General features: G+C 37.9%; 1 long non-coding RNA gene across 1 annotated transcript; it reads right to left on the bottom strand.

The window, feature by feature from the left end:
- Window positions 1–48,479: 48,479 nt before the first annotated feature.
- On the bottom strand, window positions 48,480–121,544 carry LOC150048340 (uncharacterized). The gene is made up of 3 exons (XR_016539244.1): window positions 121,371–121,544; window positions 92,189–92,334; window positions 48,480–48,664 (listed from the first exon to the last, which is right to left on the bottom strand). It is a non-coding gene; the product is annotated as an uncharacterized LOC150048340 (long non-coding RNA).
- Window positions 121,545–121,896: the final 352 nt, after the last annotated feature.

Consider the following 121,896-nt stretch of genomic DNA (forward strand, 5'->3'; position numbering starts at 1 on the left):
TCCGCACCTTCTTGGGGGCAGTGACCCGAGCGCTTTTCTCCAGGCCATTCTTGCTTTTCCCGGGCTTAGGAGCCTGGAACTTTTGCTGCCCCTGAGCCATGAGTGAGGACACCCCGGTTAAAGATCATTTTTTAAGTAAATAATACACCTCTAATCCTAACTACTCCAGAGGCTTAGATCTGAGCATAGTGGTTTGAAGGCAGATCATACAGGAAAGCCCATGAGACCTTACCTCTAAAGTAAATACCCAAAATGCCAGACGTGGAGCTGTGGCTTAAGTGGGTTAGAATGTAGTCTTGAACACGAAAGCTCAGGGGTAGCACCCAGGCCACAAAATAATAAATAAATAAATAAATAAATAAATAAATAAATAAATAAATCCATATACATACCTAAAAGACTCTTGAAAACCACTAAGTTTGATCTTGTATAACTGTGCACATATCCCAGTTACACCGTATTCTGTTCCTATGAGGTCTAGCACACAGAGGAGGCTTAATAAATGTTGAGCAAGTAGATGCATACAGAAAGATACCTGAAGCACATTCACATGTATAACCTGCTTCAGATCTATTCCCAGTTTTGGTCTGGCATATGGCTCTTTCTATTATAATGTCAAGTAAAATGATACAATTTGAAAAATAGCTGATAGCATTGAGATTTTTACTGTTTAACTTTTTTTTTTTTATTATTTTGCCAGTCCTGGGACTTGAACTCAGGGCCTGGGCGCTGTCCTTGAGCTTCTTTTGCTCAAGGCTAGCACCGGTACCATTTGAGCCACAGTGCTACTTCCAGATCTTTTTTTATTTTTTTCTCTGGGTATGTAGTACTGAGGAATAGAACCCAGGGCTTTGTGCATGCTAAGCCAGCACTCTACCACTGAGCCACATCCCCAGCCATGTTGTACTTCTATCTCCTCTTTTACGTAGAAACTTGATGTAGCATAAAACTTAATACATGGGCGGCTCCCTTTTCTCTGCTAGGACTGACATCACAGAGTTCATGCCCTTATATTTCATTCTCAAGGAAATAAACAAACATCAAGACTGGCCAGAGCCCTGACCTTGCTGATGACTAAAGGGCCCCTCAAGTTAAATTCTAACCAAGATTTCCCCCCTGGGACTAAACTATCATTTTCTGATATATTTACCAATGATGTTATACTTTATCTTAGCAAATATTTAATTTGTTGAGAGAAAACATGTCATGAATGCATTACTCATACGTTCCCATATTTCCCAAGGACACTTACACATGGCAGAAATAAAATTCTGGGGTCTTATTAATACAGCAGAAGCAAAGGCAAGGAGCAAACTTTAAAGGATTCCAAGGGAAAGTGTGGGGGGGGGATGGGGGGGTGGACACAACAGAGGTGAGCAGGTAAGTGCTAACTGATTGTACCAGGCTGATTGGCCAGTCATCAGCACTTTGGTTGCTAGTTCCGCCTGCTCTGAAATCTAAGGGCTTAAGGAAATTAGCATCTTAAGAATCAAGAACATACACCTGAAAATATGATGAGATTGTGTCTTTTCCTCTTTTCTTTATCTTCCTTACTCAACCCCCTTCCCTTTGTTCATTTAAATGTACAACAGACAAAAGAGAAAGCTAAAGATGGAATGGAATTTTGCATGAACATTCATGATGTGTTTTTCTATAATGTCTCAGCTTCTGAGCTGAAAAGCCTTCAAGAAAATAAAACACTTCTTGACATTGATGATTGTGAGACTGCATTATTATTCAGTATCCTGGAAAACCAACAGAGGCTATTTAAAGGGGAAAAAATGTTTTTTATTGATAAGCACTCTTAAAAACCAATTATTTGCCTTGCAAGCTGAAATCTGACCATAGAAGCAGATTTCTTGATTTCCCAAGTGACTTCATAAAGGGTTTGGGTTAACTCTAATTCCAAAAATCCAAGGAAAATAAATTTTATCCAGATGTTGGGCCTGGAGAATCATGTTGCACTACAAACAAAACTGAGCATTTGTTTTTGGAAAATCTTCCTACTGTATATAATTCACAGCAAAGGTTATACGTGTCTGCATTCTTGTCACAGTCTCCTGTGTTTTGCCTCTGAATACCACTTTACTAGCTCGGAATCTCCAGCATTTCTGTATTTGTTGAAACTGCGCATGATTAAAATGATATTTTCATATTTCAGTATGGTTGCAGCTCCTTAAAGCAGAGGGTTATTAAGTGCAAAAATGGAGAGAGACAGAGACAGAGACAGAGAGAGAGAGACAGAGAGACACACAGAGAGACAGAGAGAGACAGAGAGAGAGATGCAGTTCCCTAATGGCTTATTACCATCACATTTGCAATTCAGATCAGCTCTAAATTGACTGAGATTTTTAAACACATAGCAGGCAGTTTAAACTAATGATTGTCTGGAGGTTCACCACTGACATGAACTAAGCTTCTGCTCAAAACAAATTGCAAATAATTCCTCCCTTAGAGTCAAAATGTCACTTTTAAAATTCCACGTTACTGCTAGATTTTTGTCAGCTACATACAAAAAAAAGAAAAAAAAATCTGCTTTATGGTGCATGTTCTACCTTTGAAAGGATTGAGCGACACTGTGTCCCTATTAAAAAAGCAAAGAACACAACAATAAGTATTGATATATAGATGCATATATATTTGTGGATCTACATCAGTTTCCCTAGGAATCCCCTCCCCCCACCCTGCCTCCTTCAAAAATCCTAATTGTAAAGTAAAACACCCTTGGGGCAGTGGTAGGCCCAAGTTGCTTAGCAACCCACAGCAGGTAGCAAGGCTTCAGCAGCAGCTGTCCTGATTCTTTCCTAAGAACCTTCTTATTACTGTTTGTGTTAATCTTTAACCAGGCTTTTAAACCATAGTCTTTCTTCAGGGTCTCTGGTTGTTAGATTGCTGGGGCCCTACTCAAATGTTGTCCCAGAGGTAATGGTATTAAGCATGGCTATTGAATGTTTGAAGAGTGATAAGCTCTGAAAGGGATTAGAATTGCATGTTCCAACTAACCTTATTTTGCATTCTGGAAAAAAAAAAACTGTCATGAAAATTGTACCCTCATAGAAACAATGCTTGGTGTTGACATGCAGTCTTCAGCCTGTTTTTTGCTCCCAGCTTGTAAACTTGAGGAAGCAACCTTCTTCCCCTACACCCGTGGCTTTTCAAAGGCCTTCATCTCCTACAAAGAGCACCTAAGGAAGTCATTTAGAATTTGTAGGTAGCTGTGAACCGATTTCAGTCTCTCAGTTTAATTATGAGAGAACTAGCTATAGATGGCTAGAGGGATATAAAGATAGATAAAATAGAAGATTTAGAGAATCTTTCTTTGAAAAGGAATTTTCTAGGTGGGAGTGAGAATGGAAGAAGGCTTTCCAATATTCCTTAAACATTGCACTCTGTAGTTGGGAATGAAATCGACCCATTATTCAAGGAATCAAAGTGGTAAGTGGCAAAAGATAAAAATTAAAAATAATGTAGCAATTTCTATTACTTTGTGAGCTTTGCATTACCTTCAGAGATCACCCACAATGACTATTAACCAATAGGATTGAACTCATAAAACACTTTAAAAATAAGGGCTGGGAGTTTGGCCTAGTGGTACAGTGCTTGCCTAGCATGCACGAAGACCTAGGTTCGATTCCTCAGTATCACATACATAGAAAAATGCTGTCAGTGGTGCTGAGGCTCAAGTGGTAGAGCTCCAGCCTTGAGAAAGTCCAAGGACAGTGCTCAGGACCTGAGCTCAAGCCCAGGAATGGCAAAAAATAAAAATAAAATAAAAATAAGACCATATCTATATTCCTATCAAACAAGATCACGTAAAGTGAAGAAGACAGCTGCCCTGTGGTCTTTTCACTCAATCCCTTTCTCTCAGTAGTTATCAAAAAAAAAAAAACAAAACTAAACAAACAATCTTCACCAATGGTTCACTCCACCCCCCTACCTTCTGCAACCTTCATTCTGTATTATTTTTAAAGAATCTAGGCATTTTTTCATTGTAACATTTGCTTTCAGACCTAGACCTATGATGCAACATGGGATGTGCCTAATAATACTGATTAATTGACTTGGAAACTGGGAATATGAAAGAGATAACATTTTCATATTTTCTGAAGCCCACTAAAGTTAATGGATATGCAATCTTCAGACTGGTTTAAAAATACACACACACACACACACACACACACACACACAAAGATTTACTTTGGGCTCCCAATTTCTGAACTCATTCATTTTTCTCCTTCCATGGAAGACTATTTTTTTACATCTCAAGTAAAAATCGGGGAAAAGCATAGCCTCCTCCCAAAGGTATAGAGCTGAGTCTCTACTACATACTAGAACACACACTTATTTGTTCAGTTTTCATTGTTTGATCCCACCAAAAATGAAACATAAGGGTAAAGCATCATAGTTTTGCTGAGAAAACAAAAGCAGGGAGCTTGTTATTAGATTTTAGACTGTCATATTTGGACATCCTGGAAGTCTCAAATAAATAGCCTCAGTATGAGGTAGAATTTGAGTGTCTACTTAAAGTAGCCCTACATTTATAAGACTGATATTTTCTTTCCAAGAAACCTTAGCTATATCTGTTAGAAACAACAAACTCTATAATTTTGACATGTTTCTTATTTAAACTTCAAATCTGTCTTTTGCCTATCTCCTGAGCTAGGATAATTTACTGTATTAAATAAACAATTGCCCAAGTGGATCAACTAAATTATGAAAACATCCCGTGTTGATTACATTTTAGCTAATAAAAATATTCTTGTAGAATCATCAAAGCAACTTATAAAAATGAGCTCCTTGAGGTTCCTGGAAATACAAGGCGGAGGTGGTGATGGTGGTGGTGGTGGTGGAATCTATCAGTAAATGTGTTGATAGATTTCATTCTATCCATGACACTTTAGTTTACCAGAAGAAAAGTTGTCAACTGTCAGAAGAAGACAACATGAACCAATTTATGTTGCAGCTCCTTTGTCCTTTCTATTGTACCTACGATATGCCAGTAAGCCATCAATCCACCTCCCAAATCTGCACCACCAGGAGTATGCTAGATAGTTTCCACTTTGGTTCATTATAAGCACAAAACAAGCAATTATCTCCTCCTCCTCCTCCTCCTCCTCCTCCTCCTCCTCCTCCTCCTCCTCCTCCTCCTCCTCCTCCTCCTCTTCCACCTCTTCCTCCTCCTCCTCTTCCACCTCTTCCTCATCTTCATTATTTTTTTGGTGGTACAAGGGTTTGAACTCAGGGTCACATACTTACTAGATGGGTACTGTAATACTGATCTATATACCCTCAGTCTTTCTTGCTTTAGTGTTTATACCTCCTTTTTATGATGACCATGTACTGTGATGACAGGAGAGCATCCACCACATCCTGTTTGATTGTTTGAGAAATAGACTTTGGGAAATACTTCTTTGCCAAATCTAGCCCAACCATGGCCCTCTGGATATTGGGATTACAGATGTGAGACACTGACCCTGTTCTGAAACATAGGCTTAATATGTTCTGTTGTTCCTTTTAACTTCTAAATGCAGACTTTTAATTCTTCATTGCTAGGTGGTTATGTTAAGGGAGGAAGATTCAGATTCCTAGATTTGAGTTTCAACCTTAGTATAATTTATATTTTGGGCATCATTGGTATTTGAACTAGACAGACCTTTGTATTGAGTACTTTTCTGTGCACTGTAGTTTGTTGAGCAGGATCCTTATATTCTACCCCACCGACACTAAACAGGAGCTCCCTAAAGTTATGACAACCAAAACTACCTCCAAATATTGTCAGTTTCTCCCTTAGTGAGGAAATTGTCCCTGCTGGTTGACTCTTTTACCTTCAAGTGTGGTGCAGCCATCCCAAGTACAGAACTGATTGAAGTGGCATCACCTTGGAGCCATTGACAGCTACAGTATCTCTGCATCCATTTTAGGGCCAATGGGTATGAGTCTGTGTTTTCTGGAAATTACTGAATGACTTCATATGAACACTGATATTTGAAAACTCCTAATTTAGTATGTTATCTTGAACAGCAATCTGGACACCTCTTCATCTGAAAATTAATGCACAGGCAAACTGCATCTGAAAAGAAGACAGCGGAAATATTAAAGAAAAGATAGAGGGAGGGGTTGAATAATCAAAATAAGAAAATTACTTGCCTTCAAAGTTACCATAATCTTTTGGGTTTGGGTCCCTATTTGCCTAATCTGAAGCTAAATGAATAACAGTACTTTGTAAATGGTTATGTATTTTTCGAAGGTAATTTGTAAATTACACAAACCATATGCTGTAATTTATCATGTGTTTATTACATACCATATCCTAGGTTTGGTGCTATAATCTTCACAGCAGTTCTATGAAGTTGTAACTGCTTTGGCAACTAAAAGTTAAAGACTTTCATCTTGGATTCACACTTCTGCTCTGTGAAGATACCCTCTCTCCCCCCACATGCCCTTTATATCCTGCTACTCTCTCTGCCTTCATTTTCAAGGAGGGAAAATTGAGAACTGATGATTCTCCAAGCTAAATTACTCAATGTTTGAACAAGCTCTGCACAGAATTTCAACTTCAGGGATGAACACGGGAAAGAATCATCATCATCATCATCATCGTCTTCGTCATCACTTTTTCTTTTTTAATATTAGATTTCTTTATTTGTTCAGTGTCTGCTTCATAAGATCACTGTATCTTACATATATATATGTTTTCTATATTTTTCTAAAAGTATTATAATTCCACACAAGTGCTAACACTGCCACATGAATATAGCCAAAATTAACATTAAGGAAATTCATCACTAGAAATAAAATGCTAGGGTTCTATGACAAAATGTGCAAATCTAACACATGCAAAATCTGAAATTTTTGAATAATTTAAGTTACAATTTCTTTACACCACAGACATAAAAATAAACACATTTAGAAATAATTACTTGGTCGTACCCAATGCTGTAAGGTAGTATAAAAATGGCCAATTCAGCAGGGTTAATGGCCATGTAAAGAACATTACATTGAAAAAGTGGAAAAGACCTTTATCAATTTATAGAAAACAGTATATTTGATACCACTTTGAGATTAGAATGCAAGATTCAATAATTTTTTCAAATAAATGACTTTCAGTGTGTTTTGCTATGTGGCTTTCAATTTGTTTGTTTATGAAGTTTTACCAGAAAAAAATATATGACTGTACAAAACATACATATAGAAATTACATTTCAAAGTCAATCAAACAAAATGAACTTCAAAAATAAACTGTTTAGAATGAAAAGTAATTTACTTTATTAAAAACTTGGATTCAGTTTAAGTGATAGATGTAGCATAAAAATGGTTTAAGAAAATAGGAAGGCATGATATTTACTTGAAGATTCATCCAATTTAAAGTACTAAAATTAATGAAAGGGATCCATAGGTTTAAATATGCTATATTTCTACAGTAGAAAATAATTTTAATGCAGCAGAATATATGAGTAAACTATATTGTACTTTGCATTAATTCTGTAAAAAATTAGGTGTGAAAAATCACAGAATAATACTTATATTGGACTATAGTAATAAAATTATTACCACATAAATCTGTTGGTTAGGGCTACTTCTATAATACTATTTAAAGAAAAAAACTGATGAATTCCTTTCTCTTACTTTTTATTTCTTTCTCACTCCTTCTTTCCTTCCCTTTCTTTCTCTCCTTCCCTTTCTTTCTTCCCTTCCTTTCTTCCTTCCTTCCTTCCTTCTTTCCTTCTCTCCTTCTTTCCTTCCTTCCTTCCTTCCGTTTCTCCCATTTCTTCTTTCTTTCCTTCTTTCTTCCTCCCTTCCCTTCTTCCCTTCTTCCTCTCTTCCTTTCTTTTGTGAAACTGAGAATTAAACTCAAGACCTCTTATTTTCTCTGAGATTTTTTTGTCACTCAATGCTGGTACTCTACTACTTCTAGATTTTGCTGTTAATTAGCAATAACATTTTCACATATGTTTTTTCTACCCAGGCCAGCTTCAAAACATGACTCATATCTCATAGTTAAGATCCTGCATAGCTAGGATTGCAGATGAGAGCCACTAGCACCTGGAAATAAATTCTTGATGATATTTAACTGTGTATGCTTATCTGATCCTAATATTATTTAATGCTACTCATTACTGGCTTATGAAAACTATTATAGTTGCATAACAGTTTTTGGAAAATGATTTCGAGTACTTTTGGAAAATGATTCAAGCAAAGTAACAGCTTGTGGATTCCCAACTTTCCTTTGCCACTAAATTTCTTATTCTTCCTCTTACCACTTATAAACAGTAATGTGACCTGGGGAATAACTTTACTGAGTTTAAATGAATTGAGATTAGGAGAGCACCCAGGATGACAGACTAGGTTATTTCCTCCATATGATTCCATGAGTGACAAATGGGAAGGAAACAACCATCTATTCTACAAAAAAAAAGGAAGACAGGAGAATTACTTTTTTTCCCCTGTCCATCCATCTGTTCATCCATCCATTATGTCCATCCCTCCATCCCTCTGTCTGTCCTTCTGTCCACCTGTCGGTCCATATGTCCATCTGTCTGTCCGTCCATCCATCTCTCCATACTTCTGTCCATCTGTCAGTCTGTTCATCTATCTGTCAACTGTCCATCCATCTGTTTGTCTGTCAGTCCATCCATCCATCTATCTGTCTGTCTGTTCGTTGGTCTGTCTGTCTGTCCATCTGTCCATCCATCTGTCCATCCTTACATTTGTACTTCTATAGTTAATAAGACTATAGCACAAATCTGAAGAAACTTTTCTGACCTATGGCTTCCTATTATATATGTGTAATAAAGTGCTTCAGTGTCAGAATTCTTCTGATTTTCTCCTTTTCATCAGATTGCCAACTTTCATTTGACTTCCCTGATTGTTACCTCCCTTTCCTGCTGGGTGATTTTAATCGCCAACATGATTAGACTGAAAAAGGGGCAAGAGATTGGTAAATATACTTCTGGGTACATCTGCATAAGTGAGTGCATGTGCAGAAAACATTAACTGAAGGAGGAAATAAACCCCAAATGTGAGTGGGTCCATCTCATGGACTAAGAACCTGAGGAGAATCAAAGAGGAAGAGGAAAGGAGACACTGAGTGCCAGCATTTTCTCTCTCCTGTTTCCTGTCTGCCATGCTGACAGCTGTTCTTGTTCTCTATCTCCTTCCCACCAGGAAGGATCAAGAGTTCCTTAGGAGATCCATAAGCTTCTTTGAATAAAAATGATTCACCTGGAGCTATGCACTTTGGGAGATTCAGACCCAAGTTCAACTATGAAACTGAGCTTAATTCTTCCCTTAAAAACATTGAATGGGGGCTGGGAATATGGCTCAAGGGTAGAGTTCCAGCCTTGAGCAAAAGAAGCTCAAGGATAGTGCCCAGTCCTTGAGTCTAAGCCCTAGGACTGGCAACAAACAAACAAACAAACATAGAATGAAGACCAGTTTCCTTAACTGACCTTAGAAGGATCTTGATACAACTAGCATGTTCTCTCCCAAGTCCAAAGTCAAGTGAATTTCACAATTATTATGCTCTGAAGACCAATGACTTATTTCTAATACTCCAATATTGGAACTCCAGTTCCCGTTCTCATCATATATTTCTGTCTTCTTTGCTTGTTGAGAGAAGAGTGGATTTTTTTTTCACCTTCATGAAAACAATTTAATTTTATAATTCCTAAAACTATGGTGATGTATATATTAGCAAAACAACAACAACATATCTATTAGTAAAACAACAACAACCAAACATATGGAGTTTACAGATGACAGGTATATTCTACACAGGTCATTCAGTCATCATTGTCATTGTACTATAATCATCTTCATCACTCTCATGCTTATGGCTAAAATGTAATGAGTACTTACTCTGATCCAGGCATTTCCTAAGAAACTGATTTAATTGTAGTGCTACTATTGTCCTGTTCTTGGACACCATTCAGTTGTACAAATACTGGATCCAGTTTATACCCACAGACTGCAATTACTTCTTCTGACTCTCTACATACCTTCAGTCAGGAACAGTTCATTAGTCTTCTTGATGCTTGTGAAAATCACAGTCCGATTATTTTGTAGACTGTGCCTCCATTTGAGTTTTTTTGTTTGTTTGTTTGTTTGCCAGTCCTGGGCTTGAGCTCAGGGCCTGAGCCCTGTCTTTGGACTTTCTCAAGGCTAGAGCTCTACCACTTGAGCCTCAGCACCACTTCTGGCTTTTTTCTATGTATGTGGTACCGAGGAATTGAACCCCGGTCTTCGTGCATGCTAGGCAAGCACTCTACCACTAGGCCAAACTCCGGGCCCTAACAAAAAATTTTGATTTACACTTTCAGACTGATGATCACTTTGATCACACAATAAAGTTTGTATTCGCTACAAGCTTCACTTCTCTTGTTTCTAATTAGCAAATATTGTGTAAGGTTGACATTTGAAAGCATATAAGTAGCCCATATTTGACTTACTTACCTACTGAATTTGATCAATATGAATTTGTCGGTTTTCTCTTGCTTTGTTGCTACTTGAGTGTGAGCTTCGGGACTTGAATCTACCAGCAAGGCACTTATTTGAGCTATACCTTCATCCCTTTTATGCTTGACTTAAATTTTCTTAATTCGGTGTCATGCAGAAAGTTGGCCAGGGGAAGCCTTGGACCAAGCTCCTATTGCTTAAGATCACAGCTGTGCACAACCACACCCAGCTTACTTTTGTCCTCAAACCACCATCCTTCCTATCTCAACCTCTTGAGTAACTGAGATCCCAGTTACTTAGGAAGCTGAGATTTGAGATCATGGTTTAGAGCCAGACTGGGCAGGAAAGTTCATGAGATTCTTATCTTCACCACTAAAAAGCTAAATGTGGAGCTGGGGCTCAAGTGGTAGAGCACCAGCCTTGAATGAAAAAGCTGAGGAACAGTGACCAACCCCAGAAGTCAGCACTGATGCAGCATTAAAAAAAGATCTCTGTTGAATTAAGTCACCCAAGTTCTATATAAATTTTGATTGGCAGCCTTAGCAAATTAATGTTGGTAGCAGGAGTTAACTCTCCCTATCTTTTAGGGATACAGAGTTTTCTTCATCTAGCCCGAGCTTCAAAGGCCCATATCACACTGTCCATACATTGTCCACTTCCTCTTCCTACTGAGAAGCTCCAACAGACTGTCAGGCTGTCTTCCTCCTGTTCCTTCTTACCTGCTTGGATCTGGTATGCTATTCTGAGTACCAACACAGTCCATTCTTCCCCAGTGCAAACACTGTTAAGTCACAGCTTAGGGACTGAACTTCAGAGTTAGCCCATTAACATGTTACCTTAATGTAAATTAACTTTGACTGCCAAAGAGTTAGCATTGCTTACCCTTCTTACCTTTCTTTTTATACAAAACAAAAGCCCTGTGCTTTCTAAGATAAAGGGAAAGATGTCCAAATCATCCTCAATTCTTGATGTGAAGAAAATGTATGTAGGGTTCTTGGCAGAAAAAGATAGAAATTATTTTTAAAAGTGTTGCCTGTCTTATTTACAATATAAGGGCTCTTCATTTGACCTAAATAAATATGACATTTTGAAACAGTATGTATACTAAGGAGAGTTCTTTAGAGATAAATAACTATTGAATACACTACAAAGGAGGGTTGACAATATAGCTCAAAAATAGAGCACTTGCTTAGTATATGCCAGGCCCTGGCACTCCCTCCCCACAAAAAATGGTTTTGAATGTTATCTCCAATTCTTTAAGTAACTAGGATTTTTCTCACTTCTTCCACAGAAGCTGCAAGAAACAATGAACATACATATGAACAGGATGAAACACCAGGCTGTTTTAAAATCATAAACAAAGCATGCTAATCACAGGAAAATCTTAGGTTTATGTTAAATACCCTTAACAATGAAGTCCTTAATTAAAACAATCTTCAAGTTCAGGGTTATTAAAAGACCACTCAGAAAGCCCTGAAACAAGAAGAGAAAATGGAAAATAGAGTTCCTTCACGTCCCAGGTTTTGTTTTGCTTTTCCAATGGAATATTTTAGAAAAGCATTGCATTTTAGTTGAAATATGGAGAAAAATAAAGACTTTAAATTTATTTCCTGAAGTTTATTTTTAAAACATGGGCATCTGGTTTTCTTTACATCTGTTTGTGACTGGTGTTCCAAGAGATAAGTCACCAGGCATTGCTGGCTTAAAGCAAAGTTTATTGGTCTCTTTTGTTATGTAGCACTGAACTACAGAGGAAATTTTATTACACATTTGCTGCTTTCAATTTCCCAGGATTGTTTAACAAGTCTGTGCTTTCTGAGACATAAAAGACAAGCCAGAAACCTGAGGCCACACTCCTCAGCTCCAGATCAAACATGACATTACAAACTGATACCATTCAACAATTTGGCGTGTACTTTGAAAGCTATCAGACTATGCCACAACCAGGTTGCAAAAAAACTTAAGTCTTTATGATGCAGAATTTATAAAAATATAGTCTCTCTCATTCACTGGCAAGTATCCCTTAGAATTAATCATCATTAATCTTAAAGAAAATGGGGAGATAACTCAATACTGTGCACTGTGTTCTTTTATTCCACAGAGAAAATATCCATAATGTGAAATCACACATCAGCCAGCCATTTGAGCTTACTGACTCACTGTTTCTTGCTAGTTTTAAACTACAATAGTCAATATAATCATTTTTTCAAGTGGGCTTATTCATCACTCATCAAAGAGAGGAGACAAAATGGATGAAAGTATTTTCCTGCATTTAAATTATATTTAATACTGGGAGATATAATGACATTGAAACCCTAAAATCTATAATATTGCCTGCAGTGTTTTGACAATACTAACTTTGGTCTGTGGAACAAATTACAGTAAATGCCCACCTATTTACTAGCCCATCAACTAGAAATTTTTCTTTGATAGCAATTTTGAGTTTTATTAATATGGCAAAATCCTTATATATGATTATAGTTGATTGCAAGATACTACTGTGCATTCTCAAACAAAGGTTGTATTTTGGTGAGCAATTTTATGACACAGTAGTTAAAAACAGATAATCCACCTAAACTACATAGGATATTATAATTACTTTATTCTAGATTTTGGTTTACATTATTTTGCCATGCTCAATATATTACATAACACATGTTATAGTGTGCATATAACCTGTTTTGTGTCTTTATATTTTTTGTAATTTTAGCATATAACATAGAAGCTTTATTGGTGTTATACTAAATCCCCACTGTAGAGTTTATAGGCAGTTTGACCTTATCTTACTTGAAATGTTTGGGACAAGAAATTTCAGGCTGTGGAATTTTTCTAGAACTTAACAATATTTGAATATATAAAGTGAAATATCTTACAAAGATCGGAAAACAGTTCGAAGTATACAATTCACTTAGATCTCACACGTACAATAGACACGTAACCTGAAAAAATTTTATAAGATATTATTTAAATTTTGTTCATGAAACAAGTGTTGTAGTATCTTCTTGTAATATCATGTAGGTTATCAAAAAGATTTAGATTTTGGCCAGGCACAGGTAGCTCATGTCTGTAACCTTAGTTACTTAAAAGGCTGAGAATTTAGCCTGGGCAGGAAAGTCCATGAAACTCTCATCCCCAATTAACCACCAACAATGCAGGAAGTGGAGTTGTAGCTCAGGCAGTAGAGTATTACTCTTCAGCAAAATCCCTAAAAGACAGTTCCCAGATCCTGAGTTCAAGCATAAAAACAAACAGATTAATTAATTAAAACTTTAGATTTTATGATTAGAGATACTCATTGAAGTGATTTTCATTTGGTAGCTGATATACCATCTCTGAGTTACCTGTGATCATTCTGAGTAAGCTCACTGACATTAAAATGTGAATTTGGGATCACAGCTTCCAGAGGTTAAGTGTCTACCACAATCCTGGAGCCCATTCTTCTCAATGATTTCAGAATCATTTTCCTTCCCATTCATACCAGCACCCTTTTGGGGTCCTTCTCACAATGGTATTCACAAGATTCCTGATATACAAACCCAGAAATTGTACATGAAATGTACAATTAAGCCATAGTACATACAGGTAAGCCACAGACATAGATAAGCCATAGTACACACAGCAGTGTCCAATAGAAATAGAGCAAGAGCAACAGCTGTAATTTTAAATGATCAAAGAGCTGCATCTCACAAGCAAAATAAAACAGGAAATTAATTATAATGATGTATTTTAATGCAGCACATCTAAATTATCATTGTAGCATTCATCACTTTCTAATAATGCCATCACTATTAAAATTCATAGAAAATATTTCACATTTCCCTTACTATATTGTCTTACAAAATCTGCAGAGTATGTTTATTCTTATAGCACATTTCTATTCATAAATTTCAAGAACTCAACAGATGATCGAGCACCTCTTTGGGTCCACTGGATAGCACACTTCAAAGCCTTCTTTTTCCAATATGTAATTTCTTGTCTTCCTCTAATGTTGCCAAACTGTAAACATAAGTTCAAGGTACCCACGTCCACTATTATGTTACAGAAAATTCAAAACCAGTTTCAAGGAAAGGGTGAGGGAGAACGAGAAAAAGAAAACAGTTAATCTTCTCAAGGCAGAGCATGCGCCTTATGAAATGCCATGGTACAATCCCTTTGTACACTATTCAGTAGTAATTTAAAAAAGAAACGGGTAGAAATCTAGCAGAATTTGAGTCACAAGATTTTTCCTTTTTCCTTTAATATGAGAAACATCACCAAGGCAACCAGGCCAATAGTATTTTATGATATCATTTCAACTGTGATGTTTTTTAGACTACCTGGAAATAGACTTCTCTTAATTTATGACAGAGTTCAGAGACCATGTCTGAGTATAGATACATCAGCCACAGCAACACAAATATAAGACTGCTTCTTATGGACATTGATAAGACCCATAGAGAAAAAAGAATTCAGGTAACCTCAAGCAATTATCAAATTGCTATTCAGTCACAGTACAAAACTGTCCCTGAAGAGATAAATGATTCACCTAAGCTTGAATAGCTAGTTAGAGAGAAAGTCAGATCACTAGTCTATATTTCTAGTTTTGTCATACCATGAACTTTCTGCCTCAGTGTGTTAAATTTTATCACACTGGAGCCCATTACACATGTATTTCTATTGCACAGTATTAAATGAACATTTCCAAATATGTATATATATATATATATATATATATTCCAAATATAATCTTTTAACACTTCGTAGCATTAGGCAAAAAGTACTGAAAGCTAGTTCTGAACTAAAGAAATGAGGTCTACAGTATTGCAGGCTGTTTGAACATATGCAATCTGGAGACCAATACATCAATTGAGCTCTGCTTCCAAGCTCTAGCGAAATCTAAGTTGGTAACCTTGAGCAAATCTCTTAACCTCTCTATGACCCAACCTCTTTATCTACAAAATGACTGGCAGTGGGCGGATTAGATTATTTCTAAAGTCCCTTCTAGTTCTAAGATATTTATTATACTTTCTGCTTGACAAATGGTTATGTAATAGCAACCTTTCTAAGGTAGTCTTCTTGAAAGAAAAAGAATGCTCCCACCTACTCTGTGCACATATCTAAAGATTGGCCAAATTACATGAAATGCTCTCTTCTGGAATAAAAATTAGATTTCAAGGAATCATTACTAAAATAGCTTTGTTAGTCTAAAGGAAACATCTTATACCAGCAAGCACCCTTCAAAGTAGTAGCATGATTAAAATTACAGATTTCCTCAGTAAATTTGATTTTACTCTAATAAGAGCGGGAAATCAATGCCTTGTAGTAATATTACATGTATAAAACTAGTGGTTTATGCTGGGAATTTTTGGTTTAAAATATTTACATACAGGGTTAATATTCAAGTCATTCACTTTCTCTAAGCTTCACATTGCATAGTAGCGAGGTGCACTAAGTTAATATTTTTCCTCAATGGTCTTATAGTCTGATAGATAAGATTTAAAGTAAATTAAGCTAGCTATTCCTTATGGATTGAGTAGATAATAAAGCTGTGTCAGCTTTCCAAAATAACACATTGATATCAAAAATATCTCACATTGCTTGACTGTTAAAATGTACAACTATCACATTTGGAAAACTATTGCCATGAAGTGAACTTAACATTTGTCAACTTCCTCCGACCTGGAGGACCACATGTGTGGCTGATTCTCTGAGGTAAATGCCTCAGAGAAGGAGTACATCTCAGATTGGCGGCTTGGATAGTTTTGTGTATGTGCTTAGGTCTTATCATTGACCATGAAGACTGGCATAATTTAGAGGCTCCAATGATTATTGTCATCTGTATGTCCGCTATGCTTCTGCTCTGTTTGAAATAACCAATATTCTCTTCACCTAAGTTACTCTAATTCCAATTAAAGATAGCATTTGTCTTCACTAACTTGTATGTTCTTTTTATTAACATTTTAATTTTACATTTTTCAATTATTATCTGTAAGTAGTTGTACAAAGCAGTTGCCATAGAACGAAGCAGTTTATGGCAATAATCTATAACAATGATTCCAGGACATTATAGCTTAAAAATCTCAAAACTGCTACCTGTTCAACTTTGTAGCAGCTTTGTAATCTGAATACAAAGACTATTTGTCAAAAAAATCTCTATAAAACATAATCCTTAGCTCACACTTACTTTCCTACCTGCAAAAGTGATCAAGAAGGCAGAAATTGGAACACAGATTATGACAAGACTACTGGAAATATAAGTGCCTGTTTGTTGCAGTAGTTCTTCAAAATGCTAACCACCCTTAATCTCAGCGACCAGCATCATGGAGAACAAGCATCATGGTCAGAGAATGGGGTGCATTATACCAGTTCTTGTTTGCTGGTCCTCATCTGAATGGGCTCTAATTTGCTCTGAGACTCTCTTTTTTATATATGTTGCCTAAAAAGCCCCCAGGGCTTCTCATAATTCTATAATTAAGAATCCTTAGACTCTAATAAAGATTAATGATTGCCAAATGTCATTCCTGCTATGACTTGGTTTTCTGTTGAAGCAATGTGAAATGCAAAATTCTATGGAATGTTTCTAATAAGCAAGTGTAAAGAGAGTTCCCTACAATTACAAAAATCACAAATTCCATTACACCTTTCATTCTGAAAATACTGTAAAATGCAAGGTACCAGTACTCATTCTTATAAAGTAATATTGGCATACCTCATCCTTACCACTGGAAACCTCAATGAAGGAGCCCTGGTGGACTTTAATTACCATGGCCTTGGTTCTTAAAAATAAAATCAAATCGAATAAAAAGATAAAGTAAGGCTCACTGGTAACAGAACATGGAAACATGCATAAGCCAGCAGACGTTAAGGAAAAAAATACTTTAGACCTGGTGTCATCCACTTGGTTCCTTTTGTAAGACTGATGTCTATCTCAGATAATAGAAGCAGTTAGGCAGGATCCACAGTCTTAGTATCAAATGCATGTGGAAAGCCAACAGGAGGGAATAGGATCACTACTAAAAGGCACTAGGCAAATACCAATTTTTATGTACTGCCTTTTTTCAAAATATTCAATCACACCTAATAATTGACAGAGAACACAAAAAGCCTCTCCTTTCCATGCTGTTGCATTCATTCTCCCTGGGGTATGTGGCCATTTGTAGCCACCAGCAACAGCAAGAGGGAAAAAAAAAACCCAGGGAGACCAGATATGTTCAATTGCACCCCACTCTTCCTGCCTGCATGCCTTTCTGTGATTCATACGCTTTAGCCTTGTGGTTAAGAAAGGGTTCTTAAAAGCATCAAAAGAACATTTTTTTTCTAACATCTGTTGGAGAGATAAAGGATTTTTTTAAGAAAACGTATATGAAGACAAGTTAAAATACCAAATATCAAATTCAACTTATATTTTCTGAACATTTTCTATTTAATAAGCTTCTAGCTAATTTGTTAGAGCCAGGAACATGCCTCACTCATCCAACAAATATACATTTTATAAAATCTCTACAAAAGAATATTGGTCATTCTTGTTTTGAAATATTACCTATACTTGCTACTCACATTGTTTCTCACATTTATCTTCATGTTGCACATATGTCTAAATAAAAGCATTGAACTGGTTGATTCTGATCTCAGAAGAAGTCGCATTAATGCATATGTTTGAGTCCATAATTCCATACTATATAGACAGGACTTGTCATTAGATAATGTTCATCCAAACTAACAGGATAGATTAACCTCATCAACTTCACCATTTACATTTAGTTCTAATAGTTTAGTAAAATTCCAAGTGGCTTGTGTAAGATGAATTATTCAGACGCATATGAGTATACACAGAGTGAACAAATCTCAATATTTGAGCATTGAAATACATCTATAGCTCTACTTATTGAGAGGTATATTCTACTAAAACAAGCAAACAAACAAAACAGTGTGTTTTTTTCTGCCCTGAGGTCCTTAGAATCAAATAGAAGTGATCAGAGAAATTTGAGAATAACAGTTTAATAGGTGCTCTGTTCATGAAACTCAAGGCGCTTTCACAGGTAGACAGTCTAAGCTACAATTGAGGGCCAAAATCTTCAGAGAAATTGGACAGAGTGAAGTCAGGTAAGGATGCACAATTGCTGTTAGGAAGAGAAATCAATGGGCTCCAAATCAGTTGATAAGCATGAGTTGCTCCCCAACCATGGAATTTCAGCTAATGTTCTAAAGGTTACAAGCCTTAAAGAAATCATTGACTTAGAGCAGAAGGACAGTCCTTTATGTTCCATCCATCTTCGGCCTTCTTGTAAACAGGCTAAAAATAAATATTCTGTGCTCCCATGTTATTCTTAGAATATACAATGGTAAAACATCTGGTTTATGTTTTGAAAAATGAGAGGATAAAATAATGAGCACCACATTCCTTCAAATATATTGGACACCTTTAGATTCACTGTGGGTTTCCTGACATGATTTTCTCTGGGCGTCAAGTTTTCTGGTACCTAATTCCCCAGAGTAAATGCATCCCTATGGATACCACCATGATATCAAAACCTACAGCCTGATCATACACTGTCTTGATAGGCAAATTGCCCCTGATTACAAAAGAGAAGTAGTTCGAGCAGCAGCACTGGACATCAACTTTTACTCAACATTTATTTACAAAGGACTACAAGCCTTTTATGATCATGATTTCATTTCACGTACACAAAACTTCCAGAAGGCATCTACTCTCATAATCTTTAGTTTATAAATTAGGAAATCCAAACTTAGGGAACTTCATTAAAATGCGCCAAGGCCTAGAACTGTTAGATACCAGGAGCGAGATTTAAATGCAAGGTCTTCAATCACCCAGGCCCGTGATTTTAAACGATGTTCTGTGCTGGCTCCCTGTTGTCAACATCACCTACAATATGGAAAGAAGGTCTACATTAACATGGGGAAAACTAAGAGAAGAGTGGGAATAGAACAAGAGGAAGGGTAAAAAGGAAATCTTTTCTCCGAAGTTGTTAATCTAATGGAAGAAAAGAAAGAACTGACTCAGGTGGTTGAAACAAAGTTGACCCCATACCCGTGATTTCATTTTCCAGTTTTCTTTAACAGCAGCCTGAAAATACTAAATGGAAAATTCCAGAAATTTAAAATAGTTTCTGGAAGTGGTGCTGTGGCTCAAGTGGTAGACTTGAGCTGAAGAGCTCAGGGACAGCTCCCAGGTCCTGCATTCAAGCACTATGACAGATGAAAAAAAAATTTTTTAAAGGTATGATACTCTATTCTTATAATGGTTCTATGCTGTTTTTAGCTATTCTTTTTCATGTCTTTCAGTGCAAAATTTATAAAGGAAGCTTTTGCCCAGGAATAAATGTAAAAGGAAAATTTATGTAGGATTCAATGCAATCTGTAGATTCAAGCATCCATAAGGAATCTCAGAATACACACTCCTAAGGGTACTGGGGATATAGGGTTTTATTTTATTTACTATAAAACAATTTTACACTGATTAGGGACATGTAAACCATGTGCTATGGCCAAGTTTGCACATTTCATATTTGGTGTCTTTTCTTTAAGTAGAGTGTACGCTTTCTTCTAGACTTAGTCCCAAAAGAGTACTTTTGAAAGGTACATTGGTTCTGGTTTTTTTGCATATTGAACAACACATTACACTTATATGTTTCTATATTTATTATATATATGTTTATTCATTTTCATTTTCATCTTTGTTCTGCCTTCTTTCTAAGTACATACTCAAGGGTATACAATACCACATGCAAACCATCCTTTCACAATACTGGGCCTATAGTACATAGCCCAAAATTGATCTATTATTCTGTTTTTGTAAATGAAATTTTACTGGAATGCAGTCACATGCATCTGTTTTTGAACTACCTATAGCTGTTTAATAGATATACCAGACAAGTTAATATTTTCCATAGGCCTTATATGACCAACTCCCCCAAAAAACCTAAGTAATTTTTTCCTTGGGTCTTTCATAGATGATTTAATGATGCTTATTTTATGCCACTGGTAAGTCCACACATACACTTGCACTCAATTTTTCTTGAAGATAACCATTCATTTGTTCATTTAGGTATTAGTTCATCAGCTAAAGACCGCGAAAGAGATTTATATACCTCTTAAATAGAAATAAGGGGTTAGAGATTGCAGAGAGAAACAAACTGACTGTAGCATATTGGGAGGCTCTAAGAAGTAGGGAACCTGGTTTAAAAAAAAGAAGTGAGATGGCAGGCTGAATATCCGACAGGGTCTAAATCTCATGCAGAACTTAGCACTTAAATGAAGTCATTGAAATCCTATTAACTGTTCAAATAATGTAGCTGGAGATCTCTGGGTTATAATGTGCTTTCATTACTTCACAAAGGGCAGTTTGACTTCTTCATAGATCTTCAATGCAATGGAAGTGTTGATATGGTTTGGAGATGGGTAGGTTGTGATTAAGAGAGCAGATTGCAAGGTCTTATAGTAGGAAGATCACTTGTCCTTTGGCCACATAGCAGGGATTTGGTGATCTTAAGTACTAGACAGAAACCAGTAAGGGAAACTAACCCAGCTTCTGATTGAGCTTGCTGTCTATCACACCCATCCATTATATCCCCCAGAAACTCACTGGCCTGTGTTGAATTGGAGAAACCAGATTCTGGTGTATGTAAACAAATGACAAAGCAAAGCTAACTATAAGTAAGTGTGACTGGCATTTAAAAATAGTTTTGTTTTGGCTGTCAAACTGGACATTTACCTCTTTGTTAATGGCTAAAAGCTAAACCAATAAAAAAAAAATTCTTACAACTTACCCAGTCAAATGAAATTACACTGAATGATACAATGTGATCAATTTTTATTTTAATCAAACAGGTAACTTTCAATTTGATTGTGTAAGTGCATTTTCTATAGATTTGGCATCTGTGCATTAAAGAATAGTAATGAGAATTTTTCTTCTTGAAGTAAGTTTTAAGTGATATCTTATTTCTCTCCTTTGCACTTAAAATTTTAAATGATTACATATTTAGTTAAGAACTGTTGAATAAAAGGTAGAAATGTAAATGTTCACTTATTAAAATAATTAAAAATCATTTCAGTTTGGAAGGAGTAGCATGAGGTAAACTTTTATTCAACGGTTATAAATAGACATTTTATTTAACTAGGAAAGATTGCTTGCATGGGTGGAAAACTTTCCAATAAATGTTATTGTGAAGGTATGACCAATTACTTACACCATCGGACCATATACTCTATTGATATTAATAAGCAATATTCTATGCTGGCATGCAAACATTGCTGATTTTTTAAAATAAGGATGATGGATGGATTTCTAGGCTGTAGACATCATAGGGTTTTGTTTCTCTTTGCTATCACTATAGTATCTGGTATTAGTAGAAATCATTGGATGGAAATATATGCTCCAATCCAAGTAGATCTGAATACACATCAAATCCTAAATTTAAAAAAAAATCACAGCTAAATTTTTTCTTGCCTTTTCCACATGTGGCCCAAAACACCCAGTGTTACAAGTGGACAAGAATCTGTCCTAACCCCCTCCCTTCCTTGCTTGCAGCTAAGCTTCTTGTTCTCTTAGTACTTTCTTCTAAAAATTAATTTCAAATAAAAAAGCCAGATAATAACCACTCTCTGCACAAAAAAAGCACCAGAAGGAAACTGCTGCTGGAGTGCAGCAAGCATATAATTAAGAATGAGAAAAATCAAAGTATTCTTAAATACACATTGCTTTAATTTTTCTCCTGATGGACTTTCAGATTATCTTAAAAAGATCTATTTAAAATCCTCCTCTTGTAAAGATCTATTAAAACCACAGACACTTGGACAAGCAGGAGAGGGAGGAAAAAAAATAGGTCATTTTATAAAGCTGATTATTGTGAGCTTTGTGCATACAGGGCATATATGTCAGCAACTAGGAAAAACAGTCTCCACATAAATTATACAGACAGACTTTCTTCTGATGAAAAAAATAATAATAAATGTCCTTTTGTGCATTGTGAACCAGAGGTAGGAAGAGAGGCTGTTAAGGAGATATATGTCAGTCCTAAGCCTACATACATATCAGGTTGCTTTTTGAAATGAGAACCAATCCCAAAATATCCCAGAAAAAATGTTTTGTAAAAAAAGAAAATAGTATGTTTTTTTTTTCCTGTCTAAATCTGGAATCCTAAATATCTTATTTTAAACAAGCCAGAGATTGCTAGCTTCAATCTGTTTGGATAGAAAAGAATTTATATAAATGTTTTGTTCCAACCCAAAAGGGAGTTTAAATATACAGTGCAATGAAACATGCATGCCCAGCTTCAAAACAGCTTAGGGCAAGGAAGAGGAAAAATAATCTCCCCTTCTGCTAGGCATCCCCATCAGTCTTTGAAGGGTACATACTTATGCAATGTGCAGCATTGTTATGATGACCCTCAACAGTAAGAGATTCACCAAAATTTCATAACTTCCCTGTTCTGTCCCCCTTTGGCCCTTGGGATGGGGGAAGAAGGAGAGAAGACAAAGGTCAAAGAACAAATAGAGACAAAATCAGTATTTGCATGCTTGCTCTGCACCTGAAAATGAAAGAAAACAAAAGAAAACGAGGCAGATAAATCGGCATAATATTAAACCAAATCTTTTTAATTCCAGTCAGCTTTTATCATTCAGTCACTGAATCTGTGTGTGGAAAAATTCATGCTAATTTCCCCTAGCAACAGCCTCAGCCTATCAGAAGACTTTATGTACCATGCAGCTGCCAGCCAGAGAGAATAACTCTAAGTAGGTCAGGCCTGTATTTCTAAAAATGCTACGGTCTAGTAACCCCACTGTCCCGTCTGTCTGCCCTGCCCCATAATAACCTCAATTGCTTGGTGACACAATGACATACTATCCTGTTAGAGTGCAATCACATCATGCTACATTATTCTGCTGCGAGCATGACTGCTGGGTGAAGGACCCTCTGAGGGGCAGCATTAATCAGCCAGCCATTCATGTCCACCAGCATTTCACTCTAGAAATGGGGACTGCATTAATGACCAGCTGTTTGAACTAACACAAACAAAATAATGTCTTCCACCCTGTTGGGTGTGCAGAATACCCTATTCTCATCTGGCAGGTTCCGCTTCTTGACTAAATCGAAGATGTAAATTAAACGGGGCTCAGACAATGTCAGCTTTGGCGACCTGAAAGTGAGTATATTTAAATTATATTACATGTGATTCAAAAAGCTATTGATTTAATATACACATATCTTCCTGCCTCCAATTTTCCCTAATCCACATTTAAAAAACAAAAAGAAAATGCATACATTGGGTAATATAATACATATGCACATATTACCCGGGAAGCCAAATGCCCAGAGCTGAACTAAAATTGACTTCTCTTCAGGCAGAGAAACAAAACAGGTCAGGAGTAATTGTGCAGCGTGAACACAAATACAAATACAAAATGAATGCCACAGAGAAGCATTGAAAACAAATACGAGTAAGTAGTCCAAGCCTATTGACCAATCAGCTCCTCCCACCATCTCTGTGGAGGCTGGGGTGGCACCAGAATCTCTAAGTCCAAGGGACAAGGGAGGGAAGTGAAGACGGTCTTCCAGTCTCAACAACTGTGGTACCCTGACTTACCACAGGATTACTAACAAACTGCTGTTTGGCTTCCAGACAACAGAAGCTCCTTCAGGGTTTCAACTAGGGGTATCAACAAAACTCCCAAAGAGATTTTTGGAGTTTAATTGACCATGCTAACTTGACTGTAACTTTTGACTTCTCTCCATTGAAATACCCAGAAATAAACACAAAGTGTAGATGTAGAGATAGGAGATAAGCAATGCCATAACAGGCTATTTGAGGGGAAGTCCCTCATGTGGATAGAGCCTAGAATGCCTTTTATGGATAGAGCTGCCATAAGGGATGAGTTTTTCCTTTAATACCTCCCAACCCCCCTACACTCCTATGATCATCCAGCCTTCAGCAACACAGAATCTAGCAAGTCTTATCCATGGGATCCGTTTATATGTGGTGTACAAAAAGAAAATTCCTTAATCCATTTGCCCTGTTTGAACTGTGGTCTGATAACTTAGTTATGACTATCTTCTTCACTTGGTGGCACACATCACCTAGTTATTCTTGGAGAGATACAGTCACTGACGCAACCATGAACCGCTAATTACAAGCTGCTGACATTCTGCTTGTCTGTGCAGCTTTGAAGTTCTGTGTTTCTCGTACAGTCCTGCTCCATTTCACTCTCTCTGCCTTGCCTGCTCTCTCCAGACCTTACCCCCTCTCTCCTTCTCTTCTTTTTCCTTTCAAGCCTTTCTGGATTCACTCTAGAACTATCAGGGTGTGTGTGGGGGGGGGGGAATAAAGAGTGAGATGCATCTTGTCCTTGAATTTGATTTTCCTCTTTCCCTTCCCTCCTCCTCTCTCTACACACAGATGTACAGTTTGGAAATACAGTAATAAGATCCTCAGCCCACCCCACCCGCAGGAATGTGTCAACAGCTGGCCAAACATAATCCAACACACAGAGCTGCCTTTGTAGAATTAGTAACAAACAGTGGACGAGCCAGACAAGGCATCCCAGAAGAGCCCTCCCCATGATAACTGGAAAAGCTCCTTACCCCCAGGTTGGAGCTGACTCCATCGAGCTGGGACTGGAACACCACAGCTCAGCTTACTCATCTCAATCTACATGCTTCCAGTGCCTGCCTGGCCTCACAGGAGGCGACGCAGAGAAAATTTGCCTTCCAGAGTAGCAAGAGAAGTGGATGCAAGTTTTCTCAGCCCAGAGAACAGACATGGCATACTCTCCTCACCCACTACTTCCCAGTCAATTGAATAGTCATAGCACCTGTACCTAGCATATAACCTGTATCTCTCTCTCTTTCTCTCTCTCTCTCTTTCTCTCTCTCTCTCTTTCTCTCTCTCTCTCTCTCTCTCTCTCTCTCTCTCTCTCTCTCTCTCTCTCTCTCTCTCTCTCTCTCAGAAAAAGATTGCTTTTTATAAATTACAAGTGGATCCTGGTATTCCAAAGCACATAAATATAATACTGTATTCATCTCCACTGAACATTTAGCATCTGAAGCCTGTGGTAGCCAGCTGGTTTCAAAGTCATCTGGGATACATTTATTTTGATTAAATCGATCACATTTCTATTTACAGGATAGAATTTTTCACCATACTGAATACAGCTGTGTTTACAGGCATTGGTAAAAGAAGAAGAAGAAAATAAAAAATCCCATAATCAGTCCTAACCCAGCCCAGACCACTCAGAACTTCAAGGAGTTAAAATGAAGGGGAAGCGGGGCGGGGGGCGGGGAGGCTCACTTTTAAGGAAGAAAAGGAAAAGAAAAGAAAAGAAAGAAAAATTCTGCCGGCAGCTGCTTTGGCTATGCTTTCTGGCTAGTCAGGAAATGGGTGGTGAGCTGGAGCTGAAAATACAAACTGCAATCAAACCCAGTCCAGCAAAGTGACAGACTTCCTGTGGAAAATGGTCAGGAAATCTCTCTCTCTCTCTCTCTCTCTCTCTCTCTCTCTCTCTCTCTCTCTCTCTCTCTCTCTCTCTCCACGATATCTCTTTCCTTCTTGCATGCACATGCATTTAAATCCATGCCACAAGGCTTTATTCTCTGGGGACACTGTACAGTCACCTAACCCATCAGTTTTCTTCCTTGACAGTACCAGGAACATCCAGACTACAATTTACAGTTCCTCCATCCATGTTACTGGGTGATAAATTATGCCAGGCTACCTAGAATAAGAACGCAGAGCCAGCGGCAGACAAGCACAAGGCATCCAGCTTCTCTTCTTCTTCTTTTTTTCCTTCTTTCATGCTTTCTTACTCTGCCTTCCTCCAGCTCTCTCTTGCCAGGTTGAATACATCAGGTACCTGTGTATCCGTCTTCAGCTCCACTCTCAGGTGAAATGCCACCACATCCCAGCCTGTGAGTAAACTGAGTTGAGTGCCCGAGGTGGGGGGTGGAGGGCACGGCTGTGGCCCTGGCCCTGCAGCACACTGCATGGATAACATTCCTAACTTCCCCTGCCCATAGTCCTTCCTCCCCGGCGGCAGCTTCCACCTGTCCTCCAGATGCCCTCATCCAGCTGTACAAGGTGGCTCTGGCCAGAGAGTGGCCCAGCAGACAGGATCCCAGCTCGGGTACAACCATGGCGCAGAGTACAGGAGCAGCTCAGGTGACGCCGGATGCTTTGGCGTGCCCACGACGAACGCATCCCTACCAGCTGTAAGGAAAGACGGTCTGGCTTCAGGAGGGGGGAAAAAAATGACAAAAATATACCAAAGCACAAAACAGCGCAGCTAGATGCTTGTGGGGATGGAAAGAAAAGGAAGGGGGGGAAAAACCTAATACCAAACATAAAACAAAAAAGAAAGCAAGAGTTAAAATCAAAATTCAAAAACAAAAGAAAGGAACACAGAGATCAGAATACTTCATGCGACTTTTTATTTCTGCTGTTTCTCGGTTTATGGGTCTCCCCACCCCCTCCAAAAAAAAAAACCAACAAAACAAAAAAAACCTCCCCTGTGCCTGAATGCTACTTGTCTGTCCATGAGTGCTGAGCCACAAATGATATTGTTCCAAAGTGCCGCAGACCCAGAATCACATGAGAAAACCACATGACGAGCTGGAGTCGGCTGCTGCTGTGGTCAACTACTTCGCCAAGGCAGGGTGGGATAAAGAGAGAGACCATCTTTTAGCTAGATATGCCCCTTGTCTGCTGCCAGGAAGAAAATGTCCTTTTAAAAAGAAGAAGAAGAAGAAGGCGAGGGCTGCATCTTGGGGAAGAAAAGCTGGGGGAACAGGCATGCACTTGTACATAAAGCACACGCGTGGCCAGCCCATGGATACTTGTAGACAGACCTTCTGAGCTGCTGTACCTCCGACACTAGCTGGATGGCAGCAATATTATTTCTAGTGTGTGTTCAGTCAAAGCTGATTCCACTTAAGTGGATTCCTGAAAAGCACACACCATGTCTTCATAGCATGACCAGGCTTGGAAAACCAATTCTATTATCTTTCCTTGCAATCTGTATCTGAACCTGCATTCTGAATAATTTATTTTTAGACTAATAAGATGCTTGCCAAGACGGCTCCCTCTCCCTTTCTTTCTTCAGCAGGCAGGGCACGTGATATTCACCCAAGTAGGATAAACCTTGTCCTTTTGTAGGGAGAAGACAGGAGATGGTTTGTCAGTTTTTAAAATTTTTTTTTTAAATTGCAATTCCTTATTTAAAGGCATACAAACACATAGCAATAAAATTCACTCGCCAGGGATCATTAAAGATGAGGGAGAGATTTCTGCTTCATTGCATGGACATGTCTCTTTTGTATCTAATGCTGGCAAATGGGAGCGATATATATATATATTTTTCTTTCAATCTTTGTACATGGCTACAGTGAGAGCCCTTAAGCCACATGGATATTACTCTTTTTCCATAGAATGATAGCAAACAATTGCTTCCTAGAGCTCTCCTCCACTGAGGGCTGAGTTGCCTGGTAGATTTTCTCCTCATAATCAGATAGGTAGGAGACAGAGAGAGCCTCAGGGTCTGTAGAGTCTGTCACCCATCCTGGAATGAAATAAGTTGCCTCTTTATGCTATTCTTCTCTAAATGTGAGAAGGATATCTTTCTAGGAAAAAAATTGATTATGCCAGCTAACAAAAATGGGAGAAAATGGGAGAAAGGTTGAATAGGTGAGTAAAATTGCCTACAGCTTGTCTTATTTGACTTGGCAGATATGAAGGTATCAATTAATTCTTTCAGGATATATTTATCAGCTTCCCACAAGAGAGTGTGTCAAGGGCTACCCTGACAGTGAGGATGTGGTTCTGAGCAAGACAGACATGTTTTCTGCTGCTTTGGAGTTCAAGGTCTATTTATTGAATATATCTTCTTTGCCTCCAAAGCAAACTTGCAATTTGAATACTCAAGTTAACCAAGAAGTCCTGGCACTCTTCTTTATCATTCTCTGTTATCTCTCAGTGCCTACGGTTTCTTTCCTTAAAATTTAAGATTTCTTTTCCAGCTCACTCAGACTCTGCTCATTCCTTCACACTTGGTCTTCCTGTTACCCATCTTTCTGTTGTAGCCCATTTGCCTTCTGCCCAACCATTACTACTCATCCACCATGTTCCTGATGCCCACCAATCATCCTGATGGTATGGATAAGTCTTTCTCAAACACAGAGAATGGGCCCTTATTTCTTCATATTTTATGCTTCCAATCAAGACAATTATCTGATTGTTCATTTTCTATTAAACAAACTGCACTATTCATGATTCTCTTCATCCATCCCTCATTAAATATTTGGCTTTTCAAAAAGAAAAAAAAAAGAAACTGGTTAGAGTTCCTGTTTGTAATCCTAACTACTTGGGAGACTGAGATCTAAGATTATGGTTCAAAGCTAACCTGGGCAGAATAGTCCATGGGACTCTAATCTTCAATTAACCACCAGAAATGCTGGAAGTGGAGCTGAGGCTCAAATACTGGAGTTCTAACTTTAAGTGAAAAAGCTAAAGGACAGGGCCAAAAAAATAGGTGAATCATAATAAAAAGAAAGATACACAAAGTATTGTGTACACCTTCAGGAAATGTATATACAGACCATATGTCACTCTTTTTATTGTGACTAACCATGATTTATCTTCTCTGGCTAGCCATAGAAGAGTGTTATTTTCTCATAAAATGGTAAATAGGCCTACAGTATGCCAACTATAGGTGAGGGAAAAAAGGTGATCTAGAAAAGCAGAGAAGGAAAGAATTACTTCTACCTAAACATCTGGAATAGTTCCCAAGGTCTCCTAGGATTTATAGTAATTTACAAAATGTCTGGCCAGGAGTTGGTGGGAGGGGAAGAAAGTGGGTAGCAATACCCAATACCAACAGTAATCTCTGGAAACAAGCAGATACTACCATGTGCCAAAGTCTCTACTAAGCAATTCAGATCCATTAACTCACTCAACCTTAACAATTTTCCTCTTCCTCCTCCTCCTCCTCCTCTTCCTCCTCCTCCTCCTCCTCCTCCTCCTCCTTCTTCTTCTTGCCAGTCCTTGAACTCAGGACTTTCCTTGGACTTTCTCAAGGCTAGTACTCTACCACTTAAGCCACAGCACCACTTTCAACTTTTTCCTATGTATGTGGAATTGAGGAATTGAGCCCAGGTCTTCTTGCATGCTAGGTGAGCAGTCTGCCACTAGGCCAAATTCCTGGCTCCAACCTTAACAATTCTGTAGGAAAATATCTTTAAAAAAATAATTTCTTGCCAGATGTGGTGGCTCATGCCTGTAATCCTAGCTACTCAGGAGGCTGAGAAATGAGGATCAAGGTTCAAAGCCAGCCCAGGCACAAAAGAACCTGTCTCTTATCTTCAATTAACTTCTAGAAAATGGAAAGTGGGGCTTGGGTAGGGTGGTAGCCTTGAGCTGAAGAGCTCAGGGACAGGGCATAGACCAAGTTCAAGCCCCATGACCCACAAAAAAAAATTCTTTTCATTAGTATAGAGAGGCACAAAAGAGGATTTCAATAGGTTTTCTCAAACCACACACAAACTACGTGGGAAGAATAGTCAATCACATTATAATTATCCATCAACCCTTGGTGCTCCAGCTGAAAAGGACAATGGGAAGGAAGCCATATTAGTGAGAATGTGTAAATATGCCTGAAAGTATGTGGACAGATGAACTTGGGTTTAACAAGATATTAGCTTTGTAGAACTGGAAGCAGATTGAGGAGAAACACATTGGAACTCTAAGACATCTACCCTCTTATTATTAAGCCTTGAGAACAACAGCCAGACTGTAGGATCACAAATGTAGTAGTGCATCTAAGAGTGGCAGATAAGAGAGAGGGGTTAGATATAAGGAGAATAATAAAGGTGTCTCTTGCAACAGCCTCACTGTAAGAGAATGGGGTCAGGACTGTGGTCAAGATAGAAGATCATTTGAGATGGGTTCTGGAGGCTTTCATTTTTTAAATGACATTTCTGAGGCCTTGTTAGGGGAGAGTCACAAGGGGAATGGCAACACTGACTCCGTGGCTTTCAAAGCCTGGCTATGCAATGAAAGCATTTCCTTGAGTTTAGGCATTGGGTTGAGAATATGTTTTGTAGCAACTAGTAGTTAGCAAATTATTTGATAGACCTTTCTTATTTTATTTTTTGCCAGTCCTGGGCTTGAGCTCAGGGCCTGAGCACTATCCTTGGACTTTCTCAAGGCTAGAGCTCTACCACTTGAGCCTCAGCACCACTTCCGGCTTTTTTCTATGTAGGTGGTACTGAGGAATCGAACCCAGGTCTTCATGCATGCTAGGCAAACACTTTAACCACTAGGCCAAACTCCCGGCCCTGACAGACCTTTCTTAAAGTAAGGAATGCCTAATAATGAATGACCACGTGAAAGGAAGAGTGGCAGAAACAGGAAAGTGATGCTTCATGAGAGAAAAACTCTACAGAAAATTGAGTATTTTACAGGGCATCCAAGTGGATTGAATAGACCATTGTTCACCAGAGCATTATTTAGGTGGAGACAGACTTCATTTCTTTGCTCCACTTTTGGCCCCGTTTTTCACTGCTACCTGCTTCCTCACCTTAATACCTCAGAAGTTACTCTTGGTTAGGCCAGTGTTTGCTCTATCCTCTCCAGCCTCCTCAATCCTTACCAGTTGCTAACCTGCACTGCTCTGGTCCAGTCCCTAATCCCAACCCCGTGTTTTCCAAGGCAATAGAACAAAGGTGCTAACAACTTCAACATTCTCTATTTTTAATAGAAAGTGGAAAAAAGAAAACCCATAGAAGTTGATCAGCCTCCTCATACAATCTTCGTTCACTTGCATACTAAATTAATGAAGGTACCTCATGTCTTGGGCAGTTAATGAAGGTTAATATGACATACTGCCTCTGGGTAGAAAGTAAAAGAGGGTGTTATTGCCTATATTATAGCTGAGAGGAAAAAAATGTTAATAATCTTTTCCATCAGCAGTGAAGAACTGAGCTTTTAATACCCAGATATATTTTAGTAAAAGCATAGTATATCATCCATAAGTAGACTTCATGAGTAATCCTGGATACCAACTAGGGATGTGAAGAGTCGGCTTCTATTTAAGAGCAAGTAAAAATAATAATTTTAAAGCAGACAAACTTATGTCAGAACATTCTTATTTAATTTTACTTCAGAGTTAATTTTAATGACACTTCAATATTAAGAAGCAAAATTGACCTTCCAAGCAATTGACTTTGAGTGGATGGTTAAAAATATGTGAACAAGGTAGTTGTTTAATTCAATGGCATTCACAAATGCATTAGACAGACCTGCACATCTAAGAAAGGGTATTTATTGCACATTATGGCAAGGGAGAAAAAATGGATGAGATACTGTGTAGGCCAAACAAACAGCAACAACAAAACTCATGCGACAAAAACAACTATTGCCCTTAATGAGAGTTTACCAAAAAAATTGCAGAAGTCAGTTTTAAGAAACTGGATATGGGCTCGAGAGACAATCAACCACCTCAGCCATTTTGAAGGCTTCCCATAAAACACACTGCCTGGATTATATGACTATTCAATAAAGGAGACTCTTAAAGACTTCACATGAATAAGAATGCCCCACTTTATTTTTGCAATCCTGGGAAACATTAATGAGGGGATGATAGTGTGGAGAAAGAAGGGCCTGTACGCATGGCTATTAGGGTTGCTAGCAGATTTAAAATTCTACACCCTGGTTCCTAACCTCCCCCAAATGGATGCTGAATTAAGATTAGCTCTCCACTAAGCAGACTGACAAAGTGACTAATTGCTGGCTGCTGGCAGAGGACTGATTTCCCCTCTTTCTGCTCTCCAACATTATTACCCCTGTTCCATTTTTACAGGGGCCAAGTGGTAAGTTTAAGGTAGAAGGCCTGTGTTTGTTCACCTGTGAGTGGTTTGACCTTAGACTTTACAGAGCACTGTCAGGAAGTCGGTTTTTCCATGCTCTTTACAGTAAACAAAGACAGTGTGGCTGGGCTCCAAATGTTACAGAAGGTCAGGGACCAAACTGCCTCAAAGACAAAGACCGCTTCCAGAAATTGAAACACAAAATAGATGGGAGCACCATCAACATTCCAAACTGCACTCCTGTTCATTCTCAGTGTTTGCTTCAAACAATGTGACATATACACAGCATAGATGCATAATAGAAATAGAATCATAAAACCCCAGGTGCTGGAAAGCACCTTAAAGGTCAGCTAGTCCAACTGCAAATCTAAATTGTGAATGCTGCCCTTTAAAATATCTCCTTCATGTAATCACCAAGGCTTGGGGGGAACCCCCTCGGGTGACTACAAACACAAGTGCCTTGGGAGAAAGACAGCCATTCCATCTTTCAAATGCTATTGGCTGGATATTAAAAAGTCCCAAGCTAAAAGGCCTGATTTCATGGCATGAAGTGTCTCCCTGTGCCTTCTGTTCATGGTCCTCATGTTAGAAGTTTAGAAGTTCTACACCAGTGTATGATCTGCATTGTGCATCCTCAGATACTAGAGGGTACCTATCATTGGCCTCTGAGATTTCTTTCTTCAGATATTAGTCTATGACTTTAGGTCTATTCAACCATCCAAGGAACCTATTACATACCTATTACATCCAAACTTCTTATTAGGATTAACCTCGAGTGTGATCAGTTCAGTGAGGAAAAGAGCATTGATGACTATGACAAAAGCACACCTGTGGTATGTTTCCAAGGAAGTTTCCAGAAAGGATGAACTAAAGAGGGAAGACCAAAGTTGATGGTAGTGGTCTCATCTCATTAAATGAGGGCCAGGATGCAATGAAAAAAGAAAAGGAAGAAGCCAGAGAGGCAGATATCCTATCTGTCTATCTGACTGTCTTTCCTTCCCTCCCTCCCCACACACCTCTCTCCCTCTTCCTTCCTGGCCACCATGATGTCAGCTGCTTTGCTTTACCACACTCTCCCATTATAATGGATTGAAACCTCTGAAACTGTGAGCAAAATGAATCCTTTCTCCCTCACATCATTTTCTCAGGCATTTGAACATGGTCATAAAAAGTCTGATTAGCACAATAACCTTAAATGAAGTGATTATATAAGAGCCTACAAAGTGACCACACACACACACACACACACACACACACACACACACACACACACACTTGCTCATTAAGACTGAATTATGGAATTATCAGGTTCTCACATTCTAATCGAGTGCAGCCTGATTCCTCTTGGCTTTCCTAGCCACACTTCATAGTGTAGCTTTTATTTAGCTTACTTTGGAACATCCACATTTTAACCTCAGACAATGTCTGTGGGTGCTTTATCACTTCAGATTAGGATAAATGGAATTAACAGTACTAAAAAACAGAATGCTGCACTGAGCTCACTTAACCTTAAAGGAAACACCAACCTTGTAAACATTCTTATCTTTACAATGTAATGCCTGGAAGGGCATGAGTATACCTCTGTGTTTTTTAGACCAGGACAACACAAGATAGGATAAAATGCCTGGGCTGGTAGGAAGTATTCAGGCCAAGTAGTCAAGTCTGATTTCCAGCATACATTTTGCCATGAAAAGAATCTTGCAGCACAAACAGAAGATCATTTCCCCATTAAGGCTTTGCTTCCTCAGCTTTTCAAAATGAGACCTTCAACAATACAGAATTTGAAAGATTTGTTTCTGGGAAATATTAATCATATTTTAAATTTTTATGTGTTAATATGACAGAATAAACATCAATCCATTTACTCACCTTTTTCAATAGACTTTCATTAAAATTACATACATTTTAAATTAAATTGTATCTCAAACCAAGTAAGTACAGAATACATTCGCATATCCAAGAGGGCATATGTTAAGGATTTTTGTTTTAAGCTACCAATTAGGTAAATTAGGTAAGTCTGGCTAGGGCTGTTGGAATCTTTACTCTTTCATAAAATAACAGTTTTGAATAGGTGAGCCAATTACTGAGCTTTTGGGGTAAGAAATAAATGTCATAATGTGATATCATCACTTTCCTATAATCCAAATGTCTTCTTAAAATGTCTTTAATTAACTATTCAGAGAGAACCTTTAAGGTTGAAAAGATCTAGTTTCTTTCACATTTCTTTCACTACAGCAACAACAACAGAGTTGTCTGATGTCCATCCGTGGTTTCCACAGTGGAAGTACTATTCACTTTCTGAGCTGAGGAGCCATCATAACACAAAGCCAGCTCATCTTCAGATCTTGTACTAGAGCAAAATTAACTGCACCATGAGATCCGAAGACATATTCAACCTTCCTAACATTAACCTGACAGAATAATAATTGAGCTTTTCACTAGGCATGTTATTAGACGATGTAATTTTTTTTCTTAGATCACAAGAACTGAACATAAAAAAATGAAAGGGTAGGTCTCATGTTCTCAAAAATCAGAAACTAGTTTGGGCCCAGGCTTTCTCTGTGTTCTAACCTTGTCACCAACCTCTAGGAAACAACAACAAAAAAATGCAGTCTCTGCTCTGCCTCCAATCCTCTCTGTTCATGTATCAGAAAGGAGATGTGTCATTTTTTGCAATCTTAAGCTCATAAGGAAGGTGTATCAGTCCATGTGCCACTGTTATAACAAAATGTCTCTATGCTGGGTCCTTTATAATATAGGATATAACTAGGTTCACAATTCTGGAGACCAGGGAGGGTCTCCAACTGGTTTGCAATATGATGGCAAAACAGACAGGAAGTCAACCACATAAAGAACCGACTACACCAACAGCCTCACATTGTAATAACCCATTCTTTTGAGAAATGACTCCGTGACTCCAGCATTAGTTCCTTCTAAAGGAAGTGACCTGATTACCCAGTGACCTCATCACCTTGAGTTAGGTGTCCATCCACTTGTCACCATTGCCACAGTGGCAGGAACTTTCAGTACATGGATCTTTGAGACACACACCCAAAACAGTAGCAGTACCATGGCACTATGCAAGCTGACTACGGGCCTGGAGACCCACAAGTTTCTATGTTCTCTTAGGTTTAGAAGCCTAAGGGCAGGTATTACAGTGTGATAGCACTGCCTCAATCTCAAATCTTCAATCTCAGTTAAGGGAGCCACATGCAAACCTTTCATACTCTTAGGAGTAATTGTCATGCAGTGTTCTGGAGAGACTGTGTAAGAAGCCACAGCTATATGCATTGCCCAGACATTGGCATTTATATGCAGATGGACTGAATCTTTCTAAAATTTCCAAAATGAACTTTGATAGAAAATTGTTGGAGAAGTGTTGAATGGCATTTGATATGAACAGAAATTGCAAACAATTGTTTATGGAGGTCAATAGAATGCTTTCAATTTTAATTAGCACAAATGACCACATCTCCATGCTAGTAGGGAGACAGGCTTATAGAGGAGAACTCTAAAATAATTAAAATGGTCATGTACAGGATGCCAAATGCATAAAGATATGCCAGTGACAGCAGAGGCAACAAACTTTTGTTAGACTGAAGCTTATGTCAACAACAAATGTAGTTATTGGTGAAGCGAGGCTCCAACTGCATTTTATGGCATTTTCTCCAAGTCTCCAACTTCAGTGCTGTAGTGGTCTGGGTCTCCAAGGAAAGGAAGAAAAGATTGCCAGTACCACAGAGACAAAAGATGCTCCCTTTTGTGCCTTTATTTAGATCAACGAATGGTCAAAACCTTAATTGGAAAAGGGGTTGGGAAGGTAAGAGAGATTCTGAGTGATTTTTTTTTTGTAAATAATGGCTTAACTTTTCTGTCTTCTTTCTTTCTCCCTAATCCCACCTGACCCATTCCAAACTATGGGTAGGGATTTATTTGCATTTTTAGATTACTATGGGAAGAAAAACATAATGCAAAGGAGATATTATAACATTTCTAAAAATGTGTTTACAGAATGAAAACTTCTCCAATAACATCTATAGAGTTCCTTTTTAAATGAATGCAGGGCACAAAAGGTGGCAAACTTATGCATATCACCATGAGAGATACTTGAAAACACATATGAATGTATATAAATCCACCTATAGGGCTGGGCCATGGCAGGGAACAACAGCCAGCCAGCTAGAAGGGGCCAGATAAAGAGGTGAGACAGGGAAGATCAATCTATTACAAGGGTGACAGAGAATATATATTATGATATATGTATGATACACAATGGAGCTTTGTAAAAGAGCTTTCAAAATATTTTATCTGATTTTTATAACAACTCTGCAACTTTGTTATTTTTTTCCTTTTTATAGAGGAGGAAACATAAGACCCATAAAAATAATTTACCAAAAAGTAGATTGACTCCAAAGCACTTGTGCTGTAGAGATTCTAGTCATAGCATATGAGATCAAGTTCAATCACCATCTCAATCAAGAAAGTGGTCTGACAAACAAAGTCAAAGGCTAGGCATCTGGGTCATTAGAAACAGTACTATTGATGGCACTTGAAATCCAGGATCACAACTCAGAGGCTGCTGGGCCTGTTCTTTAGTTATGAGTATCAACCTTATGCTGGCTGAAAGTAAATGCTACTTCTGATTGCGATCAGAGTGATCTGGATCATTGCCCAGAGGCAAACAAATAAAATCAACAGCTGAGAAGACTTTTGGGAATTCATCAGAATGCAAATAAACACATAGTCATATAGCAGAGCCTTGATTTAAAAAAAATATGAAAGCAAGGGAACTTGGTGTAGTTACAAAGACCAACAAAATAATAATAAATAAAAGGTAAAAGAAAGTCAAACTAAGTTGTGATAGACTTGGGTGGTGAATTTTAAGAAACAAGATGGTGAATTCTACATAATAAAAGACAATGAGATAGAAGAACCACCTGTTTTATGTAAAGCTCTCAATAACCAGATCAGGGTAGACAGCCACTGGAATAATGTCTTCATAATACAGAGCATTATTGGGAATAACTCAATTCACAGGGAGCTTAAGTCAGCCAATACTTGATAGCCTGTCAAGGAAAACAGGATGGTAATTGCAAAGAAGAATCATACCCTCAGAAAAACAAAAATTAATCAAACTTAGTTTGTAAAAGTACTTCTTACAGAATATACAGTCTGGACTTATAATCTTAAGAACACTGGGGCATTTTTATTCGACAGCCATTAATTCAATGATTTTTCTCCACGTTACTTGGAAACTGGAAATAATCTATGACTTGTAGCATCTTGACTTTCTTAAAGAATGCTAAGAAACTCATAATCATAGAGGGTAGAATTTAATAGCACTCCACCTAACTCCCAATTACTTTTGCAAAAATTAAGTGATGATGTAAGAGTTTCTGTATCTGTAGTTGAAAAACCAACAACTCCTTAAAATAAAAGATCTGTGTTACTCTAACCAGTTGGAGGTAATAATTTATCAACACAAATAAAACTGAGAAGCAAATGCCATTAGATAGCACCAAGATTAAATTAAACACATTGTACAATAAAAATCTGTAGCATTAAAAAATTTTAAATAGGAAAATATTGTAAAGATAGTATGAGGTCCTCAGTTTCCTCATTTATCAACCTACCATTTGTCATCACAAATGAATAATCCATACAGGATAACCAGAGCCTATTTCATGATGCATTTGCCTTATTTTTTAGCTTAATTCTCCCTATCTTCCACCACAACATGAAATCAGTTTGTTATCTGTCAGAGTGACTAGGATTTTCCTTGTTTCTGATGATCATGACAGCTTTGTCTAGTTGTTTTCCTCAAAGTTTGGCTGGGGTCCTGCGTCTTGAGGAGGAATCTCACAGAGATGAAGCAAATTACCCTAAGATTCTTACCAAAGGACCCTAAGACAATCTATAAGCCACATGCTTCAGACAGCCCACCTGGCACTTTGTCACCTGGCTCCTGTAGAAATGGACACACTTTTTCCACAGTTGGCATTTTCAGTCCCTAATTCACTTTCCTGCTCAGTATTGCCCCTTACTGAAGGTGTAGTGACTCAGAAGTTCATCTGCTTGTGGGCCAAATACATAAATGGTTTGGAACTCTTCAGTACAGCAAAATGGTCTTTTCTCCTCCATTGATGTTTTTGTAACATGGACTTGTGGATATATATTTTATGGAGTTGTAATTCAAAATTACCATAATAATTTTAATGGTGCTATGTTCAAATTCATTGCTGTCACATTTGACTCAGCCTAGCAAATGAATTGTGGGTAGAGCAGAGTGATTTGCATGTCAGAAGGACCTTGAAGAGTCAGCAGGACTTGGGGGAAATATATACCCTCATTCTCGAGAACTGTATTTCTAGATTTCTAATAAATCCAGGATGAAATTCAATATATAGAAAGTGGCTTCAGAGCTAGCCTGTCTTGAAATTCTTAGGGTATCTGCTCCATCAATACCTCACTCGTATAGAAATAACCCTCACAATCCAGGAAGTTATCACGTAAATTGATACACTGAACACATATATCTCAAGTATAATTGTGGGAAAAAACCAACCTGTGCCAGTTTAATGGTAGTTAAGATAAGAGACAACGTAACACCTGGAGGTATATGAATTGAAAGGGGAGAGGACTATAATAAATACTTGAGGAATTTGCTACATAGTACTCGTTAGCATAGAGTAAATTTATGCATTTATGCATAAAAAGAAGCATGCTGAGATTTCATAATGAAGAGACAGCACATGAAAGTGCTTTGGCAGAAAGATATAGAAAAGATTGGAGGGAAAGAAAGTTAATGCAAAGTAGATTTGATCCATGTCTCCATTCACTCAGTATACTCAGAATGCCTCTTATCTAGCTACCACTAACCACGCTGAAGCCTAAGCACGTTGCTGAGCCTGAAGAATTTCCAGCAATCTTCTTCATGTAATCTGTGGAATCAGAAACATATCTATCAAGTCAGTGGTGATATTAAACCTCGTACAAGAAAGGATAAACCTGGAGCATGGGCTCCTCAAACCCAACACATTCCCCCACTCAGAAGATAGATTTTAACACTGGTTCCTTCTCAATGACTTCTGTGTTCTTGGCTGAGATACAAAGTGTCTGTGTATGCCTGAGGCCTTGGGGTGCATCAGAGATTTTCTGCCAATAATGTGATTTAAGGCCAGTATCTGTTTTCAACTGCCTGAGGCTTTGGACTGTGGTGCTGTCTGTGAGATCTCTGGGAGCTGCATGCTCTTGTGACTGACCACCAATAAAATCCATGGATTCAAGCCTCAGGTGAGCTTCTTTGCTTGGCATTCATTGTACCTTGCAGCTGAGAGCCAGGCATTGTTCTGGGAAGCCAATGGGACAGAACACCTAGAAGATGGTTCTTGATTCCTTCTCAGCTCCACTATACCCACATTTTCCATCTTCTGATTTGACACTACAGCCTTTTGCTGCAATAAACAGTAACCATGAACACAATACATTTTTAAAATTCTATTTTGGTAATTCAAACTTCAGGATTTAAATTTAAGGCCTTGTATTTGCTAGGCAAGTACTATATCACTAGAGTCACAACTCCAGACCTTTTGTTTTTTGAGATAGGGACTCAAGCTTTAATACTAATGGCTGGTTTGGATCCTACCATCTCCTCTAGCTGGAATTACTGGTATGCATTCTAATGTTTAGCTTGTTTTATTTATTTTTTTTTTGCCAGTCCTGGGCTTGAGCTTAGGGCCTGAGCACTGTCCTTGGACTTTCTCAAGGCTAGAGCTCTACCACTTGAGCCTCAGCACCACTTCTGGCTTTTATCTATGTATGTGGTACCGAGGAATTGAACCCGGGTCTTCATGCATGCTAGGCAAGCACTTTAACCACTAGGCCAAACTCCTGGCCCTAGCTTGTTTTATTTTTAAATTGGGACTCTCATCAAGTTTTGGCTGAGGACACTGAACGAGTAGAGCTGGTCACACACATGGCACTCAAAACACTGGTTGAAATAAACAATCCTTTGGATGTCTATTTGACTTGGGTTCTTTGTTTCCATACAATTCTGCTTTGAATCACCCATATGCTATAATTAATTCACATACATTTTCACTGTATGTAAAGGTGTAATATCATTGTAATTTTATATCTGGATGCTTATTCATCACTCCCACAAACATAAAACACATACAGATTCCATATTACTTCACTAAGAAAAAAAAGAACATTTTTCAAACAGACAGACACCTGTAATTGACATGCCAGTTGGTTCTCTCCTACTAAATGTGGAAAGCCAAATTCTAATCAGGATGTCAATCTATTAATTTATAATAAGACAGGCAACTATCAATTCATTCAGTCATTCTTGTCAATCTGACCGAAGAATATCATCCCTCTAGACAAGCCATACTTCCAGATTGGTGAGCTGTGTGTAAAATGTGGATGGGAACAGAACACATATGGATTGCTTCCAGGGACTTGGAAAAGGAACACAGGAATAGTTTACAGCGTGGCAGGAAGAAATTGAGGAGAATGAGGAACTGTTTGTGACTTGACTGTCTTCATCGCAACATGACTTCATATATTGCATGAGTATTCAGAAGACCATAAGAAATTCCTTGTCTAGGAACCAGTCTTGTGAAGGGAAGTCAGACACAGCCAGCAATACTGTGGTCTTGGATAGTTTAGAACATAGATTCACAACTCAGCATTATAGCTGGATTTCTTGGTAATTAGTAATCTACCAACTGCTATTCCCTTGAGCTGTAAAACAATTCAGAATACAATAGTACCTCAGAAATCCCGAGGATTTATTAGAACAGTGCAAATAAAGTTTTCAGTATATACCTGGTACCACGCAGATGCTAGTGTATTAGTAGGTTATTTATTTATTTATTTATTGTGGGTCATGGAGCTTGAACTTGGCCTGGGCACTGTTCCTGAGCTCATCAGCTCAAGGCTACAACCCTACCCCTGGGCCTGGGCCATGTCCTTGAGCTCTTCAGCTCAAGGCTACTCCGCTACCCTTGAGACAAGCCCCACTTAGCATTTTCTAGAGGTTAACTGAAGATAAGAGTCTCAAGTCCTTTTGTGCCTGGGCTGGCTTTGAACCTGATCCTCAGATCTCAGCCTCCTAAGTAGCCAGGATTAGAGGCGTGAGTCACCTCACCCTGCTCAATAGGTTTTATGCTAATGTTCAATCCTTTATTTGAGAATCTCATTCTAGAATTCTAGCTATGCAGAAGGCTGAAAACTGAGGAGGCTGAAATCTGAGGATCACAGTTCAGTGGCAGCTCAGACAGCAACGTCTGTGGGACAGTACCCAGGCCTTGAGTTCAAGTCTCAAGGGAGGCAGGGAGGAGGGGAAGAGAAGGGAGGAGGGAGGGAGAGAGGGAGGGAGAGAGAGATACAGAGAATGGAGGGGAGAAGAGAAGGAAGAGAGATGGAAGAGAGAGAGGAGGGAAAGAAGAGAAGAAAAAAGAGCAAGTGAGCAAAAGCAATTCAGTCACTTAAAAGTGAATCAGAGTAACTTTAGGAAGGAGAAGCAACACTTTCTAGGAGAGAAAAAGGAAAGAGCACAATCTTTCAGCTGTAAACAACAATCGATACAAAGGAGCCCAGACAAGAGAATATATCTCTTCTGTGTTAAGTTCACATGGACTGAGAAGAGAGAGCCCATGCTTAATGGTGGAGTGGGAAAGGCAGACTCAGACGATAGAAACCAGTCTAGGATCATTTTGTCCAGTACCCAGCACAATGCATGATGCATATTAAAAACAACATTTACTGAAGGAGCAGTCACAATTTGAAGCAAAATGTGAAATGGCTAACCAGGAATTAGTAAAAGGTATTTTTTTTTAAAGAAAACTCAGAAGTGTTGTAATTTATTTATATGTCCTAATGGCCCTCTCCAAATGACCAGTGGTGGGATCTTAGGAAGAGAAGATACACAATTTCCCCAGAGGCTATTCAACCTTGGAGCCTTCCTATATTCTTAGAAAACAGGTAGCCATTCAATGAATAAGTAATTACTGACAGTTGGCAGATAAGACATGTAAGTTTCAAATGCACTATTCTTAGCAGAGATGGACAAGACAGAAAAATTAGTTAATTACACTGTCAGCTGGTCACCTGAGGACCACACAAAAGACAAAAAGAGAGGACTACATGGTTGTTAGACGAACGAGAGGACAAACTAATCTGGGCTTTGTATGCTACAGAGGACTTTCTCAGGTCTAATGCTATTCAAATCTAAAAACAAAAATGCCTCTCAAAGCCCAAATAACAGTTGCTGAACAGTAATAAACGAAAGGCACATTATTAAGTTTCCCTCCATGAAAGACTGCTGGATTCGTAGTGACTTAGCTATAGTTGCTGTGTTCAGGTATTCTTTGAATTCCCAGTATATCTAATAAATCACAGTATGTTCACTTGTCCTATTAAAAGTGTATTCTACCTTACCAGGTCTGAATAATTTGTATAAAATTGATTGCTGCAGTTCTCACTAGAAGCTCTAATTGCATTCCTAGTATAACTTAAAATGATAACCTTATCTTAATTAGTTTGCATGATGCAGAAATGCTTTGGAAAGCCTCTGAGAATTTACCTGCATTTTTAAACAGAAGCCCTGGGACAGAGAGGCAGAGACAGAGAGAGAGAGAGAGGGAGAGAGAAAGAGAGGGGGGGAAGGGAGGGAGGGAGAGAAAGAGAGAAAGAGAGAGAGAGAGAGAAAGAGAGAGAGAGAGAGAGAGAGAGAGAGAGAGAGAGAGAGAGAGAGAGAGAGAGAGAGAGAGAGAGAGAGAACAAGAAAATTTCTGTTGAATCCATGAGCCAGGGTTAATCTATCAAAACTACCAAATAAAATAATCACACAGGTAGCGAATCTAAGTGATACATCAAATACCTCCTCTGACCATTCAGTTTACATTTCTCATCACAGAATCACATACGATTCAAGATTTATGTACAGAACTTGCAGCATCCAGATTATTGGTGCCTACGGAAGAATCTCCTCTAGCTTTCTCTGTGGCATTCACTGACCACATTGGAGTGCTATAATGGAGGGAATGGACAAACAAGCAGATTTGGAGGGTACTATCTTTCTGAGGGATGAGTTACTCTGCTGATCTTCCCCTTAAACTTCCCTACTCTCCCATGTCCACCTCTGTTCTAGCAAATACTAGTCAGATTCATCCTAGCCCTGCTGATTCACTGCAAGGCTTTTAGCATCCCCATTTGGCCCCTCTATACTTGAATGTCTGAACAAACCCCCAAAGGAAGAGGATTATGGCAAAGGATATGACCTGTGGATATACTTCTGTGCATTAACATTCTGGTAATGTTTTGTTTCACCAAAGATAACCACAGTATACCAGGACATATGAAAATTAATGTTTCAAATAACTTTTCTGGGGGGTGGGGTCAGTTATAGAGCTTGAACTCTGGACATGGATGCTGTCCTTGACCATTTCAGCTCTAGGCTATCGCCTTACCCCTTGGGCCCTTGGGCTAGCGGTTAATTGAAGATAGGAGCGTCTCATGACCTATCATGCCCCAGCTGGCTTTGAACCTTGATCCTGAGATCTCAGCCTCATGAGTAGCTAGGATTCCAGGTAGTGCCTGGCTCAAATAGTCCTGCTTGCTTGCTTTTCTTTTCTTTCTTTTTCTTCCTATTTAATTTTACTCTATTATTTTGTCAGTCCTGGGGCTTGAACTTAGGGCCTGAGCACTGTCCCTAGGCTTTCTCAAGGCTAGAGCTCTACCACTTAATCCATAACACCACTTCCAGCTTTTTCTATGTATGTGGTATCAAAGAATCAAAGCCAGATCTGCATGCATGCTAGGTAAGCACTTTATCACTAGGCCAAACTCCTGTTCCTCAAATAACTTTCTTAATGGATGCTATAACAAAACAAAATATTTTATAATAAGTCATTATTGTAAATACCCTAAGTAGATATGATAGATTTTCCAGTTAAATGTTTGCAAATTGAAGTCTTCCAACTAGATTCTGTTAAATTCATAGTTTAGCCACTCTCTACAAATGTCAAAAAAGGTGTGGGCTTTTCCTTCATCTAAAACCATGGTCAACTCTAGCCACTCCAGAAATGCAGGACCACTCTCCTAAACTTGGCTTTGGAGAAGGACAAGATTATAGAAATCTTCTTCCTATAATTGGGTATCATTTAGAGAACAGCAGCTTTCCTATCATGCAATCTGGCTTCATGTGTGAGTTTGCGTGTACTAGTGCATGCTAGTACTAAGGCTTGTACAAAGGGCCTTGGCACTGTCCTTAAGCTTATTCATTCAAGGATGGGGCTATACCTTGAACTACAGTGCTACCTCTGGGTTTTGGTAATTAATGATCTTCTCACCTGAGCTGGCTTTGAACCATGATCCATAGACCTTAGCCTCCTGAGTAACTAGGGTTACAGATATGAGCCACTGATGACCAGCTCCTGAGTTTTTCTTATTCAAAAATCTATGTTGTTCAGAAATTAAAGTATCTTTTCCCTGATCCAGGTAGTAAGAGTTGGAGTGAGTGAAGATTAGGATACCTTTGGTAGAACTGAATATAAAAATAGTAACGGGCAACAAGGCATGAACTCTTTAACATCTTATTTCAGAAGAATGTTCTAGTTGCTTTTACTTGTAAACATAAAGTAAAATTAAACATGAGAAAAACTACATATAGATATTATTTCAAAAACCACTTTTTAAACTCATCAGTGTTTTTTTCCACAGCATTAAAGCACTACTCTGGAATTATCTATGTGTGAAGTTATATACTGATTAACTCCAGCCACTCAAAAAATATACATTTGAAGGTAAACTGCTTGACAAGATAACAAAATCTCTATTAATTTACATTGTACGTTCCTTCTGTAAGATGAATTATTACATTTAAGTTATATGGGCATATACTTACATAAGCAAATTATCCATGCCTTTAATGTCTCATAAATTTATATGTTACTGAGTACATTTCCTCTCACTTAAAGCTTTATATCCAGGTTTGAGTAAGGAGATTAAAGATTAAACTTATAGCTTTGTGAAAACTCAGAAACAAATTCAGTGTAAGAGATATTGTAATCAACAGCAATTTCAAAGTGAGTGAACCCTCAAATCTACTTAAGACTGCCATAAAGAGGGAAAGAATGAAGATCATTTAGCATTTTTACTTTCACTGATATGCCAGTCCCACATCAATATCATCTTCAGATTGCAATTTCTGTTATTGTATCATTGCAGTCACAGTCTAATTTATGGAAATGATGTGGTAAATAGGGATCATCTCAAAACTTTAAATTATTTTCACCCTAACTAACACACATTGCTTTTAGTTTTAATGCCCAGGAAGCTCTGCTGTGACCCCAACAAATATTCTCCAGGCCCCTTATAGATGCATCAATTACCCTGATAAAAGTCACCACTTGCTTTGAATGAAGATAATGCCTTTTACTTGGATTATACCACTACTTGCAGAATCATTAAAAAAAGATTGACCAGAATTTATGATTAAGCCTTCAGATAGCAGAGTACTATTTTAACCATAAAAATCAGTAGAGACAGTGGACAGAGGAACCATTAAGGACTTATAATTACCATCAATCAGCGTGACACTACTGCTGATATCTTTATTACTTTAAATACACTAATTGAGTATTTCTGCATTGAGCTGGAAAACTGGATAGGTGGCTAGACAGAGGAACTATTCTTATAGAAAACAATTTTAAACAATCTGATAAGTAAGAAAAATTATTAATATTAATCACAGGGGGAACCACACATGGAGACTTTCAATAGATGAAGTCAACATGGACCTACTCAGTGGTCAAGGTCCACTTTGTGCAGGATTGTTTACTAACAATTCCTTTAAATAAACACACATCTGCATATCCTACTGTATAACCCACAGGATTGGCCTAATTTGGATGGAAACATAACTCAAGAAAATAAAAGTTTAGGATTTTATTAATAAACAATCTAACAGCCCATTTGGGATTTGCCAGTTCCCTAGCAATCTTCTTACCATGCCCTCAAAAAGAAAGAAAAAAAGGGGACAGCTGAACTCTAGGTGTCATTTACATAATGAGTATAGGGACATGCACTTTAATTGCATGAATGATCAAGCTCATACTACAGATTCTGAAAGTGTTATTATTATTACTCATCAAGCATTATTTCTCATAGCCATATAACAGTTATACCTTAATGACCATCATTTTTCCAAAGTACTCTTTCCCAAGTAAGTTTCTGGCTGTTCACTGTTCCCAAACTGGATTTCCAGACCACAAAGAAAAGATGAGAAGCCATGTTCAGATCACAAAATCTGGCCTGGAATCCATTCAGAATTATGGATGAAGATTTGGCAAGGCATCTCCCCAGGGCACAATTCTATCTTAGCTAAATGAGATTATAATAGTGAAGAATTTCATTATGAAGATGATGATCCCCAACAATCATTGGGGCTCCAGGGTTCGACTCTATTTGTAGTCTTCTTAATCATAATACCCATCACTAGGTTTTAAAAGATAAATTGCATTTTCTCTGAATTAGACACCTGCCTCTTTTTAAAGAAAGGCTTGGATGCATCCATTAAAAAACTATGCAGAGTCAAATTAGGTTCTCCATTTCTTTCCAAGCAATGAACAAAGGGCTAAGGGAAGAGAATGAGTGACAGAAACAACTGGAAGGAACAAATGACTCATACAATGCCTACAATTCCCTGAGAGAGTAAGTAGCTAATCAAATCCAATTCCATTTTTAATTCCAAATCAAGAAAGAGTGATTTTTCCTGACTGCCTAATAGAGACAAAGCAGAAAGAAAAATGCCACAATTTGACTATTGAAAATTGTACTAACTTGAACCAATACTCATCAGATCATTTTTTTAGAATGCCCCCAGTACTTTGAACTTCTCTGATATCCCACTAGAATACTTTTTCAGCTCTTAAAAGAATAGGAGCACTTTTTACCCAAGTAAGGTTATGGAAACACATTAAATATTGCATCAACCCTAGGAGGTAGAGATGGATATTTACAAATTACTGGCAAAGTCATAAACTAAGATAATGGTCCTTCTGAGTATGTTGATAGGACACTCTTCCGGTGACTCAACACTTTACTACAGTACTGCTGGCTCTCAATTGCTTCAAATATTCTCTTAATTTAGAGGAGAAAATACAAATTACAATGGTTACTAAACCTGTTCAAAATGAACTAACCAGATAATATTAGACTCAGGAGAAGCCTCTGAGTGCCTAAAATCAGGTTACTTGTTTAAGGATTAATCATCTCAATATCACAAGCCAAAAGTATTGTTTATCATTGCTAAAAGTCATCACTTATTTTTTATTGATGTACAAGGAAAAGAAATGGTTATGAAATATTGCATGAGACTGACCTTATCACTTAGGAAAAAATGCCAGCCAGACATAAAGTGTTGGCTAATAATGAGTCAGTGATGGGCTTCCAGAATCAAAGACCTTTCTGTTGAATCCCTAACAAAGGAGCTTGGTGTAAACAAGGTTTCAGGGCTAGGAAATGACACAAGAAAGGGATAGTCACTTCCTCACCAGAGGACGCAAATATGCCAAAATTTGCTGAAACACATACACAATTCTTCAAAGAATAGCATGAACTAGGGAACTCTCATATCAGCAAAACTGAGATTCAAAGGCAGAAACATTTGATAGCTAGCAATTCTATTTCCTACCTTACTTACTATCTATGGAAGCCCATAAATACTTTACAACTGTCTTACAAAATATATTTTTCTCTCTACTTTTTATGTCCTGTATCTTTTCCAGCCCAATATATGGTCAAATCTACCATACATCAAATAATAATGGATCATTTCTAATCTAATAGCGACAAAACTCCTCTGGAACTCATACACCATTGACATTGACATAGAATATTGGCCTGGCATTCACAAAATACTGATTGATTTCCCTTATTCTGTGCATCTTTTCATAGGATATAAACTCATCCTAATGAATTTTCCAGCAGATACACTCATAAACTGTCTCTTGGACAGATTCTCCAAGAGTGATTTTTGACAACAAATTTTGAACCATCAATTGCATGCTAGGTCACGTGGGGATCTTTCCATTTGAAACACACCCTTGATAAAGTTTTGAAGCAGTATTTCTTTATTTAAAATAATGTGTAAGAGGACCTAACTACCATAGCCAAACCACTGCAAACAAAGGACATATGTGCTTATTTTCCAGAAGGGAATAAAATAAAGCCCAATATAATGACAATTGTGATTCCTGAATAGAGAAAGACGATCCACGACTGTGAGTTGTTCTTTCTTCTCTTTCCTCAGCTTCCTGCTCTTGATCAAATCTTCCACTTCTTCACCTGGAACAAAAGCATAATAATGTTAGTATTATCTCACTATGTACAGTAAAGAACAAATGAGAAGGTCCATATGAAAGCAGTTTATTCACCATAAAGTGTCACAAACACATAAATTATAAATGAGAACACTATACATATGTAAGTTATAAACAAAGAGAAAAGCAGACAAGTGTGGTTGATTTGAAATTTATTCATTACAACACAGATGTGTGGTTTTCTTTTTTCTCAAAAAAACAACAAAAAAGTTGTTTTTCCCATCACATAATTGACTTCACATTGCTCTGAAGTCTCCATTCAATGGTGTTTGATAAGAATAGGATGAAACAACAAAATAAAAATTAAGCTTGTTCCCCTGGTATAATTCAGACTCTTCAGATAGGTCAATGTGGGGTACATTTTGGTTTTGGAAGACGGAACTCTCCTTTCCCCCTCTTCCTATCAGACTGGCACCTCCTCCAGTGGAAGTGTATGTGACATTGTGATGATGACAAAGGAGCATCTGTTTTCCTCATTACCCTTCCTGGGTGGGCTGCTAATGTCTGAGTGAGACAGAGCTCATTGAGGCTGGCCAGTGTACAGTGTTCTCTTCTTTACTGCCTATTTCCTAAGTCTGTATTGGTCCTCTCAGCATAGATACTGGACCAGGGTTGTTTGTAATTCTGTTTCTCCATCCTTGGCTCTCATGGACCATTTGAAGAGCAGGAGCTCCATTTATGAGAGGTATGCTAAAGCCCTTGTGCAAGATTGTACATGCTATATGCTACTGAGAACCTGCAAGGCATGTTGACTCTGGCTCATAGGCTCAGATCATAATTTCTTGCCCCAGCAGAAAAGCTGGGTGAATTCAAAGATATGAGATACCTTCTGGCAGAAGTAGGGAGCTATGTAGCTACTCAGAGTCATGATTGTCACCCGTTTTCCTTTCTTGCTCATGTATGAGTGTTTACTTCATTCTTCAGCAACCTCAAGGCACTATCTACAGTTGCTCACTCAAATAATCATAGTTGGCTTCATTTTCTACCTCTCACAGCTGTGCTGAAGAGATTATGTGCACTTTACATTTGTATTGATTTGTAGCATTAATGATTCAGTGGGTACAGTGAATAACAAGAAATGAATGGTAAAGGCTGTGTGGGGGTGGTAACAATGTGTGCATATGTACAATGAACCTTTGGGTAAATATGTATATGTGTAATTTTACTCATATGCCTTATACATTGGCAATGAAATGATACTTCCACTATTTCATTCTCCATGTTTCACTTACTGAGTACACATTCCATATAGTATGCTCTCTCTTTCATTCAACAAACACAAGAATGAAAATATAAATTTTGGAAACTAACTTGGAGTTAGTGTTTACATATCTAGTCATATAAAGCTTTCATGAGAATAATGAAAAAAATGGGTAAACTAAAGGGGTAACTATGAAACTGCAATGCCAAGTTGTAGTGCTTGGAAAAAGGAACATAAATGTGTTAAATTCTGTTCTACTAAATTCTGAAGCCCAAACACCCTTTCCTGAAACATTAAAGTACTTGATTATAAAATGAAACTTAATAATCTCCTATATTAAACTATAAATTATAATTGAAGAAATATATACACTTATTTTCCTAATGTCAAATTTGCTTTTATAAAAGGAACTAAATTCCATAATCATTTTTTCTTGGGAGGAGTGGCTGTCACAGAAATTTGCATACCCAAAGAATGACAAATATGTTAATCAAATGCTAATGTAAACATGGAAACAATGTTATATATAAATTGAAAGCTGAAAAACTACCAAAAACATGCAGAGGGGAGAAAAATAGGTCTGCTTGAAAACAGTGTCTGCCATCTTGCTTATTCATGTGTGAACATCCAGTATGTTCAATCCTTTTGACATCTCTATTCGTTTTGGGGTTTCAGTCAGCTATAAATATATGATATTTAATTGTGTGATTGATTTGTCAAAAATTATAGAATCTTAACTTTGTAATGAATACAAATAGTTCCACAGCTCCCCATTTTAGGTGATGTGTCCAAGAAATTAAGATGCTCTAAATAAAGAATATGTATGTTAGGTGCCTCACCTGTTCAGCCATTCATACCAAGGACTGCATTGTTTGACAATACAGGTTACATCTTCTGTGGGGGGGAAGGCTTGAACTCTGGGTCTGGGCACTGTCCCTGAGCTCTTCAGCTCAAGGCTATCACCCTACCCCTGGACCTGGGTATTGTACCTGAACAATTCAGCTCAAGGCCACTGCCCTACCCCTTGAGCCTCAGCCCCACTTCCTATTTTCTAGAGGTTAATTGGAGATAAGAGTCTCATATTCTTTAGTGCCTGGGCTGGCTTTGAACAGTGCTCCTCAGAGCCCAGCCTCCTGAGTAGCTAGGATTACAAGCATGAGACATCGCTCCTGGCCAGATTACATTGTCAATCTCTCTGTCTCTGTCTCTGTCTGTCTGTCTGTCTGTCTGTCTCTCCTCTCTCTCTGATAGCTGTGTTTGCAACAGGACTTGAACAAAGTAAACTATAAACTGTTTCGATGATAGAGGGCAAAAGGAAGTCTCTCTCTCTCTCACACTTGGTTGGTAAAACCCAGACCTTTTTAGGTAAACTATCAGCAATAAGAAAGATTCCCAGTTGGTTTAATGGCATAAATTCCAAGCCTTTCCTCCAGGCTTCTGTGCCTTCTAGCAATACACTGCCTTTTGTATCTGGCAAACATATGCAGAAAACTAGGCCAAATATGGCCATTAAGTGTGGCCAAGTTCTTTCATGTGACTTACTCTGAAAGCCAACCCAAAGTTCCCAGTCAATTCAGCTTCCAAATAAAAACCTTAAATTTTCAGTCATAAACACTTAACCTGTAGATATCAGTAACATTTACTCACCTTGTTAGAGTAAAACAAATAACTATATACTGCATTTATATTAAGTACAGTGAATATTTAGAATAAGGTGGATATTTTAAAAATGAGAAGGGCTCTTGTGAATCAGTAATCCTAGCTCTTCAGAAGGTTAAGAGCTAAGGACTATGGTTTGAAGCATAGGCAGGAAAGTCTGTGAGACTCATATCTCCAATTAACAATCAAAAAGCCAGAGTAGAATCATGGCTCAAGTGGTAGAATAGCACCTTAGGAAAAAAGTGCTAAGAGACATTGACATTAGCCAGGTCCTAAGTTCAAACCTCAGTACCAGTACACAAATGAAAAGAAGAAAGGGGACCCAGACACACACACACACACACACACACACACACACATGCACACTAGAAACTCAGAAGCCTAAGGGAAAGAAAGGACATTTCTAGCACTTCTGCCAAATGCAATATTTTCTAGAACAGACAGAATATTTGGCCATCATGACTAAATCTTGATGTTAGCCGAAATCTCACAGCTGTAATGGAAATTCCATGACTTCTACAGGGACTACTAGTTGTCAAACACAGGATTAAATATTTCAAAGTAGCCATGCAGTACTTTGAATACTACTATGTGAATATTAAACTTAAATAAATTTTCACTTATCTTTGACATCTACATGCCTCTCCTACACTAGGCAATAATGACAAAGACAGCAGGTTTACACAGTCTTTGCTTTTGAGATGTCCCTGAGATCTCTCTGGGAACTTCAGCAGAAACTCTAAATTTGTGCTCTTTACTAGAGTTGTACCCGGGTTCTTTGGGTCTTGTCTTCAAATCATTTTCCCTTAGTCATGTGAGCTGGGATAACTGAGTTGTATCTGTTACACATTGCTATACCAGAGTAATAGTTGTTCAGTTTTTTCTGCAGCATTACCAAAATCCTGTGTTCTGATGAATTCATATCAGTATGCATGAGTAAAGGTAAACAATTTCATCTTGGCTAGTTCATACGAAACACACCCCCCTCAAAAAAACATATATAGAGAGAATGATAAAATACATCTCTAAAGTACAGTTTTTCCACTCCCATAAGAAATACACTGAAGTTGGGTAAATGATATCTTTTAAAGTACTATAAACAGAATATACAACTACAATGCTTTTAGAAAGCTCCCACAAAACATATTGCAGATATATCAATAAACTTTTCTATAACATCTTAACTCTATTTAAATTTTATCTATATTTTTGAGATGGTACTGGAGTTTGAACTCTGGAACTGAGCACTGTGGTTTAGCTTCTTCTCTCAAAACACTTTTGGTTTTTTTGGAGATTAATTGGAAGTAAGACTTACAGAGTTTTCTTTTTGTACAGACTTTGAACTAAAATCCTGAGACCTCAGCCTTTTGAGTAGCTGGGATTACAGGCAAGAAGCACCTGTACCCAATTGTATTTCTTTTTTTAAAATGCTAAAATAATTGTAATATATATTTTCAGTTACACTGAAAATGTTAAAATGTGTTACAATGTAAAAGCAAATCCTACTTGAAGGACACAAAAGAGATTAAAACAGGTATTTATATATGAAGACCTAAGAATGCCAGAAATTAGTAGATGTTTAACATCATTAGTGTTCAAGGAACATCAAATTAAAATTGAAATTCTTATATAGTCATATCCACGTGGAAGACTAAAATTCACTTAAATTCAAAATGCTGAGATAAGCAAGATGTGGGAGTTACTTGAAATATCAGAGATTACATCTGCGCCAGTCAGAATTTCTTTCTGATAAGAACAAACTTCCTCAATCTATCTTTTCATCATACTTTGTAAATAATCTCAAATCAATTCTATCCTTAAAACACACTTCTGTCCTCTTATCAATACTCTTAGATACACAGATTCTATTCCTCTTATCCAAACATTTAGGAAAATTAAGTTTTTTAAAACTCACTTTTCTTTGCTCTGTACCTCATTTCTCTATCCAATGGATTCCAATTTCAGTCTTCTTAATTCTGATGGAACTGCCTGCTGCTAAAATTACAGAGAATTCCCTACCCAGTGGACATTTTTCATTCCTCACTGGTTCAACAGCTTGGATAAATTCCATCTTGATTATATCCTTTCTTAAAAAAATCACTCTCTCTCAGTGGCTCACGCCTGTAATCCTTGCTAGTCAGGAGGCTGAGATATGAGGATCATAGTTCAAAGCCAGCCTGAGCACTAAAGTCCCATGAAACTCTTATCCTAGTTAATCACAGAAAACAGGAAGTGGCGCTGTGGCTCAAGGGCTAGGGCAGTATACTTGAGCTGAAGAGTTCAGGGACAGAGTTCAAGTCCACCCCCCCACAAAAAAAATCACTCTCTCCTTCAGTCAGTTCCATCTATTTTAGAATAGGCCACTGTTTTGACTTACCTCATTCCTTTCTACATTCCTGCGGGCTTGGCTCTGTAATATGGTACAGTGGTGATGAGGACTCTGATAGATGATCTCAGCTCAAATCTCAATTTTCCCATTTACTTGCTGTGAGGCTTTAGGTCATCCACTTAATTTCTCTGTACTAAGTTTCCAGGCGGTCAAGTGGGGATCAAACTTGTATTAGCCACTTCATGCTTATTGGCTGGGTGACGGGAGGATTGGAGAAAACACTTGGTTGTATGGATATGAAGTTCTAGGGCTTGGAAATGAGGGGGATCTCCTGTACTCCACTCCAATGTGGTGGTCCTGGGCTTTAACTCATAATCTGGACACTGCCTTTGAGTTTCTGAGCTCACAGCTGGCACTTTACCACTTAAGCAACAGCTTCATTTATAGCTTTTAGATGGTTCATTGGATATAATCATCCCAAGGACATTCTTGTCTGGGCTTTGAACCAAAGTCTTCAGATCTCAGCCTCCTGAGTAGCTTATTATAGGCATGAAAAACCAGCACCCAGTGGCATTGCTCATTTTAATTCATACCCAGTCCATTGGTTAGAGAAGTCCATTAATGAGGGTGTTGAGTACAAGTTCTCTTTGTGTCTGTATCCCCTAAGGGTCTCCCTTCACTTTCTTTTACGCACCCACACTTGGCCTTTATCAGTTAAAAATTTTATTGGAATTTTTCTTAGCAGTATCTTTATGCATCAACTCGAAGTAAATACCCTACCACTTGAGCCACATCTTCCAGCCTTATTTGCTTCAGTTACTTTTAAGGCATTTTCCCATTTTGCTCCAGCTTACCTTGGACTGTGATCCTCCTTACTATCCTTCCTGCTTAATTAAGATTATATGTGGGTGTCACCAGGCCCATTTCAAAATAGCTTTGCTTTTTCTACCCCCCAACTAAAGCCCTCAAATACTTCAACAGTTCTCAACCAGAGAGGTTGAAAAAGATTTCTGATTTATTGAAGGTAAAAGGAACCATTCCCTATAAACATGACTCACAGACATATGATTAGTAAAGATCTAAACATGAAATTAAGACTATGATCCTTCTAGAGCAAAACATAAAATAATTTTTCTTAAGATGCTGGGAAACATACATAGAACACCAAAAATACCAAACAAAATAGAAAAAGACTATCAAAATTAACACTATCACCCCTGGGGAAAATATAATATATATTTACATATAATACATATATGGCAGAGAACTTTTATCTAGATAACCCTTGCATTTCAATAATAAAGAGACAAACAATTTGATTTAAAATATGGGCAAAAAATCTGAGTAGGCACTTTACAAAGGAATACAGAGGAATAGCCAATACGTGCATTAAATAGTGTTCATCATCATTAGTCATTATGGCAATGCAAATCAAAACCACATGGGATTCTATTAGACACCCACATAAATGTCTAAAACTTAATAGACTGACGACACCAAATGTTGATGAGGATGGTGGGGGAGGGGCGGATGCTTTAATGTTTTTCCAGTACTGGTGAGTACCCTTTGGAAAACTTGCACAAAACTTATTTCTAAAGTTTTACATTTACGCTTCAGTATTTATCCAAGGAAAATGTAAGTATGTACATTAACATTTTCTGCCATAAAAATGTTCCTAACAGTTTTACTTTCCTACATGAGCAAATATAGAAGAGAATACAGGTATCCACCAGGACAATGACTGAAGACATTTTGTGATGTAGTCACGAAATGTTCATCCACAGTAGGGAAGTATCATGGATTGAACATCTAAATTCCATAAGTGGAACCAAAGAATCCAGCCACAAAACAGTGCATACTATATGGGTCAACTTATATTAAGTCTGAAAGCAAGAAAACCCTAATCTGTGGTGAAAGAATCAGGGCAAAGATAACCCCTGGGGGACAAGCATGGCAGGATCAATGAAAAGAAGGGGAAAGGATACTCTTTTTATGGTAATAGAAATGTTCTCTGTATTCAGAGAGATACAGGATGCATGAGTATATATGTTTATCAAAAGTTATCTAACTGGATAGTTTGTGGAATTTATCCCCTGTAAATGATATGTGACTCATGTAAGTGTAAACCCACTACATCACCTTTACAATAACAATAAATTAACTTAAAGCTAAATGTGAAAATATATCCACATATATGGGCATAAGAATATAATACAGAAAATAGCCTGCCCTCTTTTTGATACATGAGTCTACTTCAGTCTTTATCATAATACTTAAGATTTAATATTTTGGTATACTATTATTACCTTCCTTGTCTGTCAGAATATAAGCCTTTTGAAAGTAAGGCTTTTTCTTCTGCTATACCATTGTATATTCTACGGTAATGGCTATGAATAAATGGCATCTAAGAATGTTACTGGATGCTCAGCTTTGGTTTTCTGGTCATTTCTATTCCTTTTCCACTTGCCTAATGAACTAAAAAACAAGTTAAGAGCTAAAGATGGATAAAACATAAGCATTATATAAGTAATAAATTTATAATTAAAAAATAATTAAAATATAAGACATTAGCTATTGATAGGACATACATACTCAAGGAAATACAGCTTAGATCTTTTGATGGAAACTTACGGTGGCTAGAACTGTTCTTCTGACACTTGTCCCCCAAAGCATGAACAAAACTAGGGAAAGCAGACAGAGCAGATAGAGCAGAGCTTCTCTTTTAAGTATCTTCTGCTAACTATTTGCACCACTGGAGTCCAGCCATAGCTTCTAACTCAGCAGCTAAGTCTCAGGCATTGCTTCATTTCTCAAGTTCATGACTTTCTCTTGACTCTATGGCTAATGGGAATTCATTTTAAGGCAGCCTTCTAGGATTAGAGCACTCCAGCACTCAGTCAGATGGAGAATTTCAAGCTAGCCTCTGTCCAACCATTCACAGATTTATAACTAATTAGATCCTGTCCACACCTCAGTTGAAATCATGCTAGCAATACCCATGTTACAGCAAGCAGATGTATAACACACTTCCGTAGTCTATCCTGAGCATCACTATAACAAGCTATTTTCCTCTTTCACGATTATTATTTTTAAAGAATGAGTTGGTTTTGAGAAAGACCCGGGTACCATGCCAAAATGTCAAGTTAGATTAGATTAATCAGGATCTGACAAATGCATAGACACACTATCTTCCTTGAAGATATAAGACCAATTGAAAAAGAAAGTAAATATATTAAATTACAAATGAAGAAAATCAAAAAGCTGTAGGGAAAATGTGAGCAACTATAGAATAAGATATAGATTCCTTACACAGTATTGGAATTCCTCAAAGCAAGTGATTGTCTAATAAACTGTTAAAAGTCACGGTGCTTTCTAGTGGACAGATATCTAAATTAGACTGAAGGAATCTTCTGATCTAAAAGCAAACATAAGGGCAAGGAGCATGGCCTAATGGTACAATGGTACTACCCACAAAGGCCTGGGTTCAATTCCTCAGTATCACATAAACAGAAGACATTGGAAGTGGTGCAGAGATTCAAGTGATAGAGTGCTAGCCTTGGTAAAGCCCAAGGACAGGGAGTGCTCACACCCTGAGTTCAAGCCCCAGGGCTAAACATAAATAAACAAACAAACAAACAAACAAAAGCAAATATAACTTAGAAGTAAAACAATCAAATGTTATTCATATAGAGAAGCATAATATATCACACATCTATAAAGTAATCTCTGACTCCCAGAACATAAGAAAAAGCTCACCTGTGATCAATCCATACCAATAAATTGTAAATCAACACCCTAACTGACCTATTATATGAACATAAGTACTATTTACCATAAGAGCAATACTTTAATTCAGTCCCAGAGGTCCCCTCTAATTCCAGGTGGTACATGAGAGTCAGTACAGAGGGCACACTTTTCTATGTTTATTGTGGATGAATAGTTTAAGTCTTTTGGGACAAATTCTTTAATAATCACTCCTGAGTTAATTGATCAAAATTAAGACTCAGCTCCTCTTTGGAAACAACACAATATACTCTGACTGAAGTCCGAAGTCTACAAAAACAAAATGAATATGTAGAAAAGACTTAAAAGGCCATCATCCAATTTGAGTTATAATTTCCTCTTATTTGTGGTCACTGTATGGCTTAGCCTTCATTAGGAGATTTTCCAACTTCATCTGCTTACTGCAATATTATTTCTATGTGAAATGAAAAGGATAATTTGTCAAACATCAAGGGTATGCACATGTTAAAAAATAAAAGTAAAAGTAAGCTGGTAGGTCAGAACACACATCTTCTGAAAGGCTGTTCTTTCCCCCTTGATAGAGACCAGTAGTTTCACGCTCTGTCTTTTAATAACATAAGAGAAGCAAGCTACTTCTGCATCCCAAACATTGCCATCAGGTTAAGTTTGATCATACAGGGTACTTAGGAATTCTAGTAGATGATTAACAATCCAAAAGTTTAGACAAAAATACAAAGCACTGCCTATCTATCTCTGATTCCAGCCTGTTTCTTTAGACAGGTTCATACAGAAAACAAGAAACCCCTAAGAAACTGACTTATACTTGAAAAATAGGTAAACATCTAATTCTACATTTTTCAATCTTGAGAACATGCTGACTTTGGGCTCCTGAAGATTTAGCACACAGTCAAGTGAAAAGGAAATTTCCCACCAAGTTACTTTATAGTCCCAATAACTGCCCCACCCTTACTGTTAGTCATTATCATTAGCTAATCACATAATGACCAAGAGTCCATCCAGCTCTGTATTAATTCAGATGCTTGTTTTAGATGCCAGATGCAGTCCTGAAATCCATGAGCTGAGACGACAAACTGACAGTCTCTGATAGTTCGTGCCTGGGCCAAGATCTGAACCACGAGAGAGGGCAAAACTTCCATCTGCTGTCCATCTGCCATCCTGCTCCTATCAAGAAAGGTTACACCACTTGCTGCAGACAGATGGGCAACTGCAAAGATCTATTAGGGGAGAAAAAGGGAGTCTGACACGATTAGAATAATGACCTTTGATTCAACATGGAAATCCCAATAGCAATGAAGCCCACGTATAATTTTCAAGGTCTTTCATTGGTGTATGGAGTATTGCCTCTTTTGCCAAAAATAAAAATTGAAGATCATGCTTATATTCTAATGCTCTGAGCATGTAAAATGCTAAGTACGATACACTCCAGAAAAAAAGATGCAGATGTGTGTGTATGGGTATGTTGTCTTTTTTCACTTGAAATTATTTTCTTCAATGAAACATCAATGACACACTGACAATGTTACTGAATTAATAAAACAGAAGTCCTTTATAAGTTTCTGGTAGTGTGCATTTTCATCAAGAGTGTGTTTTATATAGACAGGAAACAGGGATAAGTCAGATCATGTCTTAAACAAAAGACAGTAAACTATTGGGCTAAAGCAAAGCATATGTTATGTTTCCATAGCAAAAGCAACTTTTGCATGGCAAACACAAGTCCTCGACAAAAGACAGTTTTTTTTTTGGTTCATTCAACATGTAATGTATATCCACCTTGTACCAGGCAAAGTGCTAGATGTCAGGGTAGAAAGATGAGTAAGACACAGATGGACTTTTTCTCCCAGGAGATTCTGACCATAAGATGGATGGACATATGAATCACTCATAGTGATTCATAGTGAAGAAAAGAGCTAGAGCCATTGCTGGTGATTGAGGGGTAAAACAGTCACCTAAATGGTTAGAAAAGGTGTTCATTTTGTATGTGTGATATATATTAATTTTCTTACACCATTGAAATGTGTCAATTTTTCATGTTTTTGCTTATAGTTTACAGGAGAGCAAAATAGATGGATTACCCATGTTTAGAAGAAGGAAGTATAATATTTCAGCAAAATACTAGATTTGCTTAGGGTGAGCTTTACATCTTCAAATATTTCTTTTTTTTTTTTTTTTGCCAGTCCTGGGCTTGAGCTCAGGGCCTGAGCACTATCCTTGGACTTTCTCAAGGTTAGAGCTCTACCACTTGAGCCTCAGCACCATTTCCGGCTTTTTTTTTTTTTCCTATGTATGTGGTACGGAGGAATCGAACCTGGGTCTTCGTGCATGCTAGGCAAGCACTCTACCACTAGGCCAAATTCCCGGCCCTCTTCAAATATTTCTTATAGCAAAATATTCTGTAAAATTGACATAAATTGGAAATACAATGAAAATGAGAAAAATGTCCATAAAGAAATATTATAAGAAGTTCAAACTGTCTTTATTAATGACAGCTCTTGAATAAAGGCAAACAAACTAACTGTCCAGTAAGAACAAAATGCTGACACCACTGAATACTTCTGAACAGTGTAAATGAAAGTGCATAGAAGACGTGGATGCATACATTGCACATGGATGAATCTCAGAAACTGTGGAAAAATGCGCTGTGTAGGACTCCATATATATGAACTGTAAGAGCAGGCAACTAACTAATGCTGACAAAAATATGATAACCTGTGACTGGAAGATGTGAGACAGAGACTCTGACAGAGATGAGATCAGAGACAGTGAAGATGTTCTATACCTTGAACTGGGGTACATCTGGGAAATGCAGATACATATGTGAGATTATTAGATTTGTACACGTGAATGAATTATTAGGTTTGTACATTTGAATGAATGTAAATTATATTTTGTCTTAAAATATAAACATTGAGGTCTTTTGATACAGTAAAGATTAATCAGATAAGTGATCTTTAGCTCTTACAGATACATACAAAACAAAATGTCTAACTAAATAAATTCTTTCATAAATAATAATATATATTCAGTGACGTATTCTTTTTCACCCACAGTTTCAAGGGATAAACAAGAATAATAAATGTCTGGAAAGTACCCATGAGATAATTCTTTCATCTGAACTGCAATGTGTTCCTTCTCTGAGAAGTATTTAAATAAATCCAATTCAGGGTCAGAAGGATATCTTAAACATATGGGAAATTTTATGCTTTATAACTGCTCTACATCTTCTATTTTTCAAAGAACAATTTAACTTCATTGTTACTTAAAAATGGCCTTTCTGTCCGTTCTTCATTTCCTTAAAGAAGCAGAAGTCAGTGAGAAAAGAAGGAATGTGAGGGAAGTAGAGAGAAAGCAAAAGAGTGAGAGAATGAAAGGAAGAAAAGAAGGAAAGAAGGCAAGCTTATAATAGGTCATATCAGCTCAACTACTTTGAGAGTAAAGATTGCTAAATGGCTTTCAAAATTAACATAACACGAGCACAACATTTATCTACTAATTCTATACTATACTATAAAATTATATAAATTCAACTTCATAACTTGTCACTGACCAACCCATATATATGTGACAAAAAAACCCGTCTCACTAATCATCATTTAATCTTAGCTGAAACTTATATTTAAAATCAGTGCAAAGGATATCTGCAGATTAAATATTAACACTATCCTATATAGATGTGATTTATACATGTAATTCATCCTCAAGGTTCCAAGTACTTCACATATCTAGTCAATTTACTGTTTAATTGTAAAAGGTTGGGATGTAGCTCAGTGACATAGATTTCTTACCATGTTCAGGGCATGAGGTTTGATCACTAGTGGCAAAAAAAAAAATCCAATGGAGGAAAATGAACATATCAACATCTTCGAATTTTTGGAACACATAAAGTAATATACAAGAAAAAGGGTGATTTTTAAAGTGTTCTATAGGACATATTAGGGACAAATGTATTTTTTGTATTAACAAATACCTTTTAGAGACATAAACAGAATTCTTTGAAAGCTGCGTGTGGTGGCTCATGTCTATAATCCCAGCTACTCAGGAGTTACCAACAGTTCATGAATACGATGTATCTTGATCAACATCATGTAAAGTAGAAAAATATTTCTCTTAAACTCAACCCAAATACTGATTCAACATACATGATAGACTTAGCTGTACGACTTTGAAAAGAGAATATGTACAAATAGAGTTATAATTTTATGGTAGGTAAAAACTTATTAGAAAGAAAAAATATGTTTAACCTATTGAAAGCTAAAAACTTTACCAAAATTAATAATTTTTGTTCTTGAAATGGAAAGAGGCCTTTACAAAATGAGAAGTTAAATTATAATGATACACACATAATATTACTCAGCCATTTTAGTAGGTATTAGCCAAAGCAAAAAGGGAAATGTACAAAGACTTTTGCTCAAATGATCCTGGTCATTGTATCTGAAATAGCCATTAATTGGAAACAATCCCAAACTCTAAAGAACAAGAAAGCCCAAATGCCCTACTTGAGCATGAATTGAAGCACTACAGGGTAGGAGGGGGAGATGGAAGGAGGAAAAAGAAGAAAAAGAAACAATAAAATACATGCATCCACAAATAATGCATAGTACAGATTTTATTTATGTAAAGTTGAAGGCGATGTAAGCTAATTCATGCTGAATAGAAAAACAAGTCAGTGATTGCCTGAGGCTGGGGCTGCAGAGAAGAGGCTTACAAAGGAGCATGTGGGGAACATTTGGGGGTGATGGAACTGTTCTTTATCTTGATTGTGGTGATGGTTTCAGCAGAATATAAACATGTCAAAATGGATAAAATTATATTTAAATATGTGCAGCTTATTGTACTTCAATTATGCTGCAATAAAATTGTGAAAAACTATAGTGCAACCCCAAATGTAAAAGCTGCCAGTGCACATTGGTTTGAAAAAATCCATTTAGTTTGTTTTACCTCAAAATTGTTTGTCATTTTAAGCATAAGAAGAAAACAATATATTTGACAAGAAGCCATTGTATTTAGTTACAGTGTTGCAGAAGTTCTTATTGAAAAATGTAATACTGTTCAGTATCTCTCTGTATATTTTTACTGAACCAGATCCCAGTGGAATATCTAGAATTGAGATATTTAATCTCACTAGGCTTTGGTGGCTCATGCCTGTAATCCTAACTACTTGGGAGGCTGAGATTTGAGGATCTTGGTTCTAAACCAGAAAAAGTCCATGAAAGTCCATGAGACCGTTAACTCCAATTAATCGCCAGAAAACTGGATGTGGTGGCTCAAGTACTAAAGTGATAGCCTTTAGCTGAAGAGCACAGGGACATTACCCAGGCCCAGAGTTCAAGCCCGAGGACTGACCAAAGGGAAAAAAAAGAAAAGAAATACTTATGTATTTCCACATAGTAAACATTATACTTAAGTATAATCTGTTTTAAAAAGTATTTGGTTATTTGAAATTTGATAGGGAACGGGGGAAAACCAAGACGGGTGTGGGGTGTGGGGGAGAGGGTAATGGGTACCAAGACATGTGAAAGGGTATCAATGTATGTGAATTAATGCACCTTCTATCTGGCAAATATCATGTAACCCTTTTACTAATTACAATAAAAAAAAAGTCCAGCATGGTGATTTGCCTATTAACAACACTGGTACATTTTATCAAAAGTGTTTCCGTACATATCAATTGCTGTCTATATACTGTATAGATTTAGCATGAAACTTTAGTGTTCATATAATCTCAAAGTCGCTCAATTAAAAATATGCATAAAGTATTTGCATAGTCCTAATAAGGAAGTATGAATAACATTTTGCATTTGTTCATTTATAGTTATTAAATGAAGATAAAGGAGATAGGCTGATCCATGAGCCTATAAAATGGAACATTTTGCCGAAAGGCATGGGGCTTTGTCTCCCTCTGTCTCTTGAGCAAAGCTCTAGGTTTCCATTTTCTACCAATAACTGTGGAAGGTGGATCTGATTATCTCTGAACTCTCCTTTGTTCGCTTACATTTATTTCATTTAAAAGTATTCACTTCAATTTTAATTTGTCTCATTTTTCTCCTCACACTAATATGGAAATCAGGATCCAAGGATAATGCTGATGGAGGTCAGGATATTATATACCTTAACTGATCTTATGAGTACTGAAGGCTTCCTAGACCTAGCATAAAAGCCTAAGTGGATGCACCCCTATTTCACAACTCTCTACTGCCATTCTGCTCCATAAGTTGGCCCTCTGTTGGTTTATAAGAGGATACATGCTAAGCACTCCGAATACTTGTGAGTTTTTGTGGCACAAGCATAAGCCTATAATCCTAGCTACTTGGTAGGCAGAGATCAGGATCCTGCAGTTTGAGACCAGCCCAGTCAAAACAGTTCAGGAAAGTCCATCTCAATCAATGCGTGGATACAATGTCAACTTGTAATATATCTCATCTCAATATCTTTCATGGATACTACATGAATAGAAGGTCAATTACTTGACATTTCTTACCTAAAAAACGATTTATTAAGCAACTGGACAGTCAACCCAGTTCTGAGGTTTCATACTTACTTCCTATCAGATCCATTGAGCTCTGAGTGTGGGAGGAGGAGTGGGTAGAAATTTGGGCAAAAACACAGGAAGGATTGTAGGAGTTGAGCTATCAGGATTTTAGTCTTACTTCTCTATTTTGACTTTTTTTTTTTTTGCTTTTCAGTATCTAGGTGATTAAAGCATCCTCATCTCATTTGGGACTTAGCATAAGATAGATGTTTTTACATTTTTAAATACTTGACAGAATTCAACAATAGAACCATCTGGAGTGTGTGTGTGTGTGTGTGTGTGTGTGTGTGTGTGTGTGTGTCTGTCTGTCTGTCTGTCTGTCTGTGTCTGTATCTATATGTATGAGTGTGTGTGTTTGTAAATTATATACATATATGTGTGTATTCTACCTAGGGTATATTTCTTGATATTATAGCCAAAAACACAAGCAACAAGATCAGTTAAACTACAAATAAACTTTTGTTTAACAATAGAAAAACTTTCTATAAAGAGCAAAGGCAGCCCTCACAATGGGAGAATTCCCCATAACCTCCCATGCGAACTATGTATCTCAGAAGAAATTAATGGATTCTGTGTTTATATGCATTTGAAATTCTACAACTATAAAATAAAAACAGCCAAAGCATAAAAAATAGACATTCTTACAAAGAAGATAAACAAATGCCTGACAAATCTACAAAGACACACAATATCACCAGTCACCAAGTCAATGAAAAAAAAATCAACTATAATGAAGTACCTTTTTATACCCATCATGATAGTCATTCTGTGGTGGGGTGGGGGAATCCAAAATAGCCATTAGATAACAACTATTGGTGAAGGACTAGAGAAATAGCCCAGTACACTGCTGTTGGAAATGATGGAAGCCTGTTTGGAAGACAGTTTGGAGAAGTCCTGCAAACACAAACATGGAATTCCACATCTGGAAACAGACCAAAAAGAAATGAATCACAGACTACAGTAGGTGTTTGTACACACAAATGTTCAAGGCAGCATGATTCCTAACACAAAAAAAGATGGTAACAACTCAACCTCACATTAGAGGATACATGGATAAAACAAAACATATATATTTATAATTCCAGCCATTGTTTAATAATCGCTATGTCCCAAGAACTGTGGAAATATTTTCATTTATATCATGTCTCATTTTCTAATGACACTTCAAATTATATAAAATACCACTCTGTACACATCAGTATTTACCATCAGCAGAGACTAAATAACCTACTCGAGCTGTGAATATGAATATCAAAGTATATGTAAGCTCTTAAAATTTCACTAAGGGTATAGATAAATAACACTTAAGACATCGATTTAATGCATGACATTTACAAAATGAGCAAGCAATTCTCAGTAAAGACAATTGCTTTTTTATGAACAACAGGGAGGTTATTTGGAAACAAAAATGCAGTAGATTCAAAGTACAAATTCAGACAAGATACTAGCCCATTTCTTAAAAAGAAGGCATGCCACAGAATACAGCCATATTTATTGTCAACCATATATCAGAACATTCCAACTCATCTTTGCCACTTTTATTTATGCAAGTGTGTTTACCTCAATCCTGCAAGTATGCTAAATAAGCTATTGGCTATATTCATCCCCTCACTAGTAGTTCTCAATAATATACAGACATGAGAAGTTTATTCATAATAAACTAGACAGTGGAATGCCAACCAAGAAATAAAAGAACACTATAAAGAAAATCACACTTGTGCAGTATGAACTGCCAAAAATAAAATCTAACATTTTATTTGATCTGATGCTGAAAACAAATAAACACTGTAGATCTTTCGTTTCTTTTAGTTTCCTGGTAACCCAAAAGAGGCAGATCATATTTGCTTTTTAGGATGAGATATTTCATTGTGTAATGGGTTTAGATCATGAGTCTAAAATAAAAACAAACAAACACCAATGATACCATTGGTGTGCTGCACACAGGCAGTGGATTGTGCACAGAATGAGCTTTGTGGGAACACACTACACAAAAGCAAACAAAAAGCACATGAGCCCCACAATTTTTCTAATATATTTCCTTCATTTGAATTTACCAGGTGAACAGACAGGAGCTTATTTAGGAAATAAACTATCCATCTGTGTTGCCATTCTATGTGCATACACACTCGTGTGTGTACATGTGTATGTCTATGAAGTGGGGCTTGAACTCAAGGCTCGGTGGTAACTCTGAGTAGTTTCATTCAAGGCCTCCACTTCCAGCTTTTTGCTGGATAAAACCCCCCTGGACTTTCCTGCCCAGGCTGGTTTCAAACTGCTAATCTCAGACCTCAGCCGTCCAAGTAGCCAGAATTACAGGCATGAGCCAATGGTATCATACGCTCATCTTATAAATGACAATTGAGAATATTCCAATGTTTCTCAGGACTCAGGACTAAGGAAATAATTAGGTTGACAGAGTTCCATTTTGACAGGATATCCAGCTGTTTATAGCTTTTCATTTTTTCCATAAACCTAGCTGGTATCAGTATATGTAAAGTTTGTAACACTTTCAGCAAGCAACTACTTCACAGAAGAAAAATGCTTTCCTCTGAGTTTACAAATGCCATTTGGTCTAATTTTTCAGTGAGGGTTTGTCTAGTTAGATTATGAGATTTCTTTCCTGGAGAGCAACAGCAAGCGAATGTCGCCCATGCTGTCAGAAAATGAGAGTTATATTTTCGTTCCTTGGAAGAAATGTATAATGTGATGGGCAAAACGTCAAGTGGGTGGGGAGCCATTAGCCACATAATCCTCCAGAGAGATCTCTTAAGGAAAAAAATATATTGGACTAAGACACTACACTAGCACATTTGGTTAAAGGGGAAAAAAGTCCCAGAAAGCAGATGGGCTCAGGGTTTCATGGGGGCATGCCTGACACAATGAGTGCTTCCTTTAGAAACTCATTCCAGCACCTGACAGTCCAAGGGCTAAGCAAAGTCAGGAGTTAGGAGAAAAAAATAAGCCTCAAACACAGGAGGAGGCTAAAGGCTCAAGGGGTGAGGAGCAGGATAATCACAGAATAAGATGTAAGTTAGGAGGAGCAGGCTGAGGAGAGGACAGAAACAAGAAAAGCATCTTGGCAGATTTCTGCAAGCCTTCAGATGCCAACATTTTTCATCCTTCACAAGACTGTGTCTATGGCCAGGCTTGGACAGTATAAAAAGCTAAACACAGCCAGGTACCAGTGGCATAGGCCTGTAATCCTTGCTACTCAGGGGGCTGAGACCTGATGTTTGGGGTTCAAAGCCTGCCCGTGCAGGAAAGTCACTGAGATTATCTCTTTTTAACCACCAGAAGAATGGAAGTGGTACTGCTGCTCAAAGTTCTGGAGTGCTGAAAAGCTCAGGGACATTGCCCAGGCTCTGAATTCAAAACCCCATGTCCAAACAAAAAAATTTAAAAGCAAATGAAAGATCACCATTTAATTCTTAATACTAAAACTGTATCAGACCAAGAGCATCCAATAATCTCTTCTTTTAATTTAGCATTGGTTTTAAGTTTTTCTGTGAATGATGTCTGCATTAGATGAAGCTGATATTGGAAAGACCTACACTGACAAAGTGACTAAATTTTAAGCTTCCCATGTCCCAATCTATATCATTTTCACAAGGATTTATTAGAGACCAACATAAGGTTTCAAATTTGCAAACTGTTTAATATGGATCCATTTGTTAAAATGCTTTCCAGATATCTGTTCATTGTACACATGGATATTTACTTAGTGTGGTGATTAAGGGAAAGAACCCTGGAGTTAGTCTGCATGGGCTGAAATCCTAGCTGCACAGTTATTAGCTCAGTGACCTTGGGTAAATTATGCAACCTTTTTGGCATCAGTTTTCTCCACCATATAATGAGGAAAAGAGCAATACTTAGCTTCACAGGGATTTCAGAATTTTAAAAAGTTCTTGTGCAGAAGAGTTGATTCTTAAGAGTTGTTATTTCTGTTATGGCTATAAATAATATAATTTCCCCTGTTTTTTACTGGATTCAAAAGTGTTCTGTTTCAAGAAACTCCATAAAAGCAAGCTGCCCCTTCTATCTTAACATCTGCCAAATTCCCTCCTTAAAGAAATTGAAATTACTTGGCTTATAATCAAATGCAATGACTAAGGCTGTATCTACAAATCTACTAAGACTGAGTGAGGGAATGGCCTTTTATGACTGCTACTATTTCAATTGCCTGGTTGTGCTGGAAAGTAATTAATTAGAGAAACATATTCTCATTAACATAACTGTTAATGAGAATACCTCAAAGATATTCATCCTTGATCCATTTGTGAAATCAAATGTAGCTACAGAAACAATAACTTTCATTGAGGTATATGACTGATTTTATCTATGGTGCTTCCATGAAAGGTTTGGAGGTCCTACAAGGGGTAAAACCAAACTTGGCACTATTGGGCAAAATGAGAAAGTGTATTGATTTTCCTGGTACTCTGGGCCATGCGTGGGAACACCACAACCAGTGTAAAGCAAGCTTCCAGTTTCTCAAAATGTTCAGCTCCATGGCTTGGTAGTTTGTTTGCAGCCTTGCTATTTCCCAATTTCCAATGTCTACATTTTCCTGTGTGCATTAGAAATTATTTTTAAAATGTAGGGGAATTTTAAGCAAATTCTAGCTAATTTTGCCCTGCATAGATCAGTAACCGATGAACAAATGTACATATATTTAAACTGCACAGATAAAGATGAATTACTAAGCTGTATTTACAGAATGAGTCTGGAATAGCCACTGTCTCCCAGATATATTTCACAATGAAAACACTGTGAGAGCATATAGAAGCTGCCTAAAGAAAGCATAACTGGGGCAGGGAGTTTGGCCTACTGGTAGAGTGCTTGCCTAGCATGTACAAAGACCAGGGTTTGATTCCTAGGTACCAGATACAGAAATGGTATTGTGGTGCAAATGACAGAGCACTAGCCTTGAGGAAAGCACCTAAGGACAGTGCTCAGGCCCTGAATTCAAGCCCCAGGACTGGCAAAAACAAATAAAGAAACAACCAAAAAAGCACACCATTCAATAAACAGACAAATACATAATAAAGAACACCCAGTCTCTAAATGACTTTGGAATCAGCTGCTGAGCTAGGGCTGGGGACTAACAGATGCCAAGCAAGTTGGTTTTTGCCATTTAAGTATTTTTAATCTGGTCTGGTAGACATATGAAAGAATCACATGTAATGGATGATTCATAAAGAGAAAAGGATACTGAGTATAGAAAGCCCTTCTTTTAATACTGTTAACCACTGCTGAATGACACATTGCTGATGACACAAGTCAAAATAAAATAGGCTAGTTCAGTGGCTGGTCAAGTGTGGTATATGAACCAAATACATACGATTTTGTATTACCAATATTTAAAAAAAAATGCCAGTCCTGGGGCTTGAACTCAGGGGCCTTGGCACTGTCCTTGGGTTAGGCTAGAACTCTACCACTTAAGCCATATCACCATTTCCAGCTTTTCCTTTGTATGTAGTATGGAGGAATCTAATCCAGGGCTTAGTGCATGCTAGGCAAGCACTCTACCACTGGGTCATACTCCTGGCCAGTTTTATATTTGTAAATAAAGTTTTATTGTAACACAACCATAGCCATTCATGTACTTATGTTATAGATGCTTTTGCAATAAAATAGAGATGAGTACTTGTCGCCAATACCAAATGACCTGTCAAACAAAAGATTATTGTTTGGCTCTTTACTAAAGAGAAAAAGTTCTAATCTTGTTCAACACTAAAGTAAAAGTAGCCAAATCACATTGTTCTACTTAAAATTAGCCAGACATTCCCCAGCTTTCTTGAAGTTAATTCAAATGAAAGCCAAAGCTTTTGGATCAATAAATGTACTGCTTTCCCTATCCTGCCCATAATGATCTTTTTGCCATTCCTACAATATTTCAAGCAAACTCTGCTTCCAAGCCTTTGGCCTTAGTTCACTATTTACATGAGATGCCTCCAGTCCTAAAAATCTATCAAGTCCCATCCATTACCTCTTTTAGGACCCTGATACTGACTATAGAACTGTCAGTCTACCAATCTCTGGATATAAAATAGCTGCCTATTCCCCTTTCTTGCAAGACATGTATCCTGAATTGACACCCTATAATAGTTCACTTCTCTGTGTACTTATTTGCATTTGACTCAAACTCCATGAAGACACATAATTTTGTCTGTCGCATGTTGCTCTGTGTTTAGCATCTAAAATCAATTCTTCTCACTATATATATATATATATATATACATATATTACTTTCTCTAACTGCATTTAAGTGTATTGAAAAATGTAGGCAAATGTATTTTCTGCTTTAAGAAGAAATATAACCAAATAATTTAAATATATATACCAGAAACAAATGAAGATATACATATATATATTTGCCTACTCCCTTGCCTCTTGCTATTTTTTCATCCTTTTCTTCTTTCATATGTAGATACATATACATATATATATGTGTATATATATGTGAACTTAATCATCAGTACCACCATCCACCATCTAGTTTCCCAGTAACAGAAGCATTTATAATATGGAATAGATAGTCAAAAAGAAATAGACAATTTCAGCTATAATCAATAATGAGATTAGTGAAAACAATTGTTCAAGATGGGATTCTGGTGGAAGAAAGCTATTTCAGAATTAATGATAGCATAAACTGCTTTTCAGACTGTGCAAATTTTAGTCTTTTCAACTGAATTTTCTGAAGTGTAATATCTAAGCCTCCTTGACTCATTTTTATTTTTTTGCCAGTCCTGTGTCTAGCATCCGGGCCTGGGCACTTTCCTTTAGTACACTCATGGCTAGCACTCTACCACTTAGGCCACAGCACCACTTCTGGCTTTTGCTGTGTATGTGGTACCCAGGAATCAAACCCAGGGCTTAGTGCATGCTAGGCAAGCACTCTACCACTAGGCTATGCTCCCAGCCACTCCTTGACATTTCTTCCTGAAAAACACAGAGAGATATTATCTTCCCTTGCTCTAACCTTAGAGGCATCTGTGTACTCACAATTCCTTAGAACACAAATGTAAAACAAAGAACTTTTACAAAGGGCATCATCATTTTCATAATTTAAAAAAAATAGCCGGCCGTGGTGGTGCACGCTGGCAATCAATGAGGAGGATGAGGCAGGAGGATCACGGTTTGAGACCAGCCTGGGCTACACCTTTCCCTTGGTTAACTCATATTGTTACAATATTTCACCTTGTTATCTGATATATTTTATATATGCTTAATTGGTTATTTGAAATAGGAGAGGGTAGGGGGAGAAATCAAGTTGTGCAGGGGAAAGGGGAAGGAAATGGGGACCATGACATGAGAAAGGATATCAATATCCTTCTATCTGGTGAATATAATATAACCCTTGTATTAATTACAATAAAAATATGAAAAAAGAAAAATATTAAAAGTTGGAAGAAATTAAGAGAACAAAATATGGGAATCTGGTTAGTAAATTCAAGACTAGCCTCTTATAGATATCTCAGGAGTTATGATAGACTCCTGTGGTAATGATGAGACATCCACATTTGGCTGCACTTTTGGTCTGCTTTGATCATTTGCCTTTTATTTTTATTATTATTAAATAGATGCCAAGGTAAATGAAAATGAAGACATGGGTGCAATAATCTGATAAACATCAAGATACTATATTGCTGACAGAGCAGGCACAGAGCCAGACATGAAACTGAGCTCTTCCTAGCCAGAACTATTCTTACACAATTTTCCTTCCCCTCCTTCATATACTATAGCTCAGATATTACATGCTTCCACAGATCCTAAATTCTATAATCCTATTGAATATTTGAGCTGGCCCAAAAGTTAAATGACAAATGATTATCCTTTATTATCATCAATGAAGAAACAGAAAGCAACCATGCAAATTTATGAACACCTAATAAATATCGAGATAACACATTTTATTCAGTATAGGAACACATTCATGTATGTGTTTGCTGTATTGATTGTCTTAATCAAAGAAATCCAATATTTTATACATGTATATATTATTATGTATTACACCTGAAGAACCTGGTTTTTCTTTATTAAAATGTCAAAAGGGATCTAATTTGTCTCCATGCCTCCTACCAAAGATAATGCCCTCACATTGATCTCTTAACTGGCAAAATGCAAAAAGATTAATAAGTTGGAAATATAAGTAATTTTCTTAGGCCAAATAAAAGTATTTCTTTGCTTTTAATTTATTTTTGTTGTGTTTAAGTAGTTGTACAAAGGAGGTGCCATGCAACAAAGCGATTTCTTATGAATGTAATACATATTGACCAATGTCACCTCCCTCAACATTTTCATTCATCCTTCCCTCACTCTTCTTAATTTTGTAGTATATATATATTTATTTATTTATATTAGACTCTTGTCTGTACTTTCCCTCTCCTCATCTTCAAACTTACATATGGTAAAAATATAAATATAGGCACAAATAAGAATCCTTAACAAGAATACTTTACTGCTTCTGGATCTCAGCTTAATTTCTAATCCTGAACACTGTACAATAGCTTTAACTAGAAATAGGCATTTATATTATGAGAATTAGTTCACAAAAGAAATAAAACTTACCATTCATATTTTCATGAAAAATAAAGCTTTTCATTGATTACAAACAGCTGAAAAGTATATTGCCAAATCTAAATGATATGACATTTCTTCTTGAGTTTTCTTGACCTAAAACATACTACCAGCCATATTTCAAAACTGAAGGCAAATTTTAGGATAGGAATTTCATTATGGTGAGCCAAATTGTCAAACTGTGTATATTTCTGTACAGTGCTTTCAAACAATAGTAAAATCATGACGCGTTAACTCAAACAGGTGTCTTTAATCAAATTCTTAACTAGCAAAACCAACATTACTTTGCTTCTAACCAGTAATACATACAAGTGATCCCCAAACTAAGATGGTTTGACTGGTGAATTTTTCACTTTTAAGACTGTGCGCAATCAACCTATGTTCAGCAGAAACCATGCTTCCTTGAATTTTTGTATCTTGTCAAACCAGAACTATGAGTATGATGCTATTCTGAGATCATGGACAGGAGAGGGAGCCACAGGTGTCAGTCAATCACCAGAGAAGAAAGGTGAACCACAGATAATCTATCATGTAATACCTTGCTAAGTTATGATGTTCAGTAGGATAAGTATTTTATATACACTTTCCTTATGACATTTCCTTGTGATAGTTGATATAATGATATTTGCCTTATAATATTTCTGAGTTACAGTGGGTTTTATCAGAAAATAATTAGTAAGTTGAGGATGAGGAGTATCTTATATAGCATGCATAAAACCTCATAAGCCTTATAAAATCTCATATGATCATAGGACAAACATGATTGACCTATGTATATTAATATACTTGCACTGTCATGTAGTAACATGGAAGAAGTTCAAAAGGAGGAGGAGGAAGAGGAATAGGAGAAGGAGGAGGAGGAAGAGGAGGACAAGGAAAAAGAGGAGGAGAAGGAGGAGGAGGAGAAGACATAGTATCTTATCTCATGTATAGATATACCATGATTTATACATCCAGGTCAATGAGTGATAAAAGGAAGCATAACAGCACTTAAAGAGTCCAAGCTAAACAAAAGTTACTCAAAAGCTTTTTGTTTATTTTTAAGATTACAACACATTGCTAGATGCATTTAACTATATAATGGATGACACTGAATATAATATTGACATCTGAATCAATAGCAAAAGACTTCATCCAATAATTTCCTTTTTACACATAGCTCTCAGTGTGACAGTTTGTTACACCAAAGTTCATAAGCAAACATTTTTGTCCTGGCTATAGCAGTGTTGAACAGTAGAGTTTGTAGAAGGTAGAGCTTGATGAAATGTAGTTAGGTCATGGGAATTCCACCCTCATGAATGGGTTCATGTTGGTCTTACAGACTGGGTTGGGTCTTTCAAGAGTGAGTTAGTTCTCAGGAAACTGGGCTACTATAAAGCCAGAGCCTTCCATGTGCTTGGTTTCATCAGCCCACACTGTTTTCCTTTCCACTACTCCACCATGTTGTAGTACAGCTAAAAAGACCCTTATGGCAACACTGGTGGCATCCCGTTCAAAATTTCCAGTCACCAGAATTAATATGCTCATGTATAAAGTCCACACTTTCTGGTATTTTATAATAGGACTTGTACAAATGAGTTTATCTTAGAAGATAACAATAATGGCAACAAAACAAAAGCTAAGTGCCATTGTCTTGCGATATCTTATTGTATTTTTGATGTGTCTTATTCTTAATGTATTTCTTCTGATCTTTCCATGGGACCATAAACTCCTGAGAGTCAACAATTGTGTGCTTTTTATGTTATTGTAAATTATCATTATCTAGTAATTAATATTAGGTAAGTCAAATCAGATAGCCAGTGAACAAATGAGAGGGTATTCTGAAGTGGTAAAATTGTGAAACTGGAGGTTAATTTCAGATTGAGCTTTAAATGTCTATGGGGAATTTTGACTTTATAAGGTATATCTTCATAAAATATGAATTATTGACAATGTACAGTTGCTTGCTCATTATCATAATATCCACACATGCCAAAATTAAAACAATAAATAAATGAATGCCAATTGTCAACTCTTGGAAGTTAAAAATTTGCTTCATTGAAACATTCATGAAAGCTTAAAAGCTAGAGTCAAAATTTTTGTTGAAAATATGAACGAAAGACAGATGCCTGAACAGTATTGGGGAAAAGTACAGATCTAGAAAATCAAATGAGGAAATTTAACAATTGACTGATAGAACAGAGAAAACCTAGATCAATATATCAAAATAACAAAACAAAATATCCTAGACCCAGAGGGAGATATAGTTCCAGCTTATCCAAAATACTCGCAATTCATAAAACCCCCATCATCGTAAAACTTGAGAATTCCAAGATTAAATGAGATACCAAAATTTTAATGATAGAAAATAACACTGAACCTAGAAAGAAAATTCCAATTTTACAAGCTTATATTTCTTCTCACAGCAAGCAAAAACAAAGATCAAAAACTGGAGGGTTAAAAACTTGTTGAACAAGGTTATAGGTTGAGTTTGAAGCAAGTGAATGTTGTATGGTTTTAATCAATAATAAAATGAAATAAAGAATTTTCATTTGAGTCCCTTCACTTGACCCCTTTCACGCAAATACAGAAGTTAGAAATCAGAGGGAAATGTAATAATCAGAGCATCTTAATTGGCCCTGTAGTGAACAGTATTTACTTAGAGACAACATAAGCATTGGTTGCTGGCTTTTCGTTTGGCATATCACACTGAACACACGAACATGAAAGATTTCATAATAGTCTACAACCCAGAGGTGCTAAGAAAAGAAGTCATATAATTTGCACACCTTGGAAAATGGAAGGGTACTCACCTAGAAAATGTCTAAAGTATCAATTTTTATCCCATACCATTGATTTTCAAATGTGATATTAAATTAGTTAGGTTCTGGTTGCTTTGGGGAAAGAAACACCCAAGAGAAACAATTAAAAGGAATATTTACTTAGCTCACAGATTCAGATATGTCACTCCAAGATCAGCTAACTCCATTGATAAAAGACAAATTATCATGGTGGCTATACCTTAAAGGCAGTGACCCATTTTCTCCAACTAGGATTCATCCTCTCATCGCCCATTCAGCCATGAAGTCATCAGCGGGCTCTTTGAATCATTGATCATGGTCCAGTTGAAAAACCCATTGTTCAAGAGACAGAACATTTGTCACTTAATTTACAGCCCGGTAAAATCATTTTTATCTTGATAGTGTATCCTACAAGTGATCCTGAGGTTCACAGAAGTCTTTTGTGGCATAAATTCTTTGATTTTTTAATGCTGTTTGAGCCCTTATGATCTAATCATCTCTCAATAGCAAGTCCTTAACATGTACATGTGAGCCTTTGGGGGCAACATTTCAGATCCAAACTATAAAACCTATGTAATGTTACCCAAGGAAATCAGAAATAGAGCTTTTTTTCTCCTCAAATAGCCATTAACAAATGTATATTCAAGAAAATAACAAAACATTCACACTTATCTATAGGATTGGTGCTAGGGATTGTATTAGATTATTTTTCCTTTGGCTGAAAGAAACTGTATTGATAACTGATCATTTAAAATCAAGGGGGGAAAACTACATGCTGTATATTAAGTTTATGAAAAACATTTCTAGACACATGTATAAAACATCACTTGGGGTTTACATGATACAAGAGATAGGTTTGTCGTTTAATTTTCAGGCCAGATAAGATCATTTTCATCCTGATAGTGTATCTGACAAGTGTTTCTGGGGCTCATGAAAGCCTTCCCCGGCGTGAGCTCTTTTCAGAGAGACTCTGCACTCAGCATGTCCTTTCTCACTTCACACTAACAGAAAACCAGCTGGGGTAATGACATTGCCAGGGGCCTCCTCACAATGCTGCCTTTGGTAGAAGGGAACAACTCTCAAACGCTTGTCTGCTGGTACCTCCATTACAAACTCCTTTGTTGCTTCAATACACAATGTTCTTTATTTCCATCTTCCCAGACCTTTACAGGATTCAGTATGTCACATATTCAGTGTGTCACGTGTGTGTGTGTGTGTGTGTGTGTGTGTGTGTGTGTGTGTGTACTTTTGTGTGAAGAAATCATCTTGCAACTCAATGAAAGGTGGGAAGATAAACACTATTAATCTCATTTTGAAAATGGAGAAACAGCCATAGAAGCTAAACTGTGACACTATTGCCTGTATGATTTGTTCACAGTAATGAAGGTATGAGGTCACTTCAAAGTGCCATCTTTATTTCTCTGGCTCTCCACGAGCTAGGAATGCCCGAGAGGGTTGCAGTAGGCCCTTCCTGCCAGATGAGCCAGGTTGCCCAGAGAAGCTAAGCTTGGGAACTGTCCCCCAGAGCAGTCAGCTTTCTTTATACTTCCTACCAGCAAGCAGACAGGAAGCACTCTCTGTCTGACAAAGAGGCCAGCAGATGCCAAGGCTCAAAGTGGACTGTGTTTCTGAAGTTCTAACTTTGAAAGAACGGAAACCATATGGGAATTACTTTATTATTCAACTGAAGTCTTCAGGTGGCTTTAAATTAAAAGGAATATTGTGAGCTACAGCCCTGGGCCCCATTTCCCTCATTCTCCAACCCACCTCTTATTTTCTTTAAGATTTTTACAAGCTCTGTGATTTAGCAGTGGAAAGTCCCTAAATATAAATTAAGTATTATATCCATATAAAAAAAATTCTTGCTGGAACTCAACCAGTAGTTTGGTATTAAAATTCCTCTCTTTGTGTGTGTGTGTGTGTGTGTGTGTGTGTGTGTGTGTGTGTGTGTTCTGTGTGTACACTATGTCCTTAAATTTTCCTTCTTTGGAATTATTCTCTATTTTGTAAAAATAGTTGTTAACCATGTACCATACAGTGTCAGTAGACATGCAATTGCCCTAAAGACATTTAACAACTATATTGAAATATAGGTCACCCACAAAGAATCAACACCTAATTTTTGTGCACTTACCACTGTGTGTACAGATGTGCCATCCCTGCTGTCATCACAACTTTGAACCCACCCTTCATACATCAGACTTAGTTCTTTCAGCTATAAAACACCGTGGGGTGACTTGTGAAAGTGAGCCCTAGCTGGATGATACAATCTATCACCCCAAAATCCTAGCAACGTAACACCCAGAACTTGCTTCTTCCATGACCTGATGAAGCCAGGTGAGAATGCTCCATGAGAGTCCCTCACCACTCACCCGGCGACTATCTCTCCACATGTTTTAGAAGCAGGCTAGGCAGAAGGGGATGATGTAACTTCACTTGCACAAAGACTCTGCATGACATCATGGCTTTCTGACATCAGGGTAGCTTTCTTTCAGAAGGGAGGCCATGCGTGACCTCTGCTCCTATTCCATGGGGCCAGAGCCGCGTGTCACCATGCTCATGCTCAAAGGGTGAAAGTGCAACTGTGCAAAGTGACCTCAAGGAAGTCCATTTTGTGAACATCCTGATGCCTACACAAGTTTACAAGGCTTGAAAGAGCTTACAAAGGATAAAACCAAACTATGAGGAACCCATCCCTAAATTATGTCGAAACTATTATAGTCTCCCACGTGTTCCTAGCTCCCACTGCAGGAAGTTAACAACCAGATTGACTTCTAGATTAAGAAAGGAAAAGAAAAATACATTCGTTCAGCTGTAATAAAGAAACAGTCAGGGGTATTAGCATATACCCCTAATCTCAGCACTCACTCAACTAAGGAAAATATCCAGGTCAAAGTCAAACCTGGGTTTTCATTAACAACAATCATTACCACCAAACAGAGGAAATGGTTGAACATGGTAGCTGTTCTTCATAGTTGGTCTCTGCTTTCTATAGGATAAGGAAGAGTGAACAGTCTCTTGTTTTGTTTTGGTGTTTTGTTAAGACAGAAATTCTTAAAGGATATATGAAAAGAATTTCCTTGTTGGCCATGCAAATGGGATCCTGAAAGTATATTCTCACTCAACTACCCATTTCTTAACACAAGTAATTTTCTTCCCATTAAGTATTTAGGGAAAGAGTGTCTATTTTAGCACTTAGTACATACAGATTAGCACAATGCATTTGTGTAAATCTTCTCTCTCAAGAAATAGTCCAAACTATGTGCTATCTTAGAGAGAGAAGCAATAGGTCAAAATGAGAAAGGAGACTGAAGAGGAACCTTATTTTCTCTAGTTCAGAAAATACTTTCCTAGCATTCCTTCTCTGGTACATTAACCCTGCCCTCCACCCTGAACTCTTAAATGGGAGGAGAAAAGGAAATTTATTGGAAGGAGACTTGGGAAGCTTGGCTTTTAGTAATGTTAGAATACTGCTTACTGTTTACTAGATACATGGAAAGACTTAAATAAAAAATTCATGCCAACAGTATTTGTACAAGAGACCAGCTGTTCTTATTTATTCCAACAGACATAGTTACACAGGACTCTGAGCTTTTTTATCCAGGCTCAGTTGAGCTGCTCTGGCAGCAACTCCACAGGCTTGAAGCATTTCAGGCTCTAGAAGAAGACCCTCCTTTTGAAAGAACACTGCTAAGGACACCATTCCAAGAGCTCTCCATTATACCTGAAAACTCTCAGATCAGACTGTGAAGGCTATAATCAGACTGACTCCCTCACATGAAACAACATGGAATTAGAGGATCCAGATCTAACAGGTATTCAGTGTGAAGCCTAAATAACCTCACAGCCCTCTATCCTAGAGTGCCTTTAGGGCCAGTCATCTAATTTGGATGGTTTATGAGCACTCTTACTTTGTTTAATTTTGTAATTAACTGAGGAAGTAGGAAGAAATTTTCAAGAACAATGACTTTTCTATATTGAAAGTACAATATGAACAAATTCATGTTCACGAATGTTTTCTAGGTGCTGGGCTTTGGACCTGACACCTTGGTATTTAAACCTTAAAAAACAATTTGGTGAAATGTGTTCAACTTCTAGATTAAGAAAGCGGTAGAGAAACACATCTACAAAGTATTTCTTGGACGTGAGGCATAACAGGTTAAGAAAGAAATTTCTTCCAGCTGTTATAAAGAAATCAGATACCAGATGACTCCCTTCTGCAGGTTTCAGGTATGGAAAATGGATAAAGAATGGCTTCCCAGAGGACAACTATCAGCTTCTGGGGGAGTGAGCTGATCTCAGTTCTAGCAGGATTTCTGGATGATCAAGGTCAGCAGGCCAGTGACCTATCATGGTGATGAACCTGACACTGAGTGTGTGGAAAGGGATGCCTTGTCTCTGTGATTTTCCTCTGCAAAAACTCAGTGTAATCATGGAGGAAATTTAGTACAAATCTCAGAATTAACAAGCTTGAACTGGAGCTGTGTTCGGGTGCAAAAAGCACCTGTCTGACATGTGCAAGGCCCTCAGTGCAATCCATAGTCCCGGAGAACAGAAAAGAAAAAGACAAAACTGTCAAGGATATCAAAACAAGGCTGAGATATCCTCCTAGACCAAGGAAGCCTAAGGAGATAATAAAGTTAATGTGGTATCAGGATTGGATCCAGGAACTGAAAAGGAACTCTAGAGATAAACAAGTTGAGAGGATAGGAAAGCATCAAGGTCATTCTTTTCATTTTGATAAGCATAGCCCAGGAAAATGGTAACAATAAGAGGAACCTGATAAGAGTTCTATGGATATACTCTCATTTTCTTTGTCATATTTTTGTCAATCTTAATTTTTCTCAACTGAAGTTTAACTTAAGAAGTAAAATAAAATTCAGAGGCTGATACGGGCTTACCTTCATTCGAGAGATGAAAAGTATAGGTTCAATAAGTTCTCAGAGTTACAAGCTAAAAGCAAACTAATTTAGTCAGATATGCCTACTTCATCTTTAAGCAACACATGGAATAGGAAAGTGAGATTAAAAAATATCCTTCTATGCCTGATACCTGTCAGATCCATTAAGCTGAAAGAATTACTGTCCCTTACATTCTTTGTAATGATTCCAGTGAACCTGAACATGCATTCTCAAGTAGAGGGGCCCTAATGTAACTTTGTAAATATCGCATCTGTCCTCCCATCACAAATTTCAGTGACTTAGTCAATACCCAGATGCGTGACACTCAGATGTGTCACAAGGCAGGATTTCACAGAAGCAGTGATGACTCAACATTCCAGAAGAGAAGAAAGTACTACCCAGTGAACATTATCACTCCTAATACCCTGTCTTACAACACTCTGATTTGCTGCCCTCACATTTTATCTTCTGATACACACACAGCCTCAGTAGGTTGGTGCTGGTGAATGGAACCAACCATATAGCTGGAATGAATGAGTTCCAAGTTAGTTGACTGAGTTTCAGAAGGAAGGAACTGCATCAATATAAGGAAAAGCTAACATATACTTGGAGTTCCTAAGACATGTAAGATCAGCTGTGGCCCAGAACCATGAAGCAAATGAAATGACCTCTGAAATATTAATTCTAACAGTGTTATCTACTGAATCCAGTGTTTCCCACAGTGGGAAGCCAGCTTCTCTGGGAAAACTCTGATATCGTCCCAGGAAGGCTCCAGCAGCCTAAGATATATTCCCCATTTTTACCCCTCCTCTCCCTTGGGACTTGCCAAAATCAGACAGTAGGATTCAACAACTATTTCTAAATACTGTACTTAATATATTGTTCCCTGTGAGACTATGAAGTGGAAGTGATCCAGCAAGTGAGAAAATAGACAGGCTGCCCTGCGTTTATGTGTATGATTATGCATACCTGAAAGACATGGTTTTCTCAGTCTTGTTCTGTTTAAGCGCGAGCGAGCATGTGTACATGTGTGTGTGTGTGTACGTGTGTGTGTGTGTGTACGTGTGTGTGTGTGTGTGTGTTTCTGCTCAAGGCTAGCACTCTACCACTTTGAGACATAGCTCCACTTCTAGTTTTCTGGTTGCTGTTTGGAGATGAGAGTCTCAAGGATTTACATGTTCAGGCTGGTTTTGAACCACAATCCACAGATCTCAGCTTCCTGAGTAGCTAGGATTACAGGCATGAGCCATCAATGCCCAGTTTCAAGAGGTTAATTGAATTAGCGATTTTCATCACTCCAGTATTGTCTCATGAAGTGCAAAGTGTGTGTGCATGCACACACACACACACACACACACACACACACACACACACACTGAAAGTTACACCAAAGCAATACCTCCTGACACTGACTCTAACAGGAAGAAAAACTGGATAGAAAAGAAGAGGGAAGCAAATGTGACTAACTTTCCCACAAAATCACAGCAGACATGCAGGAGAATAATAGATGAGCTAATACCTCTGACTCACAAGATGATAGAAATGGAAACAAAGTTGTTCTATCTTCTTTTACCAATAAGAAACAAGCAGGCCAAGTTCAAAAAGCCACAATCATTCCCCAAGACAGACATGTACATGTACATGTACACACACACACACACACACACACACACACACACACACACATATGCAGGAGCTTGGCAAATTGGCACTACCTTAAGACAAATGCTTACTACCAAGAATCTTTGTTTTTTGTATGACAGAACTCATAAAAAAAATCTTTTTTGAAAGCCCAGGGTGATTGGTGCTCTCATACTAGCACTTGAGCTGGAAGTATCAAGTGGTCATTTGGCAGGTTCACGTTTAATATTGTTTAGGGACAGGGAGCCTAGACATCTGACAAGTGTCCTTTCGGTGGAGTTCTGGGAGCTTAGAGAAGCATTTAAACCATGAGATGACCATGTCTGTACCAGTTGAGTCCGATCTGTTCTGCAGTCAGACAGCCCAAGTCTAAGTCTCAACATACATGTCTACTCACTCCCCCCCCCACATTCCAGATGGAGAGATAGAGCTTCATCGCACTAATCACCTTTCAAGTCCTGCCCTGACTCCCCAAAGGACACCTGTTGAACATTAAACTGGGATTGGGTTTCAAAGCCATAAGTCTACAAAGTAAGAGGAGGTCAGGTTTTTTTTTTTTTCCAAAGCTCTTGCAGATAAGCCTTTAAGTGTCCTTTAAAGTCTTCAGTAATAGTGTCAAGTTTTCCCAATGATTTCCATATTTGCTCTTGGCTTTCCAGACAAATGAAGCTGTCAACTGTCTATACAATAGGCAAAGTTTAGCTAGGAGAGACAGTACAGTGTGATAGGGCAAACAAAGGGGTAAAAAGGTGAAACAAAATATGAAATATTAAAGCTTAATTTGTATATGTCCATATTATTTTCATTTTAGCATTATTAATGCCGATAGTAAAAGCTACAGCCATCTAGAGATGACCCAATATGGCAGTGTGACAGGGTTTCGAGTAGTCCCCGACACACAAGTATTTATTTAATTTATCCATCAATCCATTGTCTCTGACAACTTCTGCTGAACAGTTGTCTGTCTCAGTGATGCTGAGAAGGAAAGCAAATCCTCTTTTCTTTTTCATTCTTCATCAATATTTCTAGATTACCCTTATAAGTATATATTCCTAAAATTCAGCTTCCAACTTTTCCCTTGTCTGTAGTCAGTAGGCAAATTAACATACATGAGCATGAGAAAGTTATTAAGAACATATTAGCCAAATAAACCACTTTGTAACACCTTTCTAGCAAGTCTTAAGGTGTACACATACATGACACATGCCACACAGCATGTGCCGATTTGAAATAGAAAATGAACAAGGGGTAGAGAAACGGAGAGACAAAGAGTGAAAAAAATGTAACAATAATACTCACTAGACACTATGTTGACAATGAACTATACAACTTGTGAGCGGGGAAGGGAAGGGAACACTGGTAGACAGGAGGGTCAGGGTGACAGTCTCCAGAAAGAACTGTACTCTTTACCTGACTTTTGCATTTGTATCCCCTCTGTACATCATCTTTACAATAACAACTAAAAAAGGAAATAATGTTTTATAAGAAAGTGAATTCTAACCAAATTTAAGCAAGGGGAAATAAAATGCGTAGATCGATAGATAGGTAGGTAGACAGATACCTGCACACATATATAATGTACATCCCATGCACTTTTATATGTGCATATATAATAATATATGTAACATAACAATGTCATAATATATTTAATAATGTATTAACAAAGTACAAGTCAATAATTACATATGGTATATAAATTTATCAATATTAATTAATATGTATAATATTATTAGATATATGTCTTGTGGACTAGTAATTAAAGAGAATATACATAATCAAGATTATATGGACATTTATATGTTTGCATTATTCAAAATCTTAACTCCACTTAAAATTGGAAAAGGATCAGAAATATTGGACTTATTTATCAAACTGAAGCATGAGAAGGATAACCAGAAAAACTTAATAATTCATTTGAAAACTGGATAAAATCCAGAAAAACAGAATTATAAAAAACTACATTATTTACTGATGCACTTGGTATTTTTGTTGCATATTACTGTTAAAGTAAATGTGATCTTCCTGACGCTCATTAGACATGTTGAATAAAATACATTATCAATAAATAACTTTGTAATAAAGGATTTCTGTAGATACACACACACACACATGCATACATTTTATATGTTAGAGCATAGTTTTAAGAAGACTTTGCCTTGAAGCCTAGTTGCTGAAATTATGAGTAAGCACATTTTGGAGCTTTTGTTTTAATATATTGCAAAATAATCTCTAGATAAGATATGAAATATTTTTCCCAAATAATAGGTTTTCCCCTATATCCATAGTAACTGTGAGTTTTATAAATTTTCTCTAGTCTTGTCTACGCAGGAGTTCAAAAGTGTGTTTTTAGTCTACAGGGGTAAAAGAAAGGGGAAACATCAACAGAGTGAAGCATCAATACTATGGAAAACATTTTAAAGCATTCGCTCCAAGCAGATACTCATAACTAAGAGCACATGCTACCAATTTGGGGAGTCTAAAAACCTTGTTAAAAAAAAAAAACAACACACTGGAGTTCCAGCAATTTGCTTCCAACCTTTATTTTTGTTAAGATAACCTAAAATTTTTTGTGAAAGTTACCTAAAGCTCAAGGTACAGGAGGCTGGTTCATTTAGGGTGAAATCAGCATCTGTTACTTGTTGGTTTGTTTTTTAACAAGCACCTTCATTTTAGCATCTGATGTTTGAAATTGTCTTAGATATTCATATTCGCTCAGTCTCATGACCCACTTGACTTTTGCTTTTTATTTGAGGATGCACATACATTTCGATGAATAAGTACGTGTGTGAACATGTAATCTACACACATATATATGCACACTTGCAAACAATACAGCTCTGCATGCATATATTTGATATATGCTGATGTATATGTATGCACACGCAGCTTTTTTATTCTCCATAATAGGATTGAACCTAGGGTCTCACACATGCAAGACAAGTATTCTACCACTAAGCTACCACTCTGAGATTTATTTTTATTTTATTTATTTTTCAGTTGGTTATGGTGCTTCAACTCTGGGCCTGGACACTGTCCCTGAGCACTTTAGCACAATGCTAGCACTCTACCATGTTGAACCAAAGTGCCACTTCTTTATTTTTATCTTATTTTTTAGTGTGTGTGTGCGTGTGCGTGTGTGTGTGTGTGTGTGTGTGTGTGTGTGTGTGTGTAATCCAATGCTGGGGTCTTGAACTCAGAGGCTCACACTCTTGATTTTTTCACATAAGGTGACACTCAGCCATTTGAGCTACAGCTCCATTTATAGCCTTTTATTCTTTTTTCTTTTGAGGATTAAATAAATGCAAGAATCCCATGAACTTTCCTGTCCATTTTGGCTTTGAACTGGGATCCCCAGAACTCTATATCCTGAGTAGGTGGGCTTATAGGCTTGAGCAACTACCAGGGCCTGGCCATTTTTACTTTATTTTGTAAGAGGTTTTCACCTAATTAGCCTATGCTGCCTTGGAATTTGTGATCCTCCTGCATCAACCTCCTCAGAAAGCATGGCTTTTAAACATTGCAATTTCCCTCCATTTTTCCTAGTAAATCAGCTAATGTGCTTCTTGTTTACTATTATGAAGGAATAATCTGAGAGATGTTGTTACTGAAAGCCTCACAGGAAGAAAATCAAAACATTCTTTCTCTCTAACATTCCACACTAGTTAAAAAGCAAGTATGTAAGGTCAGACAAGGCTATCTCGGGAATACCTGACCTTCTATGCAGCCCCACAGCCATCCTAACTGCCATCTGTGGGCACAACGCCGAGGCATGCCTCAGTCATGTGTTCTTCTAGACAACACTGGCTCAGGCACCTGCTCCAACGGTGAGAGCCCCGCCTGCGGGTTTTCCTTGATTGATGTTGGTATAACCGCTTCACCCTCTCGCTGGGTGAGGGGAAATGGGCTCTGCTCAAAGCAGTTTGTGGTGCTCTGAAACTTCCACTTCGCAGGGTGCAGGGAAGAGGAAGGTCTAGAGCTGCATTCAGGCCCCTCACTGAAGGACCAAGAAACACTGGGCCTTAAAATAAAACTAAACAAAGCAAGAGGCTTTGAAAACCAGGAAACAAGTAGGGAAAGGAAGCATCTGCCTCTTTTTTACTTTGAAACAACTCCAAAGACACACAAGCACATGCACACACACCACACTCATACACACACACACACACACACACACACACACACACGTTCACTTGATCATCCCGTAATAGCTATTGCTATCAGACCGGTGTATCACAGATTTAATTATTTCTACAGCCCTTTAAGTTTTTCTGTACAGACCAAATTTGGTCTTTGCCCAAACTTTCAATATTTTGAAATTATTCTGCTCTAGAAAATGAGAGAAAAACATGCCTACCTGAACACATTTTACAATTTGAAGCCACACTAATGAAGAACAGGTTGTGGTAAATTGTATTCATGTGTATAACTTTTCATCTTTTGGTATGCATTTCTTATTTTTTCAACACTAATATTTGAATCAGTAATATCTTAAATCTTTACTTGGGGTTTCAGTTAACCCATGAAGAAACCCTGTCTGCCATGTAGGTATACAAATAAAGGATCTGAAAAGCTCTTCTTGGCTTGTGTGACTCTACACTAAACTGTCCTATTTCATTCTGTTCCTCTGAGATCTGGAGCAATAACCGTAATTTTAGAGAAAAAAAAAACAGGAAAAAAAGCAGGTAAAGGAAAGTAAAAGCAGAAAATATGTGCATATTCTAGAAAAATAAAGACAAAATCATCACCATTTGGGTTTCAAGACCATGTGGCTTTTAGAACTATTCCATAAGCCTTCTTAGTGGATTTGAAGAATTTTCAACTAAATAGCTGATAATTGTATATTCAACTGAAGGTGAAACTGTCATTTTTTGTACAGTTAAAATACTAACAATCACCTACAAAATATAGTTATTTTTCAAAAATTTCTATGACCATGTTAATCACAAAACACTTTTCACTTTCTACATTTATTTTCTACTTGTCTTGCACCAGCCTTAGCATTATCTAGCCACCTTTCTTTATTCCAAAAAACATTTCAGTGAAACACACACGTACTTCCCAGTAGCCTTCAGAAGGATAATAGTAATACAGTACACTGTCATCTTTTGCCATTTTGTGGTTAGAAGTACACTTAAGTGAAACATCTACATCTAAAGAAAAGCTATCTTGGGCCAGGAGTTTAGCCTAGTGGTAGAGTGCTTGCCTACCATGCACCACGACCGGGTTCGATTCTTTGGTACCATATACATAGAAAACAGGCAGAAATCAAAGAATGCTCCAGGAAAAAAAAAAAAAAGAAAACAGCCAGAAATGGTGCTATAGCTCAAGTAGTACAGCTCTAGCCTTGAGAAAGCCCAAGAGCACAAGGACAGTGACTAAGCCAAAAAAAAAAAAGAAAAGAAAAAGAAAAGCTATATTTATATGAAGGATGAAAATAGGCAAAGACCTGTATCTTTCTCCTTTCTTTCTTTCCTTCCTCCCTTTCTCCTTCCCCATCTTTCCTCCTTCCTATTTTTGGCATTACTGAAAATTGAACTCAAGACAACAAGTATTCCAAACTTGAATAATGTCCCAGTCCAAAGCCTGTATTTCTTAAGCATGAATAGAATAACCAGGAAGTTTCAACATCCACCTGATGTGGCATCAAATGAGCACTAGAATCTTTGGACAGCTATCAATATTAAACATGAAAGAGACAAAGTGCCAATTGAATGGAAAAAAAATTCCTTTGACCTTTAGAATAATCTCTGTGCACAGAGAGTTGATACACCTTCAATGCAGTATTACAAACCAAACCAAAACTAAATTTAATTTCCACCATTAAGAAAATAGTTTGTGTTAAGCTTTAATTTCTGAGCTCTTTCTAGCCTATGAATATCTTCCATCCACAGGTTTATCATAACCTGATTTTTGAGTGTGACTGGACTGGTAAGAGGGGGAATAAAAACTTGAAGGAGTAAAAAGTTCTAGTCAGGAGTGGTAGCACAGACCTATATAGTATCCCTCAGAAAGCTGAGGCAAGGGGAATGCAAATTCAAAGCCAACCAGAGCAAAGGTAAAGAGGACCTTTTAAATGAGGCAAGGGGTAATAATGTTGGATACAAAAATGTACTCACTACCTTAAGTATGTAATTTTTATCCCTCGGCATATCACCTTGACAATAAAATTAAACTTAAAAAAAAGAAGAAGAAGGAAAACAGGAACAAAATCACTGGGACTGTGGTTCAAGTAGAAGGTTTGTCTGGCATGTTTAAGGTCCTGAGTTCAATTCTCAGCACTCACTCCCCCCCCCCACAATGAAATAAAATTGCAAAACATCAACTTTGTCAAAAGACAGCCAGTGGTTTATTTAATGTGAAATAAATTCTCATACTAGTTTTTCTAATGATATTTTTTCTCTTCAACTAATGCTACCCTTTAGATATCTCTAATAATTCACTTGGACACACTACCTAATTTTGTATTTCAAGATAAAAACCAACATGGGTGAAGAGGTAAAGGCACAAATGTCTCCCTTTGTCCTGAGCAAGAGAAGTGCTTCACAAAATGAATGTATGATCAGTTAGCATCAATTCGCCTCACACACAAGCCAATGCCATCATAATGGCCAACATGTGTAAAGACCCTTATGTACTCCTCTGCTTTAGGAATACCCAATGTGCAAGATTACCCTACTTTCTAACAAGCATGGGAAGTGAAAAAGTGTAACCCCACCTTACCATGACACAATTGAGACCTTGTTATCACCTTGTCCAGATAGATAAAACTGGCAATGACGCTCAGATTCAAACCTGGTTCTTCTCACTTAGAAGCCTTCCTGGCTTCTTCCAGAGAAGTAACTGTAAGGACATGGGGTGGAAACTTGAAGGACTGGTAGAGCACTGCCCACCCAGCCTGGGGATAGGGTAAGCTGTTGGTCATTTTGCAGTGACATCTACCATGGGAGACTGCAGTTACTGAGAAGCCAAATTTTCGGTCTTTCAGAAAGCTTACCCGATTTTTATATCGTTATAAAAATATCCACTGCAAATGACTAAAACACACACGCATACAGGCAAGCACTCATACCTCCATCTTTGAATAGACAAATGTAACATAGCTATGTGATGGCTCAAGCTTTCTGGGCCACACAATTATAACATCTATACTATCCCACTGGTTCCCTAATTATATCTACAAGGAAGCCTCCTATTTTCCAAAATTCCCAAAGACCACTATTAAATTTACATTAGGGTAAGAGATACTCCTTTTATTTTTAAAGGAATTTTATTTCATTCATGGCTCCTACCTTCACTTCTGGGTCTTTGCTGGCCAACTGGAGGTAAAAATCTTGTGATTTGCCTGCCTGAACTGGCTTCAAACTTGGAGCCTCAGATCTCAGTATCCTGAGTTGCTAGGGTTATAGGTGTGAGCCACTGGTGCCTGGGTGAGTCATACATTTTTACAGTAGCATACAACCATCACATTATCACATTTCCTCACTGAAAATGACCGGTAAACTACCTGCACAGCCCCTAAGGAGTCCTTTGAACCACAGAGTCCGCTGTTCTATCTTCCATTATTCTAGGCTTTGCTAGGTCTGCAAACCAGCAAAAATAATTCAGACAGGTAGATCACAAGAGCAAAAGGCACCTGCAGGAACCATCAATCCTATAACCTTTCTTGTCCTTTTCTCCCCTTCAAGTTTGATGATTTGGCAGTTCTGGAACTCTTCCGAGAAGAGTCAAGACTCACTCTGCCAGCCGCAGCTGTTCAAAGCTCAGCCCAATCTGTTCCATGGAGCTGGCTGTATTCTAACAATACATGGCTACAGTTCACCTTCATTTGTTACTAAGATCATTAACCATGCCTCAGAGAGATGGAGTATTGGAGAGAGAGTGCCCAAGGCATACTAAATGGAAGTCTGTGAGTAACACAGTTCAAAAAAGATAGGACAATGCCAGCCAGACCACTTGACGATTTCTATAGCCAGAGAAAGGAAAAGAAACAAAAGCAGGAGGGAGGGAAAAATCAGGAAGAGGCAAACATGTACGCTCATGTAAAGAGAGAACAAAGAGCCAAAAAGAAAAATTGACATAAAGATAACAGGACATTTAATGCTCAGCCAGAGTAGTAACTTGATTCTACTTGTCTGGCAGCTCAAATATTCTCCTACAGAGAGACGAGTAAATTTGGAGGGAGAATGAATTGTAATCCTATACAGGAAGTATACAGTATTCTGGACAATTTTCAATACTGTATGAGAGAGTGAATTCAATGAAACCTGGAGTTAAATTGTATATCTGACCTCTCATTCACAAAAATGCTGAACACAGATGCAGAGTGGCAACTTCATTCACCCATGTATCCTCTTACTATGGTCTTTATATGATACCCTCATTTGAATTTTGTTTTCAACTACTATTTTCCTCTCCTTATAAACCAGTGCTGCATAAACACCCACATTGTGCTCAGTGACGCCTTCATAAGAAGTTGTGCACATTATATAAAAACCTAAGAATTCTGTAACCTAAAGAAACTGTAACCTCAGACCAATCACTTGTTTTGTTCTCCATTTTGAGGCAGTATTAAGGTTTGAACTCGGGGCCTTCTTTACCATGAAGTCAGGTCTTTAGCCCCCCAATATTTTGTTTAAGTGATTTGCAATTGTGTTCACTTAAACCAATTCTGGAAAATAATGGATAGAAAATTCTTGGCTGAATGGGAATTCTACTGGAAGGTTCCATCTCTTAGGATCTACTTTCTTTTTTGAAGTTACATAGGTTCTTAATACAAACTTTAACCAAAACAAAAGGAAAGGCTCGGCATTCTTAATCTTCACCATTTTCTTTAGCTTCTTTTCTTTAGTTGAATGAAACTCTCCAAAATTCTTCCTAACTTGTAACAGTTTTGTTCTGCGGGGCACATTTCTGTTTGCCTTCCCTGCGGTAGGTAACTAGTATGGAGATATAGAGGCCAGATGTGTTCTGAAACTTCTGCAGAGCACAGGACAGCCCCTCCCCAGACAGAATGATTTAAGTTGCAATGGAGGAGAGCTGAGAAACCCTTCTAAGAGTTGTCTGAAGAATTAAACTTCCTTCCTTCCTATCCTATATGGATTTTTTTAGTCACAGAGCACAAGAGCATTCTAAATGGCATCTTGCTATCATCAAAGTTTCTTCTCCACACATAATAATACTGCTTAGTATAAATAGAAAGGAAGGCCAGGGGTAGATATTTAAAACCAGTCCGAATCCTACTAAATTGCTTGGGATCTCATTAGAGCACCCAACTTCGCATGAAGTTCCCACCTCATTCAGAAAGAAAATAAAAAATACCCGAGCCCAAATCAGTTCACCTACAAGGATACTTTGAAACATTGGCCTGATGATTGTAGGCCTTAAAAAAGAAAAAAAAAAGAAATACAAACTTGGCCAGTTTTCACAGACAAACACACAAAAAATACCCTAATTCTCCCAAGCTACAGACTGTATGTCAAGTAAATTGACTCTAGGTAATAAACAAACAAACAAAACACCAATAACAACAAAAAAATCTACCATGTAAATCCTTTTTTCATATATTTTTATTGTAATTAATAGAAGGGTTACATTATATTCGCCAGATAGAAGGTGCATTAATTCACATACATTGATACCCCCTTCTCATGTCTTGGTCCCCATTTCTCTCCCCCCACCCCCATCCCTCATCTTGTTTTCCCCCCTTCCCTATTCAATTTCAAATAACCAAATACAACTATATCCAATATATCAGATAACAAAGTGAGATACTATATAAATCTTACATTGGCTTGAAATAAAAGAAACTCACCTGAGGGGTAGAGAGGAATGAGCTGGAATTTAACCCTTCCCTAGAAGAAGACAGCCCAAGTTCCAACTCCACCTGGAGATTAGGGAGCAGGTCTTTGATGTATTCATCTGCTCTCAGCCAAAGGGTGGAGTCATTCTTACTTATATTTATAGTTCTTGGTAAAATAATAATAATAGTAATAATAATTTGCTGTGAGGTAATTTAGTGTGAGCTCAGGTCATGTCCTGACCTTGCCAAATGAAAAGAACTGCCAAGGATCCCTTCCTGTTGCTTCAGCTTTCAGACATGTGATTGCTCACCTGGTTGGCTCCCCTTCTTCCCCTTGATCCTCTTGCACTTCCTCTGTGTTTTCAGTGTGTGTGGCAGGCTACAGGCAGGACTGTAGGCTCAAGCACTTTGGTTTTTCTGGATTCCTCTTGGCAATCACACTTAGGCTCAACAACTCCTGGGAAGAATAAAGAAAAAAAATAAAGAGGTACATCTAGAACCAGAAAGAGAGCTGTGACTTCCCTAAACTGAGCAGACCCTGTCCTGCCCTGCCAGGATGGGGAAATGTGCTTTTAAGACTAACCCAGGCTCACTGCTGTAGAGCATCTACCAGCTGTTGTTTTGGGGCAGAACAGACACAGAGGACAAAAATCTTCATTAACTAGGTATTAAATGCTCTACATACATAGGGTTTCAAGATTGGAAGAATGGACTGGGGCATAGAAATGTGTTGAAAATGACTTTGAACAGATTGTTGTTTTTGTTTTGCTAAACATTCCTTATTATGTGAATAGGACATATATCACAAATTTTGTAACTTAGTTTATGGAATTATCCATGTGTAATTTAAAAGAATAAGAAGAACTCTGTATCATTACATACTTTCCTGCTCTAGGGATGTAACCTGAAACAGGTTCTCTAAACCACCTACCAGCCTGATACCAGGCTATTAACTTCTGCTTTTTAAAAAGGAAAAAAATTGGGGGTCCCAGGACTGGATTATTTTTATTGTGACCAGTTGAATTTGGGAAACTTGTAGCACTTATTCCTACTAGAATGAGTCATAAAACCCAAACCCAATTTAATCTCTCAGTGAGACACATGCAGAGAACAGGAAAGTTCAGCAAAGGGCATTAATGATATTTCCAGGTGTAGGCTGAACTGTCACAAATTATCCAGTTAGCAAATGATGTTGTATTGAGCCATTACATGAAGACTCCTGAAGATACCTTCCTTGAAAATGCTAGCAATGGATCTAAGGGAGTTACACTTACAAAGCACACAGATGACAGTCAAACATGACAAGGAGGAAAAGGAAAACAACTCGCAAACACAGTGTCCATACTGGAGCAGTGCATCTTCTCCAGTGCTAGACCATTCATGTCCCTTTGCTCTCAGGAAACTCAATTCACTCATTATGCAACACTACATTGCTTATTAAGTTTATTGAGCAAATTACAAAAATTTTAATCAGAGAATGAATTATGAAATGAAATGTGGGCTCCTACTGCATGCCAAGAATAATGTACCTTGTCCTCAAGTGAGTTTTCCTAAACACGCAGCTAATCATATCTCTAAATCATAAGCATAATATCTCCAAATCATCTTCCAGAATCAAGAACACTGTGCACAGTGTATTCAACTGTACCTCTCTCTGTTTATTTATAGCAACATGCTCATATAATGTTTTGGCACCACACTCTTTTATCTTGCACAACTATGTTGGTACATCTAACTAGTTTATGAAGCAAAGTTAGGGATCGCAATTAACTGGCTTAATAGTAAGTAAGAAGAGTCAGGAATGTTTTATTTAGGTAAAAACGCTTTTAACAGTTAAATGTGCTTTGCATTTCTGTTGAATCCCCTATGGAGGATATAAGTGAACCCTGTCAATTAAGTCTCATCAATTCTAGTCCTCATGTAGCCTGTGTGATTTACAACAGGAAATATTTCATTTCCTTCAGACCATGACCTATGTGTACTAAATTCTACATCTTGTATGGAAGAAACAGTACATCAGAACCCGTGTATTTGTCTTAGTCATCTGAAAAGTTTCTTGCTGCTATTAATGATTTCACGTTATGTCAGTTGGCTTTAGAAATTACCCAGGAATTGTAAACTATTCAAACACAAGCATTTTGCTTTCCTAGCCTATGACCCCAAATTAGCAATTTTCAAGTACTATAGAAATCAGAGAGATTATTCTAACAGAGTATCAGAACAATGGAATTTCCTGAGAAAAATAAGTATGAAAATGACACAGAAACAGATGGCAGAAAACTAATTTCCATCAGTTCATTGTAGGCAACTGAGGGCTCCACCTACTCCAAAAGCCTTAATATCTGATATTGAAAGTGCCTACTTCAAATCCAGGTTCACCAAGCTAACCAGATAAGGATGAAGGAAGAGATGGTGAAAGAAAAAGAAAGAGAATGAAGAGGAAAAGTTTGGAAAAATGTGGAGGAGCAGGAGAAAGGGAAGGAGGAGCAAGGAGGAAACAGGAGGAAGAGGAACAAGAATTAGAAATGGAATTCAAAATCTTCCTAGGTTATTCAGTAATAAATGAACACAGCTAGAGATAGCATAGATGGAACATAAGTACCAAGGTCATTTCCTCCATAGATTAAGCTGATTATTGTATCCAGTGTTTCTAGTTGTGATGGTGGTATTTATGCCATTTCAGTACTCCAGACTTGTAGTCTCCTGAGCCTTATCCCCCTGCCTTTATCTGGCCAATCCTACTATTTATCTATTAAAAGATTTTGCTCAAATATTGGTCACAACTACCATAAATGCTCCCCCTCCTTTGTGCATCCATACTTTCATTCTGCTCATACAGCACTTCTTAAACTGTGCTATATCCAAGTATGGACAGGACAGTTTCTCCCAGAAGAATTCATATGCATTGAAGAAAGACTGAGCCTCCTATCCATCTTTCATTCTTTAAGTCTATGGAAAACCTGGCATGTAATAAGCGTGCAATGAGCATCTACTCAATGCAACATAGTAAATGGTAAGCACCAAAAATCCGTACCTTGGTAATTTAGAGTATTTCCTTTACTTCTGAGGAAATTTTTCATCTTTCCCAAGACATGTTAATAAGCATAAGTGGTTGAAGCTAAGGTCCAAGAGAACAAAGGGTACTTATATTTACGGACATAAAACTTCACACATTCATGGGGTGCTAGTTCTACTTAAAAGTTTTGAGGGCTGGGAGTGTAGCCTAGTGGTAGAGTGCTAGCCCAGCATGCACAAAGACCTGGGCTCCATTCCTTGGTACCACATACATAGCAAAAAGCCAGAAAAGGTGTTGTGGCTCAAATGGTAGAGCTCTAGCCTTGAGAAAACCCAAGGACTGTGCTCAGGTCCTGAGCTCAAGCCCCAGGACTGGCAAACAAAAAAACAAAAACAAAAACAAAAAAACATTTTAAATTTCCACATGGACACCCTGAGAGATTTTCTTAGCATTGCAAATGACTGAAATGTCCTCTTACTCTGGCTTGAGTTCTACTTTACAACTACTGTCCTAAAACATAATGTGCTCTACTTATAATGACTAAAAAAAATATGCTTGGAAAGAATACACATGGAAATATACCCAAAGTCAACTGAGGACAAGTAAAAAGTTCTTCGGGAGACACAGTCATTAACTCATCAGGTTAAGAAAGAGCATTGCTAAATTTCTGTGGATCAAGAGGGTCTACATCTCAATTTTCACTATCTTTCCAGTGTTGGCAACTGGTGAGTCCTATTTACCTCCGCTTCCTTGTTACTGGGTGGCAAAATAAGGGTGTCCCCCTCCCAGAAACAGTATGTAGAGTGAGAAGGTTCATGAATGTATTGTGAATAAAAAAATGCAAAGTAAACGCTGAGGATTTGATCATGGCTAGAGCTACTCTGAAGAGATCATCTCCATAATCAAATTATTTTAGGAAGCTCTTCCTGCTGATAAGCAAATATTCTCGAGAGTGGACGCCAGCCATAAAACCAGTGCTACATTGGGCATGCAATTCAGAAAATAAACTTGACTGTGGAATAGAGATGCTCTTTGATTTACAATGGGACTAAATCCCAATACACCCATGGGTAAAAGGAAATATTGGATGACAGGCTGATCCTTGTTGAAGGTAAAGCTGTGTCATGTGGGAAAGCTCAGTTCTCTCAGTGTATAGTGTTGCTGGGCTTTGCTATCCTACACACTTAAGTATGTTACATGCCTTGACATCCAATGATATTTCCTTTTACCCAGAGGTTTATTGGGATTTAGTCCCATTGTACGTCAAATATATGAAAAATCATACCCACTAAATGGCGCTAGCTTTACTAAAACCCACTTAAGTCTACTCACAACATGCACATGGTCAAATTCCTTTAAAATACATACAACAGAGTAGTAGAGCAACACAGTGTATGTATTTGCGCATGCTTTGGATCACTCACCTGCTTCCTTATCTGTCCCATGTACAGTCATTTATATAAGCAGCTTCTCCATTGCTAGTGCTTTCAGTAGAACGTAACATAGTCTTTCATTACACGTGACAGGAACTAATATACAAGTAACCCATGATGTCTTCAATTGTGTATCCCTCTCAATATCTATCAACGTCTATAAACTGGCTATGATTTGCTCCCACTTTTTTATGTTCCTTGGTACTTTTTCTGTGTTATGAAAGAAAATAACCCTAAAGTGAAACAACTTTTTATTTCTGAAAAAAAAAATTCCTGCTTGCTACTGTATTTAATCAAGCAAAATGTATGGAAACGAGTTATGTGCAGCAGCCAAAGGAAGAAAAATAAATTAAAAATCCAGTGTTCTCAGCATAGGATATGAGAACACTGGATTTTGTACGTTCTTAAATATTTCTTCAGGACTGAATAAGAACTAAAGTACTTAACTAAATATACATATAAAAGCAATCCAATGGGATTTTTGTTCTTTCCCTTTTTCATAAACATAAAAATTAAAAGAATGGTCACAAACATCAAAACGATATACACAGCCTTTTTACTTTACAATAATTATTTGTACCCCAAATGTTTTGTGTAATTATCTTTGATTGTGACCACTGGGATTGAATATGAAATAATAATAAAAGAGAAATTTAGCACCTAAACAGGTGACAAGCAGAAAAAGTATTATTTAATTAAATTCAAATGGCCGGTCTCCATATTGCAGATTCAAATAACCATAACAAATTGCTCATAGAATAGATTTGAATTTATGTTTATAAGGGAGTCATATGGCTACAAGGTGTTTTTCCCTTCTATATGCTGCATTTTTTCTACCTTTAAAAGATTAAGGGAACAAAGGGTAGTACAATCTGGGAAAAAATTGCACAAATAATAAATGAAGCCCTAAGATTTGAATCGTGAGTTTCCTAAATCCAACATGTCTGCTGTGCACACCATCCTCCTCCATGGAATGTGCACTCCCACAGGGAAGAGCCAATGGACAAGAACATTATCTCAGGAAAGAAGTCTAGAACAAATCACTGGGACTAAGTAACACTTTCCTGTTTGGTCAGTAGATGTGGGAGCCATTGAAACTGCCTCTAAGAGCAAAAATATGTGAAAAGGGGAAAGAAGTAAAACATGTTTCCTTTTGACAGGATGTGTGGTCAATGGCTGATCTCTTTATTAGCAGGTTCAGATCTAATTTGCAACATAAGGTTTTGTCAACAAGTCACACTTTCCAACTTTCTGATGTCTTTTAAAGACAGAAAATTCATGATGATGGTATATATGGAGAGACTACCACCCTCCAAAATGACCTTTCTCTGTTCTGAAAATCCAGCATGAGCCTTGTAATTCACTGCACTAAATTATATACAAAAAGAAGTGAAATACAATCTTAACATGGGGCCTGAATTCAGGGCCTGGGCACTGTCCTTGGACATTGTTTGCTCAAGGCCAGCACCCTGCCACTTGAGCCACAGTACCACACCTGACTATTTCTGAGTATGTGGTACTGAGAAATTAAACCCAGGATTTCATGAATGCTAGGCAAGCACTCTACCACTACGCTACACTCCTGGCTCCTGTTTTAATCTTTTTTTTTTTAAATAAATGTATAGTCCTTTTAGACTAAAGTCAACACAAAACATATTAACATGAGATATTTCCTTTAGGAGAGATGCTCTGAGAGATCAACTACCACTGAGTCTGATACAAAAGTGATTATTAAGGATAAGACCCACTTCCTGTCTTAAATACAATGCCTTCATTTAAAGGATAAACTTGTATGGATAGGTGGAGAGTGGAAAACAACCCTTGTTAATTGTGCACCCTGGGTATGAGCTAGTGAAGTACTATTGCTATCCCCTTGACAGCTAAAAGATATCATAATTATAGTTGATGCTAATTTGGAGTGTTAAAGGACAACCTAGAACACCAGTATCAGGAAATACTATGTCTGGATCAGATATAGTGAAAAGAAGAAAAAACTCCTATGTAAAAAAAAAAAAACAAGAGCAAGGACATTATAGAATATTATTCATCTTTCTGAGACATAAGTCTCAAGTCTCTTATACATAAGCCCTTTTCAAGATATACTTCTACCTTCCAACTATTATCTCTTTTGGCTTTTATAAGCATCTTCATATGTATTTCTTTCTATATTTCTTGTTCAAAACATCTATAAACTATCGACTGAAGCTTATGTTAAAGGGAAGCAGCTGAATACTTTCTTGAGAGACAGATGTTTAAAAGGCAATTAAAATTCTCCTGCCCTTAGAGAATACCTAAAACCATTCTTACTTGATGATTCTGTTTCTAAACTTCCCAAAGAAGGGATTGTAAAGCACTGCAAATCATAATCTCAGTCTAGCAGATTTTTTCCCCCAGTTATACAGTCTCCTTGCCTACGACCCAACACAAGTTCTCTTTCCCTTAGTTTCTTCAGTCATTTTCACAAAGAATCTGGCTTGATCACACTGGTTCACTGGACAGGAGAGATCAGTAAGTCATGTGGAAAGTTTAGGTGGGAATGTATTAGTGGGAATGATTTATTTGGGATAAAAACATAATATCCTTTAGGAAATGCAAGATGAAAACACTAGATCTTCAATGCTGACAGAAGTCTTCATAAGTCCTAAATTGTATTTCATAAATGAGGCTGTGAAACCCATAGAAATCAAGTTATACCACAGTCTACCACATTCATCATTGTACATAGTAGCAAAGCCCAAACTGCATTTCCAATCTTTACTTCAGACTAAATTTTTCATGTCACTCAAATTATTAAATTTTTTTGAGACAAGGTCTCCCTGTGATGCCCAAGCTGGCCACAAATGCTCAGTCCTCCTGTCTCAGCCTGCCAAGTGTTAGGATTACAGATGTGTGGTATTACCCTCCATTCCAGGATGAATTTTATACTATGCCTACCATTTTTACTCAGACCATTGATTGACTCATTCCTTTCTCGTGGTTGGATGTTTAATGACTTTTTTGGTCAAAGTTTATGATATGGTATAGTTTGCACTTAAAATAAGGCCAAGGACAAGGCCTGGGAGAAACAGAGGTACTGGCTGTTGTATTAAGACAGTGACCATTCCCCTTTGAATACTGGTATGATCACAGACCAGCTAAGCAAGAGTATGATGCCCTACAACTTGCTCTTCAGGGGAGGTGATATAAGCATAACGTAAAATAAAGCTTAGGTATCTCAATTAAGAAAGAATAACTCCCGCTATATGTGCATAAGGCAAGGGTAAGGGAAAACAGAGAGATTATCTTTACCTGAATTCCAGATTAGAGCTAAGTATGGATATAGAGCAGGGCTTTTGCCAATCCTTGACTTCCTCAGGTAATTTCCAATTACTCCATTTCTCCCTCCACATTTCCACATTTGGTTTCCCAGAGTAATACTGAAAATGGCCAGTATTAGGAAGAAATTTCCAGCATCCACAATTTATAAAGACTAAAAATAATCATGCAGATTTCCCAGAAAGATTTTAAAAAAAGAAAAAGAAATTTCATTTGTTTAAGTTTCCAGGTCAAAGTTAGGTTAATATCTCCCAAATGACTACCATGAAAGAAGAAAGTTGAGCAAGAAGGATCCAAACATGGATTTTGCTTTGACTGTTTTTTTTTCCTTTCCTTACCAATAGCAATTTTTGGGATTTGAGATAATTACAGTTGATGCAAGTCAGACAACAAAGATTGTTGGTTTATAGCCAGCTCTTGATAATTCAGGAGTGAATGATGCCAAACATTTACAAAGGCCACTAGTTTTATTTGCTTCCTCCTCTAATCTATCAGGTGACTCACAGAGGTGAAGTCACAGGGACTACATGCCCAACAGCTAACCAATGGACACATGAATTATATCTCATCTAACACAAGGACCACAAGAAGAAAGTATTGTTCCGCCATTTGACAAATGATGAAAGACCTCAACTACTTACTTCACTATGGAACTGGACAAAAGTGGATTTGAATGCAGAACTCCTGATGCCAAGGGCCTCAAGTTGTATATATTCACTGAAGGTAATAGCACTCGTGCTTCTATCTTGTTCCTATCTCTAAAATGTTAATGATAATATATAGCTGGCTTTGTTCAATTTGGCTCCCTGGAAGATGAACTCAATGTAGGCAGACATGAAAAAAGTCTGGTCATAGCATATTTTTGGGGAGGGTAGAGAAGTTATGCCAATACTCTTCACTATCTCTGTTGTAGAATTCTACAGTGAAAACGTTCATCTTATCTTCTAGTAAAATAAACAAAAAAATTCCATGTTAATCTCTTTATGAATAAAAAGAGAAAGTACATAAAGATCATCTTATAGGAGTTAGAAAGAGGCAGTCCTGTTCATTGGAAGTTAATGCTTTAGGTTTTATTTCAGTTTAGAGATAAACTTTAAAAATAAGGATTAAAAAAATCTATAGTCATAAAATCCTTTTCCTTCCCAAGAAAAAAATCTAGAGACAGTTGAGAGATGAGAAGAAAAGCGGGGGTATCTAAGTCTTGTGTCATTAGGAGCATGTAATAATTAGCCTCAGACTGTTAAAGTGATGAAGAAATGCCTTTGCTATATGATTCAGAAGTCATTCCACTCTATTTTCAAATTAAAATCAAGACCAAGAGACTAAACTTCAACCACGTCTGAATGCTTGTGGGCTGCTCTACCCACAACCAACAACCTTACTTCAACTTCCAACTTTAAAATTGCTAAGGCCATGGAAACATTAATAATGACCCTCCCTCACTAACCCTCAATTTCCCCTCCCACTTGTACTTTTGATCATTTCACTTACTTCAAAGCCAGTAGCATACAGTTACTTAGGAGGGAGGATCCAACACCTCTGACCAAAAGAGCATCAAAACCATAAAAAAAAACTTCATGACCTGCTGCTCCTTTCGTCCATTGACAGTAATTATTTAACTCATTTTTTTTAAAAAAAAAACTGTCTCAGGTGCCATGGGAAAGATTGTTCATTTGTATGTGGTTATTACTGGTGTTTTAAAACACACAGACACACAGGCACTCAGACACAGACACTCAGACACACACAGACATACACACACAAAGTTTCATAATCTGTAATGTTACACAGAAAACATATATATAAAAAGTTTTCAGACATGGCTAAGTATTAAAAGAACAATATTATTTCACTATGGTCAGAAATAAACAAGGTAGTTATTTATTGCTAATAAAACAGCAATTTCAGCTGAGGTAATAGTAATTGCAATTTATAGTTTCTCTCAATATATATCAGATACTATAGAGTAGGTACATTAAATAGATAATCTTACATAATCTTCATCTGTATAAATTTGTAATTCTTACTTTACAGCAAGTAACTGAGGCAACTTAGTATATACATGAGTAACTTCCACAGGGCTACAACCAAAATTCAAAGCAGAGCCACATTTTCATGCTCTGGGGCTCATTCACTGGGCTTGGCTGACCACAAGCCTGTGGTATAAGCTTAGCCAGCAACTGGTCTAGTTGTTAATTTGTTGCAATAACCCAAACTATCACTCAACTTATCGAGCACGACTATGCAAAAAAATTTGTATCAGAAGATTTATGTCTAGAAGTTATTTCAGTAACAATGATCTTCATTACCATCAGCATTAAATAGCTATGTATGCATAAATGGTCAAATTATATATGGTCTTTATCATTTTTCTCAGGTCATTCTTTTGTGAATGGGGAGGAGAAGTACTAGGGATTGAACTCGGGGCCATTGCACTTGTTAGCCTGGCACTCTATATCTTGAACCACATCCTCAGCTCTTCTAAATTAATGCCAATTTCCAAATGCTATCTTCTTAATTAATCATTTCTTTTCAACAAAAATCATATAGTTTTCACCATGAGGTCAATGTTGAGTTTTAGTAGTTTCTTTCTTTTATATAGAGAGTAACAAAACAGTTATTTTCTCTTTTTATCTATTTGAGAAAAGAAATACTTTCACAAAGCCTCCTCTTTAGATAATAACTGAGTTGAGATGCTTGTGATTTTACACCCTTGTGATCTGATACCTCTTGGAATAGGAAAATAAGACATGTGAAAGGGTATCAATGTATGGGAATTAATGCACCATCTATAAGGCAAATATCATGAAACCATTCTATTAATTACAATAAAAAATATATGAAAAAAATAGAAATTCTACAGTTATTTGTGTCAATAGTATAAATGCAATTATGACTGAAAATGATGAATATGTGTCAGATTAGAGCCTTAACAGCAGATAGTAATACCCATCAATTGACCACTTAAGCATGCCAACCCATGCTAGTAGAGCCTCCAGAAGGCCTAGAATTAGCTGCTTCCCCCATACAATCCCCCTACCTTTGACTCCATCATAGCCTAAAGTCACAACACTGCTTGTAAGACTTTGGATAAAGGGGCCGGGAGTTTGGCCTAGTGGTAGAGTGCTTGCCTAGCATGCACGAAGACCGGGGTTCCATTCCTCGGTACCCCACATACATAGCAAAAAGCCGGAAGTGGTGCTGAGGCTCAGTGGTAGAGTGCTAGCCTTGAGAAAGTCCAAGGACAGTGCTCAAGCCCTGAGCCCAAGCCCAGGACTAGCCAAAAAAAAAAAAAAAAAAAAAAAAAAGACTTTGGATAAGATTCTGGCTCCAGCCCCTCGGCCTCATCTGACCTTGTCTTCCTGTACATCACTCAACCCCTGGAAAGGAAATAATTTCCAAATCTCTTCCACATCAGCAGTAAGGAATTTTTTTTTTGCAGGCTTTAAATGTTAAATGACCTGGATAGAAAAAAAAAATGACTTAAGAGTGTGATGAGACTGAGGGGTGAGGAAGCACAATGAGATACTTTCACTTTGCCAAATTCCCATCCTTCTTTTGGCTGTGGGAAATGGCAAAAGAGAAAGCCAAAAGGAGGTGGGAGGATAAGTGGAAACAGCACCACCTCTTGCCTTGTGCTTCCTGGCTGGCTATCTGTAAACATCTCTACACCACCCTACCCCACACAGGGAGCCTGGGGAGAGGCACAGACTTGCCTCACTCTGAGAGCCCTGCCAACATTAGGTTCTTGTATAACTCCCTACTACGGGTCTTTAAGATAACCAGTGTGTACCCAGGATAGAATGAGGGAAAGCCACTCAAAGACCTTCCAATACCCACTAGAATTCTTCAGGCTGCTTCTTACAGATAAGCGGAAACCAGTGTGGAGAAAGAGAAAAATCAGAATGTTTTCTTCCTTACTCTCACACTACAGTCTCACCCTTTCCTGTTTGTGCTGCTACAGAAAGGAGCAAGGTGTTGCATCTGACTGGAGAATAATTCTCCAAGGGAAGAGGTGAGCAGCTCTCTGCCTATGGAAAGGGGAGACACAGCCAGAGTGAAAAGCAGATAAGTTGGGATATGAAAATCCCAGCACCAAGACCTGTGGCCAGATTAGAGAGCCTGTAAGTAAATGTGAACTTGTCAGTAGCGCTCCTAATAAATGGAACAAAAAGTCAATGTTTGATAGACTGGGATCCATGCCAAACGCAGTGGCCTCCCCACAGGGGACTACTTCAAAGGAATGACATTTAGTGAAACAATTTGTGTCTATTGCCAGAACCCCCAGCTCACAGGTCAGACTTTAAAACCCATCCTCGGGGCTTCTGTAATACTCTGGGCACAGCTACTCCCCAGGTACTCAATGTCATTTTTACTGTTTTATTGAACAACCTTGTCCACTAAGAAAAGTTGAGGGTTGACCTTTTCAGGTCTTATGTCTTGATACCACACAGGATGGGGTTTGTCTTGTCTAATATGGCATCTACTAGACCCATGTGGTTCTTGGCCACTAGAAATGTGGTCAGTCCAGTTTGAGATGTACTACAAGTTTAAATTGCATGGATTTCAAAAACTTAGCATGAAGAAAGAAAAAAAATGCATAGCTGGCACTCGTGGCTCCTATCTATAATTCTAGTTATTTGGGACAGAGATTGTAAGGATTGCTAATCAAGGCTAAACATAGTAGGAAAAGACGCCCTAATGCAATGTCTCCTTTCAAAACCTAACTGGTGGATAATGCCCAGGCATTGGGGAAGTGCAAGGACCAGAGACCAAATCCCAGCACCACTCCAAAAATGCAAAACAACTCACTAATGATTCATGTTCATTAAACTTTGAAATAGTATCTTAGGTACATTAAGGCTATGTTGTTAAAAGAAAATTCCCATCTCTCTTCTTCTCATATATGTAACTACATATGTAGCTTATATCACATTTATATTGGAATGCATGGTTCCGAGTATCCTGTAAATGCTATGGAATGAGTGATTAATTGAAAAGAAAATTTAAAGCTAAAGTAAGCATTCAATATATTTAGGTAAGCACAGAACTAGTCAATATAATTTGTTGAAAAAACAAGTGAAGCATAGCTGTGTTTTAAGGTAACTTTCATGACTGAAACTAAATTTCATTCTGAATCATCTGCAGTGAGAAATGCTTACTAATCACCCAGGCCTCCCAAAGGATGAGAGAGTGACAGACTCTTGACCAGACCACATCATCAAAGCCAAGGTCGGTCTTCAGCTCTGTGGCAAGAACTTGGGGGAGAATTAGACTGCTCAGGAACTGTCAGACAGAAACCAAACAATCTGAGGTGGGAAAGGGGTTTGAATGTTTAACGGGTACAAAGTTTGGGAAGATACAGCCATTCTGAAGGTGATATATGTACAGCAGTGATATATGTAGAGCAGTGTTCAGGTACTTACCGCTACTGACCTATACATGTAGATGGGGTTAAGAAGATGGATTTATGATATGTATAGGTCACATTAGAAGTGGAAGATGAGAAAAATGGACAGGAGGAGAAAAAAATATATGGACAAGAGGAGAAAAAAATATATAAACAGATGAAGGAGTAAAAGAAGCCACAGAAGATTCCAATTAGAATTCACACTCATACTTCCATGACTTCCTAAACGAGTCTCCAAAATGACATTGTTTCTTCCAACATGTGTACAACCTCTCCATTGTGTCCCATGACTCTGGAGAGTCATAAAATAGATCAGCTAGACAAAGTAAACTTAGAAGATTGATTGAAAAGGAAGGAAAGTATGTGTGCCCTTGCTTTTTAATGAGTTGTTCCCTCTATCAACCCTTCCTCCATATTGTAAGCCTCTCACTCACACCCATGCCAAAATCAGGAATGAGAATTCTTGATATTGACTATAAGAACACATATTCAGATAATATAAATTATTATTATTTTGCCAACCCTGGGGTTTGAACTCAGGGCCTATGCACTATCCCTGAGTTTCTGCTCAATGCCAGCTCTCTACCATTTGAGCCACAGTGTCACATCTGGCTTTCTCAGTTTATATGCTACTGAGGAATCAAACCTAGAGCTTCATGTATGCTAGACAAGCAATCTACCACTAAGCCACACTCCCAGCCCTATAAATGTTATTTCTATACTGATCTACTAGGGCAGAAATAACAACAGATAATATGTAGATGGCATCATATAAAACACATTAAAATTATAACATTTTTACGCTGGTAGTCAGTGGCTCATGCCTATATTCCTAGCCTCTCAGGACACAATGATCTGAAGCTCTTCATCCCAAATCAGCCTGGGCAGGTAAGTCCAAGAGATGCATATCTCCAACTAACCAGAACAAAAAAAGTTGTAAGTGTTGGTGTGGCTTAAGTAGTAGAATGCCAGCTCTGAATGAAAAAGCCAAACAAAGTATAAAGCCCTGAGTTCAAGTATCCATATCAGATAAAGAAAATTAGAAAACTTTCAACAGTAATCTTTAGATCATGAATACCATTCCACAGATGAGAAAGCAGGATAATAAGACAATTCGTCAAAGGGCACCAAAGAGAAGCTAATTTATACTGAGGTGTAGTTGAGTGCTGATGGTGGAGAACATGCTTTGTGAATGGAGGCAGAATAAATAAGAAGAGTATTAAGTCACCAGAAGTAACAGAAACAGTGAACATGATTATGTGTAGAAACACTATCAAATTCTGTCAAGACATGGGGGATGCCTTCACTGTACCACCCACAAACTCTGACCCCCGGCGGGTTTGAAGTGAACCCCATTCTCAGGCCCCAATATGGAAATCAATCCCCTTCTCAAAATCCCTGAATCTTGATTTTTTTTGCCAGTCCTGGGGCTTGAACTCAGGGCCTGAGCATTTTCCTTGGACTTTGTCAAGGCTAGAGCTCTACCACTTGAGCCTCAGCACCACTTCCGGCTTTTTTCTATGTATGTGGTACCAAGGAATCGAACACGGGTCTTTGTGCATGCTAGGCAAGTACTCTACCATTAGGCCAAACTCCTGGCCCTGAATCTTGATTTTATAAACAAGGATGAAAAGAAAAATTATTTGACCCATTGTTTGGCAAAGAAAGTTAGTAATTCGCTAACCTTCAGTGCTCATTTCTCTAAGTCCCAGAAAGAAGGGGAGGAAAGAAGCCAGAACAAAACCAGAAGCACTCATAAACAAACATACCATTTAATGAAAGATAATTTCTTCAGGAGGATGTCTGCTTTCTAAAATATTTCACTTCCTGAAGGTAAAGCTGAGCTATAAGAACCACCACCAAATCATTTGATTCTTAATAGACAGCTGTGACAGATGCTTGCCTCAGCCTGTGCTGCCAACCCAAATTAACACCCCGGAATCCAGATTATGCAGCAATTCAGTGAAATGGGACAGAAAACCCTCTAAGGAGCCACACGCTTCTAAACCTGGTATTCTCATTTCCAGTCTCACCCGGAAACCCAGGAAAATCACTTTCAGTCATATCATGGGATCAACACCTTGCCTTAAAGGAGAAGCACAAAAATACACAGGACTTTTTTATTTTTTTTTCCTGATGCCTCTGCTCTTCCTTTCACAGTTATTAAATTTTCCCCCAGAAACTCACAAATTTCTCTGCCTAACAACAGAGCTTTCTAACAGTGTTGCTGCCCATGGCTCATCTCTCTGTATCCACTTTAAGTGCCTGGAAAACACAAGAAGGGGAAACAAAGGGCAAATGCCAGTCTGTGACCTCTGTCTGGACTTAGTCAAGCATGATGTGTGAATCAGGTGTGTGGAATGGAGGTTTCCATGACAACCAGACAGCAAGGCAGGCAGGGCCCTCACATATTCTTTCTACCAAGGTAATCGAAACAATGAGGCTGCTTGAAAGACTCCAGCAAAAGGGGGAAGCCTCTAAGTTCAAGGTTCTCCAGTGACAACCAGGACCTGTATCTGTATTGGCTTCTTCCACCATACACCCTAACCTGTTAATTCTTTCTAAACAGCTCCTTGGGATAATGCATCATGACTCTTGGGGAAAGGAAAGGGTATTCTCTAAAAGGGTTTTTCTAGTGAGAGAAATGTAGAAAGGGCTAGTTAAATAAAGGGGAAAGATAGGTAGATACAAGTAAAGTAGCTTTATTAGTCAAGACATTCAGCCAGATCGGTCCAATTTGACACCTACTACTTACCTGATGTGACAGCTTCCATGTTCTGCAAGCTTCTTGGTTTTAACCTCTTGTGTGTGCTCTTGATTGGTGAGCCCCAGGTCCATCAGAAAAAATATTCTGAGCTAATTTAGCATTTGATGGATTTTAGAAATTAGAACTATTACAGAGACCTTAAAATTGTTATAAACATTCAGAAAAAAATGTATGTGTGTGTGAGTGTGTATGTGTATTTAAACAATACATTAAAAAATACATTTTATTTGTTTATGGAAAAAGAAAACAATATGTACAATTGCAATGAACTCAGGCTTCTCTGTGATATCCAGCTGGTAAAAGGTATTATGGATGCCAGGTCTCTTTTGAGATTATGACTTTGAAAGCTCTTTCTCTGATTTGAGCTTCACTGATGCTGAGAAGAATGAGAAGGTTTCATTTGGAATCGAATCATGGAGTAATGAACAATTCCACTTTATACTCTCTCCCATTTTTAGCTTTGCTTTAGAGGAAAGGCCTTTCCATTCCTACACACCATTACTCCAGAGGCTGCAGAAAAGTGCCCGTCACATGTCTGCTCACAGTCTCATTTTAGCTGACTTCGACAAACAGGGCAATAATGGACTCCCCTTCCTACCCAGCTCAGGAAAATCTGTCTGCACATCACCACCTGACCTTTCATTGTTCTCTGAGAACAACAAGTGATTGGGCTCCAACTTTTGTCCTTACAACTTCATCTTGTGCTGCTTTTCAATGGCACTTCTTAACCTTCCACACAAATTCATTGTGTGTACATGCCCTTGTATAGCAGTCCCTCCTCTTCTCAGTTCTCAGTGAGGGATAAATTCCAAGATCCCCAGAGAATAGAGAAATCACAGATGACATATATACAATGATATATATATATTATAATCTTTTTATCCCATACATACTTACAAGCATGCTTCATTTGTGACTGAAGAACAGAAAGAGATTAACCGCAATAACATAGTAGATTATAACAATGGACAATATTTTATTACAGTGTATTCTTCTGTGGATGCCATTTTCCTCTTTCTCTATAATAATATTTCCAAGCCTTGACTATAGAGCTTTACACCCCAGGTAAAGGGGGAACTACTATAAACCATCTCACCAACAGCCTTTTATGTTATTAACTTCAGTAAAGAACATCAAATCCTTTCCCAGTCTCTCAGCTCAGAGATGACTTGCTCCAGGAATCCTTAGTTACAGGCACCATTTCAACATACAGGTCCTTTCTGGGTGGTACAAGCCATGTTTCCCATCAGAGCAATTATAACTGAGGAGTAACTGAGTCCAATCTATAGCCCCCACCTAACGGGAAGGCAGAGTAAGAAATATATCTTCTCTATCTTTGTTTCATCCTGAAGATTAGCATATAGTAGATGGTCAATAAAGAGTTTCCAAACATTATTGAAGTTGTGACTAAAGATAGGAACAAGTAATGACTAAATGAGGTGGATAATAAGGCATGACTTACTACTGGCCAGAGTGGACCTGAGCCTCACATACTAGTTTCAGGGCCCCAAGAAAAATACACCCTTGAGAACCTCATATTCCTACTTGGAGATTAGTGCAATGCCCATCCAACATTATAAACATTGAATGAGATCATAGTTGGAAATTACTTTGTTAAAAATTTTAGTAAGTCTGTATATGTGGCACTTCTCCATACAAGGCTAAATAGGGAGACAAGAAGAGCCTGCATGCTGCAGTAGTCACAGAAATTCAAAGCAGGCATCCATGGATAGCAGAGACTGACTTCATTGTAAGAAATAATTATGTTCTCCTCCTGCCCATTCGTGATGTAGATATCCACTGTGTCTAAATGTCCTCATTTATAAATGATGTCATTTCTAATAAGTATTACCACAGAGTGAGTATTGCCATTCCACAATGCTTGAGACTGGAAGAATTCCAGAATTCTTGAGATCCTACCCTTGGAATGTTTATAATGCAGTGCCCCTAATTTTGACATGTGAAATCTGAAATCCAGAATCTGGGGGTGTCATGTCAATATGCTCAACCTGTAATACCAATACAGGATCTTGACCATGTGTTTCTTTGCATTGTGTTTGCTAAATGACATCTCTTTCTCCATACCTCATCTAAATCCTATCTATCCTCCACATATAGGTTTATTTATAATAAATCTCAGTCAGATCTATAAAGTGTTATAAATTAGTTCATGTCCATCTCCCTCTTCTTGATCTAATGTTTCCGGATTTTTACTTCCCCTTCTCACATTCTCATGCTTTACACATGCATGTCAGGTTGCCCCTTTTCTCAAGGCAGGTGGGTTTCATACAATCAATAGAACCCAATCCAAGGGGTTGAGGATGGGTAATAAAAGGGGGAGATTTGGCAGAGAAGATGAAAACCAAGAAATATATTAAGAGTCAGAAAATAACAGCAAGGAGGCTGCCAAGAAAACAAAAACATCTGACAGATAATATGACAAAATTGGCTGTCAGTTCACTTTATGATGCTGTTATGGTTTCAATTTTAAGTATCCCCCTAAGGCTTATCATCCCAGATGATGGTAGTTGAAACATCAGGAGGCAGGCCCTCATGGAAGGAAGTAACATGCCTGAACATGATCTTGAAAAGGATGCTGGAACCCTGGCTCTTTCCATTTTCCTTCTCTCTGCTTCCTGGCTGTCAGGAAGTGATAAGGCCAAGAGAAACTGGACTGAAACCTTAGAAACTGTGAACTAAAATAAATCCTCCTTTTTTAATTTGTTTTTGTTTCTTGAGAAACTTACCCCAGTGACAGGAAGATAACCCAAATGGTTCTTAAACTCTGTGGTTGATAAACATAATAGATCATGAAGGGACCCAAGGTTTTAAAAGCAGATGAGAAAACGTGGATGGTGGCTTCTAATAGGTGTATACCAAGTTAATTCTTCATCCTCAAAATGAGGAATAAAATCAGGTAGAAGCAATGGAAAAGTGAGTGAATATGGAGAAACAAGATGGAAAAAAATCACCAGAATTATCATCAATACCATACTACAGAGTGCCACGCCCACCCTAAGCCAACTCTGGTCTTCATGGAACTCTGTGGTTGCTATATGTTTTGGAGTACAAGGTGGAGACCAGGTTTCCACGAATGATGGTATTTGCCATCTGTCTGTGAAAAATCTATCACAGGGTAACAAAGCATACACATGAGACATACTAACGATTCCCCAAAACAAATGTGGGTTGAGGAGAAATGAGGGCAGATGACTAGTAATGAAGACTGAATTAATGATAATTATGAAAGACACAATGTGGTGTCTATATTTTAAAAAAGAAAAGAAATAAGGGGGAAAAAGAGCCCAGGATAGCAGTCAGGTCCATGTCAACAACAAGAGAACTCCGAAGAAAGCAAGACTTGGTCACAGTAGGAAGATCATGAGTTTGGAAAAGTAAGCCAATAAAAGATGGTAGAAATATAGAAAAATGAAGAATAGACAAAGAAGAAAACAAAACTATGAAGGCCATTATCATGTCAGTAAAGAGAAAAGAAAGGGAAGATGAAAAATGAAAAGAAAAAATGGTGTGACAGTAACATTTAAATGTCTACATGCAAAAAAGGAAATAAACTAAATGAAAGTTAAAGTCATGAATAAATAGACACACAAATCAATAAAGATATTGTTAAAATTGTAGCAGAGAAAATTGTAAAGGGGGTCATAGAAAATTTTTAAGATCCAATAAAAAAATGGCCAAGAATGAGATTAGAACATAAATTCCAGCAAAAGAAACAATTAACAACAACAATAACAAAAACCACTGAAGTAACAAATAGGGTATCCTATTAAATTAGGAAGTCTATTTTTATGACAAAACTAGGTTTGAATCAGGGATTCAATTTGAAACACATCTCTAGGAAGTCTATTTATAAAAGATATTTGGTAGCTAAGTGCAGCAAGACAGGCAATCTGAAATATTAGTGCGAAATGCACACAATTCTCCTGGGAAGCAGCTTATCAATATGTACCAGAACCCTGAAGATATAGCTATGCTCAAACAGAAACTTGATAAAATAATCAGGAATTTAACAACAACAAAAAAAACAGAAACATAAAACAACAATCCATGCCCAAAGATGTTCAAAGCATTACTTAACCTAACACAAAAACAACTACTAATATTACAAGTACAGGAATTAGAAAACACATTGAGAAATGGTAACCTGTGATACAGCTACATCAAAAAATGCTATCACAACAATTAAACATGTTTCTTTCTTTCTACCTTTTGTTGAAGATAGAATCTTAGGCCTCATATACACCAGGCTAGTGTAATTCCCTACTGAACTATGCTTTAAGTATTACATTTTTAAAAAAAATTGCTATAGGAAGAAGGTCCGAAAACATGTGTATGCAGTATGATGAAACATATATAAAAATACATATAGACATAAGCACTTAGAGATAGATTCTAAAAATGAAACACATCCAAATTCTCTCTAGATCATGTGATTATAGGTGATTTTTATTTTCTTTCAAGGTTTGCATTTTCCAAACTGTCTACAATCAGGATAGATTAAATTATATTTGAAAGCAGAATGTGTAGTGAAACTTCGTTATAGTCCCTCTAAACTGCCTAACTAGGTGTGACTCTATAAATGATGTCTAAAATGTTCCCACATTGCATTGTCTACAGAAAATAACTTAGAAATCCTTTCATCATTGCTTTTGCCATAAGAAAACAATTATAAGGAGAGTAAATTTGGACTGTACTTTGAGTCTTGATCTTTCCAGGAGGCCTAGATGCCATTAACCACTAAACCCCACCCTCTCCCCTCCACCCTCTCCTCTTCTCTCCTTCCTTCCCTTTCTTCCCTCCATTCTTCCTTCTCTGTCTGTGCCCTTCTTTCCCCTTCCAAGCCACCATCTCTCTTTGTGCCTGCCTCTAGCTCTATGTACCTCTATAACACACCGGCTTGCCTCTTAAATATTGCTTTCAGAAAGCCATGCCAAGATGGCGACATCTGCTTTGGTGGTTTCTGTGTTTTTCATAATGTTCAGAACAGCACCCTTTGTTCAAAGACAACTTAAATGCTTCAGAAACACAACTCAGGGTTCGTTGCACATTCAGAGTATTTACAAGCACCACAGGAAACAACTGCATGTGTGGTATCATGAAAAGCAGTAACCCAGTGTGTCAGAGGTCAATATGAAATTCATTCAAGTGATGCTCTTCTTGCTCACAGCTAGCAGTCCACATTGAGACGGGGACAGGAAGCTGAAGCTGCCAACAGTCCCCCACTGTAAAGGGGGAAGTAAGTGGTAACCATAAATAAAAGAGTGAAGCCTGAATTTTTTCTGCTACTAAGCCAGGCAATTAAAATATTAAATGTGAAATCAGAGGCACTGTAAATTCCCTAATATGGTATGTGCTGAGTTTCCAAAATGATGTTTTCTCATCTTTCAACATATCAGAGTGCATGCCAAAATCCCGACGAAACATTTCCATTTTGAAAACAAAAATAAACCACACACATCCACCTTCTATTAATAGCACCATCTTTCCCTGAAGACCCCGAAGCCTCAGTCAGAACCCCATGAAGCGGACGTACATCTTTGAACTTTTGAGAACGACCATCCAAAATAAATGGGATATGTGGAGGGGAACAAAGTGGGACAGGGACAAAAGTCACCCCAATCCTTGTACATTTTCCTTATCAGAGATCAAATGCTATATTCCTTGTACCTAAAGAACTCAGTAAGTATATTTATGCTACAGCTTCAGCAGCATTTCTGAAGAGAAGGAAGTTGGCCTGAGTTACGCTGGCTGCAGTGTTTGCAAGGTCAAGAGGAGAGAGGACCACAGGCTTACAAGTGAAAGCTCCCCAAATGTAGGCCATATACTCTACCCTGCCACCCTAGAAAGGAAACAAAAAATCAAAATGTCCCACAGACAGGAAAAGAAAATCCAAAATGGACCTCTGTTTCCTCGAATCACTTACCTCTGAGCTACACCCAGAAGACTGGCAGCAAGCCCACTGCCTTGGGGTGGGCACAGGTGGAAGGGTATGACATCAGCCCTGCTCCCCACAAGCTGTTATGTTTGAGAGAGGAAAAGAAGCCATAGCTGTGGGGAGGGAAATGGGGACCAAGACATGAGAAAGGGTATCAATGTATGTGAATTAATGCACCTTCTATCTGGTGAATATAATGTAACCCTTCTATTAATTACAATAAAAAATATATGAAAAAAAGAAAAAAAGAAGCCATAGCTCAACTCATCACAGGAAAGAACATCACTTATTTCATCCTACAAGATTCCCTATGCAATGAAAAAGGTCCAGTCCCATAGATGGCATGGACAGATGTTAATCTATTTTAAAGCACTGAATCTTGATTTTTTTTTTGGTCAGTCATGGAGTTTGAACTCTTGGCCTGGGTGATGTCCCTAAGCTCTTCAGGTTAAGGCTAGCGCTGTACCACTTGAGCCACAAGGCCACTTCTGGTTTTCTAGCAGTTAATTGGAGTTTCTTGCCCAGACTACCTTCGAACCTCAATCCTCATATCACAGCCTCCTGGGTAGCTAGGATTATAGGCACGAGGCAAGAGCCCAGCATGGGTCTTGATTCTAAGCTACCTTTCTTACAGCAACCAAGTAGGAAACCCAGAATGATTCAGAGATCACAAAACCCACTCTTGATCAGGTTAAGGAAGGCGAAATGGAAAGAAGAACCAAGATACCCACTCAGATCCAACTAGAAGGAAAAATAGTACAAGGAAGTAAATAGGTCATCCCTTTTGAGCCAAGGAATCTGAGTTCAAATTCTGTCCCAGCTGACTTGCTGGTCGAACATTCACTTCTGCTTCTTTTGCTTTTATGTAACCAACATTCCAGAGCACTCTGCTCAATTTTATACAGTCATTAATTTGTTCCACAATAAGCAATTGTCATTGGGCTCTCCTAATAAGCAGCCTTCACTATCCAATGGGGATATTGAGGAACCAGAAAAGTCATTTATCTTGAAAGTGGCTAAGTGATGGCTTGAGTCTGGCTTGTCATATCCTTAAGTCTGATCTCTAATGCTCTAGGCTGCCTCATTTTCAAAGAACTCATTTGTCAATGAAGAGTATACACCCAGCACCCAGCCTAGTGCCTGACATTTAACAGAAGCTGAATAATTTATTTCTCTTCTCCCACTTCTTCACCCTTTCTCACTACCCTATCGGAGGCTGGAGGCAGAACCGGCATACACAGAGAGGCAGCTACGTCAGACAGCAAGGGCTCAGGGGCTGCAGGGCAAGCCAGACAACAACCCTCTCTGTCCCCTGAGGCCTGGAACAAGAATTCTAACTCGGGCAGGCATGGGCAGCGTTTGCACATAGAGACAGCCTCTCTATTTGTCAGAATCAGCATTCAAGGTACAAGCACTGGGGACAAAGTCCCAGGAAAACAAAGGGTGGTGATGTCTTCACTTGGAGCTACACATGGATATATTAAATGGACACACACACACACACACACACACACACACACACACACACACACACACATCATTTCTAAAACAAATCATTCCTCCTGCAAGGGGAAATAATCTACTTTCCAGAACCTTCCCCTGCCTAGAAATTGGCAGAGTTTTCATATCAGGCTACAGCTTGCTTTAAGACAGTCCAGATATTCTTGAGAGCTAAAAGACAGTGCCTCTTTTGAAAATTATTAAGAACAAATTAGGGTGGGGGGATGCCCAAGGGAGCTACACTGTAAAACATGAAAAAAATTGTTTTCCAAGTTCTTTGGTAGTATTGTCATAAACAAATGACATCCCCAAGAGAGGACAGGGATTAATTTTTTAGTATCTTGATAGTAGTCTAGCACCATGTAAAGAAAGGTACAAATGCTATCAATTCCATGATTAGTTTAGTTGGGTAAGAACTGACTTGCACAATGTAAGGGAATTAATATACTGGGCTTTTCTAAGCACACAATGAATCCAGGTTAGTAATTCTAGGATGTTTTCACATGATTTCAAGTAGAAATGCTGTCTGATACTCTTTTCCTGGCCTAATAAAAAGTCCCATTATATGCTAACAAAACTTGAGAATACTGTTTTATGACATGAGAAAATATCACTCTAGTTGAGAATTAAAACTGTTGCCCTGGCCCTAACAATTGTTTAAAAGTTATTAAGAAGGGAAATTGACTATACATTTTTCAGGTTAAGGGGAGCATTGACACCTGCCAAATCTTACAAATCTTACAGTTCTCAGATCCACATGGTTCTTTTCAAACTACAAGCTTCTATTGTAAATAAGCTGGATTCTTTTTTTTTTTTTCTTTACATCTATCAACTGCCAGCCTGCTCATATGGCATATTGCTGAGAGAAAAAGAGAGACTCAACAAAGAGTCCAGGTGCACACGCCATGAATCAGGTCCTTCATACATTTTAATTACAGCTTAGCACAAGTAGGAACATGGGGTGGGGGTGAGGGGAGAGGCTTCTTCATTAACATGTCCATTATAAATGGCAAGTTTTCATCCAAGGAACCCAAAAGGACAAAATAAAAAATGGCATCCTTCAGCTTATTAATCTAAAAAATGTCCTCCAATGTGAATTATGTCTCTTGCGATCGCATGCCAGCCACATTTAGGCCTTGTGGCTCAGCCAACATTTGAAGAGAGGAGACAGGATGAAGGAGGAAATGGAATCAGCACTGAAAGGGGAAGAGGAAATTTCTCAAACTTAGTGGATGTGCAGAAAACAGCTCTTTCCACTGACTATTTCAACCACTGCAGGGTGTGTGTGAGAGTGTGGGAAGGGTATGTATATGTGTGTGTGGAGGGGGGAGGGGAGTGAGTCTGTTATCTCCTTACCCATTTCAAAAGTCATTCTGCTGGGAATGGCTCCTGAGCCAGAGAGGCAGTTTTCTTTCTCTCTGTGTGTCTATGTGTGTGAGTCAGCAGAAGCCGGAAGCCTTACAAAAACCCGACTTCAAACAAGGAGCTGGGAAGTAGGACAATAGCTCCCACCTCCAGACAGTGAGAAATTGCATGACCCTAAGGGATAATGACCACCCATGTTCAGAGGGGGGGTGGGCAGGGAGATGGGATAAGTGAGAACATTCTCTACTCGGCCAATAGGAGACCCACAGCCACAGCTGCTCCCAGAAGCTCTGGGTGGCCTCCCTTGCAGCAGTTCCAAATGGTTTCAAGGCACAAAAAAAAAAAAAAGAAAGAAAGAAAAACCACCACTGGTTGGGTGGTGTTCCCAAGAGCAGGGGGGTGAAGGGAAAGGACTAGCAAAATGGAAGGAGGGGGGCTGTTTTCCACCAGGTGCTCTCAATCTCCTCTGAGAGCTTAGGGAAATCAGAGAGGGAGCTCAGGCAGACTCCAGGAAAACAGCTGGCTGTTGGAGCCTGTCTTTTCCCAACCCCATAGTAATAAATAGAGACTGAGCCTATAAGACTCCAGGAACTGGAGAAAATTCAATGTTTGCAGTGATCTAGGAGTCGGGGTATAATTAATGCCACTTGGTGAAAGAGAACAGCATGCTAAATTCAGTCAGACAGAAAGCCTGGCCCACAGGACTTATGGCAAGGAAGTCCCTCGAAACATTCCCTTTAAAGGACTCCAAAAAACTCTGATTCACAACTTAACATTTGCAGTTTTTTTTCTTTTTTTAAAAAAATGTATACATATATTAACTGAATTCATGCCTGCAATCTCTGCCGCTCAGGAAATGGAGATCAGGAGGATTGTGGGTTAAGGCCCACTATGGTTTAAAAAAAAAACTTAGTGAAACTTCCATCTCAATTAATAAGCCAGGTGTTGTACCATATAACATGTAAGGAAGGGAGTCAAGGTCCAGACCACCACAGGCAAAAATCTGGACTTCCACTTGAAAAAAATAACCAAAGCAAAAACAACAATAGATGTGGCTTAAGTGGCATAAGAATACCTACTTAGCATGCATAAGACCTGGGGTTCAAATCTCAGTACTAATGAAAGGAAATGTTTATCCTCTTCGTGAAGTAAAAAGAGCTTACTAACCTTTAAGGAATAGTATATGTAAGCTTTGGTATGAACTCACATTGTAGATACCATAATTGCAAAGAAGTACAAAAATAATATTTATGGTAATTATTTAGTATCTCTAGTGTCCATTTTTATAGTATTCATTTTTGCTTGTTTGGTTGTTTTGGATGTTTCTTTTTGAGACAGATTCTACATAACTCAGATTCTCTTTGACCTTGAAATCCTCCTACCACAGACTCCAGAGTGCTGGAATTATGGATATATACCAGGATGACAATTAAGTAGTTTCATAATATTTATTATTGTTCTACACGTACACAAAATAAAATTCAATTATGATTGCATGTGAGTAACAAATGAAAAAGGAAATATAGAGCTTAGTGTAGAAAGAAACATTAATACAATTAGAGCACTGGCTACCAAATGAGTGCTAGAAATACTTCCCATACAAACACAAAAAGTATCTAAGGAAGGAAAATGTAAGAAGGTGAACAGCATGGAAATATGTTGCATCTGGGGATGAAGATGGCAAAACAAAGCACAGTGGCAGGGAGAGGGAAAAGGAGAGTAAAGGAAAGGGTACTAAAATACTATACACATGAGTGAACTATCACAGTGAACCCCCTTTCAACAATATTTTTTGAATAAAATGAAGGACAGGAATGTGAAATAGGTGTTGTGCAGGTGTGGACAAGAGTGGGAGAGCTAGCAAAAATGGAACAATGAACTTTGCTGAGATTGGTCTGGAAAGATGGAGGGGAGAGGAGAGGGAGTGATGGGGGAGTGAGTTGGATCAAAGTACACCGAATCCATGTATGGATGATTAAAATGAACTTCCCTCTCCCCTCACTCCCACACTATACCACTATTAGATGCCAATGAAAATGTAGGGCAAATGAAATATAAAATGTAACTCCCCTGACATCAAGACCACTGGGATGGAAGTTGAAAGGCTTCTCTGGGCCTTGATTTGTGGCAGGCCAACATCAAGTTGGGCTCTGCCACAACTATGGCACCTGCAACATGGAGATAACTCTTTCTTTTCCCTACCTCAGACAACTCTCAGATGATTAGATACCAAAGAAGAAAATCCTCAAAGCCCTTTGAGTTTCTCTCAATACAAGTCATGCAGTGTAATAAAATAACAGTCTCCTTGGCAAACATCTGAGAGGCTTCTAGCTATAGGAATAAGAACCAGATGGTAGCCATGCAAGACAAGGGGTCTTCAGAACCCCTTCACAGAATCAGAGCTGTTTGTCATAAGATTGGTAGAGTGCAATTTTACCCCCATTTTCCAGTAACGTGATAGGGAAGAAAACATTGGCATTCCTATCTACACAGACAAAACAAAATGCTTAAAAAAGGAATGAAAAACAATCATGTTTCAATAAACTCCCAAGTCCAAGGAAACAATTTTTAGAGACAAACTTTCTAATTGTTGATTAAAAGTATTGACCAACTGAATCTACATTGAATCAACTGAATCTGTATTGGTATCATTTCAGGTCCAGGAAAATCTATTACGCAAGTTTGTTGGGGGCTGAACATGAGAGTACATGCCTGTAATTCTAGCTACTAGAGAAGTAGAGATTGGGAGGATACAGGTTTGAAGTCAGTCCCAGGAAGGAAAAAGAGCCTGTATCAACAAACAAGCTGGAAGTGATGATATATGCCTGTAAACCCAGCTATAGCTTAGCATAGGTAGGGAGACTGAAGCCCAATTCCAACCCTCAGGGAGGGAGGGATGAAGAGAAGGGAGTGGGGAGGAGAGGGAGAGAGAGTTGGGTGAGGATTGGAGAGAGGGAGGGGGAGAAAGAGAGAGAGAAAGAGAAAAGAGAGAGAGAGACAGACAGACAAACAGACAGACAGACAGACACAGACACAGACAGACAGAGACAAAGAGGCACCATATCTGAAAAATAACCAAATCAGAATTATTAACACAGTTAGATGGGCCACAGGCAACTAACAAAAACATTTGATCTATCCCATCATATACCACATGATTTTTATAGCCCTTATATGGGCTAGGCATTCCTCAATGCCAGAAAGGAGTCGAACTGTAATAGTAAGAACTGAGATTAAAAAGCCTAAACTACAATAATAAGAGATGAGTGGAAGAATTCTTAATCATGACTATAATACCCAGGGGAAAAGGAGAGTCTACATGGTATTGTGGACAACAGGAGCCATACAGAAACTTGAAGGCCATCACTGGGTCACTAAATTCCTGGCCAAAGATAGTTACTGGTTTGTGACAGAGATGATACAGAAGTGGGAAATATTTACCATTAAAAGTGACTCAGGAACTGGAACTGGATATCAATGGCTTACAGGGGTGGGATTAGAGAAATGAGCCTAATGGAGTTATGAATAGGAACAAGTCCGAAATAAATTCTATTGTCAATTAAAATTTTTAAAAAAGGAACAACAGGGTGAGAATCACTTCAGAAGTTGGAAACAGCAAAATGAGTCCAGGAATGGAAGAATAGGGGTAGAGATTAAGGAAATGTTTGGAAGACCCGGAAAGGTGATTGACAGGGGTCAGGACTCCAGTTTCAGTGACATCAACAGCCATCCTAAAAGCCAGACTCCGAGTATAGGCCAGATTAGAAATTATGGAGTAAGCTTGTCTCTTGCCATCTAGATTTTAAAATGCCAGCAGATCATTCCACGGTGACAGCAAGTAGCATAAAAGAAGAAGTTACTGGCATTTACCCAATTGTCCAAAAACAAGGACATACTAAATCCACTAGCACAACAATGTTCATGGCAGCACTATTTACCATAGTGAAGATATGGAACCAACCCAAATGCCCCTCAGTTGATGAGTGGATCAACAAGATGTAGTATTTATACACAATGGAATTCTATGCTGCTATCAGAAAGAATGACATTGCCCCATTTATAAGGAAATAAAAAGATTTAGTGAAGTAAGCCAGACTCAATGGTTTCCATCATTTGTCATAATCAGTAGAAACCTTGGGCTCTCCTAGCACAGAGTTACAATAGAGTAAAACCTAGACACATAAGGCCATATAAGATGATGCTAAATGAAAGGACCTCCGGGATATAGAAACAAAAGCCATATAATGAGTGATTGTTGTTCTTAATGTACTATGTTATCTCGCATCTCTTTTGCTGTCCCTTGGTTATCTCATATTGTTACAGCATTTTACCTTGTTATCTAATATATTGTCCATACATTTATTTAGTTATTTGAAATTTGATAGGGAATGGGGGGAAAAACAAGATGAGGGGCGGGGGTGGGGATAGGGAAATGAGGACCAAGACATGAGAAAGGGTATCAATGTTTGTGAAGTAATGCACCTTCTATCTGGTGAATATAATGTAACCCTTCTATAATTACAATAAAAATATACGGAAAAAAAGTTGCCTGAATTTTCTTCCATCGAATACATTGAGACTGAAAAAAAGTCCTAAAATTTTAATACCCTGAAAACAAGATGTGGTTCAGCTTCTACTTAAACCATGCATGCATGAGAAGTACCCTGAATTCCTACCAAATTAAAGTTGATGCCTTCAAAGTTTCTTGAGAAAAGAAGAAAACTGTCCTACCGTTAACCATTTCCATTAGCTCGTTTAGAAGACATCTGGGAGAGCAGGCATGGAGAGATGCCACACACGAACAGGATGCAACTGAGAAGGTGCTCTCAGTGACTCCAGGCCCGGATGACATGGGGCACTTTTTAAATTCATGGAGATCACCAAGTTAAATATGTTTGGGTCAGCAAATGCGAATCCTATGAAGAGAAAAGCAAAGCAATATGTTCACTAATATGAGCCATTTGGGTAAAGGGATCAAGAAGAAACTAAAGCAAGGAACTGGTGGCTGACACCTGCAATCCTAGCTACATAGGAGGCTGAGTCCAGAGGACTGCAGTTCAGTCAGCCAGAGAGACAAACACGGTAGGACTCTTATCTCCCACTAACCACCAAAATGCTGGAACTATGGCCAGAGGCACCAGCCTTGAGGGAAAAAGCCCAGGCCCTGGGTTCAAGCTCTAGTACTGGTGGCATCAGCAGCAGCAGCAGCATCATCATCAGCATCATCATCATCATCATCAATCATCATAATGAAGGA

This window comes from Megascapheus bottae, chromosome 22 (assembly GCF_031878675.1).
Source record: "Megascapheus bottae isolate mThoBot1 chromosome 22, mThoBot2.hap1, whole genome shotgun sequence".
Classification (NCBI taxonomy): Eukaryota; Metazoa; Chordata; class Mammalia; order Rodentia; family Geomyidae; genus Megascapheus; species Megascapheus bottae.